Genomic DNA, 116,775 nt, shown 5'->3' on the forward strand with positions numbered 1-116,775 from the left:
GCCAGGATGCGAACCGGGGTCTATGTGACCCCAAATCCCCTGTGCGGAATTAATATGGCACATGGCCTTCCCTCCATGGAACTGTTCTTCACTTGCTGAACTCTCCTGTGATCTGTATTTTACCTTGTATCCTAACGATTTCTCTGCTAGACACACTGTCAGCATCTTGAGAACAGTACTACCCGATGCATCTTTGTGAACTCTAGTAATCTGTGCTCAAAACACACTTACGAATTAAATTGGATGGAACTGAAGGTGTGTTGGAAATGGGCAAGAGCGTTGAGGTATGGGGAATGCATGTTGACATAATTAAAGACAAGTTACAAGGAGCCTGTCACTTACCCATTAGTACCTCTTTGTTACAATCTGGATGAGGATAAGAAACAGTAGGATGGCAGGATGAGAACCACGACCCCAAGACTTCCAGTTGAGAGAAAAATACTTCACAGCTAGATGTCACCCCCTTTCTCATGATGAAGAATCCTCAGGACTCTGCCTGGGTGTAAAATATGGAGGCTTGTAGGGTAGGTTGGATAAGGTTCTCAACAGAAATCATTTACGGGGAAATTCTCTCCTAAATTCCTTCAGGCAGTCATGGAACTGCATCCAAGAGGAAGTCAAGGATCTGGTTCTAACTCTCCTGGGGGAAAAGAAGGGAATGGAGGGCAGGAAAGATGTTCACCTCATAAGAACTCTCTACTAAGACCCAGATGGCTTAGACCAACCTGTCTCATTGTTAGTTCCCTGGAACATGGAATAACAACTGTGAGTCTGTAGATTCACATTGGAGAGAATAGAGAGCAGGGAGCAGGGGTGGAAAAATAGCTTTTATGCTGTTGACAAAGAGACAACAGATCCAAAATGGAATCACTGGTGCTAAACCACATCACAAAACCAAGACTTAATACCTAACTTAGTTACAGTTTGAACCCTTCTCAGGAGTGGAATCTTAAGCCAGTCCATCTGTAATTACCTGGTCAGCACTAGCAAGGTGACCTCACTGCATGATAGACCTCTGCTATCCCTAAGGGGAGGTGATCTTGCCACAAACATTCCACTCTTTGCTGGTAACTTTCTTGCCCCCACCTTCTTCTAGCTAAAAAAGTCTTTCACTGTGTACAGCTCTTTGGAGCTCCTATTTTTTAGATGATGTTCAATTCATGGTTCACTGAATAAAGCCAATAAGATCCTTAAAATTTATTCTCAAGTTGAATTTGGTTTTAAACATGGAACAACTTGTGGACGTGAGAGTTACAACTCAGACTCTAGCAACACATCTTATAAAATTGTAATCTTTCTGTTTTTCTTTTCTCCATTTCCTGGTAAGTGATTTCTCCCCTGGTGAGTCAGAGGCATCTTCATTACCTTGAGATGAAGTGAAATTGTTCCAGAAGTAATGAAAATAGTCAGAAGAAACCTTTCAGACATTCTGACTGCTTTTGGGAATCAAATGAAATGTCTGTAGAAAGAACATGGAATTTGTGCCAGGACAATAGAATTAAGAGTACACAGGGAGAAGCTGACTTCATCCTTTCTCCTCGTCAAGGGAAGGAAACAGAATGGGGTGTGACCCTTTTGGAGAGACAATTTTTCCATAATTCTCTCACTATTCTGCAAAAGCTTGCGACAATGTTCAATCTGGGCTATATTGTCAAAGATGTCTGTAGAGTAATCAACCTTGAAAGACAGAGAAATTATCTTTCTCTGGGGCAGAGGACAGATTTGTTATGTTACCAGTACCATAAATATAATGTTTCTCTTGGGGCAAAGTTTGGGCATGTTGCTAGTAGCCCCTTGTAAGAATGGGATTTTCAAAGTTTGGGCTTCCTCAGCTGTGGCACAAGTGCAATATACTTGAACATGCCTCTGTGTGGCTTCTGTGGTACTTGGGGGATAAGGAGAGCCATCATGGATGTAAAATCATGCTGTCTGCAGCGCCACGAGTAAAAAAGTCTCTTGCTCAGCCCAAGAGACTTACATGTCTGACAGCATCTGTGAAACTGTAGAAGGATAGTGTGTGACTTACACGTAGAGCAGAACTTCACGCCCTGGTTCTTGACTCCCCTAGATCTGGGATAAGGGACAACTGGACATGTCCAGAGAATGGAGTACTCCTCAAAGAGGAACAGAGTCATGGTTGAGAGGCTGTCAGAGACCTATGTAAAGAATCACCATGGGCTTCTTGGGAACCTGGATCACGTGCAAAACATTAATTTTCGTTGGAGGAAACGTGACACTTCTGCTGTTTTCCTAGCAACGGCTCTCAGCTCAGAAGAAAATCACTTCTGCAGTGGACTTCTAGCAATGGGTGTAGGGAAGTTTGGGTTTTCAGAATGATAGGGCAGGTGTGGGGGAAATGACTGATATACAGTGTCTGAGGACCGGGTGTGCTAAACGGTCATACAAGTGGAGACTTGTCCTTCCCCAACAGCCAACAGTACCACCATCCAGAAACTCTGGTCAGGACGGAGTCAGGCCTTCCATCAACAGCTGCCTTACAACAGTGAGTTTTCCAGCAGAAGACTGTGTGCTCCTGCCCTGAGTCTGTGTATACAGCAGGCAGAGCAGGCAGAGGGAGAAGCAGGCTCCCCGCAGAGCAAGGAGGCCAATGCAAGAGTGGATCCCAGGACACTAGAATCATGACCTGAGCTGAAGGCAGCCGCTTAACCGATGGAGCCATTCAGGCATCCCTCAAGACAAATCTATTGCTATGTGCACGGCACTGTGCTAGGTCCTAGAGAAATAAAAATGGCTTGGGTATGATCTCTGCTCACAAAGACATCACAACAGTCCAGGGAAAACAGGCACATATACGGCTACTTAAAACAGAACAAATTAGGGGCGCCTGGGTGGCTCAGTCGATTAAGAGTCTGCCTTTACCTCAGGTCACATCCTGGGGTCCTGGGATCATGCCCTGCACTGGGCTCCTGGTCAGAGGGAGTTAACTTTTCCCTCCTTCTGGTTTGCCCTCCTCCTGGTGTGCACTCTTTCTCTCTCTCTCTCTCTCTCCCTCAGTGAAGAAATAAAATCTTAAAAACAGGACAAATTAAACCAGATGCAGAAATCTATTTTTGCATAAATATTTTATTATTGATATTGAGTATCAATGAGCCACGAAAATCTCCAGAAGACTATTGTGGAATATACAGACTAATGTTACTAGGACGCCAATGTTTGCCATGTAGTACAATGCTCTTTTTGTAGGAATCACAGAGAAAATGATGCAGCTCTACATAATCATACAAGAAAAGTAGCTATCCCAAATGAAAGTATGAGAAGCAGAGTGATTCAGCCTGCATTGGTAGGGAGAGAGGATTGGTTGTAAATGAAGGGGATTCCACCCATTTCTACTCTCCCTTCTTAAGGATGTGTGTGGAGAAAAACTAGAGCTGGAGTGTGGCTAGGATATTCGTGTAGCACAGTGTCTGGCTCTGAATATGGTGGTGGGTAGTATCTCCTGGAGACCCTAGCAACTCTTAGAATCCCAAGTGTTTTTCCTCTCCATTTCCGCTGACCTGTGGATATTTATCACTTCTTCTTCCTTGGTATCAAACTGGGAGGTCTCTCAATAACGTAGGCTGAAAGTGGGGATGCATCTTCTTTTCAGGAAAAAGACAGATTTTAAGCCCAGATCTCCATTATGCTGAAAGTGGGAATGCATCTTGTTTTCAGGAAAAAGATTTTAAGTCCAAATCTCCATTACATAGAATGAACTATAGTAAAAATGAGCAGAGTCCCTTTCAGATAATTTATTGATAAAAGGTAATTCGCATACATGTTTTAAAGAGAAGCTTAAAAGAAATGTAATTTAGAAGATCACCATCTCTTCTGCCTGCGGTGTTCTTCTAACTCTTACAAATAAGAGCTCTACATCGGAGTTTGTGGTTCACAGAACAGAAAAAAAGACTCCAAAAATATGCACATAAGTCACATATGTCCCAAAGGTCAATCTATTTATATGTAAATCTGGAAATGTAGAATAAAATCACTATTAATTGACAAATGAGTGGAGGGGGGAAAAGGTTTAGCCATGATCACGATTGAATTTTTCTAATGAGAAGCTTCATCTGTAGTTTTTAAATTGCCAGACACCTGAAAGAACAAGAAACTGTTATCACGAAATAGAAAGTGAAGATTATGCAAGCAATACAATGACCTTCTTGCTTTTCTTTCTTTTCCTTTTTCTTTCTTTCTCTTTTTTTAAAGATTTATTTATTTGAGAGAGAGAGAGAGACAGAGTGCAGTGGGAGGGTCAGAGGGAGACATAAAGAGACTCTTTGCTGAGTGCAGAGCCCAGCCTGGGGCTTGATCCCATGCCCCTGAGATCTGAGCCAAAACCAAGAGTCAGCTGCTCAACCTACGGAGCTAGCCAGGCGCCCCTGTATTTCTTTCCTAATTGGAGATGTTAGGACGAGAGCACATGTAATTATGAACTATTCTCCAAATAGAAGCTTAGCTTCTCTCGCAAAATTCAACAATTCCTATTACATTACGATGCTACCAACTGGGTGCTTTCTCTGTTTCCTGCCCTTAAACATTACCCCATTCTGTGCTCACATGATATTATTTATTTGATACTTTCTCTGACACTTTCTTTGAGTTAGAGATCAGTTTCTGCAATTTATAAATGAAGAAACCAAGGCTTCCAACCAACTCGTACGCAATTCTGTCTCATGCTGAAGCAGGCACTGCGGTATTAACAACTGTTCTGTTTTAGTGTCTAATAGCCTAGGGCCTCAGTGGGGATAATAACCAAGGGAACCCTTCATTAACATCCTCCTGTTTATTCTGATTAATTTCTCATTGTGGGAGCTGTCGAGTGCATATGCCACATGGTAAATTGCATTTTCCTGTTAGAATAGCAATCATTATTTTAAAAAAGCATCACATTTAAAAAAGAAATAATAATCAAAACCCTTTCACGTGCACAATAAAGTACAACATGGTATGCTTCCCTACAATTTCATCTCTACCTTTTGGAAGAATGGGAATAGATTTTATTTATTTTTTAATTTTTTAAAGATGTATTTATTTATTTATTCAAGAAAGAGAGCAAGAGAGCACAAGCAGGGGGAGCAGCAGAGGGAGGGGGAGAGAAGCTGAGCAGGGAGCCTGATGCGGGGCTCGAACCCAGGACCCTGGGCTCATGACCTCAGCTGAAGGCAGAGGCTTAACTGACTGAGCCACCCAGGAGCCCCTGGGAGTAGATTTTAATTATGATTTAATTCCCTTTTTTATTCAGTCAAACGAAAAGCTAATAGACTCGAATCACAACGTATTTACTTGGAATGCACCATACCTGGGTTTTTGTAAATGGTAAATATTTATTTGATAGGAATGCTAAGGTAATATGAACATCAAAACTCAAATCTTAACCATAAATAAATTTCTGGGTTTTTTTTCTATGAGGAAAATGCCATCTTTACTAGTATTTTACTCCCCCAACCCTGGGTGAGGAAGTACAATTTCAAATACATGTTTATTACTTTTTTCTAAGAAGAACCATTTTTTTAAACTTTTCTATTAAATCCAACTGCATTGTTTGACATTTTACTTTATATGTGATTTCCCACATAACTTATGATCTGGTTTTAGAAAAGGTTAGGTAAAAGTGTATAGTATTCCACTATATTTAGAGTGATAATTCAAGGGAAGCCTGTCTGGCTCATTTGGTAGAGCAGGTAACTCTTAACATCAGGGATGTGAGTTCAAGTCCTATGTCAAGCATAGAGATTCCTTTAAAGAAAAAAAAGTGATAATTCTTTCAATATAGCTCTTCCCAGAAAACTGTGCTTAAAAAATCATAAGCTGTCATTTCTTTCTTTTTTTAAAAAAATTTTTTGTATTTTTTTACATTTTTAAAAAGATTTTATTTATTTATTTGACAGACAGAGATCACAAGTAGGCAGAGAGGCAGGCAGAGAGAGAGGGGGAAGTAGGCTCCCTGCTAAGCACAGAGCCCAATGCGGGGCTTGATCCCAGGACCCTAGGATTATGACCCAAGTCGAAGGCAGAAGCTCAGGCCCCTGAGCCACCCAGGCTCCCCTCTTTTTTTTAAGTCCCAACATGAGGCTTAAACTCATGACCCTGAGATCAAGACCTGAGCTGAGATCAAGAGACATCTAACCAAGTCACCCAGGCACCTGAACTATTATTCATTTTTAAAACCAGACCATGAAATACATGAACCAAATCCAAATATTAATAATGATGATTATCATCAGAACTGAGAACGTATTTCTTTGAGAAAATAAAAATCATTTTCTAAATAAATACTTTCCTCTTTTTGACTGAGTTGTATAATTGGACAGATTCTAGGGATAAAGGGATAACTTACTTGTGTTCAGCGGAAACACTCAGCCTTTGACGTAATTAGGAAAGGAGTTTTTCTGCTCTTCATAATCTGCAAATGCAGAAGCAAGAAGTTCTGATTGGAAAGAGAGAGGTCTAGGATTCCCATTCATGGAGAAAGTGTTTGGAAACCTCCCAAGATCAAGACCTCTTCCCTTAAAATATGCCTGAAGGGTTCTGAAAAACTGAAGAGAGAAAGAAAGTGTTCAGTGCCATATGTAAACGAAACATCAAAAATACTCAGAGACAGATATTTTTCCCCTCTGTGAATGGACTTGAGGGCTAATCTAGGAGACAGGAGGTGGAAACCCGGAAATGGAAATACACTTTGGCTACTTCTCCTCTTTCCCCTCTGATGTGGAAATCAAAGGCAGAAGAAAAATTATTAAATTTCCTTACTACTTACAGCCCACTGACAAGTCCTTGAAACAGGCAGAGGGACATTCCTCTAGGGACTCAACTGCCTCGATGTTGATATTCTGCTAAGGGCAAAAGGCAATCTTAGCCCAACGCCCATAATTCTGTAAGTTTACTTTAACATCTGAGAACTCCTTTGGAAACTTCCTTTACCTCTACCCCCCGGGATACCTCTTGGCAATCATCCCCCAGGTATATGACCCACCCATACACATCTGAAGGGTCTCACGACTCAGGCTGTGTTGGACAGTAATAAATGACCTTTTCCCAGTAATAGCTAGCCCTCTCAGGATCCTGGAAATCCTGCTTACAAAGTGTCTTAGAGACTGAGGCTGTCCCTACCCGCCTCCCACCTTGAAAGTATATAATGGGCCACTCCTCATGACCCCGATGCAGCTCTTTCTGCCCACGGGTCGTGTCCCCCTGCTTTAATAAAATCACCTTTTTGCACCAAAAACATATCAAGAATTCTTGGCTGTCAGCTTCAAACCCTGACATTCTTTCCTACATCACCCTCCACGGTCCTTTACCGGCCTTCTTTCTGACATTTCAATGCTAAACAAGATAATTCAACATTCTTGGTATAGATTGAGAGAGGAATATCATTTTTTTTAACACCATCATAGTTAGAGGGTTGATTGTAAACCACGTCTGAAACACTTAAGTCAGGGGTTAAACCCAATTTCACTGTGATCAGCGCTCCGTGCCTCCTCTCTGACTGAACGTGAGATCCCAGGCATTGTTTCCTATGCTAGAACGGTAAGACGTGAACTGTAAGATGTGCATTTGCCAGCTTTCCTTTAGGAAATGCATACATAGAAGGTTGCAACGGGCTACTTGGTTGTTTTAACCTTACACTGTCATATTTCACATCCATTTCCTTATGGAAACTGTATTTTGAAATAGTAAGGTTAGCATGTTTATTGTATTTGGCATTTTTTTTTAAAGATTTTATTTATTTATTTGACAGAGAGAGAGAGATCACAAGTAGGCAGAGCAGCAGACAGGAGAGGGGGAAGCAGGCTCCCTGCTGAGCAGAGAGCCCGACAGGGGGCTCGATCCCAGGACTCTGAGATCTTGACCAGAGCCGAAGGCAGGGGCTTTAACCCACTGAGCCATCCAGGGGCCCATATTTGGCATATTTTTAAAAGAGAATTTTTGCTAGTGTTTGTAATTCTTTTTCCTAGATAACTTTTATTGAAAATAATGTGGGGAAGGGGGGTTCCTGGCTGGCTCAGTTAGTGGAAAGTCCAACACTTGGTCTTGGGGTTGTGGGTTCAAGCCCCACAGTGGATGTAGAGATTACCTAAAAATAAATCTTCAAAAAAAGAAAGAAAATAATGCCTGGTAAATCGATAATAATGCAGATCAATTTTCAGTTTTTCCAATTGAGCTTTGCATGTGTTGGTCATGTGAGACTCTGTTTTATCATCAGTTCAATCTGAACTGTGCAAAAATCAGTTCCCTGCTATGTTCTTGATTTTGTATATCTATGAGAAATCCAGGCTATAAGGTCAATGCGTATGTGAGATCATTTACAAATGTAATGTGCTGTATGAGTATAAAATCATCTCTAAATACAAATTTGTTTCTCCTTACAGAAACAGATGTAAATTGGCCAAAGGAACAATAGGGTACCAGCCACTAGGCTAGCAAAGCCCTTGACCAGTCCTGTTAAGGACTCGTCTTGGCACGTGGCAGCCCCCTCTCCACTGCGCTCCAGCAGACTGCAGCACCCATACGTCCAAAGACCTGCCAGTTTCACCCTGTAGCCCAGCAGGTCCCAGTGCATGCTCTCACCAGATCTCGGTTTCTGGGGTTGTTGAGTGACTTCCATTTCTCTCTGTTTCTCAGCGTGGCTCCATGCACAAGCCCAAGTAGCACCAGGGCAACGCACAGCAGCAGGAAGGCTTTGGGCATGATGGAATGCAGCTGAGAAGAAGGAAGGACCGGGGAGATGTCAGTGGTTAGAGAGAGAAGACAGAAAGAGAAAGAAACGAAAAAGGAGGAGGAGGGGGAAGAGGAAGGTAAAAGAAGGGAGGGGAGGAGAGAGAAAGGGCAAAAGTGGAGAAGAGAAAGAGAAACTATTTTTGAAGAGAGACAAGAAGGAAGAAATAGTATATTTGTTCCCCTGAATTTTGCAGCCCTCTTTTTTTTCTACGTTGATTTGCAGATGAAGAGCCCCCCCCCCAGTTCAATTGATTACCTCAAAGGCGTCCATGATGATGGGAATATTATACAGTGATAAGCAAAGCAGTTATGATACAACCTAGAAAGTCTGAGTATGCCTTTTCATCTTTGGAAAAAAAAGGCACTTTTTTGTCTCCAGAGAAAGCGCAATTCTTAAAAAGCAAAAAGAAAAACCCTTGAATTACTTAAGTGTTAAGATAGTAGTCTTGAACAATGAAGAAGGAGGAGGAGGAAGAGAAGAAAGAAAAGAAAAATATGAAATATTTTTAAATGTGGCGAAAAAATGAAGAAGGAGGAGGAGGAAGAGAAGAAGGAAAAGAAAAAATATACCCTAAACCGAGAAAAAACTGTACACACAAGTCTGGGACAGGCCGTAGCACACAGGCATAACCACAGCTTGTTTCCCACCCCAGCACGTGAAATGGAAATGAAACGCGCAGGAAAGGCTGAAGAAACTTACCCGGAGTTGGGTTTTGGCTGGCCCTGGTTGGCTACCCTGTTTACAATCTGCAAAGCAATTCACGGCTACTTATAGCCAGCGGACGGGCTGCACGTGGGAGTCAATGACGTGAGCAGGAGCAATCGAAAAATAATGATTCCATTCTCATGCCTGGCACCAAAGACCCTTGAGATTCCCGTCTTCAAGCTTCCTCAGGGGTGACAGTGAACTTATATGTCTTATAAATACAGTGGCCACTCCTCTAACCTCTGAACATTTTATGTGGTTTTTTATGAAACACACAAGGCACTTCTACACAGCAAAGTGGCTTTTTACTTTTTCACTCTTAAGGGAAGGGTATACACGGCAGCTGGCAATATGATGATGATTACCCACCTAATAGAAGGCTCCTTTGGAGATACCAGCTTTTTAAATTAACATCATTTTTGAACAGGAAATTCTATTGCAAGAGATAAAATTGTTCTTTGTGACCTACACCTTATAGTTCTTCTGAGAATCTCAAAAAGCATTACAGGTTTTAAATAGCAGCATGGTTTATCATAAAAAAAAAAACCCTTCAAAGTAGAGCAAAACGAGAGCATGTGTTTCTTGGAAAAAAAGAACAGTTGCAAACCCATTCTTGCTGTATAAATGCCATCTAAAGTAAATGGTAGGGTAGAGAAATGGGATTTGAGTTGTGAAGTTGCTTCGGTTGCAATAATTCAGAACAACCCAGGACAAGGTCTTTGTGACAAGGCTAGTAATCTGGACTAGAAATTAGAATACCCGGCTGTGGTCTGTCTTGCGTATTGACCCTGGCAAGTCACAATGACCCACATTTGTTCATTCCTTTCTTCATTCAGGCAGCAAACTTTTAAAAAATATTTATTTATTTACTTGAGAGAGAAAGAGTGTGAAGTTTGGGTGGGGGGAGAGGCAGAGGGAGAGGGAATCTCAAGGAGACTCCCCGCTGGGCTGAGCACAGAGCCCAATGCGGGGCTTGATCTCAAGACCCTGAGATCATGCATGACCTGAGCTGAAATCAAGAGTCAAACGCTTCATCGAATGAACCACTCAGACTCCCCCAGGGAACAAAATTTTACTGAGAGCCCACTATGGGCCAGGCACTGCTTTGAGGATAAAATGTTAGGAATAATAGGTCCTGCCTTCATTAAATTAATATATTAGTGGGCAAGACAGAGATAAATCAAATCATTATACAACAAAATGTATAAATACAAATGATGAGAATATCCATGAAGAGAAATTGGGTGCTGTGAGAGGTAGAAGAGGGGGCTTTGATTCCGTCTCAAGAGTCAGGAAAGGCTTCTGTGAAGAAGTGACCTTACATCTGCTAGGTGAGGAGGGGTTACCGAGGCAACGTAGGGAGACAGAGGGCGAGAGTTTCAAACAAGGTGAACAGCTGCGCTAGACTCTGTGGCTGAAAGCAGTATGGCACACCGGAGCCACGGAAGATGGATTATTGTGCCGGGAAGAGCAGGGGAGTCTGCTCTGAGACGTGGGGCTGGAGAGGTCGTCAGATTATGATCTGTCTGCTGCGAGCAATGCTGACTGAAGGGTTGTCGTATCCAAGCAGCGTGATCGGACTTGCAGTTTTAAAATACTGTTCTGGTTCCAGTAAGGAGGAGCGATTAACTAGGAAAGAGGGTTGTAGAAGACCAGTTAGGTGTCTACTGCAGTGACCCAGGCAGGGAGATGCTAAACGGGATGAGGAAGGTAACACAGATGCAAAGCGTGGGAGGACCTGAGAGATATTTAGAAGGTCTGAATGCGACGGACTGAATGCTATGAAAGGCCAAGCTGGGCGGAAGAGAATTTCGAGAACAATCCCTGGGTGTCGGGATTATGCCGCGGAGTGGACGACAGGGCCATCGGCTGAGATGTCCAACACTGGCGTGGAGGGAAGAAGATCACGAGGTCCACTCTGGACGTGCGCTTGACGGGCCTTTAAGATCTTCACGGGGTGGAGAGTACCTTGTTGGATACACAGTTCTGGAGCCCAGAGGGGAGATCTGGGGGGAAAATGTAAATATGGGAATCGTTAGCATGTAAATGGGTGAGATTACCTCAGGAAAGATTAGAAAATGAGAAGAAAATTCGGCCTAGGACTTGAGTTTTGAGACGTTTTTACTACGTCATCTTTCCTTAAAACTCCCAGAGTTTGAAGTTCAAGCACTTCACAATACGAAATATGAACTGTTAATGAGATTACAGCCAAGTCGTTATACTATAAACTTCTTAGACAGTGCTCAACCTTATATTTCCTGTGCCGAGCACACCGAGCCCAACACGTAAATGATACATTCTCTAAAATGGGAAAGACGGAGTAAGCAAGGATAGATTCTCACAGCCATCTATCTGTGAATATTTTCTAACTTTATCCCCATGTATATAAAAAACACAGCTCATTTTCTCCCATTTAAGAGCTCCCCATTTATGAAATATTTATAGGCATATCTCAAAGATATTGTGGGTTAGGTTCCAGACCTCCCCAATAAAGTGAATACCACAAAAAAGAGAATCAAACGAATTGTTTGGTTTTCCAGTGCATATAAAAGTTATGGTTGCACTATACTACAGTATAGTAAGTGTGCAAGATCACTGTGTCTAAAAAAAAAAAGGTACATACCTTAATTTAAAAATGCTTTATTACTAAAAGAAAAAAAGAAAGCTAACCATCAGTGAGCCAACCTCTTTTTGCCGGTGGAAGGTCTTGCTTTGGTGTTGGTGGCTGCTCACTGATCAGGGTGGTGGTTGCTGAAGGTTGGGGTGGCCCTGGCAGTTTCTTAAAATAAGATAAGAGAAGTTTATCACATCAATTGACTCTTCCTTTCAGGAATGATTTCTCTCTAGCATGCAATGCCATTTGATAACATTTTACCCACCTCTCAAGTTTTGCCATGAGGTTGCAGCAACTCAGTCCCATCTTCAGGCTCCAATTCTAACTCTGGTTCTCATGCTATTTCCACCACATCTGCAGTAATTTCCTCCATCGACATCTTGAACTCCTCAAAGTCATCTATGAGAGTTGGAATCAACTTCTTCTTCCAAACTCTGTGAATGTTGCCATTTTTACCTCTTCCCATGAATTACAAATATTCTTTTTTTTAATTTATTTTTTAGTTTTTTAAAAAGATTTTATTTATTTATTTGTCAGAGAAAGAGAGGGAGAGCAAGCGAGCAAGCCCAGGCAGACAGAATGGCAGGCAGAGGCAGAGAGAGAAGCAGGCGCTCTGCCGAGCAAGGAGCCCGATGCGGGACTTGATCCCAGGACACTGGGATCATGACCTGAGTCGAAGGCAGCCGCTTAACCAACTGAGCCACCCAGGCGTCCCCATGAATTACAAATATTCTTAATGGGATCTAGAATGGTGAATCCTTTCCTAAAGGTTTTCCATTTATTTTGCCCACATCCATCAGAAAAATCACTGTCTATGGCAGCTATAGCCTTATGAAATGTCTTTCCTTGACCCGTGGGCTACAGAATGGATGTCGTGTTTGTAGGCATGAAAACATTAATCTTACTGTACATCTCTATCAGGGCTCTTGGGAGATCAAGTGCATTGCCAATGAGCAGTAATATTTTCAAAAGAATATTTTTTTCTGAAAAGTGGGTCTCAAGAGTGGGCTTAAAGTATTCAGTAAGTCATGTTATAAACAGATGTGCTCCCATCAGGCTTTGTTGTTCCATGTTTAGAGCACAGGCCGAGTAGATTTAGCATAATTTTTAAAGGCTCTGGGATTTCCAGGGTGGTCACTGAGCACTGCTTTCATTTACAGTCACCAGCTGCATTAGCCGCTAGCAAGAGAGTCAGCCTGTCCTTTGAAAGCAGGCATTGACTTCTAGGATCGAGTATGAAAGTCTGGATAGCATCTTCTCCCTAAGGAAGGCTGTTTTGTCTACATGGAAAATCCGTCGCTTAGTGTGGCCACCATGATCAGTTTTCTGAGCTGGATCTTCTGGACAATCTGTGGTTTGTACATTAACGCTTGCAGCTGCACCTTTGCAGTTTGATGTACTAGAGGTGGCTTCTTCCCTCAAACATCACGAAGTCACCTCTGCAAGCTTCCGACTTCTTATTCAGCTCCGTCATCCGTCGCAGCCTACAGAAAATTGAAGAGAGTTAGGGTCCTGCTCTAGATCAGGCTTTGGCTTAAGGGCATGTTGTGGCTGGTTTGATCTTCTATCCAGACCCCTAAAACTTTCCATATCAGTAACAAGGCTATTTTGCTTTCTTATCATTTGTGTGTTCCCTGGAGTGATAGTTCTGATTTCCTTTGAGAACTTTTCTTTTGCCTTTACAACTTGGCTAGCCGGCACAGAGCTTTTGGCCTATCTCCGCTTTCAACATGCCTGCTTCACTAACTTCATCATGTTTAGCTTTTGATTTCCCTTCCTTTTTCCTTCCCTCTCTCCCTCCCCCCTCCCCTCTTCCTTCCTTCCTTCTGGGGAGATAGAGCAGGAGCGAGAGGAAGGGGAGGGGTGTAAGGAGAGGGAGAGAGAGACTCTTAAGCAGGCTCCATGCCCAGTGCAGAGCTTGATATGGAGCCGGTTGTGGGGCTTGATCTCACGACCCTGAAATCATGACCTGAGCCTAAAATCAAGAGTCGGTCACTTGACTGACTGGTCGCCCAGCCTTTTGATTTAAAGTGAGAAACATGCAACTCTTCCTTTCACTTGAGCACTTAGAAACCACTGCAGGTAATTAATTGGCCTAATTTCAATAGAGTGTCTTGTGGAACAGGGAGGCCTGAGGAAAAGGAGAGAGACGGGAGCCGTTGGAGCGCACACAACGTTTACTGAATTTTCTGTCTTAAGTGGCTGTGGTTCGTGGTGCCCCAAAACAATTACACGGTAACACCAAAGGTCACTGATCACAGATCACCGTAACAGATATAATAATAATGAAAAAGTTTGAAATGTTGTGAGAATTACCAAAATGTGACTCAAAGACATGAAGTGAACAAATGTGTCAGGAAAATGGTGCCGACAGACTAGCTACATGCAAGGTTGACACGCACCTTCGGTTTATAAAAAATGCAGTATCTGTTACTAGAGGGACGTACAGTGGAAGAAAGTTTGCCTGTACCGTTTCTCCACAGAGCCACGGACTGACGGTAACACACACCTTATCTGTTCACTGAGACTGCGGTTCCGCTGACTGTTGAAAGAAACTATATATTAGAATAAAACAAGTGTTCTAAATTCTTCTAATTATTTATTAATCTTAGATTTCTGTTTTAAAGAGCAGAATGGATTATTGACAATGCTGATGATGACATTTTCTTCAGAATGTATCAGCACGGCACTAAGTAGATATTTTGCAAGAATTTGGTCAATGAGTTCCATCAGGAGAAAACAAAAAAACCCAAATAGTTTAGATTACCAAAGCGTTCATTTCAGGTTTAAATGATCCTGTTCAGGCTCTCCATTAAGCAGAGCATTTGTGAAAATAGTGGTCGGGGTATTTTAGGCAAAAAGGCTCTTCCACTATGCAGAGGCATCTGAATGAGGGGCTTTGCTGATGTTTCTCAATTAGAAATTGGAAAGAAAATAGAGTGCTCGGCTCAAGGCTCCACACATAAAAGAAACCCAATAAACGAGCTGATTGAATTACCAACTTAGACAATAAATTCGATGTGCCGTTAAAGACGAGGAAAGGATGGTAGATGAAGAGGTATTGTGAGAGGCAGAGAGAGGTTTTAAGATGATCCCTGTCAGACTCTACACCCTCTTCAAGGCCTTCCTGTCTCTATTAGGCAGCAAAAGACAGAGCTGATGATAGCTATTCAGCTGTATTGTGAACAGGGACAAAATTTAATTTCCTTTCTCTTTAGCCTGCTCTGAATGAGGGAAAGGGAAAATTACTGTCTATCGACTGCTTCCTCAGCCCCGACGAGAACTTTAAAGCCGGTGGGAAGACGGCTCAGGCGATCCGCAGGGCAAGCCGGGCAGCTCCCGGCTCCTGGCGACCAGGACTGTTTTTCCTGGCAGCGGGCAGACCGCTGCTTGAAGAGTAAAGAGAAGAGGGGAGAAGAGGCCCACAGGTCTCTTGCCAGACACAGAACAGAAGCCAAGAGCCGTGGCAGTGACCATGATGCTTGGGAGGGGAGAGGCTCGCCCCTCACGTCCTGGGGCCACAGAACAGTTCTAGACCCTGTGAGACCTTGGGGAGGTGTGGGAAGGCCCAGAAACCACTGAAACTGGATTTCTTTCCTCTCCCATTCGGATGGGGGAGATGAAACTAGTTTTTTTTTTTTTTTTTTAAATCCAACATTCTCGAACACCTCCGCAATATGGTTAACCCTTTGTCCACTTTGGCAATACTGACACCACAGAAAGTATCTCCGGTTCTGTGGAGTCGGTCCTTGGGATTTCTAGTCGCTCACCATGCAGAAATCTCTTGAATTCTTTGCTGGCCTCTGTTTTGTTTAGAATGTTTTCAAAGAGCTGAAGGGGTATATTGAAGAAGAAAAAAAGATCTTCCACTTTTTAGAACATTTTACATCTGTTGACACCTCTTAAGGGCCAGAGTATGAGCCAGTCCTAGGAGCCTAAATGTATAAAGAAGGAGGAAAGCGGCCACGTGGACTGACCATCTTTCTCCTTAAGAGCGCTTGCCCTCACTTCCCGGCCTCCTCAGCTGTCCCGGTCACCAGCTGGGGCCTCAGCAGCAGCCTTCCTTTCTCCCACGGTCCCTCCTCTGGTCACCTTCCATGTCACCAGCTTTCCTGAGCAACCAGGGCTAGTCACCCGGGGCCAGGCAGCATGTACTTTTTAATCCTGTCCTAAGTTCAAGCTTTCTGTCCTACAACTAAGCTGAAGGAGTGGAGGCAACACAAGGTAAAAATCATGATAACGATTCTTGATCTGAACCAGCTTGGACAAACAGCAAGAGAACAGTCCACACAGTGTCTGAGATAAAAACCAGACTCTCTCAACCTGGATTTGAGACCCAGGGTCCCAGTTCCCCGTCATGCCGGGCTATCCAAAGTCATAATAAAGGAGCAAAGGATTTTTCCTGATAGATGGCGAGCCAAAACAATACCTCAGGGCTTTGCCACAGCTTTCCTGTAGTCAGTCTCCTTTTGTAGCGGACAGTCGGAGGTGGTTGGCAATACCTTTGGCTTTGCAACTGACCCCAGGACAGAGGCAACAGAAAAACAAGGTCACGCTGTTGAAGAAAACCTTACAAGATCACATCCGCCTCTACTGGCTTCTTGGTGCCTGTGAGATAAAGCCTAGGCTCTTGAGCAGGACGAAAAGGTCAAGGTCAAAGGTCAACAGAACCGGATCCCACCCTTCCCACCCTTCGTCGTCCCCCGCCAACATCACCCACGTGCCTTCCATTGGGCTGTTGCTTCTGCCTAGACACCCCTTGAGAGCCCTCAGAGCGTATCCCTGCCTTTCAGGGCTCACCTCAAACTCACTTCCTCTCAGAAAAGGAAACCATTTAGTCACTTCAACAGCTCAGCTCGTCAACTTAGAATGACTCTGTTGGCTTCCACGTGTTTTATTGTTCCCCAGGTGAGCTTCTCGAAGGAGGCAACGCGTCCTTTTCATCCCTGCTTCTTCGGGCTTTTTTATCACTGGCACGATGCCTGGTACACAGTAGCAAGCCTACCACAGTTATCTACGGAGTTAATCATTCTTGAGGTCAAAGTTCAGCTTAGATTCTCATAAAGCTCTTTTGAAACGTGAGCCGTGTTACATATCTATCTTGTTTTGTTTATCTAAAGATTTACAACCTGTTGGGGCGTCTGGGTGGCTCAGTTGGTTAAGTGTCTGTCTTAGGCTCAGCTCATGATCCCAGGGTCCTGGGATCAAGCCCCGTATAGGTTTCCCCACTGAGCGGAGAGTCTGCTTCCTCTCCCTCTGTCCCTTTCTGCTCTGCTCTCTCTTTCACTCACTGTCTTTTAAATAAATAAATACAATCTTAAAAAAAACCTTACATCCTATCATATTTTAATAGAAAGAAATAACTGTAGGTGGCTAATAAGGATTTGTTGATTTGACTTGAATATTCAATGGATCAGTAAAGTATAAATTACTATTCACTCTAGCTGTTGCAAAAAAAAGAAAGAAAGAAAGAAAAAAGAAAAGAAAAGTGAAATGGACAGAGTGTGGCACTTTTATGACCACACACAGCATCCTAGTTAAGTTGTGCTGCAGTTGCAACCGCAATCCAAGGAATGTGGGCAGCCCCCAGAAGCTCAAAGGAGAAAGGAACAGATTTTCCCCTAGAGTCTCCAGAGGAAGCATACTCCTGTCCACACCTTGATTTTGGTTCAGAGATACTGATTAGAGACTTCTTGCCTCCAAACCTGGGAGAGGATAATGTTTGCTGTTTTAAGCTACTGACATCTTGTCAATGTGTTGCAGTAGCCACAGGAAATGAACACAAGAGGTGTTGAGGTGCTGGGCCAGTCATGAGGGAGGAAGCCACAGAACTCTCTGGGACGACTTCAGCTTCTACAGGATATAACGGACTATAGACACACCAAGAAGTGGCTCTGAATTCTCCGTTCCCTTCTGAGAAAATGGAGCTTGTTGTTGTCCAATCCACAAGACAAAATGGATTTAGATTGAAAGGTCTATCATGAACCTGAGGTTTTGTGTGAGTAAAACTAGACTTTAAAATGGTTGTCGGGTTTTTTTTTAATATAAAAGGGATGAAAAAATTTTCCACCTTAGACTATTAAATTAGGTAAGACCCTAAGCCATGAGTCACATAATTTTGTAATGGACCACATATTTTAGTCCATTAATAAAATTATGTGAGTATGTGGAAGAAATGCCATTCTTAAAATATTACTCAAATTTCCAGGCATATATTTCATATGATAAAGGGAGTAGATTCAGAGAGGGCAGAAATTGAGAACAATTCAGACGGGCATTTCTTTGGATGTTTTTGGGCATAATGGGCGAATGATTCTCTTTCATGGTGCTATTTATCAATTGTGAGCTCTGACATACAACTAGTGAGCTTTTATTCTATTTTTTAAAAAGTCAACAAACTCCCCTCCCCCCAAACAAAACCACAACAGCTCCCCCCACAAAACAACGCTTAGTTCCTAGTATTTCCAGAGCTCTTGAGTACTCTAGATGCCTAAGATATTACCCAATTATTTTAAACAAAATTGAATAGCAGACCTTTGCCTTCTCACTTCGAAAGTGCATTCAGTAAGTCTGGTCCTGGGAAAATCCATAAGAAATCTTGGCAGCAGAATTGATTTCATCTTAATCCTCTGATGATAATGTGTTCCCAAGTGGCAGTGGGGACATTCGAAGTTTCTGCTAAAAATATTAACTGCTGACCTTTAAAAAAATTCCATTTATAAAAGTTGGGTTATTGGCACCTGTGTGGTTCAGTGGGTTAAAGCCTCTGCCTTCGGCTCAGGGCTCTTTGTTCAGCGGGAGGCCTGCTTCCTCCTCTCTCTGCCTCTCTGCTTCCTTGTGATCTCTATCAAATAAATAAATAAATAAATAAAATCTTTAAAAAAAAAAAAGTTGGGTTATTGAGGTTCTATGATTGAGTTATACAAGTATTTTATATATTCTAAAAACAAACCCATTGTCAGAAGTATGTTTCTGACATAATGGTTTGCCTTTATATTTTCTTAATGATGTCTTTTGATGAGCAGAAGTCTTTAATTGGGAAGAAGTATAATTTTTTTTAAAGATTTTATTTATTTATTTGACAGAGAGAGACACAGCAAGAGAAGGAACACAAGCAGGTAGAGGGAGAGGGAGAAACAGGCTTCCTACTGAGCAGAGAGCCCGGCACAGGGCTCGGTCCCAGGACCCTGGGATCATGATCTGATCCAAAGGCAGATGCTTAATGACTGAGCCACCCAGGGGCCCCTGTGATGAAGTATAATTTACCAAACTTTAAGTCATGTTGCTTTATTCTTTATTCTGTCAAAGCACCCTTGCATCATCAAACATTCTCTTATATTTTCTTCTAGAAGCTTTACAGTTTAGTTTTTACATTTAGACTTTATGATTCCCCTCAGATTAGTTTTGTGTTCGATGTGAGGAAGGGTCCAGGTTTATGTTTTTCCCCATGTAACTGTCCATTTATTCTAGCGTTACATGTTGAAAAGACTTTTTTCCCCATTGGAATGTTTTGGCACCTTTGTCAAAATCAACTGACAATAAAAATGTTACTTTTGGGGGCACCTGGGTGGCTCAGCGGATTAAGCCTCTGCCTTGGGCCAGATTCATGGTCCTAGGGTCCTGGGATGGAACCCCACATCTGGCTCTCCACTCAGCGGGGAGCCTACTGCCCTCCCATCCCCTGCCTGCCTCTCTGTCTACTTATGATCTCTGTCAAATAAATAAATAAAATCTTTAATAGAAAAAAAATGTTTCTTTTTGAACACTCTGTTCTCTTCCATTGATGTACGTATTTGTCCTTTTGCCAATACCAAACTGCCATGATTTGTGTAGTTTTATAGGAAGTCTTGAAATCAAGTAGTGTGAGTCTTTTTCAAAATTGTTGTGACCATTCAAAATTTTGTTTTCCCAGGTAAATTTTAGAATCAGCTTGTAGATGAAACAATAACAACCCAAAAACCAAAAAATAGCTCCCTTGGATTTTGACTGAGATTGCATTTACTCTACATATCATTTGGAAGAAAAATAACACCTTAAAAATAGGGAGTCTTCCCATCAATGAAAATTGTATTTCTCTTTATATTAGGGCTTTAAAATTCTCTCTAAAGCAGCATTTTGTAGCTGTTGGTGTAGAGGGTTCATACATATTTTAATTTATTCCTCTGTATCTTGTTTTTGTGATATATAAATGGCATTTTATAAAAATTATTTTATAATTGAAGATTTAAAAAAGTTTTTTAAAAGATTTTGTATTTTTCAGTACTTTCTACACCCAGTGTGGGGCTTGAACTCACAACCTCAAGATCAAGAGTTGCATGCTCTACTGACTAACCCAACCAGGTACTCCTGATGCTTTTAATATATATATATTTATATATGATATATTTATATATGCATTGCCAAGTGTAGGAACACAAAGCGGTGACCTATGGAAAGAGACACAGTTCCTGGCCGTGAGGAGAAGAGAATCTATTTGGAGAAACAGAATGGTGTGGTGGAAAGGGTTTCAGAACCAAATTTAACCATGTTTAAAACTGAGCTCTGCCATTCCCGTGGGCAGTTTTTAATCTCTCTGCACCTCAGTTTTCTTATCTGTGAAGTTATCTCACTTTGCAGTGTTGTCATAAAATTTAGAAATGGTCCGTCTAAAGGACCTAGCACGTGCCTGACCCGTAGATGTTAACTAAATATCACTATTACGAACCGCACATGGAAAGCGCAGAGATGGAACGTGATGACCCTCTTGGGGTACAGAACCAGGACAGTAAGAGCCGGAAGCAGAGACAGATAGATTAGCCCTGCCTGTGGCAGTTGATAATTTTTGTGAAGAAAATTTTGACAACCAGGCTATTGGAAGGAAGTTTTTCAGCGAGGGCGGAAAAGGAGCAACAGGGAGACAGACTCACAGAAGAGTCCGTGTCCCAGCCTGCTTGTGTGCAGACTACTTGTGGCTTCCTTCTATCCCTTTTGCCATGGACTGAGTTGTGTTCCCCCAAATTCATAGGTTGAAGCCTTAACCCCAGTTGATTTTGGACTGTCCAGTCTCCATAACTGTGAGAAATAAATTTCTATTGTTTAAGCCACCCAGTCTGTGGTATTTGGTTATGATAGCAGAACAGGTGTTGTTTGGGGAGGCAACGTAGCCAGCTTAACATTTGTTTCCACAGCCTCCCTTGTATTTCTTAGCGGCCATGTGAGATCACTCTGGCCAGTGGGCTGCAGACAGAAGTCCCTGAGGTAGGAAAGGGTCAAGAGAAGGAGAATCTTTTCCAAACAAAAACTCTGCTTTTGTTCCTTCCCTCTCTTTCCTCTTCAAATGGAAATATCATGTAGCTACCATTTTGTTAAGAAAGCCACACATTAAGGATGGAGAACTAATGGGCTAGAAGGAATTTTAGTTCTTGATGACCTCAGGGAGAATTATCCTGAACTTTTACTTGAAGAATTGATTGTTTCAGCAACTGTCAGGTTTATTGTTTCTTGCCAACAAATCTTAACTCAAGCAGTTTGTGTGGGGAGGAAATGGGTGTCTTTGGAAAATAGTAGAAGCACTGGAAATGTCGGTTGGTCAAGCTGTCAAAAGAAGGAGTTTGGGCTGTATCTTATAGAACATGAAGGAAGACTAACCTTCTAGGGTTTTGGAAAAGAGAGTGAAAATATTAATTTGCTGTTTTAAAAAAGATTAATGGTGCAGATGCCATGGTGTCTCAGTCATTAAATGTCTGCCGTTGGCTCAGGTCATGATCCCAGGGTCCTGGGATCAAGCCCCGCATCAGACTCCCTGCTCAGAGGAAGCCTGCTTCTCCCTCTCTGACTCCCCTGCTTATGTTCCCTCTCTCGCTATCAATCTCTGTCAAATAAATAAATAAATAAAATCTTAAAAAAAAAAAGATTAATGGTAAACTCAAGTGCAGGATGAAGTAAAGTGGGTGAGACAAGGGGAGAGATCATTCTCGAAGCTGCTGTAAAATGTGGGATGCTAGTAATGATGGTCTAAAGTAGGGTGAGGGCCAGAAAGGAGTGTTACCAATGTAAGAGTGACCCTGAAGTGCTGGACTGTTTAGGGCTTAGCAAGTGATTGCACGTAGTAAGCAAGGGAGAAATTGCTGCATGTGGTAAGAAAGAAATAGTCTAAGTGCATTTTCAATTTGTGTAATTGGGAGGATTTAATAGAAATTTGGAAACTAAGAAGAATTGTTAATTAGGGAGGGAAAGAAACTGACAGTTGAAATTCCAACAGTGACTTGAAATTGATGTCTAGTTTAGAGAAAACTGGAGACGGGAGAGCTGAGAAGAAAGCACCTATCATTTCTCAGGCACCTACTACCATGTGCAGTTGACCCATTATCCCACTTTGTCCCCATGCCAGGTTTACAAGATAATATTACTAGCCATAATTTAGGGATGAAGACTTAGTCTCAGGAAGACTAAAAATACTGCCATTGACTCTGAGATACTCAGATATAGAGCCGGGGAGGTGGCGGGGGGAGAAACGAGTCTGTCCGGCCTGGTGAATCATCCACCGGAAACATAACATTAGAGTCATCGAGTTAGATGAAATCTCAAAGGAAAAGTAGAGAGAGAGTAACAAAGAAGACTGGGGGCAGATCATTGAAAACTTTTTTTTTCAAGGGAAGAGCAATAACTACTATGGTCAGGAAAGATTTTGACAGAGAGTAGGATGTAAAGAAATTTAATTATTATTATTATTATTGGACATCTTCAGTGGAAAGAACTCTATTTCTTAGATAGACAATCTTCTTTGAATTCTACTATGGGCAAATTGTTTAATTTCCCTGATAGTAGGTCCTTTCTTGTAGTGTGGGAACAATAATCTTTCCTCTAAGGGTTTTTAATGGGGAGTGAAATGAGGTGCTGAGTGTGAATGTCTGGCATGGATTCTGGTATGATAGGTACTCGATGAATATCTGCTAAAAGGATAAATTGTAGGTGACAAGGCAGTCTGTCTGGAATGTTTCTAGTAAGAGAAATTGCTTATTTTGTTTTCCTATAACTTTTTTCTTTTCTTTTAAAGTTGACTTACACACACACACACACACACACATTTTTTAAAGTAGGCTCCATGCCTAGTGTGGAACGCAATGCCAGGTTTCAACTCACAACCCTGAGCTCAAGGCCTGAGCTGAGATCAAGAGTTGGATGGTTCACTGACTGAGCTACCCAGGTACCCCATAGCATATATTTCTGAATACGGATTCCTGTTAGTTGTATTCTGGCACCTAAAGAACTTACTGCCTTGGGGTGCCTGGGTGTCTCAGTCAGCCAAGCATCTCCCTTCGGCTCCCTGGGATCAGCCCCACATGGGGCTCCCTGCTTTGCAGGGAACCTGCTTCTCCCTCCTCCTGCTCTTGTGCTCTCTCTCACTTTCCTTCCCTCTCAAATAAATAAAATCTCAAAAAAAAAAAACAACACCCCACCAAACTTACTGCATTATAGTCTCATTGTAACAATGGGCTTCTTTTTTTTTTTCCCAAAGTTAATTTCAAACTGTATGCTATTGCAACAAGACGAAGAAAGAACAAAATGGAGATTCGAAGACCTACTCTCCATTCCCTCCCTTGTAGTTGTGGTATCTAAAATCTTAGGAATATTGAAAATTAAGACAGGCCACTGGCTGGCAGCATCTTGCCTTTTAACTGTTGTAATGATATCCTGTACATCGTGGGAATCAGTCGAATCTAACACAAAAAGAAACTTGCCTACCGCATCTAATTAGTTGCTAAGCCTTAAAAAGTCAATCACTTTAGGGTCGTACTTACATCGGTACCCTCCCTTCCGCTCCCACCCTAGTTTAGACCACTATTACTAGCATTCCAAATTTTTAAACTTTTTAAAATATATACATTTTTATTAAGTAATCTCTATACCCGACATGGGGCTTGAACTCACTACCCCATTATCAAGAGCACATGCTCTACTGACTGAGCCAGCCAGGCACCCCACTAGCATTCCAAATTTTATACTGGATTCAAAATGATCTACCTTTCCTTGCCTCAGCCACTTCCCTTCTATCCTGCACATTTTATTACCATTAATCTTTTTTTTTTTTTAAACCAAAGACCACTCTTCAATTATGTTATGTTAGTCACCATACCATACTTCAATAGTTTTTGATGGTAGTGTTCCATGATTCATTATTTTCCTATAGCCCCCAGTGCTCCAGGAAGTCCGTGCCATAAACACCAGTGTTAGAAGAGCTCCCCAAAGCTGGCTCTGCCGGTTTCTTTCCTACCTACCCTACGAGCAGTGCACCACTGAGGGATCATACGTCATGATGTTTAAGTTGCCCTACTCAATTCATCTGGTCATTAAATGTTTCTAAGAGTACTGTCAGGAGTGAGGGAGGCATTATTTCTATACCCCATTAAGGCTATTGCCACAGCAATGCTTCATGGGTATTTTCATGTTTCCACATGTCTTCGTGCCTTTGTTTCCCGAGTAAGGAAACTAACATGCTATAAAGATAATGCCTTCTTTTCCCAGAAACTTCTACTCTTCAGTGCTCTGTTTCCTCCTGCCTATTTGCCAGAGGCACGCACTTACATTTTATGGGGAGATAAAACCTGGAGCCATCTGCTTACATCCCAAAGAACTGTAAAACATTTGGAAGCAAAGGCTTCTCTTCCTCTCCCAGGAAGTGAAGAAGGCAGCATGTAGCTCATATAAACTCCCAGATTCATAATTTCAGGGTTCCTCTCCCATGGTTCAAAACAAAACAAAAAAACCTCTTTCGCACAAATAAGGTTAACCTGGCTCTCCTGACATTGCCCTGATGGAGAAAAAATGGGGCAAGGGGAACCAACTGCTTTATGTAATAATAATCTGTTCACGATCCAGAAATCTTATTTTTGCTTTCAGGAGAATATAAATAAATATAGCTATTAGAGCTTTTCAAAGACAATGCCAAAGGATTACAAAATATATTCTAAATGAAATTTCTCCAAAGGGGGTTGTATGCTTTCTAAGTGGTGTGCAAGGCAACATATTAGGATGTGTGAGCAAAATGTAATTCATTTTCATCTTTTAATCAGATTAATACAGATTAATACATGAACATTTTACACATGGATTGATAACAGTGCTCTCACATACTCAGCCTTTATCAGAGCTGATTACACAATGTGTGTGGGATACAATCTGGGAGAGTTCTATAGCGTGTAGAAAGATGACAGGGCACAATTACTGGTTTCATTTGTTCACTAAGCATTCTGTAACATTGCAGGATACGTGAGCCAGTTAAAGGATTCATGGGTCATGTTATCAAGTATTTATTATAGAATCTCATTTTAACTATCACAAATAAGGAGTTTAAAAATACTTATAAGAAACTACAACTTAGAACAAAAAGTTGAAAATAATACTAGTAATGTAAGACAAACCAACAAAAGGAAATATCAGTGCTGACATTTCTACCCTCTTAACAGGCTCATTAGGAATTAAACACAATAATTTAGTAAGATTGGACAAGACGTTACTCTTTTCTATGAAAGACACCAACTATTCAAGGCAATCTTGAGAAAGAAGAACAAAGCTGGTGTTACCATGCACCCAGATTTCAAACTATACTATAAAGCTACAGTAATCAAAATAATATGGTACCAGCACAAAAACAATACACAGATTAATATAACAGAATAGAGAGCCCAGAAATAAACCTATGCTTATATGGTGAGTTAATCTATGACAAAGGGGGACAAGGATATGCAATGGGGAAAACCAGACATCTACATGCAAAAGAATGAAACTGGACCACTTTCTGGCACCAGATACAAAAATAAGCTCAAATGAAGACTTAAGACCTGAAGACCATAAAATTCCCAGAAGAAAACAGAAGTAGTAAGCTCTTTGACATCAGTCTTAAAAATATTTTCTTGGGTTTGTCTCCTCAGGCAAGGATCACAAAAGCAAAATGAACAAATGGAACTACTTCAAACTGCAAAGATTTTGGACAGTGAAGTAAGCTATCAACAAAACAAAAAGGCAACCTAGTGAATGGGAAGAGATACTCACAGATGATATATTCAATAAGACGTTAACATCCAAAATACTTTAAGACCTCGTACAATTAAGTATCAAAAAACAAACAGTCCATGGGGTGCCTGGGTAGCTCAGTCATATGAGCACCCAGCTCTTGGTTTTGGCTCAGGTCATGATTTCAGGGTCATAAGACTGAGCCCTGCATCAGGCTCTATGCTCAGCAGGGAATCTGCATCTTTCCCTCCCCCTCTACATTCTCCCTGCTTGTGTGTTTTTCTAAAATAAACAAATAAATAAGTCTTTAAAGAAAAAATCCAACTAAAAAATGGGCAGCGGACTTGAACAGACATCTTTCCAAAGAAGATATACAGATTGCGAACAGGTACATGAGAAGATGGTCAACATCACTAATCATCAGGAAAATACAAATTCAAACCACAGTGAGATATCACCTCACACCTGTCAGAATGGTTATTATCAAAAAGACAAGAAATAACAAGTGTTGGTAAGGATGTAAAGGGAGCCCTTGTGCACTGTTGGTGGGAATGTAAATTGGTTCAACCACTATGTAAAGACAGTATGAAGGTTCCTAAAAAAATTTAAAATAGAACTACCATATGATCCAGCAATTCCACTTCTAAATATTCAAGGAAAACAAAACCCGCAAATTTGAAAAGCTATTTGCATCCCTATGTTCAGTATAGTTTTACTTACAATAGCCAGGATATGGAAGCAGCCTTTATGTCCACTGACAGATGAATAGATAAAGGATATGTGATATAAACACACGCACGGGACATTTTTTGTTCAGCCTGTTAGTATAAACATCCTTACAGAACTATTTGATACTGAAGAATAAGCCGGTTTACATATATGAATATTCAAATGAGCAAACAGCTCTATAAAACCAGATGCAATCATTTAGATAGTCTACTATGATTTAAGCACACTTAGAAAATTTATAAAACTGAACTATTCTGAACAGAGTCAAGAGAAGCAAATCAACTAAAAGTATTTCTAAAAGCTCGACTTGATTTTATAGAATTTTCCTTGAGTTAGTATCATTACTCTACCCATACCCAATATAAAATTATCTATTAAGTATAGTAAAATGCTCCAATTTACTCGATAACCTATTTTTCCTTTATCTCAGGATCATGAGTTCAAGCCTTACATTGGGTTCCATGCTGGGCATGGATCCTACTATTTAAAAAGGAAATAAAAACAAAAAACAAGAACAAAACCATCTCTAATCAAAACCTCTCTCACGTGTGTGTGTGTGTGTGTGTGTGTGTGTGTGCACGTGAAATAATCCAGGGATAAGAAATTGCTCTTGTCTCTTTTAAAATTCAATCAGGGGTACCTGGGTGGCTTGATCGGTTAGCATGGGACTCAGTTTTGGATCAGGTCAGGTCATGATCTCACAGATCCTGAGATAAAGCCCAGTGTTGGGACTCCATGCTCAGCAGGGAGTCTGCCTGAAGGTTCTCTCCCTCTGCCCTTCCCGCACTCACCCTGGGGGTGCGCTCTTTCTTGCAAATATATAAATTAAGAAAAAAATTTTAGTCAGGGCACCCGGCTGGCTCAGTCAGTTAAGTGTCAGACTCGTTGAGTTCAGCTTAGGTCATGATCTCAGGGTTATGAGATCAAGCCCCAAGTCAGGCTCTGTGCTCAACAGGGAGTCAGCTTGAGATTCTCTCTCATTTCATCTAAAATAAATAGTGCAGGCATGCGTGCTTTCTCTAAAATAAATCTTTTTTTTTTTTTTTAAGATTTTTAATTTATTTGTCAGAGAGAGAGGGAACACAAGCAGGGAAGTCGCAGGCAGAGGGAGAAGCAGCCTCCTTGCTGAGCAGGGACCCTGATGCGGGACTCAATCCCAGGACCCTGGGATCATGACCTGAGCCGAAGGCAGTCGCTTAACAGAGTGAGCCACCCAGGCATCCCTCTAAAATAAATCTTATTAAAAGTTAAATCAAAGAATTGAAGGGCTTTTCTTTCATTGAAACATTTTATATTTATCAATTCCTTCAATTAGATCTCTGAAAGGAAACACTACTTAGGTATAGCCATTATGAAAGACTTTAGTTCTGTGATACGCATGCTAGGCAGACTGCTAAAATGACCCCAAGATTCTCACCCAGTAGCGCACCCATCTTGTATCATCCATGCCCCCTGAGTGTGAATGGAATCTGTGACTATGACTGGAACATGATTATGTTATCTTATTTGGGAAATGGGACTCTGCAGATGTAATTAAGTTGGGTCTCTAGTTAATAAGGGAGGCAGCTCTTTGTGCCCATGGGTTTTTGTCCCTGTGCATTAATAAAACCACTTTTTTTTTTTTTTGCACCAAAACAAAAATAAAACAACCCCACCCCACACACAAAAAACAAAAACAAAAGGGAAATTACCTCAGTGGATCTGCTATCACATAAGTCCTTTCTAAATCTGGGTCTAAAAAAACAATTCAAAAAAAATTCTAGGTCAGAGAGGAAATTCAAGATTCAAAATGTGAAAATAATTTGTTGATCTTGAAGGAGCAAATTGTCATTTTGTGGAAGGCCACATAACAGGGACACTGGGGAGCTCAGAAAACAGTCCTCTGTCAACAGCTAGCAAAAAAGGAGGAATCTTAGCCCCTAACCTGGATATCGAGGATAGTAGTCCCAGCTGATACCTTGACTTTAAACAAATGTGATTCTGAGCCAAAATTCAGTTGGTCTATGCTCAGATTTCCAACCTGCAAACCTGTGAGCAAATAAACAGGTGTTGTTTAGGGATGCCTGGTGGCTCAGTTGGTTGAGTGTGTGCCTTTGGCTCGGGTCATGACCCCAGCGTCCTGGGATTGAGCCCCGCATCGGGCTCCCTGCTCAGCAGAAAGCCCGCTTCTCCCTCTGCCTGCTGTTCTCCCCACTTGTACGCTCTGCCAAATAAATAAATAAAATGTTTAAAAAAATAAACAGGTGTTGTTTAAACCTGTTAAATTTTTAATTTGCTATACAGCAATTATATGTATAAAATGGAAAGGCAGTGAAGATGAAGTGAGAATTGAAAAAAGCGAGAAAAACTAGTGGGAATGGTCTATGAGGCTTTCATTTGGATAATCCAGTAGCCTCCATATTAAGGTGTTTTCAGGATAATCTTTTATGTATCCAAGGAAACTATTAAAAATTCTAGCTGTATATCTCTCATTTTTAAAAATTTACTTCTGGGGGTATATTCAGTAATAACATGTACAATGTTAATTCATGCAGATGATTCATAAATGATATATTTAGAGATACTAGTTAAAATAGTTTAGAATACACTTATCAGTGTAAAAAGACACCTGTCCCTCAAAAAGTTGTCCTGCCCCACTTTTATTTTCACCCATTCTTTTTTTTTTAAAAATATTTTATCTATTTAATGGAGAGAGAGAGTGAGAGCACGCACTCGAGAAGAGCAGGCAGAGCAGGCGGAGGGAGAAGCAGGCTCCCTGCTGAGCCCAATGCGGACCGGATCACAGGACCCTGGGATCATGACCTGAGCTGAAGGCAGCCACTTAACTGACTGAGCCACCCAGGCGTCCCGACTTTCACCCATTCTTAATGAGTTTTAGGTCTATACTAAATTCTCAATTAGTGTCTCTTTTGGCATCATGTAATCCTAAGGAGTCTTTCTGGATGCTTCTAGGAGCTCTAGCAAATTAATTTTATTAACTAACACAGTTTGAGAATTACTATTTGTGGCACTTGTCAAAACAGAATCCCAGGTTTTATTTATTTATTGATTTAAAAGATTTTATTTAACAGAGGTTACAAGTAGACAGAGAGGCAGGCAGAGAGAGGAAGCGAAGCAGGCTCCCCGCTGAGCAGAGAGCCCGATGTGGGGCTGGATCCCAGCACCCTGGGATCATGACCTGAGCCGAAGGCAGAGGCTTTAACCCACTGAGCCACCCAGGTGCCCCTATTTATTTATTTTTTTAAAAAAGATTTTACTTATTTATTTGACAGAGATCACAAGTAAGCAGAGAGAGAGGGAAGCAGGCTCCCCGCCCAGTAGAGAGCCCGACTTGGGCCTTGATCCCAGGACCCTGAGCCGAAGGCAGAGGCTTAAACCACTGAGCCACCCAGGCGCCCCAGAATTCCAGGTTTCTTCCCTACTGATCAAATTTAGTAGTTCTAGGACGACCTAGATATCTGTTTACAAACTGTTTAAATTAATCTCAATTTCATGTAATTTCAGAAAGTGGGCACAAAAGAATATATACCAAGTTAGCATAAGAAAAGTGGAAAGCAAGATCTTTGGGAGACCTGTATTTGAAAGAGAAACTACAATTCCTTGAAAATAAAACTTGAACCATGAGGTGTCCATACAAATGCTATAAAATAACCAAGTTGGGAAATACTAGATTGATCTTGCTTCCAATATTTACATATGATGTGTCATTTTATTATGGGCCATGCTTATCAGGCATTCAAGTTTCTGAACTCCAGATGGGCTGTAAAGAAATCATTTTGAGGGTTTTTTTTCCTGAGATGGTATTGTGAGCTGGTAAGCAAGTAACCTCTGCACCACATGCTCTTGTTCACCAAATTTATTGTTGGACATTCAGAACACCAGATTACAACAGATTAAAAAGAAAGCACCAAAAACTGCTACACATTAATACCTGAGCAAGGACTGAAGGCAAATATTCATCTATGAAACCCCACACCATAATGCTGAAAAACAGATAAAAACATACACAACACTCTACAGAGTATAATAAATAGCACTTTTGTGAATTACAACCAGTTAAACGTCATGTTACTTATATAAAAAATACACACAAAATCACACATGTGTATTTCATATACCATATATTATACAAAGTACTGGAGAAGATCATGCATATTTAAATGGAAAAATCTGCAAGGTGACAATCATTTTTCAGTATACGCTACAGGACAAGCTCCTTTGCACTAAGTGTTGTTACTATGCACTACATTTTCTGGATGAGAACAAAAACATCAATTTGCAAATAAAGGATTACTGAGTCTATCACAGCCTAATACATAGTTTGTCCTTGATAAACTTTTAACTGTAATATGAAAGTGGATGCAGGTTGACAGCCATGTACTTTATTACATTTCCTTGCCCTAACTATTTCCATCTCGATTTTGACGTTTTAAGGAAAGACATGTTTTCTTTATACATATTTGTAGAGAAACCTAGATTTCTGTCTTTGGGGGGAATTAGTGGAGGTGAAATAGAAAGAAGAACTATGTTGGGTTTATGGTCAAAACTGAAAAATGTACAACACATTCTGAGTACACAGAGATGTGGGCATCTTTTAGCACAGACCATGATGTCCTATGAATGGAATAATATGTCTTAATAGAAATTATATTCATTATTTATTTTTTAAATAAGCACAGTAAAAATACAAGTCTTTACATTAAAAAAAGTAACAAGTGAAACCAGTTCTTTTATACCTTAAAAATTACTAGGAAGGAAAAAGAGGAAAAAAAAAGGGGGGAAATAATGTTTAAAAATATACTGCATGAATCTGAGTTTAATTACTAAAAAATTATTATTGGGTGAACTAACTTTGATATTCAAATTTGAGTGTCAATAATCTGAGGAAAAATTTAGGGAAGAATTCAGATCTTTGATAGATTATTTGTTAGAAAGACAAAAAATGGTATTTGAAGATTTTTCCATATGTAAATAAGTGCAAAACAGAAGCGCCACCTTTTCCTAAAATAAATTGATTTTCAGAAACTTTAGCCGAACTTACTTTTCTACATCTATGAAGTGTAAGTCAATTTTAACTCAAAATGAGAATTCTGGAAATTAAGGGGATCCTCTGGAGCAGAAAAAAGAAACACTGGTCAACTTTGAAAATTTTACTTTACCAACTTCAAAGAAAAAAATTGGGGACCAATTTGAGAAGACCACCCATAATAAGATATACAGTTATAAAAATTGCAGGGCATTCCTTCATTTTAAGGCACAGTCTATTTTATCCTAAAAAACTATAAGTTCGAGGTCACAGTGATAATATTTTATGCATTCAATTTTGGTCTGGTTTCTCATGGATATGTTGCTACATTTAGTTAGTCATTAAGTTTAAGAAACCGTAATATAATCACTTTAAAATAATATATTAAAAGTCATTTTTATATTTTTGAAAAGGTAAGTACACAATACAATTTCTTAAATCACATACTCTAAAAATTGAGAGATTTTCCCCCTGTAGAGGAGGAAGAGGTTATTTCTACCAACATCCAAAGAATACATTTTTGATTATGTAGATAGCATGGTTATAATAAAATACAGGTACCTCCTATGTAGGATCAAATTATTTAACACAAAGGAAAAACTTATTCCAAAAAACAATGTTAACTGAATTTTTAGGTCTTATACATCATCTTTTTACTAATACCCAGTCACTACCAATTAACTGGATAAACTGTCACTAAATCACGGGCAAACATTTTAATATTTCCTTTTTTCTTGCCTCTTTACTTCTAAGACCGCTTTTGCAAATTGCATCAACTTTACTGGACAGAGAAACAATAAGTGACATTAACTGATGGGAAAAACTACATAATACGAGGGACTGAAATTCCCTTTGAGAATTTCTATAGGGGAGAAATTAAAGAATTTCAACCAGATAAACATATTTGTGAACAGTCTATCATTTTTCTATTTTTACTTTTCTCTCATGAGTATATCACCCTTCAATGTTAATTCAGCATTAACACCATTGATTGTTTATATTTTCTGTTAAAATATGCATTTTAAGATGTTTATTTCACTTAGGATCTAGTAAGATAAATTTAGTTAAACCATGTTAGGATTTAGATAGATTTTAGATAAATCATGTTAGGATCTAGTAGATAAATTTCCCCATGGAAATATGTGCTTTATAAAGGGACTAAACAGAAATACATAGGAAACAAAAGAAATTCCACAGTAAAATCTGTATTAAATAAATGAGAGACACCTGTACTAAAAAATAATATGCACAACACAATTCTAAGTTTTACACAACAGCATGAATCTGTGATGAATGAAAGATTACTTCAACTAACTAACAAAAGATCATTATTGGGTAAATTAACTTTTAAACCCAATAAAATTGAGAACATTATTCCACAATTCAGATAAAATAGAATATACTATGTTGTATTATATATATATTCAAAGAAAATTTTGGGTATGGAATATAAGTTTTGATGATTTATATATTTAATATTAAGTCCCAGATGAAAAATACTGAAAGTATTTTTCCTATAATCCCAACATGTTAAGAAAAATTCATTGGCACAAATATCTGGAGGTATTTTACAGTTTCACTTAGCTTTGGTGGCAGTGTGTTTTGCTAACCATATGAATACAGTTATATTTTTCAATGCAGAGTTTTATGCTAAAAAAGCTCAAATGTGTTTTTTTTCCTGCAAAGGGATGTAAAAAGTCCAATATGAAACAAAACAAGTGCAACATGAAATATAAAAGATGCCTATAATTTTGGCTTATGAACAGTTAACAGTTCTATACTTTGTCTATAAATCTTTTACTAGTAACACTACTAGAATACAAATACTAAAAACAAAAATAACATTAAAAATAGTATATGAACTTTACAAAACTGGCTACTTTTTAGCCTTCCTAAATTAAGATTAAAATTCAAATATGCGAACAAATTTACACTAACCAAAATACTTTAACAAATACAGTTTTTTACAAGTATTCAAATCTACAATGTACAGAATTGGTACAGAGTAATTTTGACTTATCCATATCAAGTCCTACACAAAGTCACCAGAAATTGACTGGTTACTTGGCATTTCAAACCACAGTCATTTTTGGCAGCATAACATACCAAACACTATTATAAAGTCCTATACTTGATTTAAAATTTTCAACCATAGACAATGTAATCAGGATGTAGCTTAGAGTATCATTTAACTCGTGAAAGACGCATATTATTGATTTAGGTGTACTGTTATATTTACACTATAATGAAATAAATTAGTCTATTCTCACTATTTCCAAACTTTCTTCTGTTCTTAAAACTGCTAATATACAAAGTCGGTCTTCTATATTTATAATATAATTCAACACAAAAATGTGAATTCTTAAACATTTACAGTACACATATGCAGATTTGGATTACTGACTTGACTTTTCTTTCCTATCATCCTTATTAAAAGTAAAGTACACAAGTAGCCTCACAGATTCCCTATTTCTTCAGGCTATTGAAACTTACTGTGAAAGAATGCATGTGTATTATGTATAAATAAAAGTTCATTGCAGACTTTGAAATGCTGTCCTTTGTTCAAAAAGAGTGAGATAAAATTTTAGCTCCTAATCATCTATTTCATAAAAGTATCTTATACATTACCTTATGTGGCAAGGAAGTTTTCTTTTTTTTTTTTTTAAAGGTATTAAATAATCTTCACACCCAAAGTGGGGCCAGAATTCACAACTCCCAGATCAAGAGTCACATGCTCCATGGACTGAGCCAGCCAGGCGCCCCACGTAATACAAAAATACATTTAATACTTCGTGGGAGTGCATCATGCCGTCCAAATTGACTCCCCCCTGAAAAACCTCACATGGTATCTAGTTTCCTATGATATGTAACACTGAGAAAACAAAAAGTGATGACAAAAAAATAATCAACAGATGCCCAGTCATAGAGAATCGTAACATTAAAAAAAAAATTCCTCAACTGATTTTAATAATAGTAATAATAAAAATAACAGTAATAATAAAAATAAATTTGCAAGTGCAGCACTGTAAAGTTTTACATTAAACTTCCTAATAAAGCAAGACATTACACTAATTTAGACCTAATGCCTAATATGAAAATACAGGTCAGCTAAACTATCTGAGAAGTCAGGAATCAACAGTCCTAGTTCATTCCATAATCTTTGTGTTTCTCCCATTTCCCCTCCTTTTACTTCCCCTGGTCACTACGTGTAAGAGTTGCTAATGAGCAGCGATGTAAGATAAATATACTATGCTACGAATGACAAGTCTGAAGCATTAGGAAAAGTGTAGAACTTGATAATGAACAAATCAGATAATTTGCTTCATTTAAGTATGTGTGTATGGTGATAGGATAATCAACCACAAACATTTACTAGGCCTAGTATAGTTCTTTATTTTTCTTTACTGTGTAATCATGTAGATACCATGGTGTAGTTCAGTCAAGAAAAGGTATTCCATTGGATACATGTGAATTTATCTGACCAAAATATGAAAAAAAATTAAAGATTAATCAATACATGATCAATATATACTGAAGAAACTAAAAATCAATGTGAACCAGGCAAGAATGGCTTTTTGGGAACAGTGTTTTAAATATTTCCGTTCTAGTGACAACCAAGAAAAGAGTTATCAGAATCTATTTAATTTCTGGCATGAAAAAGATCCAGAAAAAAGCGGTCAATGTTTGCTACCATATTATACTAGTAACTCCAACTGAGGCTTTAGAAACGTTAAAATCACTCAGTATTTTTCCTATTGGATCTAATTATCAACAATAGGGTACAAGAGTAATTTTTATAACACAAAACTCACTCAAAACCCAAATTCTAAATAAAAATGTTATAGCACTCGAGCTCAGAAGTTTGTTGAATTTAATAACTTGTAACTGCCAGTAAATAATTTTTAGTAACATTTCTAATAAAGCTGTACTGTTTTGTCACCTAATAATAATAGGTTGCAAGCATGGTAGAAACAATGTATAAAAGACAGAAGGACTATTTTTTTCCCCAAGAGACAGAAACATCAATTTCCCTAATCTTCAGACAGAGCCTACCTTCTCATATCTAGTAGTTATTTGGGCTTCAAGAGCATCAGGATTTGATAAACACCCTGTCAAAATGTGTATGTGTGAGTGTGTTTGTGTGTGTGTGTGTGTGTGTATTTGATGGCTAAAGACCCAAACTACTGTTGTTTATTAAATGTTTAATTTGAATCTTTTTTATAGCTCTAAAATGAAATATTCTGTTTGAACAAATAAGACTTTAGGACTTGATAACTACACTCGTATCAAAATTGTTTAGTAAGAATTAGTGTGCCTAGTCTACTGCTTTAAAAAGCTAATTTCCTACTCACAAATTAGAAATTTAAGCTTGTTACATTTTATTCATGAGCAGTACTGACTGAACAAGGAGATTTTAAATCATATAAACACAATGTGTAACGACATGGATGGAACTGGGGGGTATTATGCTAAGAGAAATAAAGTCAATCAGAGGAAGACAATTATCATATGATCTCTGTGATATGAGGAATTTGAGAAACAAGACAAGATCATAGGGGAAGAGAGGGAAAAATGAAACAAGATGAAACCAGAGAGGGAGACAAACCGGAGGAGACTCTTATTAATCTCAGGAGACAAACTGAGGGTTGATGGAAGGGAGGGGGGTGCGGAGGGATGGGGTGGCTGGGTGATGGGCAGTGGGGAGAGTATGTGCTATGGTGAGCACTGTGAATCATGTAAGACTGATGAATCACAGACCCGTACCCCCGAAACAAATAATACATTATATGTTAATTAAAAAAAACCAAAATGACTGTGGCTGCCAATAGAAAATAGATATTAATGAATTTTCTAAAGTTCTTTCTGAATATAAACATAAGTTCAGAAAGAGTTAAATGACACATTTAACCTGTAACTTAAAAATATAATGATATCAGTGGAAAAAAAACAAAACAAAGATACAATATATCTAAAATTTAGTTATGAATATATGAATAGGTAAAAGTAAGCAGATACGTCATTTAAATACACATGCGGTATGCCATGGGACAAGTGTATAATAAACTCTCTTTCCTTTCATACACCGAACAAATAAGCATTTTGTATTTTATCCTTGTGCTACCTCACTCAAACAAACAAGAGCCTGAAATATCAGCCCTGTCTACTGTGAGGTTATCACTCCCCTTTAATGATCTCCGTAAGTGTAAATATAAATACTGAACAACAGGCATGAGGCTGAGAGAGACAACAATGGAATTAAACTTTAATTGATTTAATTTAATTTAAGTTTAATTAAATTAATTAAAAAAAATTAAATTAAAAAAATTAAATTAAATTAAAGTAAACTCTCACAGATAACATGGAGATCCTCTTCAACTCCACAAAAGAGCAAGGGCCTGAGGAGTAACTGAGAAGTAAGAACTGAGAAGTAAGTAAGTGAGGTAACCCTCTCCAGGTAGTGAAGCGGGGGTAACCCTCCACAAGCAGTAACAGCTGAGAGGCTGTAATGGAATCCAGAAGCAATTGCTGAAAAAATGGATCTGGTACCCTAGGACATTCCTGGGTACTAACAAGGTCAAAAGTTCATAAATATTACTGGGATTTACGGGCTTTACTTAAATGGTTTTGGGTATGTAGAGCATATACGTCTAAAGGATGAGCCAAGTATACCTCAGCCTGAGTTTATTCTATCTTAAGGCAGTTACCTAGCTCTATTACCTACTCTTCTGTAGCTAAAAGTGAGCTGAAGTTTGAAATGAAATAGAAATATTGCTCTCTTTTCTGTCAAACCAAGTTAATCACCGTGGCAACTCAATATACCATTGTTGAAACTAGTGGCAAAACCCTCCAATTTATTTAAGTATACTGTTTATACTTATGCTATTAATGGGTAACAGTTGGTTATTCCATTAATAGTATAATTTTACATATCAAATGCGGTCTACCACTTGATCATGCTGACTTTTTTTTCCTACAGAAGACAGAAACTGTGCAAACCTAGAGTTTTTTCTAACCACTGGAATTTAGTTATTTTAAAAATACATCATGATCTGAGGCACTTTTGGCAACCATGTGGTCAATGAATTAAATAAAATGGTATATATTGAACAACTGTACTGCTCCAACACCATAAAGTAAATATCTGGGACAATTTTCTTTAAATTGAACAAAAGAATTCTTTAATAGTCTCGTGATATTCACCCAGAATACAAAATGAGATCTGTATTTGAAAAGTAGTGAGAAAACTTCAGTAAGTTTTGAGTTTAAATTATGTTCACCAATCTTGCATTGGTTACCAAGAAGAAAACATGTCTCCTTAAAATGAAAAGTTGTATTTCACAGATGTAAGAAAACAAAAGATCTGCCTTGTTCACTGTGGCTGCCAAAAACCGGCCAAAGACTCTCTGAGTTATTTCATTTTTGAGAAACCAAAGAGTTGTGAATTTCATAGATCTTTTCCTTTTTCATCCATCTTTTAAGACTGATTTCTCAATATGCATGTTGTACCAAATACAAAGTAACCAACTTTTCAGAAAAAGTTTGATGAAATGAGGAGAATGTTTGAGTTGAGATTACAAGCAATGCTACATTTACTGAGTATTTAGAAGATCCCCACTACGGCCAATCAAGTAGAATAGCTGATATGCAGAAATCCTCAAAAACAGTGGCCACCAGACCCTTTTACTCATTTTTTAAAAAATGACTAGTATGTGGATGCCATACCACAAAACAAAACCATGCTTCAACTTTTCTCAAGCATTATAAAACTAATTTCCTATTTTCAATATTGTAAAAATAGACTGGTCTTCTCCAAAGGATCTTGCTGTCCACATTGATGAATCTGTGCATTCCCTCTTCTTACTGACCCTAAATGTGTAAATTATTTTTATCATTCCTTAAATTCAGTCTTATATAAAGTTGCATAATGCATGGAGTAAAAGAGGAATGAAAATGAAGCATGGAACCCTGTATAAATGTGCTGACCCAAAAGCAATTATACCAATAGCCAGAGGAAGTGGAAATTGCGAAGTAGTCTTCAACAATTTACTGTAAAGAAACAGAAAAATATACATTATGCAAACTACATTGTAGGCAAAACCAGAATATGTTGATTTTTTTACAGTTTTGAGAAGGTGTTCTAAGTAATGTTAGAAGTAATTTTTCATATAATGAATTTAACTGTCCATAATTTTTAAAAAGATCAATACAAGCCACATTTTAGCTAGAGAACAATATTTCTATTAAGTAAATAATCAGCTTTGTTTAGTCTTTTAAATTTTGACAACAGAAAAATGTTAGTTGGACTTTTTCATTCAGCAATTCTACCTCTAAAGATTAATCCTTTTAAAAATAATATTTACTAGGACATAGCTACAGAACTATTTTAACCTTACTTATAATAGCAAAAAAACAACAAAACAAAACAAAAAAAACTAAACCAAATAAAAAAGGAACCCTTAATTCCTAACACGAATAATATTAAAACAAGACACTAAATCTTTCTAAAAGAAAAATGCTATCAGAAAAGACTATTAACTTTTTACTCAAAAAATAGAGAAACTGAGGATAAGAGGGGTTAAGAAATCTAAGGATATAGAGGTATTAAATGGCAGAGCCAAGAGTCAAAACCCAGGTCTGCTTCATTTTAGAAAATCTGCAAACATCTGCCAAAATCAACTGAAAACAGGTTCCCAGAGCAAACAACCAAACCAGTCAATGAAAAGTCAAATATTATAGAGAACTTTAAACATCTATGTAAGTGAACTAACAGTATAATGAACTTCATCACCCTACTTCAAAAAGTATCAAATCATGGCCAATCCTACTTCATCTATAATCCTATTTACTTCACTCCTGTACTTTCTGGAGACAAATTTTATTAGTCATCGTATCTTGTAAGAGCTAAATTTTTCAAAAAAAGTTATTCTATCCTAACAAGTAAAACCCACAATTAAGAAAACAAGTAAAATATGCTTCCATATAAATTATACCTGCACACAAACCATACTTACTATACGATTACAGCTTTAGCTTTAGGAATATATCTCAAAATATTTAGACATAATATTTAGTCAAATATTTGGACACAGTCAAAATATTGCGATATAAAGAACACATTTCAGACATAAAAGAAGAGCTATTAAGACTAGGAAAAAATGTGAGAAAAACAAAGATTAAACTATTATACCTGGATTTTATTGAAACAGTGTGAGTATTTCCAAGAACTGCCATAGTTGGAATAAGGATAAACGCCAAAGGTTTACATGGATCAGGATTAAGTTTAAAGTAATACCTATACCAAAGAGACAAAACCCTCATAAATCAAAAAGCACACCTAATCATTTTAAATATAAGAATCAAATTAATTGCGAAACGTTTCGTAGATAGGAGAGTTCTAAATATATTGCTCATGAAATCTTTGGCAAATAACTTTGCTACAGATTATCTTTATACTTGAAGTTTTACATGGAGAACTATGTTCAGAAACTTCTAAAGGAAATGAAAATATCCAATATGGAAACACTTCCTTTTAATGACAAAAAAACAATGAAAAAAATGAAGGTTTACATAAAGCAACTGTCCCTAGTTTTAAAAATCCACAAATTCTCATCTCTGGCCTTTATGGACACTGAGGCATCTATAGCTTTTCAGAATCATAAATTCATACTCCTCAAGTAATTTCTCCCCATACTTGTGAGCAAAAATCTGATCTTGACTATAATGAGGGACAAGGGAAGTATATTAACATCTCGTAATCTGTTGATCTAATTTATCAAACTTACTTGGCTTTTGAAAAAAATATTTCCAGTATTTAGATAATTTGAAATTTTTATATTATTTCTGAAAACCATATTGAGTAGGGGATCAGTTATTACTGGGATAAGGTAGCCTTTTAAAAAATACTTACCAATAACTAAATATTCTAGAAATAATCTTAGAGGGCATTTTCACACTCTGATTTAACCTAAAACAATTATCACGTGATAAGGCAAAAATGGTTTTCAGTGGTAAAATAGCTGGTCATTTATTTTAGTTCAATGTTTGATATTCAAATAGAAAACTACGCCTTTTTTTTTTCATTATTTCTAATCTTTTTAAATGTAAGTATTTTCTTACTTTGAAATTTAAGAAAACATAAAACTTATTATAAATTGAAAAATACCTAAGCACTAAGCATTATGAGTACTTTAAGTAAATAAAACAAAATGCACATTTTCACATAATATCTAGACTCACAGAAGATTAAAGGTAAAATAATACAAGACAACTTCCCTCTTTTAGTCAGATTTTGAGGAAGTTTATATTCTCACAGTAAGGGAACCATATGCATATATTCAAAATAAATTTCAGGAGATACATATAGCTTCCTATTCTTGAGCAAGTTTTATGGATCATTAGAAATCTGGTAAATTTCTACTTACAGATACTTATTGTTTGAAGCACATAAATTACAATTATACAAATAAAACACACCTGAGATTCTTTAACCAATAAATTAAAGACGGCATGCTGAGCAATACAATCCATGTTAATAAGTTGATCACAGTACTGTGCATGCGCAGACTATCTTCGGCATCACTGGCAGATAAACGAAGATGGTGTACTGTAGAGTCTTTATGGTGATTTGATTTTTTTTCACTTCTTCTAGAGTGTTTGGGATTCTATAAAGCAATATAGTAAAATTACTAAGATGTTAAAATTTAGGTTTATTATTTTACTCAGAATCATACTCAATTATTTAACAGCTAAATAACCACATCTTTCTAATCAAACTGAAATAAAATATTGAAATTACCTTGCTCAGTGTAATTTAAAGCAGTTATTAGTTATAAAATTTTCATCCCATGACTTGCTATTTCCATTTGCTGAGACTAGATCCTCTAAGTAATTACTAAAAATTTAAGAGATAATTTGTAACAATAAACATGACATAAATACTGATAAAGATCAAATTAAAATCAGACAGGGGCACCTGGATGGCTCAGCTGGTTAAGCATTGCACTCTTTACTTTGGCTCAGGTCATGATCTTTGGGTCGTGAAATCAAGCCCTGCATCGGGGGTGTTGGGGCCTTGAGGCTTGAGATTCTCTCTCCCTCTCCCTCTGCTCCTCCCTGTTACCACTCCTGCCCCCCCCACCACAAGCTTACTCTCTTTAACAACAACAACAACAACAACAACAACAAAATTAAAATCAGACAATCTAAATAGGTTCAATTTTTTTAAAGTTACTTAAATTCATGACACCTTTTTTAGACACCGTAAAATCCTAACTTAAAAAAACTTTATTTCCCCATGTTCTTTTATATTAAAGTGATGTAGAGTTTTGAAAATAAAACTTACCACAGTCTGGCTATTTTTGTACATTGTTAGGCTGGCTTGCAGATGAACAATCTAGGAAAAAAGAAAAAAACTGTTTAATTTCACTTTTACTTTGAAACAAAAAAACCACCATTTTTATTACAACTGAGAAACACTAATCTGAAATTTAAAGAAATCTAACTAAAAATACATTTAAACTTTTACAAATATTTTTCAGGGTGCCTGGGTGGCTGGCTCAGTGGGTTAAAGCCTCTGCCTTCAGCTCAGGTCATGATCTCAGGGTCCTGGGATGGAGCCCCGCATCGGGCTCTCTGCTCAGCAGGGAGCCTGCTTCCCTTTCTCTCTCTCTGCCTGCCTCTCTGCCTACTTGTGATCTCTGTCAAATAAATAAAATCTTAAAAAACAAACAAACAAATATTCTTTCAGAAAAGGTAAATAATAACTACACAAACTTGCTATTAAGGACTAAAAAACAAACAAAATAATAAAACTTCCAGAGTGTGATATATTATTATACCTTCTGTATTCTGAGAACTTATGTTTAAATATGCTTTGCTCTAATAACTTAGCATCCTGTGAGTAAAATATTGATTATCTTCAGTATAGTATAAAGAATTTAACAGGTCTTATCTATTTTTAATTTTTGAAAATCTGAACTCAATTATATATGGTGAAATGCTTACAAGAACCTCAGAAAATCTCTAAGGTTTAATTTGTTAGGTTTGCTTATGGCTAAGTATTTAGCCAGTTTAGTATTTAGCCAGTTTTGTTCATTGGGTCAATTATTTGAAATATCCAATTTAAAAAGCTAAAACTATCATATTTATAAATCAAAGTAGTAAACAGATTTTTCTGATGGACATAAATTCCTTTGGAAAACAGAATATATAATGTGCATATATTAGTGTTAAAAGCAGATGTAAATAAACCATTGTTTAAAAAAGAAAATGATTATCCATTCTGGTATCAACTGTCTCTACCTAAGTTTAATGTGGAGAATATGTAGTTGTATAACCTAGATTTTCCTATCAGCCTTCTTGGAAGTTTTTCACTTCCTCAGTAAAATTATTAGGCTAATTATTTTTGTCTTCTGATTCTCCAGCAACATGTGTAACATTCTACATTATGTCAGCACAACTGATAGCTTGATCCCAGTGACATAACTTTTTGTCTCTTACCCTTGTTCAAAAGAAGGTATGAATAAAAACTGCTCTAAGTAAAATGCTTTTTAAAAAGTTGATACTACTTGCAAGAGCAAGAGGCAATGTGAAACAGATTAGATAGTCTCCCCTTATTTGTTTTTACTAACTGAACTCAGATTAATAATTTCAGCTCCATAGTTAATCATATATTTTAAATAACTAAGATGTTTAAAAAAACCTTCTACACTTAAACCTTAAATAACAGGTTACTACAGCTATAGTTAAAATTTTCGTTAACACCTATAGGAAATTCTATGTCTGCCTGTCACAGAGCCTAGTTATTCTGACTTCAGTGATGTGACATACCTTAAACACATAATAAAGATAAGTAAGCAGTATGGCAAAAGCTCCACAAGTTGTCCAACCTACTATGATCAAAACAATTGTCAAAAAGGGCAAATCTGCTGATATCATTTTGATATCTTTAGGAAGTTCAGGGGGCCTGGAAAAAAACAAGAATAAAGCTATTAAAAGAATATTAACAGTTGTTTATACAGTCATATTAAGAAAGAAAACAATACAGTACTCTGCTAGGCTCTCCTGCTTATTAATATGCAAGTATCACAAGGTAAGCAGTAAAATATTTTCTCATAAAAGCAAGGGATGACATATATTTGTATATTCTGTAATACACTGTGACAGCTCCTCTTTCATTTAGATACAGTATGGCTGATATTTGTACTAAGTTAGAAAAAATGCTGCTAAAAATAATCATTAATTATAGGCCCTGTGTCATATATATTTCCTATCTTGACAGGAGGAAAAACAGTTTTCTATTTCTTAAAGTCTCAAGATCACTCAGACTTATGAAGCTATTAGTGTCAGAAGCACCTCAGAAGGGTGAAGGAAGAAGCATCACACCGTAATCCCCTCTGTGACAGTAAATCACGTAACATGTCCGGTGAGGAGCAGAGGCAAGAGAAATAAGGTCAGTGGTTTACCAGAAAAGCCTATCAGTAGCTTCAAACTTTGTCTTTGGATCCAAAATAAAACTCTAGGCAATGTTTTTGGAATTTTTTTTGCATTTCATCTAATCTGATCTTAAGTATCTTGACTGGAATTCTCTTGCTCTCAGGTGTGACTGGAAGTCAACATATAAAAGCATTACCAGAGAAATATTTCTTCCTTCAAAAGATTTACAATCATAAAAATTAAAAATAATTCTGTAATCTGTCACTTTTTAAAGTAATGTCTACTCCCAATGCTGGGCTCAAATTCATGACCCTGAGTTCAAAAGTCATATGATCTACTGACTGAGCCAGTAAGGCATCCCTCTGTCAAACGTTTTTGATTAACTCTTGGCATTAACTCAAACAGCATTTAACATGCAATAAATGATTATCTTTTTTTAAAAATAAAAGTTTTTATTTAGTTCATTAATCTCTACGCCAACGTCGGGCTCAAACCCATGACCCCTAGATCAAGACTTGCATGCTCCTCTGGCTGAGCCAGCCAGGTGCCCCTGAATGATTATCTTTAACAAAGATATAACTTTTAACACTAACCCATGTTTTTCTAGTTTTTCTAGAAGTGAACTTCTTTCCTTTCTAAGGTTTCTTTCCTTAGAAATTAGAGTTTAAAGCTAACTAATTCTGAGGTTCCCTATCAAAATACACTTTTTTCCTTAAGAGCAATAAGAAAGCTTTCAGTCATTCTTTACCTTCTCAAAGCTAGCCACAATGAAGAAAGGAGTCTCACAGATGTAGAAGACAGTAGGCCACCCCAGTAGGCAGTACATGTTCCAAACAGAAAGAGAATCAAGGATACAAGGGGGAAACACATACTCTGACTGGTTAAAACGATGGCATCTAATTCTGGTAACATTAACACATCCCATAACTCCTCAAACCATTTATATCTGTGGATAAAAGAAAACATACAATAAAAGAAAAAAATCAACAACTGACATTCAAATATTTAATATGTGAGGTATCTGGCCATACATTAGAGTCCCCTAAGTTTCATGATACTCAATGTGTACTTATACTGAAAAACCAATTTCAATTCCTTGTAGAGAAAAAGTTATTTATCTTCCAAGTAAGTCTACTGATCTTCAAGGATCTGAGCCCTGAGTATCAATGCTGTTCCTTGTAATAAATAAGTTGTCTTTTTTTTAAGCTAGAAAACCAACAGCTAATTGTAATAACGAACGAAAAGAGATCTAATGTATACCAGTTCTCAGCATAAAACACAAAATAAGAATAAATTAAAAATGGAATGCTAAGTGTGGTAGAGATCCAAAATACACTTTGTATGGGAATAAAAAGTGATCTGAAGCACTGTTTCACAAATATCCTATAATGGTTTGCGCTAATGAATTTGGGATACTCAAAAATTACAGACCATATGTATCCCTTTGCAAATTTAAGAAGTTTGGTATATTTACAGATTAAGTTTCTATAACTGATACATATATATATAATTTCTATAATTACTTTTGAAATGGTTATAATATCAAAGTAAATGTTGATATACCTATTAGGACTCTGCCTAAAAATCCCATTTAATAAAATAAGACAATTGCCATATTTGTATGAGTATTTATATATCATTATGGGGCATACTATGCCCCTATATATATATGCCCCTATTATATAAATGAAACATGTTTTATATATAAAAATAATTAAACATGTTTCATATATATAAAATAATTAAAATCATTATCACAGATAATAAAACTTACCCCAACAGAAACTTAATCATAATTACAAAAGGATCAACTTTGTATGGCTTGGCTTCTTTATCCAACACAGTAGCATATTCTAAGCAATGACCTGGTGATTAAAAAAAAAATAGTAACTATGAGTCATATCATACATTGACTGCATTGTAAGAGCAACATATTTCATGTCAGAGAAAGCAAGGGTCACAATTATCATAAAGACTCTCTTCACAGATTAGAAATTACTGTAACTCAATAGATCATATGTAAGAGTACACAATCACTTCTGAAACAACTTCAGGAAGCCAAATGTGATTCACCATTTGCATTTTCACAAAGCTCCAAACGTGATTTTTTTAAAAAACAACTTAACTGAGATGTAATTCTCATACCACACAATTCATTCAAAGTACACACAATTTAGTGGTTTTAAGTATATTCACAGTTATGCCTTCATCACCACAATCAGTCTCAGAACATTTTCATTACTCCCAAAACAAACTTGTTCTCCTTAACTGTCACCTGCTCCCAGGGAACAATTAATTTACTTTCTGTTTCTAGAGAAAGGCCTATTCTTAACATTTCCTATAAACAAAATCATATAATGTACAGTCCTTTGTGACTGGCTCCTTTTTTTTGGTGTGTTTCCAAGATTCATCCATGTGTTAGCAGGTGTCAGCACACTCTAGTTATGTGTTTATCAGCTGATGGATACTTGGGTTGTTTCTGCTTTTTGGATATGAACAGTGCTTCTGTGAACATGGGTGCACAAGTTTAGTGTGGGTATCTGTTCACATTTTTCTTGGATATATACCTAGGAGTACAGTTCCTGAGTCACAGAGTAACTGCCAACCTACTTTCCAAAGCATCTATACCATTTCACATTCCCAAAAGCAGCATATGAAGGTTAAAATGAATACTAAAGGCAGACTTGAAATTGTAAGTCATTGAAAGGAAATCAGTAGCTGCAGAAGGATTTGGCAAGAGGAAAGGGTAGGGATATTTTTGGACTATTTTTATGTATTTTGATCCACTGTCTTTTCCTATCTCATCTCCCTTCATTACAACCCAAGCCCAACAATGTGTGAGGGCTTTATAAAGCAGGCTCCTGGGAAACTATTTTCATTGCTATCCTCTAGGAAAGGTTTTGTCCAATGCAGTGTATATTCTAATCGGGATCTCCGGATTCATTCTCCACCCTTACTTTGTTCTGAGCTCTGGGAGGCTGACTTAGGTGCAATGAATGATAGGCACTGATAAGAGGAAATAAGGTTCGTATATGTATTTCCCTGCCTTTTCCCCCTGCTGAACCACAGCTTGACAGTGGCTATAGCTGTAGTAATGCTGCCCTCCACTACAGCCCTCTAGGCTTGCTCACTCCCTTGCCCTGAAAATGAGGAGTATCAGACGGCTCTACTGCTAACCTGGCACTTAATCATTTCTTGTTGGTTTCTCTTAACCCTACCCAAACCTTTGAAACAGTCTCTTCATTAAAATAAACTCTCAGTTTTTCCATTCAGGACCTAACTGATGTAGTGGAACAGCCCAAACATTACACTGAATGCCTACTATGTGCCTGACACTACATTAGGTACTAGGGATGGAATGGGGAACAAGATCCCCATCAAGGAGACTCTCCCTCTTAAGATATCATCAGAATAAAGGGAAAAAATTTCAGGCACTAAAGTGTAAAATGGAAAAGCTAAGTAAGGAATCTTCTTGGGGATCTCCTAAAACCAGAGGATCTGAAATGCCTGTAAACTGGAGAGACGGGTCATGAACTCAGCCACATGAGAGACAAATAAGTAGTAATGAAGAACTTGGAGAAAAGGGGTGGAGAGAGATGGGGAGGAGGAATAGAAACATTCTTACCTGTTGAGAAAAGAGAATATAACTGTCCTCCATAAGCAAGAAGGATACTAGATGTAACATAAGCAGGAAGAGCTCCTCCGTGAAATCGAACTACCTAGAAAACAGGCAAATCACAGGGCAACTTCTGAATATTCATGTTAATGAAATTAATGTACTTTCACATGAAATAAAAGTGTCTTTCTTCACTTTATATTTTCCCTGACATGGCCACAGAGGTACTTCCAGTAATGGGTATCGAAACTCTAAGTAAAATAAATATCAAGAATATACAGTATGTTAGAAACATGTAATCAGAATTTTTCATAAAGGTGCAACAAAAAAAATACGCAGTAGAGTAGCATATACTACAGACTTTTTTAACAAGGTACATTTATTGAGCATTTAATATAGTCCAGGCATGATACTAAACATTTTATATGTGTTATCTCACTCTCTCCTCCCAAAATCCTTTGAGGTAATTCTTATCCCTATTTTACAGATGAAGAAATTCAGGCACAGGGAGCCCACAACTTGCACAATTAAAAACCTAATAGACAAGTAGGGGAACATGGGTGGCTTAGTTGGTCAAGCATCCAACTCTTGATTTTGGCTCAGCTCATAATTTCAGGGTGATGTGATCAAGCCTGGTGTCAGGCTCCACGCTTGGCATGGAGCATGACTGAGATTCTCTCTTCCCCTTTCCCTCTGTCCCTTGCATGCATGCACACTCTCTCTTGAAAATAAATAAATAAAATCTTAAAAAAAAGAAAGTTAATAGACAAACAAGTTTCTCATTAACTCTTATTGTCCTCATCAGTAAAATGGGGACAATACGGTACTTACCTTATAGGTGATTTTAAAGTTTAAGGATGTTCACTTGTGTAAAGCATTTACAGTATTAACTCAAACATGTTAAGCTATCACAAAATATTAGCTGCTATTACAAGCATACCTCATTTTATTGTTTTTGCTTCACTGCACTTTGGAGATAATTGAATTTTTTACAAATTGAATATTTGTGGCAACTGGCATTGAACAAGTCTATCGGTGCCATTTTTCCAATAGCATTTGCTCACTCTGTGTCATACTTTGAGATTCCTTGCAACATTTCAAGTGTTTTCATTATTGTATTCGTTATTATAATCTACAATGACTGATTATGACTCATGGAAAGCTCAAATAATGGTTAGCATTTTTTAGCTATAAAGTTTTAAAAATTAAATGATACTCAATGCCTGCTAATGACCTGGTAGAAAACATATAGCATACTTTAGTTATCAAGAGTACAGAAACAGGGGTGCCTGGGTGGCTCGCTGGTTAAGCATCTGACTGATTTTGGCTCAGGTCATGATCTCAAGGGTCGTGGGGTTGAGCCCGAGGTGAAGACCCCATGGGGGGATACCCCACTTAGCAGGGAGTCTGCTTGAGGTTCTCTCCTGTGTGTGTACGCGTGCACTGCACACACTTGCGCTCCTAAATAAATCTTAAAAAAGAAAAAAGGAAGGGCGCCTGGGTGACTCATCGGGTTGATCCCAGGTTCCTGGGATTGAGTTCTGCATAAGGCTCTCTGCTCAGCAGCGGGCCTGCTTCTCCCAGCTCTCTCTCTGCCTGCCTCTCTGCCTACTTGTGATCTCTGTCTGTCAAATAAATAAATAAAATCTTTTAAAAAAAAAAAAGGAGAGGGGGAGGAGAAATGGTAGAGGAGTAGGAGACTTAAATTTCATCTGGTTCCAGGAATTTAGCTAGATAGTTATCAAACCATTCTGAACTACTACAAACTCAACAGGAGATTGAAGAATAGCAGCAATTCTATGAACAGAAAAGTAGCCACCTTCTAGAAGGTAGGACGTGTGGAGAAGTGAATCTGAGGCAATAATTTGGAAGATACACCACGGGGGGAGGGAGCTTCCATCAACTGGCTACCAGCAAGCGAAAGAGCAGCAGAGCACAAAATCTGAACTTTTAGAAGTCTGCTCCACTGAGGGACGTCGCTCTAGTAGCTAAGCCGGGGGTAGAATCCTCCCTGGGACAGTGTGGTCTCAGGACTCTCAGGGTCACAGAAAGACTGGGCAGAACTCGGTCAGAGGTCCCAAGTATTGGAGCAGGGAAGCTGGTTGCAAAGATGGAGCTGAAGAGTGGGCTCTCAGCTCAGGGCTGCCTTAAACCACAATCCGTGGCACAGTTGGGCCACTATTCTTCGAGCAAGGACCCAACAAGCAGCAGGTCCAGGGAGACTTTCCTTCCTCCCCAGGAGGAGTGGTGTGGGGGCAAACCACAGGAATCTGCTAGGTTTGGAAATTCCAAATGGGGTTGTGTGCCAGAGACAGAAATGCTCGGTCACACAGGCCAGGTGAGCATGGAGTGGGGCCGGAAACCAGGGAGACAGGAGTGATTGCTTTTCTCTGAAGGCTCCCTGGGGAGGGGTGCCCTGAGTTCTCAGCTCCTCTGGGGCCAGAGATTGGGAGGCCACCACTTTCGTTCTTATCCTCCAAAGCTGTATGGAAAGCTTTCAGGAGACAAAAGGTACAGACAGCAAACCCGAGCAGATTGCTTAGCCTGGCTCCTGGCAGGGGTGGTGCAATTCTGCATCAGGCAAAGACATGTGAGAATCACTGCAACAGGCCCCTCCTCCAGAAGATCAGCAAGAACAATCAGCCAAGACGAAGTTTACCAATCAATGAGAACTGCAAAACTCCAGTGCTAGAGGAATATAGCACATAGAATTCATGGCTTTCCCCCCATGATTCTTTAGTCTTTCAAAGTTAGTTTTTTTAATTTTCTTTTTTCTTTTTCTATTTTTTAAAATTTTTCTTCTTTTTTCAAACAACATCTTAATTCCCTTTTAAAAATCCATTTTCATTTTCATTTTTACAGTTATATTCTATCCTTTCATTGTATTTAACCTTATTTTTTGTATTATTTAAGTTTTCCTTTCTTTAAACTTTTGGGATACAGTTTCTTCCAACAGACCAAAATATATCCTAAATCTAGTATATGGCTTTGTCCTAGTCTCCAGCCTGATCACATTCTCTCCTTTTTAATCTTTTTTTTTTTTTTCAACCAACTTCTTATCACTTTTATAAAATCTTCAATTTTCATCTTTATAGTCATATTCCATCTCTTCATCATACTTACCCTTATTCTGGTATATATATATAATTTTTTTTTTTTAAATTTTGGGAGGCAGTTTCTTCTAAAGACCAAAATCTAGTGTGTGGCTCTGTTCTATTCACCAGCCTGATCATATGCTTTTTTTTTTTTTTTTTTTGGTGCCTTTCTCCACCGCCCCCACCCCCCGCCACCCCGCTGTTTTGGGTCTATTCTGATTTGTTTAGTGTATATTTTTCTGGGGGTTGTTTTAGCATTTTGTTCTCTCATTCATCTAGTCTTCTCTGGACAAAATGACAAACTGGGAAAACTCACCTCAAAAAAAAAGAACAAGAGGTAGTACCAACTGCCTGAGACATAATCAATACAGACATTAGTAAGATGTTGGAACTAGAGTTCGGAATGATGATTATAAAGATACTAGCTGGGCTTGATATAAGCATAGAAGATACCAGAAAATCCCTTTCTGGAGAAATAAAAGAACTAAAATCTAACCAAATTGAAATAAAAAAGGCTATTAATGAGGTACAATAAAAAATGGAGGCTCTAACTGCAAGGGTAGATGAGGCAGAAGAGAGAATTAGTGATATAGAAGACCAAATGATGGAGAATAAAGAAGCTGGATAAAAGAGAGATAAACAACTACTAGATCACAAGGTGAGAATTTGAGAGATAAGTGATACCATAAGACGAAACAATATTAGAATAACTGGGATCCCAGAAGAAGAAAGAGAGAGAGGGGCAGAAAGTATACTGGAGCAAATTGTTATGGAAAAAGAATTTTCTAATTTGGGGAAGGAAACAGGCATCAAAATCCAGGAAGCAAAGAGAATTCCCCCTCAAAATCAATAAAAATAGGTCAACACCCTGTCATCTAATAGTAAAACTTACAAGGCTCAGAGACAAAGAGAAAATCTTGAAAGCAACTCAGGACAGGAGATCTGTAACCTACAACAGTAGAAATATTAAATTGGCAGCAGACCTATCCACAGAGACCTGGCAGGCCAGAATGGATTGGCATGATATATTCAAGGCACTAAATGAGAAAAATATGCAGCCAAGAAAACTATATCCAGCTAGGCTGTCACTGAAAATAGAAGGAGAAATTAACAAAAACTTCCAAGATAAACAAAAACTGAAAGAATTTGAAAGAACACAAAACCAGCCCTACAGACAATATTGAAAGGGGTCCTCTAAGCCAAGAAAGAGTGTAAAAGTAACACAGACCAGAAAGGAACAGAGACAATATACAGTAACAGTCACCTTACAGACAATACAATGGCCCTAAATTCTTATCTTTCAACAGTTACCCTGAATTTGGCTAAATGCCCCAATCAAAAGACAAAGGTATCAGATTCAATAAAAAGCAAGACCCACCAACAGGCTGTCTGCAAGAGACACAATTTAGACCCAAAGGCACCTCTGGACTTAAAGTGAGGGGGTGGAAAAACATTTACCATTCTAATGGACATCAGAAGAAAGCTGGGTGGCAATCCTTATATCAGACAAATTAGATTTTAAACCAAAGACTATAATAAGAGATGAGGAAGGACACTATATCATACATAATTAAAGGTTCTGTCCAATAAGAAGATCTAACAATTTTAAACATCTGTTTTAAAATATCTATGCCCCTAACACGGGAGCAGCCAATTATATAAATGAATTAATAACAAAATCAAAGAAACACATCAACAGTTATACAATAATAGTAGGGGACTTTAACACCCCCCTCACTGAAATGGACATATCATCTAAGCAAAAGATCAACAAGGAAATAAAGGCTTTAAATGACACACTGAACCAGATGGACATCACAGATATATTCAGAACATACCATCCCAAAGCAAAAGAGTACACATTCTTCTCCAGTGCACTTGGAACATTCTCCAGAACAGATCACATCCTGGGTCACAAATCAGGTCTCAAATGGTACCAAAAGACTGGGATCATTCTCTGCATAATTTTGGACCACAATGCTTTGAAACTAGAACTCAATCACAAGAGGAAAGTTGGAAAGAACTCAGATTCATGGAGGCTAAAGAGTATCCTACTAAAGAATGAATGGGTCAACCACGAAATTAAAGAATTAAAAAAATTCATGAAAGCAAATGAAAATGAAAACACAACTGTTCAAAATCTTTGGGATACAGCAAAGGTGTATTTTCTAAGAAAATACAAGAAACAGGAAAGGTCCAAGCCTTTCTCAAGAAATAGGAAAGGTCTCAAGTCTACAACCTGACCCTACCTATACCTAAAGGAGCTGGGAAAGAACAGCAAAAAAAGCCTAAACCCAGCAGGAGAAGAGAAATTAAAGAGCAACAGAAATCAATGAAATAGAAACCAAAAGAACAGTAGAACAGATCAGCCAAACTAGGAGCTGGTTCTCTGAAAGAATTTAAGATTGAACCCCTAGCCAGACCTATCAAAAAGAGAAGAGAAAGAACCCCAATTAATAAAATCATGAATGAAAGAGGAGAGATCACAACCAACACCAAAGGAATTATACAATCATAAAAACATATTATGAGCAACTATATGCCAATGGTCCTGGGAGGCAGGAAAAGAGAAGAAGAGTCAGATTCACAGTGATTTGATATAAGAAGGCCCTACTTGCCATTGCTGGGTTTGAAGAAGAAGGAAGGGACCACAAGTCAAGAAGTGCAGGCAGCCTATAGAAGCTGGAAATGGCAAACAAATGTGATTTCCCAGTGTCCGGAAGAAACACAACCCTGGGCACCTGGGTGGGTCAGTCATTAACCATCTGCCTTTGCCTCAGGTCATGATCCCAGGGTCCTGGGACTGAGCCTCGCAGCAGGCTTCCTGCTCAGCCGGATGCCTGCTTTTCCCTCTCTCACTTCCCCTACTTTCATGCCCTCTCTGTCTCTCTCTCTGTCAAATAAATAATAAAATAAAAAAAAAAAAAAAAAAAAAAAAGAAGAAGAATAAAGAAAAAAAGAAAAAAGAAACACAACCCTGCTAACACCTAACATCTTTACTGGAAACCCATTTTCAATTTCTGATCTCCAGAACTATAGGATAATGAATTTGTGTAAAAACACTAAGTTTGTGGTAATTTCTTATAGCGGCAATAACAAATTAATATAATAATAAAGCCATAAATATAAATAGTTTCATCATCATTTTTAAATGTGTAACATAGATTTCTCAATGTATAATTTAAATTTTTAAGCCTGGAATCTAAAGTGGGGTTTTCCCCCACAACAATTCTGTTTCTGAATTTTGATGTGACTCTTTTCTTACAGCAAAACTGAATTTAAAAATATTACATTTAAAAATATATCGAACACTATCTAGATATGACATTATCTAAATAGTTTTATTATATAAGGAAATGTTATCAGAAGCATTAAAATTTCTAAATAATTTTAAAAAAGATAAGAAAAGAAAACAGTACAGAAGTTAAGCAGCATAGCAGGCTTAGAGTCAGCCTTCTGGATTTAGATTATAGCTCTGCCTCTTGCTAGCTCTGTGTCCTTGGACATGTTACTTTACCCCCCCCTTCTCCCTGTGCCTTTATTTACAAAATGGAGATAAATAGCACTTATCTCACAGGGAGTTTGAGGCTTAAATGTGTTCAGTTGTATAAAGCATTTGGCACAGTAACTGGCACAGGTAGGTGATCAGAAAATAGCTGTTATTATTAACCTTTGATACTCTTCACTGTCTTTGGAAATCTTCTAGGAGTTTCTATTATAGTATTCTGAACATGGCAGTTCCTTGTAATGACTATCACTGTTGTGAGTATTAACTATTCTACTCGGCTACAGCCACAGCTCGTATAAGATATGACAAAATCCACAATCATAAACTGGCCGCTATGGAACATATTCAAATTGTAGACGCTTGATTTGGTTTAGTATTTGGCACAGTATTTCTTTACATTTCAAATTAGATGCCAACATTTAAAAAATTTAAAAAGTTTTATCTAAAACTCTAGATTTCCAGTTTCTCTTAAAATCTAAAGATTTAGCAATATTAGTCTTCACTCCTATATAGTAATGACTTACTAGTTTTTATAATTCTCTTGAGAAAGTAATTTCAGCTTTATTCTTTGCCCTCTTTCATTAGAATAGACTAAAGAACATGTAAATATTTTTCTCTCCTTTTTCTGAAAAAAAAGAAAAAAAGAAAAACTAATTTGATGGAAAATTAACTAAGCAAAGTCTAAAGATTCTCCCAAGTTGTTTCTCTTTATTCCTATTCTCAGTCTTCTTTGACTGAATCAGCAACAATGAAAATATGTATTATTTTTAAAAGATGAATAATATATACTACATCAATTCATTCTCCCATTCTCAAGCTAAATTTTTAAACAAACATGAAGCAAGAGCATCATATCTTTCAGTAATTTGGGAAAGACTTAATTACCACAAATTCTTTGACATTTAAAAAAGTACCCACCTTTGATCCTGTAATACCTACATATCTTTGTTTTTTAGATCAATTTCCATGTCTTAACAAGAATATTAGTATGTCCTTATTTGATGGACATATAATTATGCTTGGCTATCAAGTATCAGAATAACTTGACTTTTCCTGTCACTACTCTGAATTATGAGCCCTAGGGATGATATGGATGAGACAGTATGCTATTTTTCAGCCCATACCACTATATACAGTAACATGCCTTTTGGACATACTAAAAATATAATAGCATCAATTCTTCCTCTATATGCCAAGACATAATTTTTCTTTTTTTTTTTCAACCCATCCCCTATAATTTTTCTTAAAAAAGGTCCCTTAACAAGCTAGATAATTTATTATAACTATCCATGGTACTACTCTTCCAATTTATACCAGTTAATCTTCTCTTTCTAATGTAGCACATTTTACATATGAACTTAGAATTTTCTAATGTTCACAGATTTAATAATAATCACAATCTAGTTCTCACCAGATTGTTGTGAGAATCAAATGAGATAATGCATATAAAAAATTTCTGGGTTAGGGGCACCTGAGTGGCTAAGTGGGTTAAAGCCTCTGCCTTCAGCTCAGGTCATGATCTCAGTCCTAGGATGGAGCCCGCATCGGGTTCTCTGCTCAGCAGGGAGCCTGCTTCCCGCTCTCTCTGCCTGCCTCTCTGCCTACTTGTGATCTCTGTCAAATAAATAAATAAAATCTTAAAAAAAAAAAAAAGTATTAAAAAAATTTCTGGGTTAATTTTGATTTGTGAGTTTTATAATTACAGTTAAAGGACTTAAATTTTTAAAATTCTGCTATGCTATGCCACAACAAAAAAATAAAAAATAATAGAAGACACAATAAAACTTTTGTGAGTTTTAAAATGAGATATAATTTTTGATTAATTAATATTATTATTCATGTCAGGTTTTACAATTCCGCAAATTATAATGATGTTGAGTAATAGAGAGTGAGAGAGAGACAGAGCACAAGCAGAGGGAGTTGGAAGGCAGAGGGAATAAGGAGAAGCAGATTCCCTGCAGAGCAGGGGAAGCCCCATATGGGACTTGGTCCTAGGACTCTGGGATCATGACTTGAGCCAAAGGCAGTGACTTAACCCACTGAGTCACCCAGGCACCCACAATAAATTATTTTATAACACTATTTGCTTATGAACTAAAGCAACAGTAAATTTAAAGTATTTCAACTCAAAAAATAGTAAATTTAAAGTATTTCAACATGTTTATTTTTAATATAATTTACTTTTTATTTTACAGATTAAGCACATACAACATAAAAAGTTATTTGAAAATGTGTGTTTATGTAACAGAGCCTACAAATTTTACTGGACTATGAATTATAGCATAGTATGTGCAACATGAAATCTTAATATGACATTCAATTAGCCAAAAACACTAATTTGACAATCAGGAATCAGCTCTCATCTCTAGGAATGAAAGCATCACCTTAAAGCCAGGCATGGCCAACTGATGTCTGCCAAGAATTGGTGTTGGATTTTACTGAAGAGGGGAAAAGAAGGAAAAGGAGAAAAGTCAAAAAGAAAGAAGCAGCTGCAACAGTTCCAGCAGCAAGAGACCATATTTAGCTTGTTAAAATATTTTATTATCTGGACCTTCCCAGAAAAAAGTCTGCAACCCTTGCCTTATAATATGATTAAGGCAACCCATAATCAAACAGGAATCACTTACCTGTCCAAGTATTTGTGAAAAGGAAGTCTTAACTGTCACCTAGTTTAAAAAAATTAAAAAAAAAAAAAGGTTATTTCTCCTAAAGCCTTCTAGTTCACATTTTATTAAACTAAGCACTTCTGTGCATCTCTACACATAATCATTAATTTTTTTTAATTTTTAATTTTTTATAAAAATGTATTTTTATCCCCAGGGGTACAGGTCTGTGAATCGCCAGGTTGACACACTTCACAGAACTCACCAAAGCACATACCCTCCCCAATGTCCATAACCCCACTCCCCTTCTCCAAACTCCCCTCCCCCCAGCAACCCTCAGTTTGTTTTGTGAGATTAAGAGTCACTTATGGTTTGTCTCCCTCCCAATCCCATCTTGTTTCATTGATTCTTCTCCAACCCACTTAAGCCCCCATGTTGCATCACCACTTCCTCATATCAGGGAGATCATAGGATAGTTGTCTTTCTCCGTTTGACTTATTTCGCTAAGCATGATATGCTCTAGTTCCATTCATGTTGTCGCAAATGGCAAGATTTCATTTCTTTTGATGGCTGCATAGTATTCCATTGTGTATATATACCATATCTTCTTTATCCATTCATCTGTTGATGGACATCTAGGTTGTTTCCATAGTTTGGCTATTGTGGACATTGCTGCTATAAACATTCGGGTGCACGTGCCCCTTTGGATCACTACGTTTGTATCTTTAGGGTAAATACCCAGTAGTGCAATTGCTGGGTCATAGGGCAGTTCTACTTTCAACATTTTGAGGAATCTACATGCTGTTTTCCAGAGTGGTTGCACCAGTTTGCATTCCCACCAACAGTGTAGGAGCGTTCCCCTTTCTGCACATCCTCGCCAGCATCTGTCATTTCCTGACTTGTTGATTTTAGCCATTCTGACTGGTGTGAGGTGATATCTCATTGTGGTTTTGATTTGTATTTCCCTGATGCCGAGTGATATGGAGCACTTTTTCATATGTCTGTTGGCCATCTGGATGTCTTCTTTGCAGAAATGTCTGTTCATGTCTTCTGCCCATTTCTTGATTGGATTATTTGTTCTTTGGGTGTTGAGTTTGCTAAGTTCTTTATAGATTTTGGACACTAGTCCTTTATCGGATATGTCGTTTGCAAATATCTTCTCCCATTCTGTCAGTTGTCTTTTGATTTTGTTAACTGTTTCCTTTGCTGTGCAAAAGCTTTTGATCTTGATGAAATCCCAATAGTTTATTTTTGCCCTTGCTTCCCTTGCCTTTGGCGATGTTCCTAGGAAGATGTTGCTGCGGCTGAGGTCGAAGAGGTTGCTGCCTGTGTTCTCCTCAAGGATTTTGATGGATTCCTTTCTCACATTGAGGTCCTTCATCCATTTGGAGTCCATTTTCGTGTGTGGTATAAGGAAATGGTCCAATTTCATTTTTCTGCATGTGGCTGTCCAATTTTCCCAACACCATTTATTGAAGAGGCTGTCTTTTTTCCATTGGACATTCTTCCCTGCTTTGTCGAAGATAGTTGACCATAGAGTTGAGGGTCTATTTCTGGGCTCTCTATTTTGTTCCATTGATCTATGTGTCTGTTTTTGTGCCAGTACCATGCTGTCTTGATGATGACAGCTTTGTAATAGAGCTTGAAGTCCGGAATTGTGATGCCACCAACGTTGGCTTTCTTTTTCAATATCCCTTTGGCTATTCGAGGTCTTTTCTGGCTCCATATAAATTTTAGAATTATTTGTTCCATTTCTTTGAAAAAGATGGATGGTACTTCGATAGGAACTGCATTAAATATGTAGATTGCTTTAGGTAGCATAGACATTTTCACAATATTTATTCTTCCAATCCAGGAGCATGGAACATTTTTCCATTTCTTTGTGTCTTCCTCATTTCTTTCATGAGTACTTTATAGTTTTCTGAGTATAGATTCTTAGCCTCTTTGGTTAGGTTTATTCCTAGGTATCTTATGGTTTGGGGTGCAATTGTAAATAGGATTGACTCCTTAATTTCTCTTTCTTCTGTCTTGTTGTTGGTGTAGAGAAATGCAACTGATTTCTGTGCATTGATTTTATATCCTGACACTTCAGTGAATTCCTGTACAAGTTCTAGCAGTTTTGGAGTGGAGTCTTTTGGGTTTTCCACATATAGTATCATATCATCTGCGAAGAGTGATAATTTGACTTCTTCTTTGCCGATTTGGATGCCTTTAATTTCCTTTTGTTGTCTGATTGCTGAGGCTAGGACCTTTAGTACTATGTTGAATAGCAGTGGTGATAATGGACATCCCTGCCGTGTTCCTGACCTTAGCGGAAAAGCTTTCAGTTTTTCTCCATTGAGAATGATTTTTGCGGTGGGTTTTTCATAGATGGCTTTGATGATATTGAGGTATGTGCCCTCTATCCCTACACTTTGAAGAGTTTTGATCAGGAAGGGATGCTGTACTTTGTCAAATGCTTTTTCAGCATCTATTGAGAGTATCATATGGTTCTTGTTCTTTCTTTTATTGATGTGTTGTATCACATTGACTGATTTGCAGATGTTGAACCAACCTTGCAGCCCTGGAATAAAACCTACTTGGTCGTGGTGAATAATCCTTTTAATGTACTGTTGAATCCTATTGGCTAGTATTTTGGTGAGAATTTTCGCATCTGTGTTCATCAAGGATATTGGTCTATAGCTCTCTTTTTTGATGGGATCCTTGTCTGGTTTTGGGATCAAGGTGATGGTGGCCTCATAAAATGAGTTTGGAAGTTCTCCTTCCATTTCTATTTTTTGGAACAGTTTCAGGAGAATAGGAATTAGTTCTTTAAATGTTTGGTAGGATTCCCCCGGGAAGCCGTCTGGCCTGGTATTTTGTTTGTTTGGAGATTTTTAATGACTGTTTCAATCTCCTTACTGGTTATGGGTCTGTTCAGGCTTTCTATTTCTTCCTGGTTCAGTTGTGGTAGTTTATATGTTTCTAGGAATGCATCCATTTCTTCCAGATTGTCAAATTTGTTGGCGTAGAGTTGCTCATAGTATGTTCTTATAATAGTCTGTATTTCTTTGGTGTTAGTTGAGATCTCTCCTCTTTCATTCATGATTTTATTTATTTGGGTCCTTTTTCTTTTCTTTTTGATAAGTCTGGCCAGGGGTTTATCAATTTTATTAATTCCTTCAAAGAACCAGCTCCTAGTTTCGTTGATTTGCTCTATTGTTTTTTTGGTTTCTATTTCATTGATTTCTGCTCTGATCTTTATGATTTCTCTTCTCCTGCTGGGTTTAGGGTTTCTTTCTTGTTCTTTCTCCAGCTCCTTTAGGTGTAGGGTTAGGTTGTGTACCTGAGGCCTTTCTTGTTTCTTGAGAAAGGCTTGTCCTGCTATATATTTTCCTCTCAGGACTGCCTTTGTTGTGTCCCACAGATTTTCAACCGTTGTATTTTCATTATCATTTGTTTCCATGATTTTTTTCAATTCTTCTTTAATTTCCCGGTTGACCATTCATTCTTTAGAAGGATGCTGTTTAGTCTCCATGTATTTGGGTTCTTTCCAAACTTCCTGTTGTGGTTGAGTTCTAGCTTCAGAGCATTGTGGTCTGAAAATATGCAGGGAATGATCCCAATCTTTTGATACTGGTTGAGTCCTGATTTAGGACTGAGGATGTGATCTATTCTGGAGAATGTTCCATGTGCACTAGAGAAGAATGTGTATTCTGTTGCTTTGGGATGAAATGTTCTGAAACTGATGTCTATCTGGTCCAGTGTGTCGTTTAAGGCCTTTATTTCCTTGTTGATCTTTTGCTTGCATAATCTGTCCATTTCAGTGAGGGGAGTGTTAAAGTCCCCTACTATTATTGTATTATTGTTGATGTGTTTCTTTGATTTTGTTATTAATTGGTTTATATAGTTGGCTGCTCCCACGTTGGGGGCATAGATATTTAAAATTGTTAGATCTTCTTGTTGGACAGACCCTTTGAGTATGATATAATGTCCTTCCTCATCTCTTATTACAGTCTTTGGCTTAAAATCTAATTGATCTGATATAAGGATTGCCACTCCTGCTTTCTTCTGATGTCCATTAGCATGGTAAATTCTTTTCCACCCCCTCACTTTAAATCTGGAGGTGTCTTCGGGCTTAAAATGAGTTTCTTGGAGGCAACATATAGATGGGTTTTGTTTTTTTATCCATTCTGATACCCTGTGTCTTTCGATTGGGGCATTTAGCCCATTAACATTCAGGGTAACTATTGAGAGATATGAATTTAGTGCCATTGTATTGCCTGTAAGGTGACTGTTACTGTATATGGTCTCTGTTCCTTTCTGATCTACCACTTGTAGGCTCTCTCTTTGCTTAGAGGACCCCTTTCAATATTTCCTGTAGAGCTGGTTTGGTGTTTGCACATTCTTTCAGTTTTTGTTTGTCCTGGAAGCTTTTAATCTCTCCTTCTATTTTCAGTGATAGCCTAGCTGGATATAGTATTCTTGGCTGCATGTTTTTCTCGTTTAGTGCTCTGAAAATATCATGCCAGCTCTTTCTGGTGTGCCAGGTCTCTGTGGATAAGTCAGCTGCCAATCTAATATTTTTACCATTGTATGTTACAGACTTCTTTTCCCGGGCTGCTTTCAGGATTTTCTCTTTGTCACTAAGACTTGTAAATTTTACTATTAGGTGACGGGGTGTGGGCCTATTCTTATTGATTTTGAGAGGCGTTCTCTGAACCTCCTGAATTTTGATGCTCATTACCTTTGCCATATTGGGGAAATTCTCCCCAATAATTCTCTCCAGTATACCTTCTGCTCCCCTCTCTCTTTCTTCTTCTTCTGGAATCCCAATTATTCTAATGTTGTTTTGTCTTAGGGTGTCACTTATCTCTTGAATTCTCCCCTCGTGGTCCAGTATCTGTTTGTCCCTCTTTTGCTCAGCTTCTTTATTCTCTGTAATTTGGTCTTCTATATCGCTAATTCTTTCTTCTGCCTCATTTATCCTAGCAGTGAGAGCCTCCATTTTTCATTGCACCTCATTAATAGCTTTTTTGATGTCAACTTGGTTAGATTTTAGTTCTTTTATTTCTCCAGAAAGGGCTTTTATATCTCCCGAGAGGGTTTCTCTAATATCTTCCATGCCTTTTTCGAGCCCGGCTAGAACCTTGAGAATCGTCATTCTGAACTCTAGATCTGATATATTACCAATGTCTGTATTGATTAGGTCCCTAGCCTTCGGTACTGCCTCTTGTTCTTTTTTTTGTGGTGAATTTTTCTGCCTTGTCATTTTGTCCAGATAAGAGTATATGAAGGAGCAAGTAAAATACTAAAAGGGTGGCAACAACCCCAGGAAAATATGCTTTAACCAAATCAGAAGAGATCCCAAATCGTGAGGGGGGAGAAAGGGGATAAAAAGAGGTTCAAAAAGAAAGAAAGAAAGAAAAAAAAGAATTAAAAAAAGGAAACGAATAAAGAAAGGTATAAAAAAGAAAATATATATATTATTAGATAAACTAGTTAAAAAACTTTAAAAAAGAAAGGGGTAAAAGTTCAAAAAAATTTTAGAAGAAGAGAAAAAAATGAAAAAGAAAAAAATTAAATTAACTGCAAGACTAAAAAATCACAGGGAGAAAGCCATGAGTTCCGTGCTTTGCTTTCTCCTTCTCTGGAATTCTGCTGCTCTCCTTGGTATTGAAACCGCACTCCTTGGTAGGTGAACTTGGTCTTGGCTGGATTTCTTGTTGATCTTCTTGGGGAGGGGACTGTTGTATTGATTCTCAAGTGTCTTTGCCCCAGGTGGAATTGCACCGCCCTTACCAGGGGCCGGGCTGAGTAATCCGCTCGGGTTTGCTTTCAGGAGCTTTTGTTCCCTGAGCGCTTTCTGTAGAGTTCCGGAGGACGGGAATACAAATGGCGGCCTCCTGGTCTCCGGCCTGGAGGAGATGAGAGCCCGGGGCCCCACTCCTCAGTGCGCCCTCAGAGAACAGCGCCCAGTAACTCCCATGTGCCTGACCTCCGGCCGCACTCCGAGCTCACCGAGCCTGCGACCGGTTCAAGGTAACCCCGAGCTGTGAGCTTACTGTCGGCTCTGTCTCTGTAGCCGGCTTCCCCGTTCCAAAACCCATAAGCTCTGTGACACTCAGACACCCCCGATCCTTCTGTGACCCTGCGGGACCTGAGGCCACGCTGACCCCACGTGGGCTTCACCCCGGTTTAGCCTCTGGAGCTATGTCCCTCAGCGGAACAGACTTTTGAAAGTCCCGATTTTGTGCTCCATTGCTCCGCCGCTTGCCGGGAGCCGGCCCCTCCCCCCGGGGTCTATCTTCCGGTCGTTTTGGATTCACTTCTCCGCCGGTCCTACCTTTCAGAAAGTGGTTGTTTCTCTGTTTCTAGAATTGCTGTTCTTCTCTTCGATCTGCCGATGGATTTGCAGGTGTTTGCAATCTTTAGATAAGCTATCTAGCTGATCTCCTGCTAGCTGAAGTAGTCTCAGCCTGCTACTTCTCCGCCATCTTGACTCCTCCCTCAATCATTAATTTTTTTAATAATGACTGACCTAAATTCATTTATGGTACTATAAGAATCCTCTGAACCACAAATTTTAATTTGTATTAAGTGTAGTTTTATTGTTCAGCATATTTTCCTGGATTCTAATTCTCTGACAACTGGATGAATGCTATGGTACTTGTAGTAACCCTTTACTAACTAGGATATTTGATTAACCAGAATATCTTAGTACCACGTGATTCAAGCTAAAGGACTTGACTGAACGACTGAATTAGGAAGCTATACATATGTTTGCTGAACAATTAAACACAAATTAACCTATTACATAACCAGTATTTTAAGTCTCAAACCTACAACTGTATAGCACTAAGTATAGTTAAGCTAAGGCAATTCTGAGTAAATTTCACAAAAACAAGTTTTATAGGATATAAGACCAGAAACAGAGCACATTTGGTAAAATTTAAGCCAAAACAATATTTTAAAAAGAAATTCATCAATTATTATCTCTATTATAAATACACTTTTTTTAATATTAAGAAGTCTGCATAAAAAGGAAATATGTATTTCATACAGAAATTATAAAATGACTTCAAAATACTTACTTTTTAAAAACAAAGTACTTATAAAAACATGGGTTTTTTTAGTGTGCAGTATTTGTAGCCAAATTATTAATGGAATTTTTGCTATCACTATTAGAAATATGAAGGCACACGTTAAAAACCATTATAGCCCTATAAAATCCTTCAGTGTTAAAAAGAGAAAGATATTAAAGCATTAATAAATACTATGAAATCCAAAGTAAGTCGTAATTGAGGTCCAATGAAACTTGTTGCCAACATACAGTCTGACCTACCAATTCTAGTCCACCCCAAGTAAATTCTAATGAAGAACCCAAATATTTAAGGTTGTTTTAAAGGAACTGAATAGAATGAAGATATTTCACATAAACCAGAAATCACCATTAAAATGTATAATCTCTTAAATCTGGAATCCTTAGAACCTGGGATGTTCTGATACAGAGGGACTCCTATAGTTTATGAATCCACAAAAGTATATGTCAGTCAAGTTTATCTCCCTTCTCTTGGAGCAGAGGTGTACTGTGGTAGTAAAACAAACACAGCAGGCATACTACACCGCACATATAAATGACAAACTGATTTAAAAAGCTAGTGAAAAGAAGAGTCTTACGCTTATCCAGTAAAGGTGGAAACCAACATATATCATTTTAATTACTGCAGTAAAGCCATGTGAGCTGATTTCATGACGTTCTTCAATTTATAGAGAATTTTGAACTTTGGGCCTCCAAACTTAGAAGGTTAATCTATAGTCTCAATTTTATTTTCTATTACTTATTAAGAAATATACTTTCAATGGTCCAGCCTGAGGAAATACTGAGGTGGTGCTGACAGGCAAAATGGAGAATATTTAAGGCATCATAAAAGTCCATTTCATGTATTTATTGGCTTCCACATTGCCATATATCTATGGTTAATATAAAAATGTACTTCCTGTGTATTCTATAACTAAATCTTAAAAGTTAAGCAAACATGCAACTTACTTCATACTGACAATCTGAAGATGTATACATTTTTAATAATGCTACATGGCTGTCGTTTTCTGGTTGAGCAATGTGGAGTTTCAGAGAAATTTCTGTAGAAGATGGTACCCTGAAAAGATAACTTAAATATTAATTCTCAAATACAAAATGCTGTTAAATATCCATTGCTAAATCAATCCTCGCACAGCACAATGAAATAATGGAGAGGAAGACAAATGTCAGAGACGTTATTATAGATGGACATTTTTTCAATTTTATCACAGTTGTTTGAATGCTCCGTCATCTAGAACAGGCATTGGAGGACAGTCTAGGAAGGGGTCAATGCTCCAGGCAAGTAAAGTTTAAATTATATATCATTTAGATAAGAATACTACATTGTCTTATTATATTATCTTATGAACATAATGCTACCTAAAGGATAGGTACATTTTATTAAGAGGCACTTAAATAGTTTCATTAAAATTTCACTATGATTTAAATAAACTAAGAAGAATATGTACTATTCAAAATGGCCAAAGTTTAAGATAAATTCTTTCATATACTCACTGCGCAATAGTAAGTGAATCTTCGTAAGACCAAGGAATATGAAGTTTATAGATACTAGTTATTTCTTCTGTGGAAATATAAGGGAAATATGTGTTATAAACCTACTACAATACCTACCTACCAGTTCCCCAATCATAAAAAATAACCAGTAAGACTTAGATGATATAAAGAATTACCAAGAATTATTGAATAATATTTAATTAGACTTACAAAAGATATTAGAGTATATGGAAACTGGTAGAGAAAACTAGAGGAGAGTAGGTAAAAACAAAAAAACAAAAAAAAAACAAAAAAAACCAACTAGGTAAACTAGGAAACTAGAGCAAACTAAGAAACTGGTAAAACAGCTAAACTGAATTACTATTAATAATGAGATAGAAAAATATATATAGCATTTTAAAAAAGTAGGTATTTAAACTGATACAGTTGAAGATACTTAGTATTAAGAAAGGGTCTATGTTAAATCTCTTGGAAATACAGCTTTTCTACTATCATAATCTAATCTTAATTCACAAAAATAAACAAATATTATATAAAATTCGAGTGAGGTCTATTGATTCTTCAAATGACCAATACCATTCTTCTCAGAAATACACTTACCTTTGACTCCTGAGCACTTGCTTACTACGTTGATTTTAAAAGCCTGGTATATCTAATAAGAGTTTGACCACAAAAACAAAAACAAGAAAAACAAAAGTTTATTTTGTTTGCTTAACTAAACAGTGAGATAAAATCAAATCCTTGTTATAATCAGGATAATTACCTGTCCAAAGTTTAGAAGTTCTATATTATAAAACAGGCCACTTGTATTTAATATCACTTTCCTTGAAGACAGTCCTGTTGAATTGAAAGTACTGTATTACTTAGAATACCAAACAGTTTTTAAAAGAGTACTGATTGCTTAACAGTGTTTAACTAATGCTAATACATTTTTAATATTAAAAAATAATTTATAGGTTTTCATTTCTGTTTATGAAGGAGTGAACTCCTAAAAATCCTACCCTCTTTCAATACACTCCAGACAACATTTACAATATATGTATTTTAAAAGTCAACTACATATTTTCAATTTCAAACAGGTATGCTTTCTTTGTAGATCTTTCATTTTATAAGTCTTTAATCTCATCTTTCTTTTTTCCTAAAGATTTTATTTATTCATTTGACAGAGAGAGCAATATCACAAGCAGGCAGAAGGCAGGCAGAGAGAGAGGGAAGCAGGCTTCCCACCAAGCAGAGAGCCCGATGGGACTCAATCCCAGGACCCTGAGACCATTACCTGAGCCGAAGGCAGAGGCTCAACCCACTGAGTCACCCCTTTAATCTTATTTTTAATTAGATAAGTGATTCAGACTTACCATTTCTGTATTGTTCTGAGTATCTTTCTTACCCCCCGCCAAAAGGTGGGTGAGGGATAAAAATCTAAAACAGTTTCTTCTCTGAAGTAACAGATTTTTTTCATAAATGGAGTATTAAAAAATATATATTTTAAGGATAGGCCATGTCAAAAGAGCAAGGAGCCAATCTAAAATGAGCTCCCAATATCCAAAGCTGGAACAACTTAAGCAAAAAAATGAGATGATAATATTAAATTATAATCCAATGAAAAAATATCCATGAGTCATACAGACATAAATAAAATTTGACTAAGCAAATAAATGGAAAAGGGACAACTTTCCTTTCATAAGAATTCCAACAAATACAGAATACCAGTAATAACTGCCTCAGACTAGAGGAACCAATGGATGCTAAAATTAGTGGGTTATTTTGAAGATAAAAGGGTACTGAAACATTCTCAAAGTAGCTCCCCCAAGACATTTATTAAATACAAACAGGAAACAAATAAATTTACAGTGGAGAAACCTGGAAGATACTACCTTAACCAAGGAATCAAGATTAACATTATTAGTAATTAGACGTAGTGATATCACATGTCCATCCATAGGATACAATGAGAAGTACACATAGCTCTGGTGATATGCTTGCTAAAAATGCACAACTGTAATCTAATCATACGAAAGCATTAGACAAATCCAAGTATCTGATATTTTACAAAATACTTTACAAGTACTTTTCAAAATATGTCGAAATTATAAAAGACAAGGAAAAACTGAGGAACTCTCAAAGATTAGAGGAGATAAACAGGACATGACAACTGAATGCAGTGTGGGAATGTGGAGAACACTGGTGGAAAAACCGATGAAAACCAAACAAAGCCTGTAATTTAGTTAACAATGTTGTACGAATAATAATTTCTTAGTTTTGACAACTGCATTTTTTACATTAAGGTAAATGAAGGATACAGAACCCCGTGCTCTTTCTGTAACTGTTCTGAGTGCTCAAAATTATTTCAAAATAAAATTTAAAGGCATATTTAGTTACATGTATTTTACCACAATAAAAAAAAAAAATGGGGGGCACCTGGGTGGCTCAGTGGGTTAAGCCTCTGCCTTCAGCTCAGGTCATGATCTCAGGGTCCTGGGATCGAGCCCTGCATCAGGCTCTGCTCAGCATGAACCCTGCTTCTCCCCCCTCCTCTCTGCCTACTTGTGATCTCTGTCTGTCAAATAAATAAATAAAACCTTAAAAAAAAAATGGGGAAAATATTTGGAGAAATCTTGAAACTTCCAAGGGCAGACAGCAATTTATACCTTATAATAAACATTTTATTAAAAGGGCCAACATGCAGTATAAATTCATGGAAGACCACCAAACACACACACACACACACGATTATTTGCAAATGTGTATGACCAGGGAGAAAGTTAAATTTCACTTCTCAGAAGGTGACCTCTAGCCCGCTATTAAAATAACAATCAAACCACTGGAACACATGATATGGCTATTCTAAGAACTAAACTTGAAATACACAATATATAAAGTTATAGGCTCTTCATTATTGCAACTGACTGGCAAAATAAATAAGAACTCTGTTAAAAATAAAATTAATTCCTGGGATGCCTGGGTGGCTCAGTCGGTTGACCATCCAACTGTTACCTCAGCTCAGGTCTTGATTTTGGGGTCCTGAGTTCAAGCCCTGTTCTGGGCTCCATGCTGGGTGTGGAGTCTACTTAAAAAAAAAAAAAAAAAAGAAATTCTTAAGGCTTCTAAAATCAAAGTACTTACCAAAGGAAAAAAGATGAGTTACAGGAAGCTGAATGGATCGTGTCTCTTTTTTAAAGAATTCACAATCTACAACAAACTAAAATATAAAACATTGTTTTTTTAGAAAAAAATAGAATTAAATGTATAGTAAAATACCTTCACTCGATGTTTGAGTGGATAAAAGTCTATAAATAAACCAGCTTTGGAGAAGTTATTACCTATCACATTCTCACTCTGGCTATACTTAGATGGCAATAATTACTCAAGGAGAGATGTTAAGCTAAGAAAATCTGATGAACAAGCTTAACTTAATAAATTATTACAGGATCATTTGTACAACAGCTGCTATACAGTCCAGTTTCCTTCCAGTTAATTTCAGGTGTTTATAGAAGAAGGACTTTAAAGGATGGGTCAAAGCATTAAGAATCAAGGTTAACTCAAGATTAATTAGAGATTGAGATAAAAATCAACATTTTCATAGTAAAAAAGAAATATGATTTTGAATTTTAATTTTAAAAAATCCCATATTAATTATGTATCTCCAACACTCTAATTAGACAACAAAAGACTTGGAGATGGACATACTGCCTTTTATCTACAGATGGCTAAAGTTATTTGTATAAGATTATTTTAAGCTAAACAGGAATTAGAATAAATGGAAAAAAAGGTTTACTATGTACGAAGCATGAAAAAAATGTTATCTTTAAAAAATGTGACATGTGCATGATTACGATGTTTTGTAATGACATTTCTTATGTAATAACATTTCTACAATGGTATAAGGAACTTTGCCCTAAGCTGACTGCAGTAAGAATGGTTTCATTAGAATAATCTCCGTAAGGAAACCAAATTGCTTTGATCTATAGGAGCTGGAGAACAAATTAATCTGATGCCAAATTGTAGCTAGAAAGTAGACTGCTGTCTAGAGGAAGAAGAAAGCCAATGAGGTTTATCCTAGTTTTTTCCAATAAGTATACATTGGATTGTGCTTAAAGCAATTGTTATTTTGTTTGCCTCTTGGGTGGATTTTTTTGTTTCTGAAAGTCAAAAAAAGATGTGGGAAAATGCTATCTGACTACAGTACACATCTTGGGAATAAAAGGAAAAACTTGTTAAGGGGATTTGCTTTTATCTACCCTTCTATACTTAAAAGGCCAACAATTATCATCAGACATTTTCCTTATAGAAAACAGCTGTTACAAAGTTAGAACAATCATCTACTGAACAAGACTATATTTTTACAAAGCACTTTTGGGTGAGAAATCGCCTGAGACAGAGAATCAATTTTAAATCGCTTTGTATAGGTATTTAAAATAATACAATTTTTATTATTGCTTCAAAAATTTGGCTACTCCCTTTTTGGAATAAACCCATACCCAAGAAAATAATTTGAGGATCTGTCTCTTTCTAATGAAATTATTTTGTTTTCTGTCATCAAAAAATGCAAGTAATTTCATATTTGCATTTTGAAAACTATATTATGAGTTGACTACAAAAAATTTTCAAGCTATCTATTTAAATATATGTATCCTGAGAAACCATTCTACATATCTTATAACAGATGTGCAGAAATTATAAAAGGCCTAAATTAACATCCTTGCGAGACTGGGTATGCAACAGTAGAGTCAGCAAGCATTACTTTTCAAAGAACATTAAGACATATTAAATATTCATTCGGCTGCTAAGGCTGGCTATTTGTGAAAGGCTCGTTAGTTTCTTGGAATAACGAGACAGGGCCTTTCCAAGTTTGGGAAAGATGTTTAAATTCATTCGAAACCAGCTTACCTGACAGAAAAACAGAAAAAACCCCTAAAGAGAGCTTTTAGAATTGAAGATGGTGAATTACCTTTCACTTGAGCTAAGCAAAACAAAACACAATGTATTCATTATAAGGTACTTGTGAGATTTAGTCTTTGCGTTAACTCCCAACTACATCCCCTTTTCCCTGTATCTTTAAAATTTTCCTAATGATTTTGCCCTCAAATCTCGACAATTTTCTCATTAAAGAACTATTTTTTTGAGCACTTACATGGTAGTGAGTTGCTAAAGGATGAGGATGCACAGTAGAATAAAATCTATCTGGTCTTAATCCCAAAGAATTTACAATATGGTTATGGTAATAGAGAGATAAACAAATAAATTATAATTCAGCATAATTCCTCCAAGAAGTTATAAACAAAGTGTCATGGAATTAAGAAGTTATCTGGTTGAGTCATGAAAAGGAGAACAGGAACACTTAGGATAACACTTGTTAGGTGAAATGTGGAAAGGGAAGTAGAAGGTTTTTACCTCTGTCTTCTTGCTTCCCTCTCCCACAACTTCTCTTAAAAATCACCAACCTTTAATTTCTACTCCCACTTCCCTAGTTCAAGCTCTCATAACCCCTTATTCAGCAGCTCGTCTGTTTCTAATCCATGCACACCATAAACAGATTCATCTTCCAAAATGGCTCTGATCCCACTTCGACTACAGTGAAAATCCTTCAGCTGCCTACTAACTCCTGAATTCTATGAAGTCCTAAATCTTCCAGTCAAGGTCCTTGAGGGTATGGCCATGAACTACTTTCCCAGACTTTTCTTCCACTATTATCCTTCCCATGGTGGCCATCTTTTCTAAATTTCTATTTACTTATTCACTGTTTCCATACATATCTCACACATTCACACTTCCATGCTTGGATCTCATGGTTTCTTTGTCCCAGCAGTGCTGGACATTGTAACTTCCTATAGTGTTGTTACTAGTGACCACCTGGAATGTGGTCACTAGTATTATTTTATATTTAGCTAATATAGTATTAGCTAAATAGTATTATTTTATATTTAGCTAATATAGTATTATATTTAGCTAATATAACTAATTTTTATATTTAGCTAATATAGTATTAGCTAAATAGTATTATTTTATATTTAGCTAATATAGTATTATATTTAGCTAATATAACTAAGGAGCTGAATTTTATTAGTTTTAATTGCTTTTCATTTAAATAGCCACATGTGCCAGCAGCTCCCATATTGGATGGCACAGGTCTACAAAGTTTATGTTACGCATAAAAACTTTTAACTATCCTTTAAGGAAATTTAAAATATCACCTCATAATAAAGCCTTTCCTCATTCCACCATTCAGAGATATCTTCCCTTCTTAAACCTTTCATTTATTTGCTATATTCTGATTTGTAGTATATTTGGGGGTACCTCTTTTATTCTCACTCTTCCCTCTGCTTCCAAATGCTTCTCTCCCCCTACCCAACAGTATGTAGTTTTTTGAGAATAGGATTCATGTCTTCCTCATTTGTTTGCCTCCTATAATTCCTTGCACAGAGTCTTGCACATAAAAGGGTACTCAATAATTTTGTAAGATTAATACATAAAGTATGTTCCCACTTTGAACACAGAGGCTTGGGTTTACTCTGCTTAGTTCAAGTTAGAGTAGATATCTTAATGATTTAACAGTCTTCACCAAACTGGTCATTGTTTTAGATAAGCATTATGTCAAAGAATTCATCCAAAAATAACTTAAAAATTTAGCATGAGTATCCACTAAACATTCTGAAAACAACCTTAATCCATTTGTTACCTTACTTCCATGAATAGATGGTACATAAACAACAAGATGAGACAAAGATAGATAGTCTTGAAGTCTTAACGTCAGAGACTAAAAAAGAAAAAGAAAAAAAAGGATATAAAAAGCTGATTTTATTTCTAAAGGTATACAGAACATAAAACATGTTCAAAGAAATTATAAATACTTATTTCTTAATTAATTGGTTTTTAAAAAACTGATTTCACACTTTATATTCAGTACCTCATAAAATATCCATGTTTACATTTTCAGATCAATAATCCTAAACTCAAATTCCTAACATTTTGTAAATATGGACTGCCAAAAATATTCCTTGAACTGTATCACTTCATGTAAAACAAATGACATTTAATACTACATATAATTATTTTATATAATTAGTTCCAGATTTGATATCTTTTATAATTTGTCCATTTGCTTTTTATAACATTATAATATGATTTCTACATTTATTTTGGTAGCTAGCATACAACAAAGAGTATTCAATAGATGATGAATAAATGAATGCTAAAAATAATGAAGAGTTGCAACTTAATCTCAAATGATTCTGATCTAGCTGAAGCAGTAAAGAGTTGTTGTCTAATGATATATATGATTATCATCCCGTGGAACTTACTCAGTAAATGACATGAAGACACAATAAAACTAGTAAAGCACCTTATCAAATAAAAATCTATCTTTGGGGCACCTGGGTAGCTCAGTGGGTTAAACCCTCTGCCTTCAGCTCAGGTCATGATCCCAGGGTCCTGGGATCAAGCCCCTCATCAGGCTCCCTGGGAGTCTGCTTCCTCCTCTCTCTCTGCCTGCCTCTCTGCCTACTTGTGATCTCTGTCAAATAAATAATTAAAATCTTAAAAAAAATAAAAATAAAAATAAAAAATAGGGGCACCTGGATGGCTCAGTGGGTTAAGCCGCTGCCTTCAGCTCAGGTCATGATCCCAGGGTCCTGGGATCGAGCCCCAAGCTGGTCTCCCCGATTCACGGGGCGTCTGCTTCTCCCTCTCCCACTCCCTCTGCTTGTGTTCCCTCTCTCCCTGTGTCTCTCTCCGTCAAATAAATAAAAAAATCTTAAAAAAAAAAAAGAAATTTCTGCAGTTAACTTTCTCCAGTGTTCTTCAGGAACACCTGTGTGGGCAAGGTGAACAGAGGTGCTGAAGCTGAAGAACCACGAGCCAGTGGCTGACAACCTGACCAGATCCACCGGGAGTATTTTCTAACCTAGGAGGCTTCACCTCAACTTACTTGCCAAAGCCTCAGCAACAGACTTAATCCATTCTAATGTAAATTAAAAGGCCTTATAAGGGCCTCACAAATGACACTGACAGGCAACTGAGACCAAGGAACAGACGTAGACACTATGAAAGATAATTAGAAAGAACCTTGGTTACTCTGTATGGCTATCCACTCTACTAGCCTGTTATTTATTCTCAAAAATACTTTTTTTCCTCAAGAATTTTTTTGTTAGGATCAGAATACTTTAAAAAGGTTAACAGAGTAAAAAAAAATTTCCTTATAAAGTTCCTATAAAGTTATAATATCAGTAGGAAGTTGACAATATAATCATATTCATGAACTTGTTAGATTGACAGGTAAGATTAATATGAAGTTTGGAAATTTTTCAGTGTTTTAAAGGTAAAATACCCTTAATGATGAAATAACACACACAGGAAATCAAATACCAGGTTTTGATGCACAGAGCAAAACTATGGTACTAAAATGATTAAGACAAAACGGCAACAAGGTAGTTTTCTCATATCAGTTATTTTTTTTTCTGTTAGTTATCTTTATAAATTTTTGTTTTCAACAATAAATCCATTTTGGCTTACCAAATTCCTGGCTTGTTGTGCTTTGGGTTTTCAGAAACTTCTTTACAGTACCCATGACAGAAAAATTCCATATGATTGGTATTTAAAAACTGAATTTACAGGTGCTTTGCTGGCGTCTGCTATTTACTATCGGTTCAGTCAGCAACAATGCTAAGAGTGATATGAGTGTCACCTGACACTACTTTTGTTGCAATGTTATGAATATGAATAAAATTCATAAAATATTCTCACTTTAATCTTTTCTTTCTCTTCAACTTGATTTCAAAATAACTTTGTGTCCTTTTTAGAAGTGGCTAACATATAATTTTGATTTTCATTAAAATGGAGAAATTTATTTATGTTTATTAATTATAATCCTCATCTGCTATGAATACCTAAGATTGCAGAATATTTTAATTCTTATTTTCTAAACATCTTTCTCCCATCTTCCCCCCTCTAAATTTCAGTAGGCTTTTAATGCTATCTGACAACCTCCTTCAGCACTCACTATAAAAAGCAAGCAGCAGGGGCACCTGGGTGGCTCAGTGGGTTAAGCCTTTGCCTTCAGCTCAGGTCATGATCCCAGGGTCCTGGGATCGAGCCCCACATCGGGCTCTCTGCTCAGCGGGGAGCCTGCTTCCTCGTCTCTCTCTGCCTGCCTCTCTGCCTACTGTGATCTCTCTTGGTCAAATAAATAAATAAAATCTTTAAAAAAAAAAAAAAAAAAGCAAGCAGCAGGGCACCTGGGTGGCTCAATGGGTTAAAGCTTCTCCCTTTGGCTTGGGTCATGATTCCAGGGTCCTGGGATTGCTCTCTTGCTCAGCAGGGAGCCTGCTTCCCTTCCTCTCTCTCTGTCTGCCTCTCTGCCTACTTGTGATTGCTGTCAAATAAATAAATAAAATCTTAAAAAAAAAACAAAAATAAAAAAAACCAGCAGCAGTTGGGTGCCAGGGTGGCTCAGTCAGTTGAGTGTCCAACTTTTGATTTTGGCTCAGGTCATGATCTGCACATCCGACTCTTGGTTTTGACTAGGTCATAATTGCAGAGTCATGAGATCGAGCCCTGTATCAGGCTCCCCACTTAGCAGGGAACCTGCTTGAGACTCTCTCTGTCTGAAATAAATAAATCTTAAATAAATAAATAAAAGTATAAGCAGCTGGAACAGCTTGTTCTGCTGTTTTGACAGCTGTTTCTAACATTTAGAAGAAATAACACAGGGTCTAGAACTCCTTGAGATTAAAAATATACATAAGGATTTTATTATTTAAGAGGTAACTTTTTAAAAATAGGAGCAAAGTAGCATTCTATCAGGATTTTAATAATTTATTTCTTCCTAACTCTTAAATTATAGATTAGCTAGGATATATTATCGAAATTGGAAATTTAAGGAAAGATTTGTGAATGATTATCATTAAGTATATTGTACTACTTTTGTTTGTTTTGCTCCTGCCTAAAAGGCTAGGATAGAATCAGTGACAGACATTTAAAATGCTCATATGAATCTAATCACTTTCCCACAATGTTTATCTCTTGAATACAAAAGCTATATGAATGAATACACACAAAATAAGGACAACTGAGGTAACAGAAAATATAACTGCAACCACTCCAGAATCCAGTGTGAAGTAACTTGCAATTATTCATTATATCATCAATCCTCTCTGTGAGTATAGTGCAGTTGACTATACAGATAAATAAATAACTGAACTGGACTGGAAGATGACTGAGACCAACCAGACTGGCTTCACTTTCAAGTTTATGAGACTAGTATTCATCATGAAAAAATATTTGAAGACTGAAAATTATCACTCCTGGTATAAGATTATGAGTTATAATAAACACAACTTAGAAATCAGAACATGTATTTCCCTCAAATTTTAGAACTGATTTATTTTCTCAATGATATTATTTTATAAAGACTTACTGACCTATCAGAGTTACTTAAGGAAATCACAAACAATTATTAAATAAATCCCATGGAGTACAAAATAAAGTAGAGTTATCCAAGTATCTGACCACAAAGTGATGTTGAAATAGATCCAGAAAAATTACTTTGCATCTCTTTGAGAGGCTCGCTTTCCTACTGTAGGTCCTCTCCCCAAAACTCAAACTACTACCCTTCTATTTTAAGACAGATCATTCCAAACATACCCTCAAAATAAATTTTAAAAAATTTATCTAACTCTTGGTATGATGTTATAATATACAGATCAAATTTTATTTAGAGGACTGTTAACTTATAGTTATCTCTACACGTTAAAGAAAAACACTGCATGTTATTCTCCATTAAAATGTATTTCCAAAGAAAATATTTTTAAACTGTATGTTAGCAAATCTCAAGTTCATTTAATACATAAATGAATTAACAAAAGACCATATTCTAAAATACTTATAGACTCAAGAATTTTTTATTATTTTTTCACCTGAATATTAAAATTCTAAAGCCATAATTTACCTTAATTGTTGGCAGCAGTTCAGCTTTCCATGATAAATCAATCCCTTGCCGGCTTCAAAATAAATATGAAATTTAATTAAAGGACAAATGTATTAAAACATTATAAATTATAAATAAGCTTCAGAGAAAAACGTAACCACCTACAGACCTATTAGAGAAAGTTCTAATGACAAAGTCCAGTAAGTCTAATCCAATATACTCTTATCCATACAGTCCTTTTGGATACAAAAAAACTGTTTTCCCTAGAAACCATTTTATTGTTTGCAAATAACTACTGATATGTTAATTTCCTTTATTTTTCATTCAAAATCAATGCTATTATAATGTAATGTAGCCGCAAAATGGATTTAAGAATGTATGAAGCTTTCTAAAAAGTGTGATTTAGGAGTGCCTGAGTGGCTCAGGCTCTTGATTTTGGTTCAGGTCATGATCTCAGGGTGATGGGATCGAGCCCCATATCAGGCTCTGCGCACAGCAAGGAGTCTGCTTGAGATTCTCTCCCTCTCCTTCTCCCTTTGCCTCTCCCCAATACCCCTGCTTCCCTCTTTCTCGCTCTCTCTCTAAAATAAATAAATCTCTAATAAGTATGATTTGTATTATTCATATTGAGAAAAATGAACAATTGAGGCCCTTAGGTTCAAAAGACTTACCACATAGAAGTGCTGTTTATGCAGCCAAAAATCCAACTATTTGTATCCTGTTGATTAATAACACAAAGCACACTAAATATTATAGAAAATAATTACATAAAATAGGCAGCTTAACATTTTACGGTTATATGATAGGATTAGTAGGCATGATGGAAACATAAAATATCATTATTTAGAAATATTTGCAAGCTGTTCTCAAAAGTCATATAGGTAAAGGGCAGGTAAAGTCGTCTAATGTCAGCATCGATAGGTAAAGCAAGTAACCTAGAGCAGCAGTAAGAGAAAGAGTGACCTCTCCATAGCATACTGGGTAAGGTATTCTAATTTCTGAACCAACCCCTACAGAGTTCAGCAATGTCCATGCTTTAATTAGGTAATTACATAGAAAAGTAACTAAATTTTAAGTAAATATAGAAAATGAACACCTAGTAGTCGACTTTTATACAAACAGAAAAAAAAATCCAGAGTCCATTAAAAATAGCAATTAATCTAAGTATATCTTAACGTTTATCATTTGAGTTCTCATTTGACTATCAGGCAAAACTTCTAAGTAACTGAGAATGTGTTTGGATTGGAGCACAACTGCAAGGCTCAAGACAAAGCTAGTTATTACTTTATCAGGGCACCACGGGAATGTCACAGAGATGGTAGTGGTATTTTAACAATATTACATACCTATATTCAGTCATTTAAGAGCAGTATGACCAAAGACCTTCACTGCAACTTTATTTTTTTTTTAAAGATATTTATTTATTTGACAGAGAGAGAGATCACAAGTAGGCAGAGAGGGAGGCAGAGAGAGAGGGGGAAGCAGGCTCCCTGCTGAGCAGAGAGCCTGATGCGGGGTTCAATCCCAGGACCCTGAGATCATGACCTGAGCTGAAGGCAGAGGCTTAACCCACTGAGCCACCCAGGCGCCCCATTCACTGCAACTTTTAAGGAAAAAGAGTGATGTTCCAAGATCTGAAGATCCAACTACTAAAACCCTACACCAAGATACAAGAAGGTAAGAAATACTGCTCATATTAGCTACATAAAACTTTCCTTAATAAACAGAGAGGATAATGAAAAAGATATCAATCCTTTTATCCAACTAATATTTATAAAGTCTATTCTAGAGCCATGTAATTATGCCAAGCCTTCAAGGAAAAAAATGATGAATGAGGCAGACATGGTCTCTGCCCTCATGAAGGTTAAATACAACTTGAAGACATTTTCCAAGAATATAGACAAGGAAGCTGAAAGGAAATAAATGAAAAATAATGTGGAATTTGTCTGCTCTTTATTGCTGGCAAAATACTTATATGACTCCTATATAAGATAACTGTGTTTCCCACAATAATGTAACATTATAAAGCAAGGCAAAAGAAAAGATCTGCATAGCTTAGACAAGAAAAATCTAGTGAGCTCTCAAGTTCCACCCACTTTTGTAATGGGTTTTGCAGCTACTAAGGGAGCCTGTCTTCAAGGACAGCCCTTAATATGCAAGGTGTCAATATTTTATACTCTTTATACTTCCATGTATAGGGAATCCTGACTTATTCATCAAAAAATTGAAAACATATTATTCAAGCCCACCCTAAAACACCATGTTGATATAATCTGTAAGGTGTCAAAAGAACAATTTCAGGTCATCTAGCAAGCATCTCTAACTAATTATAAAAATAGTACTGAAGGGGTGCCTGGGTGGCTCAGTGGGTTAAGCCTCTGCCTTTGGCTCAGGTCATGGTCTCAGGGTTCTGGGATCGAGCCCCGCATCAGGCTCTCTGCTCAGCAGGGAGCCTGCTTTCCCCTCTCTCTCTGCCTGCTGCTCTGCCTACTTGTGATCTCTCTCTCTTCGTCATATAAATAAATGAAATCTTTGGGTGGAAAAAAAGCTCTGAAAATCTTAGAAAAAGTCACTCAAGAATTGCCAACTTCCTAAAGTATACAGAAAAAAAAATGCTACTTGGTCATAAAAATTTATATAATAGATCTAAAGAGAAACCTATCTACAGTATAAAATGATGCCCTCAATAGGTTGAAACCTGATTAGGAACTTTATATAGGATAGATCATGCTTACCACCTGAGTCTACTGCTAAGTCTTTAGGTCTCTAAAGTGGAAGTAAAGAAAACATAAGGGATAAAAATACATGTTAAAAGATACCACAAGAGGGGCATCTGATGGCTCAGTACGTTAAGTGTCTGCCTTCGGCTCAGGTCATGAACCTGGGGTCCTGGGATTGAGCTCTATTAGGCTCCCTGCCCAGTGGGGAGTCTGCTTCTCCTTCTCCCTCTGCCCCTCACCCGCATGCTCTCTCTCTCCCCCTCTTGTATGCACTCTAATACATAAATTTTTTTTAAAAAGATAACATGAGAATAAGCTACCATTAGTTTATTATTAAAGATACCATTCACATAAACTAACTCAGAGAATTTAACGGAACAGAGGGCAACTGAACATGGATTGGATATCACATGATATTAAGGAATTAATAATTAATTTTGTTGGATGAAATAATGATATTATAATTAACATGCACAATCCTTATCTGCTAGAAAGCACACTGAAGTATTTAAGGATGAAATGATAAAATGCCTAGAATTTGCTTTAAAAATCCTTCAGTCAAAAAAAAGTGAAAAAGGGATAAATAAAAATGGCAGTGTTGATAACTGTTAAAGCTATATGATAGTTATGTGAGCTTTTATTATTATATTCTACTTTTATATGGCTGAAAACTTCTGTAATACAAATTGAAAAGATTTTTAAAACTCACCACATAACTTTCTGCTAATTAATACCTATGGACCTTAATTATAGAAAAGGGATCCCCCAATAAGCCAAATGGAGAATCTGAACTTTGGCAAGTATTTTTCTCACCATAATACTGACATTCTGATTTGGAATTTAGTATTAACTGAGTTTAGATATTTTAAGCCAACAGTCTAAGGGCCAGATTCTCTTGAGATAAACTGCCCATCCAGATTTTAGGCAGAGAGATGCTAGTCTCTGTGAGAGATGAAAAACTTTGGTCATCCCACTAAAATTAGTATTCATTAGCACCTAGCCCATAATGCCTGTCTAGCATTTCTAAAGACTTTACTATATATCAAATGGCAGTTGTCTACCAACTAAGTGACAAATTCTAGTTCTAAAGAATACAAATAACCCAACAAAAGGGAGAAGAAGAAAGAAATTATGAAAAACACAAATACAAAGTGAAGAAACTTGGGGGAAAAAAAAAAATCCAGGAAGAGGGAAAAGAACCCAAATGGAGAAACAAGTTCCTGAGAGTAAGAAATGCTGACAAATAATTAAATTATTAAAAAGTAAAAGTAAAAAAAAATTACTTAAATATTCCAAATATAACAAAGGCACGATATAGCATGTGACACATTTTTTGACAATACCTGATAGTAAGTATTCATTAAAAAGAAATAAGGATATTTGAACTGAATTCCTTCATCCTAAAGATTGTAAGTAAGGTAGAAAAACAGGGTGAAAGACCTGAACTAGAGCCAAAAGTATAATTTAGAAGTAAATTATCAGTTATAGAAATATTTTGATTAATACTTTTTAATCAAAACTGTTTTAGATAATATTTTTCAACTTATTAGATTTAATAATAGTTCATAGCTAAAGAAGAGATCTTAGATATTAGTTGAATCTTAAAAAGAGACTTTTAGATTTACATAAAATGTACCAATTATCTTACCAGCATGGTGCTCTGACAATAGACATGAGTGTAGATTTTTCTATGATTTGCAAGAGGAAATGTAAAATATATCTTATCAGATTCCTAAAAAAAAAAAAAGAGGGAAAACATAATAAAACCATTAAGAGTAGATAATTTCATCATTTAAATATACAGATAAAGCAAAAATTATTCTAATGTTATCATTCTTGGTGTTGTTGAGGTATTCTCCAATATTCTAGGAGTGGGAAGAAGATACAGATTTAAGTTAGGGATATCAGGGACCCTGCAGTCCTGAGTATGTCTTAGAAATAGCAGTATAAAGGCATGTTTTTTGTTTAGGTTTGAGTTTTGGCCTAATGATCAACATAAAATACATTTCTTAGCTCTGTCAACCGAAAAGGCCTAGAAATGCTAACCCACTAATCATAAACATCTCTAGTGTCCAAATTATGGTTTTTAGACACCATTTCCCCAATAACAGAAAGAGCTCCTTAGAGAAAAAGCTGATTCAAGATCTGGGGCAGGAAATGTACAAAATGAGCTTAAACATCTTCTCATATTAGGTAGTGAAGAAACTATCAAAGAAAGACAACTAAAGAGTAGCTTTACCAAAAGGATTCAGGAGCCTAACTTGAAATGACTTCCACTGGTCAAAGACAGAAGAATTTTAATATTTTAGATAGAAACATGTTTAAAAGATGAGTTCATAATAATACTAGGAAAAAAAAAACCCCAAAACTGTTTATGATCACCAGTAGAAAAGGTTTGTGAGCCAACTCGCTATTACTGAAAACCAGTAAATACAAGATCCAAAGACCCAAGCAATTTTAATTTTCTCCTTTTCTGCTATGTTCCACTTTTGATAAATTTAGTAGATATGAAATTTCCCAGTAATGTTTCAGTTAATAAAAAAAATAACTGAATTAGAGTACCACCATTTTTGCATCCCCTAAATTAATTAATGACTCTAGGCACACTTCATCAACAGCTGTTAACATCAAAAAAAAAGAGACAGTCCAGCCAGAACAAAAACTGAATCTGATCAAGCAAATGAATCTGATCCAAGTACTAAGTTACAGGAAAAAAGCAGACAAAGGAATATACTAAATGGTACTGAAGGAATACAATCAGCAAAGTCAAGACTGTATGCGACTCTATAGGACAAATTACTTGTTTTTTCAACAAATAAGCTTCAAGGAAAGAAAAGCGGTAGAGGAAGTATGAGAGATTAAAAGAGCAATAAGAGACATATCAACAAATGACAATATGTGGATATTATATGTATTCTCATTTAACAATGAAAAAGAAAAAATTTAACAGTTATGATAAAACTGGAAAACTGAACATTAACAAGATATTAAGGAATTATCATTGTTTTAATATGGAAAAATATATGTAATTATCTTTTTAAAAGAGTCTTTAACTTTTATTTATGTATTTTTTATTATTATTATTTTTTAAGTAGGCTCCATGCCCAGCGAGGAGCCCAATACAGGGCTTGAACTCACAACCCTGAGATCAAGACCTGAGCTTAGATCCAAAGTCAGATGTTCAACCAGTTGAGCCACCCAGGTTCCCCAAAAGTCTTTAATTTTTTAAAGATAAATACCAAAATGTTTTTGGAAAAAAAAATTTTTTTAATCTATTGATGGTATACTTACATTATAAGCCACATAGGTCCATTTGGATACTTTCACTGGAACCCACATAGATGTCCCTAAGGTAAAGGAAATGAATTTGGCTTGCTTTTTAAATATTAAACTATTCCTTTTATTGAATGCTCATGAAATACTTCTCAATTACAAAAGGATCTGAAAAAGATGTGATTTCCTGAACAATGGCTATTTTAAAGTAAGAGCCTGGTAGTGGGTATCACAAAGGGCACGTATTACATGGAACACTGGGTGTGTTGCATAAACAATGAATCTTGGAACATGAAAAAATAAAATTAAATTAAAAAAAAAAGAAAAAAGAAAGCTAGTAAGATGTTATCTGTGCTTATCACTGTTAGCATTCATATCAAGTAAAGCTTTTTTTTTGAAGATTTTATTTATTTGACAGAGAGAAACACAAAAGGAGAGGGTACACAAGCAGAAAGAATGGGAGAAGGAGAAGCAGGCTTCCTACCAAGCAGGGAGCCCAATGTGGGGCTCAAACCCAGGATCCTGGGATGGTGACCTGAGCTGAAGGCACATGTTTAACTACTGAGCCACCCAGTCGCTCCCCAAGTAAAGCATTTTAAATTTTAAATTTATTTGGTACCTTTCCTCAAAGGAAGTATCAATAAAAAAGAAATTATTTTCCAAACTGAATATAACTTATTATAATAACAGCAAATGATATGCTATTAAACTAAAAGAAGACTGAAAAATGACTGATACTGAAAACTTTATTTAAAAATAATTACAGTATTTTATGTGACTGTCAGGAAATAGCAACAATTAACTCTAACTTTAAAACTTTGTACTTGTCAGGTTATTTTCAGAACAAAATTTTTATCAGCAACATCTTAAAAAATTGTTTCTCTTTTTTCTCTTCCTTAATCAAGAACCCAAGAAACCACCACAGAAGCATAAGAAATAACACAGAGGACACGGGGAGATGGAGAGGAGAAGGGAGCTGGAGGAAATTGGATGGGGAGACAAACCATGTGAGGCTGTGGACTCTGAAAAACAATCTGAGGGTTTTGGAGGGGCGAAGGGTGGGAGGTTGGGTGAGCCTGGTGGTGGGTTTTATGGAGGGCACGTATTGCATGGAGCACTGGGTGTGGTGCATAAACAATGAATTCTGGAACACTAAAAAGAAGTTAAAAAATAAATAAATAAAAATTAAAAAAAAAAAGAAACCACCACAGAGAAATTAATAAAACATAATAAAATTATAGTAGCTAAGTACCACAGTTGCAAAGACTTTGCTAATAAATTTACCTAAAAATAAAACTCGATTAAAAATAAAAACATGTTATTACCACCAACCTGTTAAGTCAGAAATGATTGCTGGATTTTCCTCAAAGTGTTTTGATGGGTGTCTTATAAAGTGGTGATTCAAGACTGACAATTTCTTCTTGGGATTTTGAGTTATCTAGAAAGAATGATACATTTTTGTATCTTTTAGTATCCATTGTGATAGTTCAATAAAACTTTGCATCAAGTAATAACATAGTAAGAGACAACAGTTACTTACTCTGGGCCAGGCACTGTTCTAAGTACTGAATATGTTATTAACTCATTTAATCATCACAAGAGCTCTAAGAGATAATAACCTTTTTATTTGTATTTTTGCCAAGAAACTAAAGCACGGAGAAATTAAGGAACTCGCCCAAGGTCATACTCCTACTAACAATCTGGGCCAGGATTCAAACTCAGACAGTCTGCCTCCAGAGCCCAGACTAGTACCTCTTAAGTAACAGTTAAGAATAAAACATACAAAGGTGTGAAGAGTCAGATGAGAACTTACGAGGTCCTCCAGTCTAGCAACTCCAACACACTACTTTCCAAACTCAGACCCGTGACAATCCCACAGCAAAGAATTAACTGGTCATTAGAGAAAATATGAATTGCCAATTGCACTTCCTTGGAAACCACTTTGCTTTACCCTGTCTTACTTACTCTCATTGTGTCTAAATATCCTTTCTTTCATGAAATGAAAATAAGAGCAGACAATAGGATTTTTTGTTGTCTGTTTTAAAATATCCTAACACAATAAATGTCTGCAACTTTATACCAGTTCCTCCCTTAAAGAAATAAAAAAAAGTCCTTGGGTCTAAAACCCATTCAGAATCTACCACTATTCAACTCTCTAGTTTGGGGAGGCCCTGCAGGTAAGTGATTTTCTCAACAACATAATGAGAGAATGACAAAGAAATGACAGGGAGGACCCAGGTCTAGTAAATCTTTTTAATTTCTTAGGAAGTCACCCAGAATTTGCTTGAACATTTATTTCTAACTTGCTACTTTGAAAGATAATACATTCCAATTTTAACAATTCCTTTGAGGAGAAAGCTCCGCAATATTTAGGGCAAGTATCTGACTCCCCGTTACTTTGATATATTAAGTCAGGGGCCAGCCCTTCAAGAAATTGAAGACTGTTACATCCCCCATCCAATAAAACATTTCTTTACAGATTAAACTTCAAACATATCAACTGTTGTTCACAGAACTGTTTCAAACTCTTCTTCACCCTGACTGCCTTCCCTGGATAAACTCAAGTTTGTTAAAGTCCTCCTTATAATACAACATACAAAGCAGAATATAGTTCCTTAGATATCATGTAACTATAGTAGGAGGCAATAGAAATTTTATCTTCATTGATACCAACACAATATTTCAGCCAACTCAATCTAATACAAAACTAGTTCTTTTTTTTAAAATAGCCACATCTGTTCACAATCAATTAAAAGTAAAAGGTCTTTTTTTGCCAAAATTTAGTTAATTCGGGACTCTTCCATCCTTACTCACTCTCTAGGAAATCCATCCACTCATAAGTTTTTCAGCTGATAACCATCAGAAATTATTCTCTAATTCTGATTCCTTTCTACCACACGTTTGGGACTAATTACGCGGAGTTACAGTTTCCCTGTATATATGTTTGCTTCTCTTCCTAATATCTTATTGAGGGATAGCAATCAGAAACTAACTTTTTATTGTCTAATATTTAGTCTAGTTGATTATACATAGTGAGTTTGTGAAACAGAACTCAGTTTTGTATTTTGATTCCTAACAATATTAGTTACCAAAAATTTCTCATTTGTCCCTTAAAATGTGTCAGTAAATTACTTACCTATCCAGAATTATATTTTATTACACACTAGTATTAAAAAATTTTCTCATCTCAGGTTTTAATGGAAAACAAGATTTATTAAAATTAGTTTTATGTAATATGTCAATTATACCTCAATACAAAAAATTGGCTTTCTATACAATTTTTAAAGACTATACCTGTCTGTGATACTACTGTTTTTTTTTTTTTTAAGATTTTACTTATTTATTTATTTGTCAGAGAGAGAGAGAAAGTGCACAAGTAGGCAGAGAGGCAGGCAGAGGTGGAGAGAGAAGCAGGCTCCCTGCCGAGCAAGGAGCCCAATGTGGGACTTGATCCTAGGACCTTGGATCATGACCCGAGCCGAAGGCAGCGGCTTAACCCACTGAGCCACCCAGGCACCCCGATGTTCTATGAAACAGTGAAGAACTACAAGGTGACCTGAGCTAAAAAAAAAAAAAAAAAAAGGCTGCCTAACATGAAAAATAGCAATCTGTTCCCAAATCACAGAAAAAAAAATTTAAGTTCATGGATAAAATTCCCTGAATTTTGCTGATTACTAAGTATCTGCTGGCAGACATGAAAGAGTAATATGACATTTATTAATGGCGCTAGGATTTCTAGGTGTCCTATTAATTGAATTTGGAAAATCACTGGTTTATAAAGTTTATAAGTGAAATTTCATTACAAAAAACATTCAACTACTGAAAGTACGTAATTTAAGTTCTGGAGAGCTTGGGTTAATTAATTAATGAAGACATTTTGGTCCTACCAGAAAGATAAAGACACTTTTCTTAAATTTTTTTTAATTTTAAAATTAAATTAAAAATTTAAAATTAAATTTAAAATTAAAAAAATAATTAAAAATTTAAAAATTAATTTAAAAAATTAAAAAATTAAAAATTAAAATTTTTTTTAAATTAAAAAAAATTTTTATCTGTGGTGATTGTGCAGATTTTTCATGAAAGGGTTAATAAACTAAGAATGCTAAAAAAATTTTTTTTAATTTTAAGCAAAATTGTCTATTATAATACATCATGAAGTTTACAACATATTACAAAAAAAGGATAAAACAGCTTGTAGTAAATATCTTCCTTAAGTTAAAAGGATATACATCAAATTTTAAACAACTAAAGGGGAAGAATTGCGGGAAGATTTAAAGCATCTTTTTACTTTCTCACTTTCATTGCATTCTATTAATTATTAATAGTGATCAAAGTATTATCAGATAAAAATATATTTCTATTTTGAAACTAATTACAGTTGATATAACATATTAAGGCTTCTACTTTTGTGGAAGTTAAAAAAAAATTAAATCCATTCCTACTGTAACAGAAGCTTTTACTTTACTGAAGTAATTTTTTTTTAAGATTTTATTTATTTATTTCACAGAGAGAGAGAGAGAGAGAGAGAGATCACCAGTAGGCAGGTATAGAGGGGGAGGGAAGCAGGTTCCTTGCTGAGCAGAGAGCCTGAAGCCTGGCTTGATCCCACGATTCTGAGATCATGACCTGAGCCGAAAGCAGCGGCTTAACCCACTGAGTCACCCAGGCGCCCCTACTGAAGTTATTTTTAACTTAAAAATACATACTTGTTTAGTATCAGCATCAATAAGATCAAAGAACGCTCGAATTGTAGTCAACTGCAATTGTTTACACCTAAAGAATAAAATGTTATAATGTTACAATGAAACTTTATTTAAAAATATACTTTTGATACAAACATGCACAATTCTATTACTTAATAAAATATCTGAGTCTGCTGCTCTAAACTCTAGAATTATTTAAGGAATCATTATAATTAAGCATATATCTTAAAGTTGAACCATATAAAAAATAAAGCAAATTAAATCTTCTGCTTGACAACATCTGACAATGAACTATCATGGTCCTTCTGTTCTCCCTAAGTCTTTGTCCACCCCAGTTACAGATAACTGTCTGCCCCTTCTTTCTGTGCCTAAACTTGTGCTTCTTGCAGACACTGACTGCACAGCCAGAGGAAAGTGAAAAAAGAATTTTTTTTAAAGCCAAAACATATAGTGATAAGATACTAGGGTCTATATATTTCTTAACCCTTATTAAATCTATTTATATTAAGGGTAAATCTAACTCTTACTTGGTTTTTCATGTTCTAGGATAGTAAATGCTATATTAATCAAGTCCCTGAGTTTGGAGATTGGTCAAGCGCTCTGAAGATCCTATCACAAGTATCTCTGATTCTGCCCAACTATGACAAACTCTAAAATTTTGGTATTAGACTAGCTGTATTTGCGATTCATGCTAGTAGTTCTTCAAGAGATGATTTTAGAAGTCATCAAGGGAATGTTGGTCAAACTGAGACAAAAACCAAAGTTAAAGTTCTAAGCCTTTAAGTCAATCTTTCTTCCAAATCTTTATTACTTACGGATAAAGTGCTAACATAGCTAACAAACCAATCAATGCACTGATAGGAAAAAAGGACACCATAAACCACCAAAATAACCCTATTACATATTAACTTACCATACAATGGAAAGGTGGTCTGTTGAAACCCAGGTCTTAGGCACTGCTGAGCTCTAAAAAGGACAAGAAAAGAAAATCCAACTTAAGAAAACCACATTTGTTATTCTCCCAAAGGTTTAAAATTCTCATAAGCTAATATTTAGAAACATGTAACATTAGTTTCACTATTTTATGATGCATAGACATATTTAAATGATGCATTCTTAGAAAGGTGATCCAAAAATATTAAGGCAGCTCCTATATAAAATCAGTATCATTACTGCTTAGTTAAGCTTAAATTACCCCTTAAAAATTATCAAAGCATCTACAGATTCCTTACTAGACTTTAATATCTAACTCTTTATTAATCTACTAAAAGGCTGAGTTTGTCACAATTATTTTAGTAATTTTAGTTTTGACTAGACTACCCTTTGATAAATTCTAAGATGTTACTTAAGTCTCAATCAGGTGTGCCTGAGAAATACCCAGTCCCGGGGAGCTTTTTCAAAATAAATATGCCTGATCACAATTCCAAAGCTATCAAATCAGACTTTTTTTTTTTTTTAGGAGAGGGAGAGAGAGAATCTTAAGCAGGCCCCAGCCTCAAACCAGAGCCTAACACAGGGCGGGATCTCACAACCCTGAGATCATGACCCGAACCGAAATCAAAAGTCAGACGCTTAGAAGATTGAGCCACCCAGGTGCCCCCAAATCAGACACCACAAGTATGGTGCAGGGTTACTTATTCTGGAAAAAACCCCTAGATTAAGATATATACTACTAAACACCAAAAGGCTCAAAAAATTAACTGTTTGAAGAAGGAAGGCTTCCTAACAATGGCACAACCCCCTTCAAGAACTAAAGACTTCTTTTCATACCAGCTAATGAATTTCCTGGGAATAGTATCTTACATACAACAGGAAACATTAAGTAAATCTGATATTATTTTTCACAGAGTGTCTCTCTGCATTCAAGAAAGGGTTGCTAGAGCCTAAGTCCCTTAAAGGGACTCCTTCAAAAACCATCCACCAACTTAAATACATACGCAGGGCAGGTATAGGAGCAAACAAAATGTTTAAGTGCCATTATCTGTATGAATGTATGTGACAGCAGTTCAGCCTACCTTACTAATACTAATACAACCTAGGTCTCCAACTTAAATTTTCTAGTCCCGATTGGCTATAAATGTCAATTAATTATTCTTGAGATAATCGCCAAAAAATTGTTACTTCTTAATAATTACTTTTCTAAAGTAAACATATATGTAGATAAATGAAAGGCTATAAGCTATTTGAGGGTTAAAATACTAAATAAAACTGAGATAATAACCAGCTTTCAGAAAATTACATTAAGAGATAAAATATTTTCATCAGAGATACAGAAATACAAGCTGCCTTGAAAGCAACAAATCATCAAATGGATTAGAAAAGAGGGACACACCATGTGCACACACACACGCACACACACACACACAATTAAAGAAACCAAAGTTCTTTAAAAGATAAGCTGCAGAAGGAGCATCAATATAGCAACACACTCCAGGTCAAGACTAGAAATAATAACAATCCAATTTTATATGACTAATATCTATGCTTACTATAGAATAGGTACTTAGTGTTTTGAGGGCTTCCAGCAAATATCTGCCCCAAATATTCAACATCAAATAGAACAATACATACCAATAATGAAGTTTGAAAGATTCACCAATTTAGTTTCAAAGGTATTATGGTTATATCACAGCTCCTTCAGTAATTTTAATACCATTAGCTGTGGTTTAAGCTACGGTTAACCATGGCTTAATAATTTCTGTCCTAGTCCTATGTGTGGCAACCATTCAATAACACTTGTTTAATAAATGAACAGTAATCTATAAGTGTGGCAATAAATGAACTGAGCAAGGGCGTATTCATGAAGAGAACAACCACAAAACAAAGGACTAGCTCCTAAAAAGCAAAAGAAATACTGGATTTCTTTTTAGAAATTAGGTTCTATTTGGAGACGATGTGCAGTATACACATCTATATATACTACATACAATATCTGCAGACTGTGTAGAGTTAAAAAGTTCAGATCTTAACTGAAGACTTCAAGGTTGAAAACATAAGAAATAATTTAAGTCCTAAAAGGAAACTTGAACTCACTTTACAGAGACTATGTATCCCCATTAAAGACCAAATACTTGATGTCTTAACAGGGAAGAATAATTAGCAAATTAATCAATCAGGGTTCTGTTAAACTAGCAAAGCTAATTTTTAAATTTTTAAATTGATAAACCTTTATTCAAGTTTTGCACTCAAGAGTCTGATATTCCATTTCTACCATAAATAGCACTCAGATATAACCGGGGGCCCCTGGACTTCAGTCCATACTTTCTTACAATTAAAACTCTCATCAATGGGTAGGTACTTATTTTAAACAAGGAACTATTTATTAAGAGTCACTTTCATAAATAAATCATTTTCACGAACTCTAAGATCTTTTTCACTTTCTGTGCACCCATGCCTCTGCCTTCCCAACACAATCATATTCATTCCTTCATATTCTCTCACACGCGTGCACATACACACATAGCGACACTACACCAACTCAGTAGTCATTTTCAAACAACTACATATTTCTCCTTTCATATCCCATTGTATCCATTCTGTTTCTTTTTCAGTAGAATCTTAAAAAGATTACCACAACGGATAAGGCACTGGTATGATGGCTTAATTTTGGTAGAAAAGTCAGTCCTGAACGAACTTGGTAATCCCGGAATCCTCCAGCTACAGAAAGTGTGGTTAAATTTATATGTCTAGCATTTAGAATCCAATAGTTGTTTACAGTCATATAAAAATCTGGTAGGAAATAAAGACACATATTAAAAATTAGTCACTCCCTGCAACACTAAAGTATCTATGATACTATTATTAAATTGAATTTCTATTTGAGCCATACTGCATTGTTTATAAACAATGTTATTCACGTTTCCCTATTCTGAGTAAAATCAGTATCTTTACAGAGTCTGTTTTCCCCTTACGTTAAGATTATGAATACTAAAAGTTACTGAAGTTATCAATAAAGAAAAAAGATACCCAAACTTTTTTAGTTTCAACAACTCCATACAAAAACAGGTCTCTACATTCCACAAGAATGCTGCTAGATCATGAGCTACACAGTATAGCAAGTAGAAACCCCTAAAATTCTTCCAAAGATACAAGTTCACTATGTTAAAGAATTATAGATCTTCCTAATCACAGCAGTGTGAGAGCTTAGCAACTCTACTGTGGGCAGCCACCACTACACAAAGTACTATGTCAGTTCTTAAAATACAATGAGGACAACAACAATCACTTTAGTCTTGGGACTTAATGCTACTATGGAAAATCTAAGGGTTAAGAAGGTTCCACCCATTTAGAGTAAGTAACAGGTAGTTCAACAGGATGAATATGCAATTTTTCCACTTTATCTATGGAAGATGAGAAAGATACAGCATCAAAGATTTGAGGCAAGGGCAGAGGAGCTCTCATTTCCCTTTCTGATTATCAAAACTTAATATACTTTGATCCTGGCATTTGATCCCATTGAGGGCTTCAACATTTTGGAACAGCAAACTCCGCCCACTGAAGATCTCAGCAGTATTCACTTAGAATGTGATTAAGGATTCCCAGTTCCTAACATTCCTAACATCTGCAGGTCCTGGGACAAGAATACCAATGGGGTACACATGGCCTTGTCTAAATACTTAAAATTAAAAATTTAAATTAAAGTAAAAATTTCAGCTAACACACTGGTTTTTTTTGGTTTTTTTTTTCCAGCTAACACACTGTTAAATCAATACATTTTCTCTGCCTACCTTGACAAATATATCATTGAAATAATCTGGAAGGCCAAGATCAAATTTCAAATTTCAGGACACCTCACCGATGAATACTAGATTATGGCAGCACAGGAAGGGCAGATCTCTGACACATCACTGAACTATCATCTCTTCTTTCCCATCCTGCATTATAAGGATGCAGGATGTCCAAGCTCTATCTGTATCTCATGCAGAGCCATTCCTTAGCCACAATTCAAGTTTACTTACAACCCTGCCCTTAGGTAAGATTCAGGTAGGAAGCCCACACAGGCCATGGAAGAAGTCTGAAGGCCTGGTTACCTAGATCATCTTCCAAAAGTAAAGGCACAACCTGCAAGTGGGGAGGCTGCCTGGCCTATATAATCCTCACCTCGTGGAGAATGGCAATGCCAGAGCAGAGCCCTCTAAGGTGTGGAGCCCAGTGCACAGCTTCCTTCCTCCTACTTAAGGCCAGTATTTCTATCAAGTATAAACAGGGAATATACTTCAGAAGGTCATACAGGTCTCCTAAAAACGTAGGATGTGCCACCCCTTGAACTTTTGTTTTTTCGTTCTAATTCTGGCTTAATGAAAAATGAAATAAATACAGAATAAATAAGAAAGAGGCTTACTGATTACTAGAAAGGCAATCTGACCCTAAGAATTACTTTCAGCCTGAACATTTTAGAGGCAGACCATCGCTACCCTTCAAAAACAATAAAATCAGACTCTCTTGAAGCTCTTTCCTCAAGATAATGCAAATTTTGATAGGGTAAGAAGTGGCATAAATTTACTGATCAGGAAAAAATTCTTTGTTTTCAAGGACTTTATTCTATCGTACCACACCTCAATAAACAGTGAAGATAATACTTGACTTTCTTTAAACATGCAAATAATGGTACCTACCTCAAAGGACTGCTCTAAGCATCAAGTGAGATAATATTACATCATGTAGAGTCCTTAATACAACACCCAAAATACAGTAATAAATATTAGCAATTCTAGCACACCATATAAAGCATTAGTAGATCCATTTATTTAAAAAGAAGCCATTTCTACTGTTTCACTTACATATAAGCTTATTTTGAATAGAATACTGGAAGAGTTAACAAAACACAGGAATTTTAAACATACTTTAAGAGACAGAGTCATCCCCAAAAGTAATTAAACTGATTCCCAAATGTCTAGGGATTATGAGACACAGCTCTCCATGGTGGAACACTATGGACAGAGAAATTAACAACAGTTTCAATTATTAGCTTCAGTTGAAAGTCACAAAGAAAGATTTAAGAAATGGAGGTGTTAATTTGAAACTGAGTTGCTTCACACATGGATAAATCTGCAGCACACTCTTAGAGGTAGATGTGAGGATCTGTTTAATCTTAAACAACAATGGAGAGGTCGGTTAGTGTTTATGTAATAGTACTTACCTGTTATGAAACGATCTAATGGCATCACAGGAGCAACATGAGGGGTGGCTTGTGTGATAAGAAGATTTATCAGATCTTGTTTAAAATTTTTCAGTGTAAGCAATGCTCTTGCAACAAGGCCACCCATAGAATGACCAATTATTGCCACACTTTTTGGAGCAAATTCTTGACCCTATTAAAAAAAAAAAAAAATCACCAAGGCACAGTGAAGTCTTAGTATCGTAACAAAAATATTAAACATTTCCCTCTACTTATGAGCAATTTTATAAGAAAAAGAAAATTAAACTATTTATATAACTTTGTATATACAGAAATACATTTATATTGACTTGTAATTAGTATGTACACACTATTTTGTATTTTGTATTTTGTATTCTGCCAAATATTTTTAATAGCTATGCTTTGGTTTTCTGAACCCAAATCAGAACACTTGGCCTAGTATATCATGTCTTACAATTTGTTATATTGGATATAAGAGTTGTAATTATATTTGGTGTATACCAGAATATTAGATTTTATAGGATATAAGAAGTAATATCATTTATTTAAAATTGAAATCACCACAGAAATTCAAAATTATGGTTACCGTGGCAATATAGTATCTAATCATATTGATGTATCTTACCAAGTTACTTCTCTATGGTGCACTTGGGTTTAAAGAGACCAGCATTCCATAACATTTATTCACTGACAATCACCTATTTTTAAAATAAGCACTGCTTTTTAAAAGTCTTTTGTCTCTATATAGTATCCTCAGTTTCACTACCAAACTTTTGCTTATTGCCCTCCACACTGATCTTTCACCTATGACTTCTCTCCCGTCACTATGAATAAATCGGACCTTTTGCAGAATAACATAGTAAGCCTGACACTGCTATCCTTATAATGGACTGAATATAAGTTGGCTCTGGGCTGTAGTCTGGGACCTTAGATTCTCAGATATTCCCATCATTTCCTAAATAGTAAAATTAAAGCTCACTATGCTAAATCTGTTTTTGCAAAAAAATACAGTTTATGCTGAATACCTACTGTCCTTCTGGTTGGGTTTTTGGTACATGTTAAGCACAGGGTATCTATGTGGCCAGGCCCCAGTGAAAAATTAGGGGCACTGAATTTCTCATGAGCATCTCTCATAGACAACACTTCACCCATTACAACTCATTGCTATCCAAATTAAATGCATCTGGTGTGACTCCCCTGCAAGAATGTTTAGAAGCTTACACCTGGTTTCCTCTGGATTTCACCCATCTACCTTTTCCTCTTTTTTAAAAAAAGATTTTATTTTTGAGTAATCTTTATATTCAATATGGGGCTCGAACTCACAACCTGAGGTCAAGAGTCACATCCTCTACCAACTGAGTTGGTTGGGCACCCCACCCCAAGCACCTTTTCTTCGCTGATGTTGCTTTATATCCTTTCACTGTAATAAATCATAACCATGAGTACAACTATATGCTGAGTCCTATGAGTCTTTCTGGACAATCATCTGGGAATAGTCTTGGTGATCCCCAAGACTATTCCCAGATGATGGGAATAGATCTTAGAAAAAGATCTATTCCCTGATCTTAGAAAAAGAACTGATCTTAGAAAAAGCCAAACTCTCCATATGTGCTCTGAAACCCTCCCCCATGGCCTTCTTAAGTACATTACTCCAGCAATTCTTCTCACTTTTTTCTTGCATTGTTATTTCTCCCTCACTACCAAATCATTCTTGCCAGTACATAAATACTATTTTCCCTTAAAAAAGAAACTACTCCCACTTTGCTCTTAGTGACCACATCTTGCTCTACGTATCTATAGCATAACTCATCAGAAAAGCTGCCTCTATTACTTGCTGTCCCCAGCTTCTCAACCTCCATACTTGTAAACTCATCAGTTTAATCCAATCAGGCTTTCACCTCAACACTCCTCCAAAAGTATTATCAAGTCACCAAGGAATCTAACTGCCAATTCTCAATCCTCATTTTATTTGATCAGCAGGATGTGACATAGATTACTTCTTCTTTAAAATGATTTATTTTGTTTCCTTGTCAATATGATTCTCCTTTTACCTCACTGGTTGCTTCTTTTTAGTTTCCTGCCATTTTCTTCTCATCTCTCCTCATCTCTTGATATGGGAGTGAATTCAGGCCTCAGTCTTTCAGTCTCTTCTTCCACAGTTTGACTCCATTATGATCACATCCAATCTCATGGCTTTAACTATATCCATATCCTGTCAACCCTCAAATTATCATCTCCAGACTGGACCTCTACTCTTAAGCTCTTACCTTAAACTCCAACTGCATACTAACTAAAACAAAACCTTTTTTTTTTTTTTTTTAAAGTAGGCTCCACACCCAATGTGGGGCTTGAATTCATAACCCTTAGATCAAGAATGGCATGCGGAGCCAGGCAGGCACCCCTAAAACAAAACTCTTAATCTCCTACTAATCTGTTCCTCTTATATTCTCCCCCAACTGAGTTAAAGGCATTTCAATCCTTCTAGCTGTTCACCCAAAAATTCTGGGTCATCCTCAACTTTTTGTTTCACGTTTCCCTCCACATCTGATCTGCCAGCAAATCTTGTTGCCTTTAAGATTTATACCAATCTTAGGGGCACCTGGGTGGCTCAGTGGGTTGGGCCTCTGCCTTTGGCTCAGGTCATGATCTCAGGGTCCTGGGATCGAGCCCCGCATCGGGCTCTCTGCTCAATGGGGAGCCTGCATCCCCACCCCGCCCCCCGCCTGCCTCTCTGCCTACTTGTGATCTCTCTGTCAAATAAATAAATAAAATCTTAAAAAAAAAAAAAACTTGTAATGGCCTTTGTAAGATTTATACCAATCTTACCATTTCTTAACACCTCCAATGCTACCAACTTGATCTAAACCAATATCTCTTGCCTGAATTACTGCAATAGCTTAACTGGTCTCTTTAATTCCACTTTCATGTTCCTTCAGTTTACTCTGGAAACCACCCAAGGAATAGTATCTTTAAGACCTAAATCAGAACATGTCTCTCATTTGCTCAAAAATCTCAGCAGTGGCTTTCCATATCATTTCAAATAAAAGGAAAAATTTTTAGATTGGCTTACAATGCTCTATAATTTTCCCTCCCCACCAACTTTTCCTTTACTAACTTATTGTATCTGCTTCAGCCATATTAGTCTCCTTGGTTTTTTTCCCAAAATAGCACACGTGTGCTTGCTTCATATATTTGTTTCCTCTTTTCGGAGTACTCTTTTCCTAGATACTTTCAGGTCCTTTAATTTATATTAAACCGTCTCCTTCTCAACAGTCTTTGCTGGGTATCCTTATTTATAATTGTAGTCCTCTACCCTTTGCTCCTTATGCCCCTTCCCTGTTTTATTTTTTTTCCTACTATTTATCAATATATAAGATATATATAATCTTATATTAGATAAGATAGTATATATTTTAGATATTAGATAAGATATAAGATAAGATAGTATATATTTTTCTTATTATGCTGTTCACTCTTTGCCTCTCCCCACTAGAACATGAGGTCCATGAGGGCTTGGATTTCTGTTTTATTCACTTCTATAGCTGCATGCAGATTCATGTGATGAATAAATGAGGTTTTCTCCATCTATGTCCTCTCACTTTCCCACACTCAAATCCTGTCCATTCAACAAGATTCAGTTGTCTTGAACTCCTATTGTACCTGGTTGTGATTGTAAGGGAACCTTACTTTCTAAAAGTCTCAACTTAAAATAAAGTTTACTAGTTTTATTATAAATTGAATATGCAGTCACTAGGGGAAAAAAAATACAGGAGGGAATGACATTTATGGAGATATATCTCACTTTGTAATGACATCATATTTATCTTATCTAATAAATATCAGATACATAAAAGGTCCTGTACCTAATTGGGCTTGTCTCCTCCTACAGTATTTAGTATAGACTTAAGCTCAAAAATTACTTGCTATTGAAGTAACTTTTAAATTCTGGCTAATGCAAAGAATCATGCCTAAAGTTCGTTTTCAAGATGCATGGGAATATCACACTGCCTGGATTACTACAGCTACACAGTTATGCTCTCAGCTCAGCAGGGAGCCTGCTTCCCCCTCTCTCTCTGCCTGCCTCTCTGCCTACTTGTGATCTGTCTGTCAAAAAAATAAATAAAATCTTAAAAAAAAAATCTCACTTTCCATTTGTTCACTTGTTTTTGAATATTGACCATTTTCCCTGTGATCTGGCTAAATTCAGTCATGAATTCTAATAATTTTCTGTAAACTCCTTTAAATATTTCTGTATATTTATGTCATTTGTTAATACAGACAACTTTCAATCCTTTTTTATCTTTATTAATTTTATTTCTTTTCCTGCTCTTACTGTACCAACTAGGACCCTCTGTCCGAAGGGATGATAGAAATAGAAAGAAGCTGAAAAATAAAGGAAAAAAAACTACCTGGTATGAAGCATTAAAGGCATTTATTGCAAATAACATGGAAATTTCACTTTGTGATCACATCTTATTTATCTTATTCAATAAGTATCTTATCTGATACAGAAACAATTCTTAACCTTTGTATCTATTCCTAATGAGCTGAGTTTTTGCTGTTTTTATCTTAAATCATGAACGGATGCTGCATGTAGCCAAACGAGCTTTCTTCATCTACTGAGACAAAATCCTATGATGGATTACAGTGATTGATATTTGAATATTAAACCAACTTTCCATTCCTGGGATAAATCCTATGAAGTCATATTATACTTTAAAATATTATTGGATATTGGGGCACCTGGGTGGCTCAGTCAGTTAAGTGGCTGCCTTTGGCTCAGGTATAACTTGATCCTGGGATCAAGGCCCACATCGGGCTCCCTGCTTGACAGAGAGCCTGCTTCTCCCTCTCTCTCTGCCTGCTGCTCTGCCTACTTCTGCTTTCTCTCTCTCTCTCTGTCAAACAAAGAAATAAAATCTTTTTAAAAATTAAATAAATAAAATACTACTGGATTTATAGCCTAATTTTTTGTTGAGGATCTTACATCTATGTTCATGAGGAATACTAGGTCTATTTTCTTTTTAAACAATGTCAATGTCTGACTTTGATAATCTGGGTTTGCAGATTTCTTAAAATGAACTTATACATACTGTCTTTTCCTCTATTTTCTGAGTTTGTATAAGATGGGTATTATTTCTTCCTTAAATGTGTCACAGAACTCACCACTGAAGTCATTTAGCTCTAGAGTTTTCTTGGCAGTAAGATTTTTAGTTACAAACTCAAAAAATTTTGAACAGATATAGGCTAGACAGACATTCTGTTTCTTCTTGTGCCTGTTTTATAATTTATGTTTCAAGGGATTTGAGAATACCATTTGCGTTGTCAAATATATTGGCATAATGTTGTTCACAACAATCCTTTAATAGCTTCTTAGTATCTGTAGGCTCTGTAGAGCCTTAGTATCTGTAGGCTCTTGTAAATTTGTCCCTTCCCCTTTTTTCTTAATCAACCTAGATATGGGTTTACCAATTTTTAGATCTCTTAGAGAAATCAGCCATTGGTATCACTTTTTTCCCCCTCTACTTTTCTGTTTCCTTGATTTCTATTCTCATGTTTGTTTCCTTACATCTACTCTGAGTTTATTTTGTTCTCCTTTCTCTAAGATTCTTATTTTTTTTAAAGATTGATTTTATTTATTTGACAGACAGAGATTACAAGTAGGCAGAGAGGCAGGCAGAGAAAGAGAGAGGAGGAAGCAGGCTCTCTGCGGAGCAGACAGCCCAATGCGGGGCTCCATCCCAGGACACTGGGATCATGATAAGATTCTTATTTTGTAAGATTGGATTAGGGGCACTTGGGTGGCTCAGTCGGTTAAGCATCTGCCTTTGGCTCAGGTCATGATCCCAGAGTCCTGGGATCAAGCCCAGCTTCAGGCTCCCTGATCAGTGGGGGGCCTCTCCCTCTTCCTCTGCCCCTCCCCTTGCTTGTGCTGTCTCTCAAATAAATCTTAAATTTAAAAAAAAAAAAAAAATAGGAGCGCCTGGGTGGCTCAGTAGGTTAAGTGTCTGTGCCTTTGGCTCAGGTCATTATCCTAGGGTACTGGGATAGAGTCCCATGTCGGGCTCTCTGCTCAGCGGAGAACCTGCTTCTCCCCCTGCTGTGCTCTCTGTCAAATAAATAAATAAAATCTTAAAAATAATAATAATAATTTAAAAAAGGAAAGGTTAGATCATTGTTTTTAAACCTTGTTCTTCTCTAATGTAAGCATTTTGGACTACAGTATTTCTTCTAACCACTACTTTTATTTTAGAAATTCTGATGATGTGTTTTTGTTTTCATTTTATTTTTGTTTCAAGTTTTTATTTAAATTCTAGTTAACATATAGAATGATACTGATTTCAGGAGTAGAAACTAGTAATTCATCACTTAAATATCACACCTAGTGCTCTTTTATTTCCTCTATCTATTAATGACAAGAATGAACTACTGAGACATCAAGATAAAAAGCTTCTGCACAGCAAAGGAAGCAACAAAACAAAAAGCCAATCTATGGAATGGGAGAAGATATTTGCAAATGACATGTCTGATAAAGCGTTAGGATCCAAAATCTATAAAAAACTCACTAAACTCAATATCCAAAAAAATAAAGTTAAGAATGGGTGATAAGAAGACATGAACAGACATTTTTCCAAAGAAGACATACAGATGGCTGACCGACACATAAAAAGATGGTCTACATCACTTATCATCAGGGAAATACAAATCAAAACCATGATGAGCTAACCCCTCACACCTGTGTGAATGGCTAAAATTAACAACACAGGAAACAACGAATGTTGGCAAGGATAACAGAGAAAGGGGAAACCTCTTACACTGTTGGTAGGAATGGAAACTGGTGCAGCAACTGTGGAAAACAGTATGGAAGTTCCTGAAAAAGTTTAAAATAGAACTATCCTATGACCCAGCAATTGCACTATTAGGTATTTACCCAAAGGATACAAAAATATTGATCTGAAGGGGCACACATACCCCAATGTTTATAGCAGCACTATCAACAATAGCCAAACTATGAAAACAGCCCAAATGTCTATCGAATGAATAAACGGATAAAGAAGATGTGGTGTGTGTGTGTGTGTGTGTGTAGTGCCACAATAATGCCACAGAAATTATGCTGCATCCTTCTCAATGCATCATGTCAATATGTCTTATAACTGGTGATGTTAATCTTCTTTAAGATGATGTCTGCCAGGGGTGCCTGGGTGGCTCAGTGGGTTAAAGCCTCTGCCTTCGGCTCAGGTCATGATCCCAGGGTCCTGGGATCAAGCTGCACATCAGGCTCTCTGCTCAGCAGGGAGCCTGCTTCCTCCTCTCTCTCTGCCTACTTGTGATCTTTGTCTGTCAAATAAATAAATGTAATCTTTAAAAAAAAAAACTAATAAAAAAAAAAAGACAATGTCTGCCAAGTTCCTCCACCATAAAGTTATTCTTTCCCTTTGTAGTTGAGTAGTTCAGAAAAGATACTTTGAGATCATGTGAATATCTCTGTCCTCCTCAAACTTTCACCCGCAGATCAATCTTGCCTATAGCAATTATTACTGTGCTGTTCACCTAATGGTATTCTTTTATTTCCTTCTGTCTACTAATGAAAAACTGCCAGTTTCTCTAATTCTATAGTATCTTTATTTTGCCCTCACTTTGGAAGGATATTTTTGCTGGGTATGCAATTTTACCTTGAGAGTACCCTTACTAACCCCAACCCCAAGACCTTTAAGATGTTCTCTTGTTGTTTTTGGCTTTCACTATTTCTGAAGCCATGGTATTTTTTATTGTTTATCCTGTTATGTAGGTAAAGGATCTTTTTCCTTTGGATGCTTTTAAGATTTTTCTCTTTACTTTGGTTTTCAACAACTTGACTATGATATACTTAAGTGGGATTTTGTGTTTATCCTGCTTGACATTCACTGGGCTTCTTGGATCTGTGGGTTGAAAATCTGAATCAAAATTGGAAAATTGGAGGCCATTAGTTCTTTAAATATTCTTTCCTCTACAATTTCTTTCTCTTCTCATAGAGTTGTTATAATTACATAAATGTTAGACTGCTTGGTTACTGAGGCTCTTTCCTTTTCATTCCCTTGTCCTATGTTTTATATCAGATAGTTTCTATTGTCCGATCTTCAAATTCACTGATCTCTTGTTCTGTCGTATTCAATCTGCTTGAAGCCTATTTACTGAATTTTTCATTTTTGAGGGCGAGAGGCAGTGAGAGAATCTTAAGCAGGCTCTACGCCCAGCACCAATCCCGACATGGGGCTCAATCTCACAACCCTGAGATCATGACCTTAGCAGAAATTAAGAGTTGGATGCTTAACTGAGCTACCCAGGCAACCCCTGAATCTTTCAACTCTGATATATATTGTTTCAGTTCTAGATTTTTCTTTTTGCTCTTTTACAGTTCCTAGGTCTCTGCTGAGATTCTCCTCCATCTGTTCTCTTATTAAGCATATCATAAACATAACTTAAGTTCAGTTATATTCAGATAAATCCATAACTTCAGTATTTTTGAGGCTTATGGTTAAGGATTAGGTGGATCCCAGAAGAGCTCCTGAGAGCTAAAGCAGTCTTATATCTAAATTGCATCCTTTCTGGGATCTCAAATGATGTCCAATGTGTTCTGATAAATCTTTCTGTTCTAGCTGATCAGAACTGCTGTTTCCCAGCACATGTTGCTTCTGGAATCTCAATTCAGGTCGTAATAACCCAGTAGCTGTTTTTGCTAGGAGTTTCACTGCAGCATACCGTGGGAGGCAGTGGCTCACCTCAGTAGGTAGTATAGTAGTATTTTATCCCTGATACTGTTTCGAATGGTTGGCACAGAATGACTTTTGGACTGTTACGCCACTCTTTTTAAAATTTCTCTAAACATATTGTCCTTTATTCCTTGCACCTGAGGTAGACACACCCCATCACCTCTTCCCTGGTACTATTGCCCTGTAGCTTCTTACCCTGTGTATATGCAGCACTTCATTCAAAGCTGAAAGATGCATATTTCTAGAGCTTCTATCTTGGTCTAGTTTTCCCAAATCTAACCACTCCAGTAGCCCCAAATGCTGATCTCTGCGTTCTTCAGTTCAGTTATATCAGTGTACTCTGCTTAACCTCCACCTACTTATCCCATGGTCTGGGAAATGCTTTCAGGCAGAAAATCACAACAATCATGAAGCTCATCTCACACGTTTTCCTTCTTTCAGGGATCATGGTCCTTTACTACTTGGTTGTCCAATACCTGAAAACATGTGCTTCAGATATTTTGATTAGTTTTATAATTGCTTACATATGGACGCGGTCTACCCTAATACAAGTTATTCATAACTAGAGGCAGAAACCCACACTAATAGTCTTTAGGAAATTCAATGCGCTTCTAATTTGTAAGTTAAAAAAAATTCTTCCCCTAAATTCACAAGAAGTTTCTTGTAAATTCAATTTAAACTTCAAGAACCACAGAGTTCAAAACAACAGCCTCACACACAAACAAACAATAAAAAAACTCTGCTTTATCTGCACTTCAACTTCCATATAAACAAATAAATGATTTAAAATATGTTGAATCCCTTAAAAACGCTAATAGGTGATCACTATTGATATGCATGTCTATCTCTTACCTTATAGAGTTTGAGAATTGTTTTAATGCATTCATGTACAAACTTGGTCTGTCTCTGAAGACTTCCACCATACAGTGCCACCAGTTCTTCATTGAAATTCACACTAAAGAAGTCAAAGTGGTACTTGAAGTCAATATCTTCTGCTTTTCTAAGTGCAATAGAACCAATAGAACGAACTGCAGAGGAAAAGTGCGAAGTGTACATTAAGCAAAATTTCTAAAAGTTGCAACCATTCTTGCTTCAAAGTCTCTTAACAAATAACTTTACCCCATACTCTGAATATAAACAACCTACCTCAGGGTGACATCCTTCAATATCAATTTAGAAGAACAAACCGTTGTTTGTATTGTGTGTCTTGTGCCCTAAATGTTTTTTAAATTTAAATTAAATATAAAGTAAACAGGTCTTTCATTCTTTACCCACTTGCACTTGATTAGGGAAAATAACTAAAAGGGAGGAGAATACTTTGAAGAAAAGAAATGTTAGCCATCTGTATGAATAAGTCACACTTGAGGACTTTAAGAATGAGAAAATTCCTACAAGAAATGTATGCTTGGGGCACCTGGGTGGTTCAGTGGGTTAAAGCCTCTGCCTTTGGAGCCCCGCATGGGGCTATCTGCTCAGTGGGGAGCCTACTTGCCCCCTCTCTCTCTGCCTGCCTTTGTGCCTGCTTGTGATCTCTCTCTGCCAGATAAATAAGTAAAATCTTAAAAAAAAATAAGTAAATAAAAATTTAAAAAAAAGAAATGTATGCTCGTCACTTGGTTAAGATATTTATGCTTGATCTGTTTTTTTCTTTTTTTACACATGACCTCCAATCCATCAGTAAATCCTATCATCCTCCACTTTCTAAATATAACCCCAATCAACATTTCTCACCACTTCCACCATCTTCTTAATCTAAGCACCATCATCTCTTGCCTTAAATACCCTAATAGTTTCTTCACTGGTCTACCTGCTTCCAGTCTTAGGTTTTGCTCTGTAAATCCTTCCAAAAATTTGTAAATTGACTGCATTAATTAGTATTAAAAGTTGCAGTGTATGGTTTAGCAAACAAAATAGCTTTTTGCCATTCCATTTTTTTAACATATACAATTCACATACTATACAACTTATGTAAAAAGTACAATTCAATGATTTTTAGTATATTCACAAAATTCTACTACTCTATTTTTTAATTACCCCAAAAAGAAAACCCCATACTCATTAGCAGTCATTCCTCATCCTCTTTTCCCCCCAATCCTGGAAAATACTAATTTACTTTCTGTTCCTATGGATTTGCCTATTCTGGACATTTCTTTTTTGTTTTCTTTTAAGATTTTATTTATTTGACAGAGAGAGACACAGAGAGAGAGGGAAAGGAAGCAGGGGGAGTGGGAGAAGTAGGCTTCCTGATAAGCAGGGGGCCAGATGTGGGGCTCGAGTCCAGGACCCTGGGATCATTACCTGAGCCAAAGGCAGATGCTTAATGACTGAGCCACCCAGGCGTCCCTATTCTGGACATTTCTATAAATGTGATCATATATATGGGTTTTTAAGACCAGCTTCTTTCACTTATGTTTTCAAGGTTTATCCACATTGTACCAGGTAACTCATGTTATCAGTTTATTAATTCCTTTTTATTATATAAGCTTCAGGTGTGCCGTTTTACAATTCAGCACCTGTATACACTACAAAGTCATCATCACCACAAATCTATTTACCATCCATCACATACAACTAGTTCCTTTCACTCATTTTGTTCACTCCCGATCCCCTTACCCTTTGGTAACCGGCAGTTTGTTCTCTTTATCTCTGAGTTTATTTTTTATTTACTTTTGAAAATTCCAAATTTCAGTGAAACCATATGGTACTCTTCTTTTTTGGTCTGATTCATTTCACTTAGCATAATAGTCTCAAGGTCCATCCATGTTATTGCAAATGGCAAGATTCCATTCCTGTTATTTGCCTGAGAGTACTAGATCCTTGTCGGTAGTAGTCTAACAAGTATAAGATGATATGTGTTTTGATTTGCATTTCCCTGTTAGTGATATTGTCTTTTCATGTGCCTGTTAGCGACCTGTATGTCCTCTTTACAACAATGTCTATTTATTTTTCAATCGGGCTGTTTTTTGTTGAGTTATGTAAGTTCTTAATATATTTTGGGTATTAACCCCCTATTGTATATATGGTTTACGAATATCTTATCCCATTAAGTAAACTGCCTTTTCACTTTAATGGTTTCCTTTGCTGTGCGGAAGCTTTTTAGTTTGGTGTAGTACCATTTATTTTTACTTTTGTTTCCCGTGCTTCGGAGTGAGATCCACGAAGATGTTGCTAAGACCCATGTCAAGGAGCTTACCATATATATATATATTTTTTTTTTAAAGATTTTATTTATTTATTTGACAGAGAGACAGCAAGAGAGGGAACACAAGCAGGGGAAGTGGGAGAGGGAGAAGCAGGCTTCCCTCTGAGCAGGAAGCCCAATGTAGGGCTCAATCCCAGGATCCTGGGATCACTACCTGAGCCCAAGGCAGACGCTTAACGACTGAGCCACCCAAGCGCCCCACTGTCTATATTTTCTTCTAGCAGTTGTAAGGACTCAGGTGTTATACACAAGCCTTTAATCCACTTTGTGTTAATTTTTGTGTATAGTGGAAGACAGTGGCCTAGTTTCATTCTTTTGCTTATGGCTATCCAGTTTTCCGAAAACTATTTATAGAAGAGACTGTCCTTTCTCCATTGTATGTTCTTCACTTTTTTATCAGAGATAAATTGACCATGTATGTGTGGGTTTACTTCTGGGCTCTCAATTCTCTTCCACTGACTTGTGTATGGTTTGTTGTTGTTGTTGTTTTTATCAATACTGCACTGTTTTGATTACTACAGTTCTGTAATACAGTTTGAAATCAGGAAGTGAGGTACTTCTAGCTTTGTTCTTTCTCAAGACTGCTCTGGCTATTTGGGATCTTCTGTGGCTCCAGACAAATTTTAGAATTATTTGTTCTACTTCTATGAAGTATACCATCAGAATTTTGATAGGTGTTACACAGAATCTGTAGATTGCTTTTGGCAGTATGGACATTTTAACAGAACTAATGTTTCCAATCCATAAGCACAGAATAGATTTCCATTTATTTTTCTTTTCTTTCATCGGAGTCTTAAAGTTTTCAGTGTAGAGATCTTTCGCCTCCTTTGTTAAATTTATTCCTAGGTATTTACTCTTTTCAATGCAATTGAAAATGAGATTGTTTTCTTAATTTCTCATTATTTATTAGAAACACCATAGATCTCTGTATATTGATTTTGTATCCTACATTTCACTAAACTCACTTATTAATTCTAACAGTTTTTTTTGGAGTCTTGAGGATTTTCTATATATGTCATCTGCAAATAGTGACTATTTTACTTCTTCCTTTCCAATTTGGATGGCTTTTAAAAACTTTTCTGGCCTTACTGCTGTGGCTTGGACTTCCAATACGATGTTAAATAAAACTGGTGAGAGTGGGCATCTTTGTCTTGTTCCTAGAATTAGAGGAAAAGCTTTCAGCTTCTCACCATTGAGCATAACATTAGCTGTAGGACTGTCCTATATGGCCTTTATTATGTTGAGGTACAGTCCCTCTATACCCACTATTTTGAATTTTTATCATAAATGAATACTGAATGTTGTCAAAGGCTTTTGTTACATCTATTAAGATGATCATATGATTTTCATCTCTCATTGTATTAATGTAATTGTATCATATGGATTGATTTGTGGATACTGAACCTTCTTCCATCTCTGGAATAAATCCCACTTGATCATGTATGGTTGGATTTGGTTTGCTAATACTTTGCTAAGGATTTCTGCATCTAGGCTCATCCAGGATATTGACTTGTAATTTTCTTCTTTCATCATTCATTCCTTTTTACTGCTGAATAATATTCCATTATATGTATGTATTTTATTTATCCATTCTTTAGTTGATGTTGGGTTGTTTCTCCATTTTAGTTAATTTGAATAGTGTAGCTGTGAACATTTGCAAACAAGTTTTCGTGTGAGAGTACATTTTCATTTTTCTCGGGTAGATACCTATAGCAGAATTGCTAAGCTTAAAACTCTATGTTTAACATTCTGAATAACTGCCAAACTGTTTTTCCAAAGTGGCTCTACCATTTTATATTCCCACCAACAATGGATAAGGGTTTCAATTTCTTCATATCCTCAATGACCCTTGATATTATCTTTTAGATTATAGATTTTAGATTATAGCTACCCTAGTGGGTATGAAATTACATCTATCCTTATGGTTTTGATTTGCATTTCCCTGATGATTAATGATGTTATCTTTCCTTCTTTCACTCTTGCCCCTTTACAGCATATTCTCTACACAGCAAAGCCAGAGTAATAATTTTTTAAAAATAAATCACACCTACTATACTGTATAGAATTTAAAAATCTGACAATTCTAATGCTTTCAAGGATGTGAAGCAAAGGGAAGTATAATATAGTATTTCTGGGAGTATAAATAAGCACAGCCAGTAACAACAGAAGGATACATATAACCTGTGACATGAATTACATTATAGCATACATCTTACAGAAACATGGGCTTATGTGATCCAAAGTAAGAAAAATGTTCTTTACTTGAAATTACCAATAAATATAAATAACATTAGTATCCAAAGACAGAATATTTAAACTATGGTATAGCCATATAATGGGATAACATAGAGTGAAAAAAATATGAATCACAGCTCATACAACAACCTGGATGAATTTTTTTTTGTTAAATATTTTATTTATTAGAGAGAGAGAGAGAGAGAGAAAGAACGAGCAGGGGGAGCATCAGACTCACTGCTGAGTAGGGAGCTGCATATGGGACTTGGTCCCAGGACCCTGGAATAATGACGAGCTTAACTAACTGAGCCACCCAGGCATCCCCGAAAGAATTCTTATTATATAAAAGAATATGCCAGTTAATAGTCAAAAAGTATATTTGAAATGAAATTACTTCCAGATTACTTGATTGTTATGCCAGAAATAACTGCTATTATCTCCAGGCCAACATTCAACTTGGAATCTATCTACAAAGCTTCCCTATCTTCACCTTTCTGTGTTCCCATCAGTATTTCTAGATATGATTTAAATAGCTCCAAAAGAAAGAAACCAACCTTTTCTCTTGTTTAGCAAAACATAAACCAATTTACTTCTCTACTCAGTATTCTAGGTTATGTTTTCTCTACCTTCCATTTTCAACATAAACCTTTCTTCTGCTGATTCCCGGATCCCTGTGTCACTTATCCTACCTACTCCATCCTGTTTTCTCTGTCTTACACTAAGTGGTCTTCAACTATTCTTTGTACTTATATTTTTTCCCTCCAGACAATATGTCAAATATCTGTGTCTCCTGTATGCTTAGCATAGTACATAGAATATGAATCTGGTAAATTCTTTGATTGAATTTTATAGCTTTCAAAATTATTTCCAAGACTTACCTTGCTTATAACTTCCAGCATTACCAGGAAGAAAGAGAACTGGAATACCAGTCAAAGGGAGAATTTTGTGTTCTTCAGCATAGGATCCTTCTCCATAAAGATATAATTCATATGCAGGATAGCGTTTTGCCAGTTTCTTTGGAAGTTCTATTTTCTGCAGGGGGGAAGAAAAGGCAATTCCACTTTAATCAGTTGTATTAATACAATTCAGTCTACTGTGCCCAATTCGGAATTATACACATTTGAAACAGTGTAAAAATATTACTGATAATAAAACTGCACTTTTACTTTTATTCATACGTAGAACACATCTTGAATTACGTGAGTTTTGAACCACGCAGTCTTCAGGAATGCATAAAATGGAACTACCTAGGGGCGCCTAGGTGGCTCAGTTGGTTAAGCCACTGCCTTCAGCTCAAGCCGTGATTCCAGAATCCCGGCATCGAGTCCTGCATCGGGCTCCCAGTTCCGCGGGGAGTCTGCTTCTCCCACTCACCTTCTCCCCTCTCATGCTCTCTCTGTGTCTCTCTCTCTCTCTCTCTCAAATAAATAAATTTTTTTTAAAAAATTGAACTACTTGAAACTCTAATTAATATAAATTATTCAAAATAGTCACTGACACAAGAAAGACACTGGGGTATGTCAGCAAATTATTTGTTAATATAATTGGAAATGTACTTAATATAGTATCTGTGTCAATTATCCTTAGAAATGATGAAGGCTTTCCATTATCAAATCAATTCTTTTTTGCTATTTTAAACTGTTTTGTAACGCCTCTCCTTTTACATAGGCTCAACTACATCATCCAGTTGTTACATCATTCAAAGGAAAGTAATTTTGTTTTACAATGCAGCTTTCTGGCCTCTCAACTTAATATGCTTTGACCTGCAATGTGCTTTACAAATTAATATGAATCTTACAGCCATGTCTTGGGTCAAGACATGCACACTCTCCTCACCATAAACATTCCAATGAGTTAGCATCTGTTTTGGGTTTTGTGGACCAGGTGTATGGTTTGTCAGCAAGCCTTAAACTACTCTGCAATTTATATTATTTTATAACATTTATTTATATTATTTTATAACAAATAAGCCAGTAATTCATGTAACATCATCCCCAAAAGGTAGGAATCTATAAAAGTGGTGGTAAAGTACACTCCCTTCTTCTGCTCCTTTTTAAATTATAGAAACCATTAAAAATGAAGCCAGTTACATTGAGCAGTAGATTTATTTAAGCAGACATCAATAGATTTAATGATCTAACAGGGCTGTACATGTGGTTGATAAAAATTTTAAATACTAAATGAATTTTAAAGCCTGTAAATATTAGTAACACTGAAAAACCTCACTGTTCTACAAAGCAGAATTCTGATCATTCATGCACATTCCTGAATATTATTTTAAAAATATTAACATAAACAATCTGTGTTAATAACAACTGAAAATATCTTTAGAAATTGTGAGCTTACTGTTTAGGATATTAGCAATTTCATCTCTCCAAATACATATATATATATATATATATATATATATATATATATATATAGACTTCAATTCAAATTTGTCCTAATATTAACTATGCACAATATATAATCAAACTGAAATGATACAATATTTTAAGCACACATGAAGCAAAAAAAAAAAACCATTAATCTCCAACTCCTCCCAATTTAGTACACCTTCGGATATGACAGTACATGAGTATTAGATCATTCTTTTTAGTATATTAGCTAAACAAAGTTTTGAACTAATTGAATATTAACTCAGAAAAAACAGGAAACTATTAGCATATGGCAAAATTGCATTCCAGAGTACAAGCTGGGAGTGGCAGGAAGAAACAAGAAGGGCTGTGACCAGATTGAAGACAGAAAAAGTACAGGCATATGGAAAGGATGCTGATGAAGAAAAAGAGGGTCAAGGGACTTAAAAAGAAAACTTATAGCAAAAAGATCCCCATATATTTTATATTATTTTATATAGATTACTTTAAATGAGAACCCCTCCCCAAAACAGACGTTTAATCAAAATCAAATTACCTTTATACTTAAATATCTCCACAATCCTGCCTCTGCTGTTCATCCTCTCTTGACTCTGCCTTAGTACAGTTCCTTTTAATCTCTAACCCAGAGCCCTTTCAAAAGACAAAAATTCTAACGAGTTCCCAAGTGCTAGAAAAATACTGATTCAAGAAACTATTGTCTATTTTATGATATATATTTTTTACCTGTAAATTAAAACTGGAAAATTAAAATTTGAGGCCCATAATTAATAAAAAGGAAAAAAGATTTTGATTAAAATGAATACAGTTTTAAAGATCTTACAAAGAACTCTTCTCAGCCCTTTGCCCATTCCACCCCTAAGGACTCCAGCTTAATAAAAAGACCTAGGGAGAGGTGAATCTTTCAGAATGGTCATAACCTCCCTACCCAATCCATAGTCCATACTGCTGTCAAGAATTACCTTGTGGGGCACCTGCGTGGCTCAGTTAATTAAGCATCCGCTCTGGTCAGGATCTCAAGGTCCTGAGAGAGAGCCATGAGTTGGCCTTCAGGCGGAGTATAAAGCCTGCTTAAGATTTTCTCTCTCCCCTTCCCTCTTGCCCTTCCACCCCACTCAACCCCTCAAATAACATAAAATAAAATATAATTAGAAATATCATGTTAAAACATACACCTCCTGTGTTTCCTGATTAATAGATGATAAAGGCCTGAGAGACCCTCTAAAATCTGTCTTCAATTATTCTTACCATTCTTTTAACTTACACATGCTAGGTTTTAAAAATTTTAATATGCTTCAAAATTCAAGACTCAATGGATGTATAATGAAAAGGCTTTCTCCTACCCCTAGTCCTTTAGCCATCTAATTCCCTACCCAGAAGGCAACCGATGTTAGCAGTTTATATTCTATCCATACCACTTACACAATGTGTCCTGGTGCCTTCCTACCTTCACAAATGCTATTCTTTATTCCTGCAGTTTTCTCGTTTCTGCTCTTCATGAACTCTGTGTGTGTGTGTGTGTGTGTGTGTGTGTGTATCCTCTAATTTGCCACACCTTCTCTACAGCCTTTGACTATCAAAGATGAATGGATGCTTTGGATGCTTTCTTCTGTGAAGACCCTCATATGCACTTACTGTGAAATTATGATTTAGCACATTATATTTTAACTGTCCATTACATCCTGTCTCCCCCATTGTATTATAAAGAAATAAAAATTATAAAGACATAAAGGCACAAAGTCTGATTCATCTCTAATTCCCTCACCCATACCCAGTATCTAGAATACACTTGAAAGAGTTATTCAATAAGCTATTTGCTAAGCAAACATCACACTTAATAATAAAAGTATGATTCGTGTTTTCCAATATCAACATTTTCTTTCAGACAAGAACAATTAGATCACATATCTGAGGACAGCCAAATAGATTGCTGTATAGGAGAAAACAACACAGATGTTTCTTCTCCAATTCTGCAATTTGCCAAAACTGTTTGCTACCAAATAAAAGCTTTGCCTTGCATCATAATAAAGCAAGAAGCTTGAAAGGATAATGTGTATTTTGCCTGGTAGGTTTGTGAGATGTTCAGTTAACTCTGAACAAGCAAATTTTGGAAATCCAAAGGTAGAAAATGAATACTCAAAACAACTTTTTAGTTTTTTTTTTTAAGACTTTATTTAATTTTTTTTTGAGAGAGAGAAAGAGAGCGAGAGAGAGAGGGAGAGAACAAGCAGTGGGGAGGGGCAGAGAGGGAGAGAGAGAGAGAGAGTCAATCAGACTCTGCTGAGCAGGAATTCCAATGCTGGGGCTCTGATCCCAGGAGCCCCCCCATCACCACCTGAGGCAAAAGCAGACATTTAACAGACTGAGCCTCCCAGGCACCCCTACTCAAACAATTTTAAAATTAACACTTCATTTTTACAAATAAGCTCAAATTTCTGTCTTACCTTTAATTTTTAAAATGGGGAATAAAGTTCAACTACCTTTCATTTCCTCTAACATTCGGCTAAAGAATAAGTAAATAAGAATTAAAAAAAGAAAAAGGCATCAAGGAGAAAACCCAACAACTATGTCATCTCAAATGCTGGAGTCACTCTGTGAACAATTAAAAAGCTTACTATAAAATGTAACTAAAAATAAACAATACATATAAAATATATTTAGAATATATATTCATTAAAACCCACTGGTTCTTAATAGAATTACCTCAGTTATCCAGAAATCTCACTACATTTCAAAGTGACTCATTTCTATAGACAGGTTTTAACTGTATTTCTAAAATAACATGACCTGATCTGCACAATAAAAGGTCTAAGAATCAAGTATAAATACTGTAATTAATTAACATATTTTTACATCATAAAAATAAAAAATCTACTGAAAAATGCATATCAGAAACTCCAGCCACTGTAATTATTACTGTACTGACAAATTATTAACAGTAACCTCAAAAAGGGAGCCTAAATCAAAATAACTAAATACAGACTACTCAACAATTAAAAAAAAGAAAAGTCAAATAGCTCTCTTGCACTAGCTAATTTTCTGTCTTTCCAGTTAACTTTGAAGCAAGAAATAGATCTATGAGTACATGTGCTTTGTTCTCAAAACACTAAGCGATTTCCACTACCGCAGATATTAAAATAGCTTCAATAATTGTGGACAATCTCAAAATAAATGGGCATTAGTTCTGTATTGTTCGAGATAATTTTGTTTTAATCAAACTCTTCAACACAATACAAAACTAAAGTGACCTACTTCAACCTGTTGAGTTTTCCCAATTATTAAACCACAGAAAAATTAGTATAAGGGCTCTATTTTCAGTTAAAAAAGAAAACTAAACTAAAAGCCCACGTACTTAACTATGCATAACCTCTGAGAAACATTAACCAGCATATGTGCTTAGAAACCGAGACAACAGTAACACGTTAAAATCTCCTTCAACAGCATTTGGTATCAAGTTCTTCCACTCTCTTATAAGCATTGATGCAAAACCACGATAAAGAGCTCGAAACAGATGAAATCTAAACTAGAATTTTGCCCACGAGGAAAAGACGTTCTTCAGCAATCTAAACCTTAGGTAGTTTTAGGATCTAAATAATAGCATTAATCAAGTAATCTCCTCCTCCATAATGACCTTTACACAGAGGCAATCACGATCTGCATGCTTCCCCTTAAATAATATTATTTTTAAAGTATATTTAAAATGCGTTTTATCAGTAACATATTCCAGCACATGTACTTTTTATGGCAGGGAGTTACCATGTGACACGTATTCAGTAACTGGGGGATGCGTTTACAAGTAGGACAATCATTCAGGAGAAATGTCTTTGGGCACTTGTGTAACTTATCACTACAGGGGGTCATGAATGAAATTCTAGACTCCACTGTGCCGACCTGACGAAGCAACTGCGATTGAAAATGGTCAAAACAGAACTGAAGAGGCGGGGGGCGGCGCGCAAGTGCGCGCTCCGGGCAGGCCGGGTCTCCCCCAAATTGCAAACCCGGTGAGAAAACAAAAACACTCCGAGACGGATTCTGGATGAACTGCTCAGAGACGACGTGCAGAAACACGGGCGTGTGCGCACACGCACGGACCCACAACCTACCGAACCGGAGGCTCCGCGAACTTGACGGGAGGGAGACTCAGTAGTTCTCCACTTAATTCCTTATCAGGTGAGCCTCTCCCGCCGGAGTCAAACCCCGGAGTCGCAAAGGCAGTCTTGGGATCCAGCCACTGCACACTCCGCAGCAGCTCAGCCCCTTTCCAGAAAGGCGAAAGCTGACGTGCAAATCACGGCGCGGGATGGTGAGAATTTAGGCGCGTGGAAAGCAAAGGAGGGTCTGGGGCACCTGTTAAGGCAGGAACGCGGGGAAATAGGGGTCTGGGTTTAGGGAAAGGGGCTGAGGTTGCGTCTCTAGGAATGGGGGGGTGGGGTGGGCCCGGGGAGTCGGAAGAATCTGTACCTGGGGTTTGGGTCCGGGAAGGGAGCGGAGGGACAGGGGAGAGCTACGAGGGGGGCCGGGAGGATGCTTCAGGGAACCATCTACCTGACACCCCACTGTTGAGAGGACACAAAGGGTAGGTGAGGGTAGCGGGTGGGGTGGGGGCGGTCTGCAGAGTCTTCGGGAGCGAAAGAAAACCAGAGACGAGGTTGGCATAAGGGAGCCGGAGAGGCGCGGGAGCCCAAGTGGGGAGAAACCCGCAGGAGGGGCCCGAGTCTCAGAGCGCCCAGGTGAGACTGCCGAACCTCACCTGATACTCCGGGTACTCAAACATATAGCTCATACTGCACTTGTTCTCCTCGAAGCCGAAGAAGACGTCCCACAGCCCCAGGGTTGCCATGAAAACCATAAGGGCATAAAACGCCAGATTCCAGAAACTGACTGACTGAAGAAACATGGTGCCGCCGCCGGCGCGCGGCCCCAAGTCCGACTGAACCAGCCGAAGAACGCCTAGCCGCCGGCGCGGGAGCGAAGCCGGAGCAGCGCACGCCTGCGCAGACGCCCCGCCTGCCCAGGCGCCCGCCGCGCAGTGCGCGTGCGCGCAGTCGGCCTGCTGCGCCTCCCGTCTGGCATCTGGTTGAGAGAAGAGGTGGCGCTTGTGGCGGGAGCGCGAGTCTGGGGGGAAAAGAAAAGGGGGGCGAAGCGGGTTAGGTTGGACAGACCGAGGGGGAAGAGGTGGGTGGGTGAGGAGAAGGGAAAGGAGGAAGGGCGAGGGAAAGAAGAGGCGGGCGCAGGAGCCTCGGAGGCTAGAGAGGGAAGGGCTGGGGCAGGGAGTGTGGGCATGGGGGGGGGGTTAACCTGGAGAGGGGGAGGCGGTTCCCGGTGCGGAGCCGACCCGGCGCGGGCAGGAGGCCATTAGCCCTGGGAGCCTTCCGCTGTCGCGTCGGAGACCTCTCCCTGCGCAGTTTAAAAACCCTTCCCTCTCAGTTCTGAAACGCCTCAGGCCTCTGCCATTTCGGTTCTCCCAGCGGCCACCGAGCGCGCCCACAGCCCCCTGGACCAGTTAGCGTGAGGAGGGACAAGCGTGTTTCCCTCCTCTTGGACCGCAGACGTTACCCCGAAGGCGACCGCGCTTCAGAGCCGCGGCACACAAAAATCACCAGCAGGTCGGCAACGTTCCGTACTCGGTGTAACATGGAAGCCTGAGTCACAGAAAGCCTCGCTGGTCTTGAAAACACTACATCAAAGTTTCCGTGACCCCTGACGCTTCCAGCAGATGTCGGGGGCCGGGGAGGGCGGGGACCGGTTCGGCGCTGTCCTGTCTTGCTCCCTGGAACCCCTCTTCGGAAGCCGGTTCCGCGTCAGTGCGAGGAGGCGGTGTCGCTCGAGCTTCCACTCGGACTCTCAAGTGACTTAATTCGTTTAGAAGAATTAAGTTTGGTTTTGCACAAAGCAGAGGAGAAAAAGCAGTTCAAAAACCATAATCACGAATAGCGACTTCAAAACACTCAAATGTTATGAGAAGAAAGACGGTGGACCATTCTTTAAATCTGACCCAAGAGCAGATGGGGTGGGGAGGTGGCTAATTGCAAAATTTTCCTTAGAATTACTTTTCACACTGACTAGATTTCAGTTCAGTTCAGTTTTACTGGTTCTCATGTATTTTTTTTTTTCTGTGTGGAGGAGGTCTGGCTGGTAGAATCAAAGAATTTTAAAACTGAAAGGAAGCTTATGGTTTCTTCTGCAATCCTGTAACATTCAGATATAAGAGCACCTGGGGTGTGTGTGGGGGGGGATTAGGGACGAGTTAGTGTACAAGATAACAAATCATTTGGAAAAGGATTGAAGTCGTCCATAAAAGAGGTAATAAATTCTTCGAGTCTGGGAGCTCAGAATGCCTCTTGCTTCCAGCATGTCACAACAAGCACTAAACCAAGGGTGAATCTACACTCTTTCTATCCCAGTCCTTCTTAAATTTAATGTGACAAGAATCACTTGGAGATTTTTTTTTAACTTAACATACAATGTATTATTTGTTACAGGGGTACAGGTCTGTGATTCAACAGTCTTACACAATTCAGAGCACTCACCCCTGCCGCATACCCTAGCCACATACCCTCTCACCATAGCCACATACCCTCTCCAATGTCCATCACCCAGCCACCCCATCCCTCAGATCCCCCTCCCCTTCAGCAACCCTCAGTTTGTTTCCTGAGATTAAGAGTCTCTTATGGTTTGTCTCCCTCCCTGGTTCCATCTTGTTTCAGTTTTTCCTCTCTTCCCTTATGATCCTGTCTTGTTTCTCAAATTCCTTATATCAGAGAGATCATATGGTAGTTCTTTCCCTGATTGACTTATTTCTCTTAGCATAGTACCCTCTAGTTCCATCCATGTCATTTC

The 116,775-nt window shown here is 37.0% G+C and overlaps 2 protein-coding genes across 2 annotated transcripts; both read right to left on the minus strand.

Annotated features, from left to right (window-relative positions):
* Positions 1–3,812: 3,812 nt before the first annotated feature.
* Positions 3,813–8,775, minus strand: C8H2orf66 (chromosome 8 C2orf66 homolog; the record flags this gene model as incomplete). Its single annotated transcript, XM_032354274.1, has 3 exons — positions 3,813–4,092; positions 6,338–6,536; positions 8,569–8,775. Coding segments are annotated over 2 exons (387 nt in total), but the record flags the coding sequence as incomplete, so codon positions are not given.
* A 29,576-nt stretch (positions 8,776–38,351) lies between these two features.
* On the minus strand, positions 38,352–115,343 carry PGAP1 (post-GPI attachment to proteins inositol deacylase 1). The gene is made up of 28 exons (XM_032354283.1): positions 115,234–115,343; positions 114,686–115,050; positions 108,439–108,592; positions 102,976–103,151; positions 93,374–93,545; positions 90,806–90,963; positions 88,148–88,200; positions 87,238–87,304; positions 83,864–83,969; positions 82,550–82,605; positions 80,907–80,990; positions 77,210–77,256; positions 76,560–76,611; positions 72,294–72,371; positions 68,741–68,816; positions 66,381–66,454; positions 66,218–66,269; positions 65,618–65,684; positions 65,072–65,180; positions 57,067–57,105; positions 47,846–47,939; positions 45,995–46,085; positions 44,969–45,166; positions 43,615–43,750; positions 42,128–42,178; positions 41,260–41,447; positions 39,974–40,078; positions 38,352–38,832 (listed from the first exon to the last, which is right to left on the minus strand). Exons 1-28 carry the CDS (start codon positions 115,289–115,291, stop codon positions 38,694–38,696), a joined length of 3,045 nt encoding a protein of 1,014 aa, XP_032210174.1. The 5' UTR covers positions 115,292–115,343; the 3' UTR covers positions 38,352–38,693.
* Positions 115,344–116,775: the final 1,432 nt, after the last annotated feature.

The sequence above is a fragment of the Mustela erminea genome, chromosome 8 (genome assembly GCF_009829155.1).
Source record: "Mustela erminea isolate mMusErm1 chromosome 8, mMusErm1.Pri, whole genome shotgun sequence".
Taxonomy (NCBI): Eukaryota; Metazoa; Chordata; class Mammalia; order Carnivora; family Mustelidae; genus Mustela; species Mustela erminea.

What these genes read in the sequence shown, in the direction of transcription:
- PGAP1 (XM_032354283.1), bottom strand. Translation starts at nt 115,291, where the DNA reads ATGGCCTCCTGCCCGCGCCGGGTCGGCTCCGCACCGGGAACCGCCTCC. An exon ending in GATTCACTTACTATTGCGCA is followed by an intron (nt 65,181 to 65,617) that starts GTGAGTATATGA and finishes TTATCTTTTCAG; the next exon opens with GGTACCATCTTCTACAGAAA. An exon ending in ACTGTTTCAATAAAATCCAG is followed by an intron (nt 38,833 to 39,973) that starts GTATAATAGTTT and finishes GTTTCTTTACAG; the next exon opens with TAAATTGTTGAAGACTACTT.